The sequence below is a fragment of the Pinus tabuliformis genome, chromosome 5_1 (assembly GCF_031772625.1).
Source record: "Pinus tabuliformis cultivar Carrire ecotype Pingquan chromosome 5_1, CPIR1, whole genome shotgun sequence".
Lineage (NCBI taxonomy): Eukaryota > Viridiplantae > Streptophyta > Pinopsida > Pinales > Pinaceae > Pinus > Pinus tabuliformis.
The window spans coordinates 402,107,388-402,251,566 of NC_142305.1; the positions used below are offsets into that span (position 1 = coordinate 402,107,388).

At 36.7% G+C, this 144,179-nt stretch overlaps 2 protein-coding genes and 1 long non-coding RNA gene across 4 annotated transcripts; all 3 read right to left on the reverse strand.

Moving 5' to 3' along the window:
• Positions 1 to 1,927: 1,927 nt before the first annotated feature.
• Positions 1,928 to 36,355, reverse strand: LOC149165167 (uncharacterized). Of its 2 annotated transcripts, XM_089431087.1 has the most exons (8): positions 35,689 to 36,355; positions 35,340 to 35,411; positions 18,987 to 19,172; positions 18,066 to 18,748; positions 17,717 to 17,816; positions 3,135 to 3,734; positions 2,777 to 2,842; positions 1,928 to 2,648 (listed from the first exon to the last, which is right to left on the reverse strand). In XM_089431087.1, the coding sequence occupies exons 1-4, from the start codon at positions 35,696 to 35,698 to the stop codon at positions 18,723 to 18,725; spliced, it is 294 nt and encodes a 97-aa protein (XP_089287213.1). In that variant the 5' UTR covers positions 35,699 to 36,355; the 3' UTR covers positions 1,928 to 2,648; positions 2,777 to 2,842; positions 3,135 to 3,734; positions 17,717 to 17,816; positions 18,066 to 18,722. The 2 variants fall into 2 exon arrangements, with proteins under 2 accessions (XP_089287213.1, XP_089287211.1); XM_089431085.1 differs by lacking the exons at positions 18,987 to 19,172; positions 35,340 to 35,411; positions 35,689 to 36,355 and having other exon boundaries at positions 17,717 to 17,788; positions 18,066 to 18,712.
• Positions 36,356 to 40,836: 4,481 nt separating this feature from the next.
• On the reverse strand, positions 40,837 to 64,553 carry LOC149165168 (uncharacterized). Its single transcript, XR_016260312.1, has 3 exons — positions 64,417 to 64,553; positions 64,063 to 64,152; positions 40,837 to 41,029 (listed from the first exon to the last, which is right to left on the reverse strand). It is a non-coding gene; the product is annotated as an uncharacterized LOC149165168 (long non-coding RNA).
• Positions 64,554 to 125,558: 61,005 nt separating this feature from the next.
• On the reverse strand, positions 125,559 to 126,604 carry LOC149165169 (uncharacterized). The gene is made up of 2 exons (XM_089431088.1): positions 126,425 to 126,604; positions 125,559 to 126,281 (listed from the first exon to the last, which is right to left on the reverse strand). The coding sequence occupies exons 1-2, from the start codon at positions 126,452 to 126,454 to the stop codon at positions 125,685 to 125,687; spliced, it is 627 nt and encodes a 208-aa protein (XP_089287214.1). The 5' UTR covers positions 126,455 to 126,604; the 3' UTR covers positions 125,559 to 125,684.
• Between the last annotated feature and the right edge of the window lie 17,575 nt (positions 126,605 to 144,179).

Below are 144,179 nucleotides of genomic sequence, written 5' to 3' on the forward strand. Positions count from 1 at the left end.
AAAGAAAGGTCACACCTAAATTAGGAATTTAGATTAAAATTAACCAAGATAATTGCATTTAAACTTAGTTTAAGTGCATTTCATGCTAACACATTTTACTATTTTATTTGCAAATTATTCATGTACTTGTTATTGATGAAAATGTTTTGAATTGATTATAGTATTTAGGCAAGTATAATCTTGTTCATATTTGCAAGTAAAGTTTTAACTTGTTTCCTTTGTAAGTCATTATATATTGCTTCCTTACATGCTTTGGATTTATGAATGATTATACATTTTGAAAGCATTTCTTGAAAGTAGATTTTATATCTTGCATGTGATATCATATCTTGCTAACATCTTTAGTTTGATTAACAGGGTTACTTGTGTTTCAATTTGAAACACTACATTTTTCTTGAGCAAGTATTATTTCTTTTTAAGCAATATTGAAGGCATTGGTTTTATGTATGCTAATTTTTGGTTCATGTGTTGATGGTTATATATTTCATTTCATATTTCTCATTATATTTTCTCATAATCTCAAGTAATCCAAATTTGACATCTCCTAGAAACTTCACATACCCCCTTTTAACTTAGTTTTCTATATAGGGACCACCCCTCCTATCTTACCTAGGAGAGAGATTAAACACACCGAGAGTTGGGAAAAGGTGACAACCCCATCTCTTAAATTTGCCACCAACCACACTTTGTGGGGTTAAGGGTTTTTCTCACTAACTTAGGTGTGTGTGACAAGCGATAACACTGCTCACTATAGATCATTATTGTTTACTGTTGTCACTGCTACAATCTAATAGCAACTCTCATGTTGCAACTGAAAACATTCTCAACACTCTCATTATTCAAACATCATTGTCAAAGAGACACTGTCATAAGAAACTGTCAAGTCACAACATCACTGTCAAGTCACAACTCACATTAAGGTCACTACAACTGTCATATCAAGGGCTACTGCTCCAGGGTTACATATACCACTGACATACGACCATATCATTGTCAAGTTGTCATATATGTTCAATAACATTGTCATAGAGATACTGTCAAATGTAGACTACTATCACATCTCAAGAGCATGGAAATCATTATCACCTATTAATAGTACCATCAAGAAGGTCACTATCACATAATAATGGCACTGTCTAGAATGTCATATTGTAACGCATTCCTGTCACTGTATATCAAATGTACTGTCATATAGTTTCTTTCCACAAATCTATATCATTGTCGTATAATTCCACCACATCGACCTTGAAACTTCTACAGATGAAGATGTATGCAATTCTTTTAATGTCGAACTTCCATGAACTCTAACCTTTACCCAGATTTCTGAGGATGCCTTGAATTTTTTGCTACCAACAGTATGCTTGATGTCTCTAACTCTATACTAGTTGTTGTTGTGAAATACTCAGACAAATGAAATAAAAGATCTCATAAGAACCCAAGAGATGTAATGGCAATGATTCTCTATATTCCCTGATCCTTGCATAGTCTTCAATTTGCCAGCAACCAAACTACACTAAACTCAATAAGCAACCTGTTCTGCTTGATATAATATTGTGTCCTACTTTCCAATCCTTAGTGATAGCAATTCCATGCTCAATATAGTCAACTGCACATTCTACATGAATTCACTCCTAAGATTGGCACATCGTGCATCAATTCACTCTCATTCACACAAGAATTCATCATTGCAAATCATAAACAATACCAACTCAATAACTACAAGCATTCACAAATGTGTCCATATTATCATAACAAATCTCTGAACCGAAACTTTGTCTAATTCTAACAGCCGACAACCATCCTAGCATCAAACTTGTAAATTACATGAGTTCAGGACAGATACACAAACTTGTCACATAAAAACTCTTGGTTGCAACAGATGAGATAGTGCAAAATTATGGATTAAACAACTCACAAATGTGGTGATACATGGATGTATGTGAGTACACTTCAATAATGGCTATAGGTGTCCATAAATAGATTACAGAATTTGGTCAAGTTGCTTCAGAGTAGACTTCCCCTAGCTGGGTAAAAAACTTTCAACATCGAGTCAATATTTCAAGCCAAAAAAAATACCTTGCACACAACTTAGTGTTCACTTCAGATTGGTGAATCGTAGATCAAAAATTTCTTTACAGTCAAGATCAAAAGGTATGTGAATTCCATAGTAAATCCACTAAAGATGCAGAAGTTTGCCTCAAAACCCCAGGGACGCATCAAACAACAACTTTAGAAATATCCAAAATAACTTAGACCTTTGTTGGTTCAAGCCCTCGATAATGCCGAGTTTTTGCCATGGAGAATGCTTAAGCAAGTTTCTTAGTGATTGTAGAGTCTAGTCTATTGTAGATCCAAGCTCCAAAACGAGCTCAGGTAAGTTGATTGCCTCAGGGCCTTGGTTTTTTTCACTTTATGATAGGGCCGAATACTAACACAAAGTTGTGGAATGTGAGCAATAGGTGTGAGCCACAAAGTTAAACAATCAACCTTTAAGTACAGAGCTTGATGCCCTAGCTGTGAGCCTTCTGCGTGCAAGAGGAATAAAACGAATTCCAAACCAAATCAAAACAAAGTCCAGAACCCATGTCACTCGTCAAGGCCGCATGAGAATTTTTTAGTTGCTTCAGAAATGGACTGCAAAAAAGTTCCTGAAAAGTAATTTACTATGTCTGGTTAGCAAATCAACATACAAATAAACATTAAAACATGAATTTTAATAACTGACGTGAAAAAATTTAATGATTTATGTACAGTGAGATGGGATGGGTAAGATTACTCAAGAGGTTCGAGTTGGTGATTGCCTTGAGCAGCCAATGACCCACGTCAATAATTCCAAAGCAACCTGCAATTGAAATAAGTTCGGCGTCTTATATATAATAGAACACTTGCATATAAACCAATCACAATTACTTCATCACCATTCAAACGCATAATCAAACTCGGGTAAACAGAAAATCTTCGAATGCATTTATTCTTTTCCATATCTACGATCCAAAAACAATGTAATTAATGAAACAAATTAAGAATGGGAATTCAAATCACGACTTCTTTGTGCAGATGAAAAGAAAACGAAATCATGAAGCATGACACATTTGTGCATATATTATGGGTTGGTCTACTTGCGTTGCCATTACCTGGTGGCATAAGTTGGCGATGTTGGGTTTGTTGTTGTTCATGGTTTTGTTGTTGCCGGTGTTGATTTTATTGTCGCTGTTGTGACCGATGATGGGATTGGCTTACCTGGTGGCATACGTTGCCGATGTTCACGGTGTTGATTTTGTCGTCGTTGTTGTTGCTGATGATGGTATTGTCTTGATCCGGGTGTTGGGGCCGATGAAGCGAAAGAAGGAAATTCATGACGTTTTTGTGCAGATGAAAAGAAAGCGAAATCATAAACCACGACATATTTCAAGTACTTCACTAACCGTGATTCAATAACAATGTAATTAATGAAGCGAAAGAAGGAAAATCATGACGTCTTTGTGCAGATGAAAGGAAAGCGAAATCATAAACCACGACATATTTGTGCATATGCTGCACTGAAGAAAATTGGTTACTGGCGTTACCTTGTGGATATATGTTCACGGTGTTGCTGTTGCTGATCATTTTGTTGCCGCTGTTGTCGCCGACGATGGGATTGCCATCGATCCTGGTGTTGCGGCCGATGACGTTCTTGTGGCCGCAGTTGTACCTATCGTCGACCATCTTGTTATTGAGCCCTGATAGTGGAAAATCTGAAAAACATAAGGACAAAAACATTATTAATATAATAAACATTATAAATATTTAACGAGAAACCTTTATTTAACATCATTAATTCAACAAATTAATGAATTATTTATTGAAACTTTTATCCTTAAATATTATAATATTTAAAATATTATAACATCTTAATTATCACACCAAATAATGCTTAAATAAATAACATCCAGGAAAAAGTTTACATTCAAATCATTTTATTTATCAAAACTACATTCAAATAATTTTAATTTATACAAGCTTCCATTTCCCTTCAAAAAAAAAAATTAAAACAATTAATTAATTAATTAAGTAAAATAAATTTATTTATGAGCAATAGCAAATTTGTCGGCTCCATTCATTATCTTCCCTACTCTGTCCTCCATGTATTGGTCCATTATTCATTGACTTTTTCACACATCTAATGCTGATGATGAACCACAGAGTAAAATCATGAATGTGATGACTCCGGAAAATAACACTATACAAAATAAAGAGTTATTGATTCAAACCCTAATCACTAAAAATGCAATGGCTCAACCTCCTAGAGGAGGTTCGCCTCCTTCCCCTTCTCCTCCATCGAACATCACTAGTTTCAATGCTCTTAATCCTACTCAAAACAAAACCTTGAAACCCTCATAGTCTAAGTTTCTAGAATTCTTGGAGGAGATCCCTAAAGTTGCAGTTCATGCCCTGTAATCCTGAACCATGGCCCTTTGGCTTGCAAATTGCAGCCTCGTAGGATAATTTAGAAGGATATGGCTTTCCCCTTACACACTAGCCATATGGGTGAACAAGAACTGTAAATCACTAATAAAAGGTAGAACCTCTCTTTCTTTTTGTGGCAAAGGTTTTTTTTTATCTTTCTCTTTGAAGAGAAAGAGGACAGGGCCCTAATATTTAGAAGCAACCCTTATTTCATGGGAGCACAAGAACTATATCTAAACAAATGGAACCCATACTTCAACCCAAAAAATGGCATCCCCTCAACTATCCTAGTTTGGGTTAAGCTACCTCACCTCCCCTTGAACTACTATAATGAAGATACCCTCAAAAATATCAAAAAAAAATTGGGGAAATATATTGATAAAGTTGAGCCTAAAGAAGGAATGTTTTCTTATGCTGAAATATGTGTTGAAGTATAACTAGAAAAAGGGTTACCAAAGGCCATCCAGCTCTCTTTAGACAATTGGAGTTTTATTCAACAAGTATACTATGATCAAAACCCATTCAAGTACAAATATTTCCATGTATACGGTCATTTCGCAAGGAATTACCCAAAAGCAACCATAGAAGAGAAGTTGGAGAACAAAGGCAACAACCAAAAAGGAGACAAGAAAGACAAGACCCCCAAAAACCTATCTGTTATGAAACCAGCTCAAGAAAAGATAGAAAAGATAGATCAATGCCTTAGAATTCAACCTCTTCAAGGGGACAACCTCCTTTACATTACATAAATGAACAATTCTTGGATGATACAAATGAAAAAACCTCCTTTCTATATATAGGAGTCTAAAGAGTTACAATATAATCCAGCCGACCTAAGAATAATAATATAAAGCCACAAAAATAACAATAGAGGGATTCTATGGGCACATTAATAACAATATGGGGGCAATGGGGGCACAACAATATAAATAAGGGGTATAACTACAATAGTAATGGGGTAATATAGAAAAGATAGATCAACGCCTTAGAATTCAACCTCTTCGAGGGGGCAACCTCCTCTACATTACATAAATGAACAATTATTGGATGATACAAATGAAAAGACCTCCTTTCTATATATAGGAGTCTAAGGGGTCATAACATAATCAGAGCCGACATAATAATAATAATGTAAGGGCACAATAATAATAATAATGGGCTTCTATGGGGCACAATAGTAACCATATGGGCATTACATGGGTACATCATTATAATAGGTGGGTAATACTAATAACAAGAAGGGGTTACACTAGTAGTATAGGGGCCTAACATGCCCTCTCCTTCAAAAAGCGTTGTCCTCAACGCTTGAGTAGTTCTTGATGCTTCTGTATAAAATTCTTGTCCTCCCATGTGGAATATTCAGCGGGTAAGTTCTTCCACTTGATGAGATACTCTGAAATTGATCGATTTAGTAGCTGTCGGGTTCTTGTTTCTGTGACTTCTCCTGGTTCCAATATGAACTTTCTTTCCTCTTCAATTTCTGGCAATATTGTTTGAATTGGGATCTTTTGCAACTTTTGAATAAGTGGCCATACTTCTTCGTCCTTCTTCCATTCATCCCTTGCTTCATTTATCCAATCTGGTTGGATAATATAAATAGCACCAAACAATGCTTCCACATCCTCATCCTTGAAGAGTCTTACCATTCAGTAAGGTCGCCATTTTTTAAGTGCATGTAGTATTGCCAACATTTCCTTCTCATAAATAGCTTGCTTGAGATGTAGCAGTAAAAATACCCAATCGCCTACATCAAAACATTTTTCACTACGATGTTGATCTACCTTTTGTTTCGTTTGATTTTGCACCAAAGTGGCGTTATCCCTTAAAAGTTGGAGAACTTGTTGTTGATGCTCGATGTGATCCTTCACTGCTTGAACCTTTTTCTTCTTGATATGTCCTTCTATCTCTAGAGTTTGAGGAGTGGTAATTTCTTCCAATCCTTTACAAGATATGGTCGGATTCATTTCTTGATGCTCGATGTGATCTTTTACTTCTTGAACATTTTTCTTCTTTATATGTCCTTCTATCTTGATAGTTTGAGGAGTGGTAATTTCGAATAGTGAATTACAAGATATGGTTGGATTCATTTCTTCTTTCTCGATGTGATCTTTCACTTCTTGCACCTTTTTCTTCTTGATATGTCCTTCTATCTTAAGAGTTTGAGGAGTGGTAATTCTTGCCAATGCTTTACAAGATATGGTCTGATTCATTTCTTCTTTCTCTGGGGTGGGGTCCTAGCGTATATCTTCTTCTTTTGTTGTTTCTTGATCCTTTTCTTCCTCCTCTTCATATTCTATGTAAAATAATCTCTTCTCAGCACACTTATGACCGTTAGTGCATTTGCTATCACAATTGTAACAAAGCCCTTTTTCTCTTTTTTCTTCCAATTGTTGTGGTGTAACCTTTGTAGGTTGTGGAAGGCTAGGAGAAACAACACTTCCATCTTTATAGTTGTGAGGAGTACACTTCCTGGTTTCCATAATTTTGCTTTCCACTATGTTACAAAGCCCTTTTACTCTTTCCAAATGTTGTGGTGTTGCTCTAAAGAAGGTGTTGCTCTTTGTATCCTCATAATGTGCTATCATTTCCTCCGTGAAAATTGACCACGTAACAAGTTTATGAGAACAAAGCCCTTTGTACCATAAAAATTGATCTGGTTCTAAATATGAAGATGCAATACATACCTCTTGTAACAGTTGTACACCATGTAGATCAAAATATTGCTCCATCTGAAGTATCCAATTTACCGGATCCTTGCCATCAAACTTCCTCATCTTGTTTTTTCTTGATTTTAGGAGCTCGACCTTGAAACGACTGTAGCTCTATACTTTCGGATATTTAACTTCTAAAATTGTTACCTGTAGTAGCCCTCTGTGTCCTCTTTCCAATGCCACCAGTCTGATCCAAATTGGATTCTTGAAGAAAGAGTTATGCACAATCTCCCAAGATGACCTGATTATAGACTAGTTCAGTAGAGCGAACTTGTACGACGTGCCACGAATCACTGTTTTATCCTTTGTATCTAAAAAATGCATACAAGAAACTACAGTCCGTCCTCTTTCTGCACCTTCTTACGAAATTTCAATCTGATCCCCAGAGAGAAAGTTATGACGATTTTCCCCAGGTCACCTGTTTTGAATGTAATTCAGGAGTCTGTAAAAAGACCAACTTCCTCAGATTATATCTCTGCAAATATCGCGCAAAAAGCTCTGAAATTCGGACCCAAACTTTAGCGCAATTTCTTCTCAAATGGGTTTTTTTTGCGACTTCTGAAACGTCACAGAAAACGTGTTATAGCGAAAATGCCACGATGACCTGTTTGGAGCAGCGAAACCCTAGAATCCAAAGCTCTGATACCAAATGTTATGAAACCAGCTCAAGAAAAGATAGAAAAGATAGATCAACGCCTTAGAATTCAGCCTCTTCGATGGGGCAACCTCCTTTACATTACATAAATGAAAAATTCTTGGATGATACAAATGAAAAGACCTCCTTTCTATATATAGGAGTCTAAGGGGTCATAACATAATCAGAGCCGACATAACAATAATAATGTAAGGGCACAATAATAATAATAATAATAATTGGCTTCTATGGGGCACAATAGTAACCATATGGGCACTACATGGGTACATCAATATAATAAGTGGGTAATACTACTAACAATAAGGGGTTACACTAGAAGTATAGGGGCCTAACACTGTCCCAATCCAATCCCTATGCATCTAAGACCCATCTTCTTCCGAACAACAACAAAACAGAAACATCTCCCTCAAAATCCCTAAACCCCCTTGTTTTCCTCACCTTAACTACTATGAAATCTTGTCCAAATAAGACTTTCCAAAAAATAATGAAAGTAGGGTAAATGATGGAGAGAAGGAAGGGAAATGCCCCCCTTGGAAGGTCCCCTTTCCCAATCAATGGAGACACTACTTTTTCATTCCTAAGAAGCTAGACCATCTATCTCTAGAATCTTTGGAACACCAAGTTCTAACATAGGTCTAGTTCTCCCTGACATTGAGTTGATAAAAGGACATTCAAAGGATGAGATAGTAAAAGATTTGGTAGTGAACAAAGTCACAAAGAAGGCAAGGAGAAAAACAAAGAGAGACGAGAAGAATAAATAAAATAAAGACAAGAGCATGGGCACAAAACACACCATAGAAGGTTGTTATAATAGAAACACTAGAAGCTCCAAAATCCAGGACGGTTTAGTTCATCCACCTGAAGGAGCTCCAAAAAACAACTAATAATGATGAATATCATCTCCTAGAACTACAATGATATGGGGAGTGAATAAAATGGGAATTTAGTTAAAATTATAACCAAAATAAAGACCCTACGAATCATTGTGCTCCAAGAGACCAAATTGGCGGAAAATTCCATCCTCCCCAAAAGAAAAATAATTTGGAAAAGAGGTGAAGTAAGAGAAATTGATTCAAGCGGGGCGTTTAGAGGTATATGCACATTGTGGTCTTCGTCCCACTTCCAACTTCTCTGGGAGTTCTCCTCTAGTCATTGGATAGATGTAAATCTTCTACATAACTCCTTATGTCAGTCTTATAATTTATCAATGTGTACATGCCCAATGTATATCATGATAAGATGGAATGTTGGTCCTCTTTATTAAATTTAAAATATATAGTCTAGGAGACCAATTGTATCATTTTTGGAGACTTTAATCCTACTTTCTACACATGAGGGAAGAAAGGTGGCTCGTTGGTAAGAGACCCTTTTAGAGAAAAATTGAAAGACCTTTCCTCCTCACTAGATTTTGTTGATCTAAAACCAATGAGAGAAAAATACACTTGATGCAACAAGAGTGGGCCTAGGAATATAATGCCCATACATGACATATTTCTTATCCATGGTTACCTTTTAGATCAAAATTCCACTCAATTATTTTAAATTCTAGCCTAGCTAGGATTAGAGAATTTCCCAATTTCTCTCCCATTCCTTCCCCCACAGAATTATGGATCACTCCCCTTTCATTGCAATCCAATCTATAGAAATTTCTACAAACCTCGCTCTGATACCATGTAGAAAATCTGATGGTAGGTTAACCCGATAATGCAATATAAATCAAAGCATAATACTATAACCTACTTCTACTATCAATTTGTGGAAGCTTAAAGATCGAGCTGAACAATATAACCAGAAGAAGAAGAATCAATGGCACAACACACATGAAATTACTTTTGGGGAAAGCCTCGGCTAAAAACCCCACACTATTGTATTATCATACATGGTGGAAATACATAGGAATTATACAAAGCCTTAGCTCTCATAGCTAGTCAGCTCTCAGTACAATCCTGTGGTGATTCCTATCCCTCGAATCACTGTAATCACACTTGTTATAGACAAACAGAAAGAAAATTAGGAACACCCGCCACAGTTATCTACTTCGTTTTCAAACCTTTGAATAAAATTTTTCACTTTTGTCAATAAAAACATAAACCCCTAAATCCAAACCCTTGTACGTCAATATCTCAAATAAATGTAAGGCAATTGTAGCCAAATTGGATGCATCATTACTAACAGGTGTCCTTAACACGCGTGTCTGCTCTTTCCGACTACACTAAGGTTTCAAGTATATACATAATTTCTATATACCAAAGGTTGCATCTATCTTTTCACTAGTGTAACATAAGACAAATACAAACCCAACTAACTTGTGAATTCTCTAAAGTTGCACACTTCAACTACGAATTAGCTATTGCCCACCTCTTCAAGAGCCTCCACATTCTCTCCAATGATATTTTATACATTGCAGAAGCTACAAATATATATAGAATTTCCCAACGCTTAAAAATCCATAACCACATATGAATTTGTCTAAAAAATAACCAAAACACTCCCACCAAAGGAAAAAAAAAATTGGCGCCGAAAACCAGTTTCCTGGACGGTTCAAAACATCTAGATTTCGTGGAGAGTTCATCATAGTAAGAATAGTCAGTTTTCATGGAAAGTGGGTTCATAGCTAGATGTCACTGAGTAAGAATGGCCAGTTTTCGTGGAAACGAGGTTCGTAGTCAAGTTTTCACGGGGGTTTCATAGGTAGGTGTCAAAGACATACACTTCATAGCTAGCCAATTGGTTTCCCATTTTCATTGAAGCTGGAACCTAAGATTATTGATAGAGAACACATAAAATGGGATTACCTTTTCGAAAATATTAGATTATTCATAGCAGGCATGACAGTCACCTAATAACATTGATTAAAATAAAAAAACAATTAAACAATTAAATTGATAAAAAAATAAAAATAAAAACAAGTACACAATTAAGTTATGAACATTTATATATGTGTGTGTGTGTGTGTGTGTGTGTGTGTGTTAGAAATATAAATATGTTAGGTTTATCTATTTATATTTTAATCATATATTTGAATAAATTCAAACTTTTAACATGAAGTAAGGTTATGATTATTTATTTACTAAATGTAAATATGAAGATTTAACTCTAGATTTAAAGGACCTCACTTGAAGCAATGATGTTTAAAAATTAAATTTTATCGCCAAATAAATATAAATATCAATATTTAACTATCTAAAAATTACCTTTATTAAAATTATAATCAAGGCATTGGTGCAAACACAAAATTAAGATTTACCCAAATATATATAAATGTCAATATTTGATTTGACTATACATGCAAACCATTGGTGCAAACAATAAATTCAATATTAAAACAATTAATTTCCTATGGATAACTCCATCCCTGGTCTCTTAATTTTAGCACTGCAACTTGATTCAGAGAAGAGGGTCTCTGAATTCATCCGCAATGTTAAAATTTAGAGACAATTAAGGGGTCTTCAGAATTTTAATGCCGTAGATGGATTCAGAGGCCCCTATGCCTCTAAATTTTAACATTGTAGATGGATTTAGAGATCCCTCTAAAGAGGTCTATGAATCCACCTGCATTGTTTAAATTTAGTAAAATGTGACACTTCAGTATCAAAATTGCAATTTTCCATTTCCAATGTGACACAATTAAAAATTACTACAATAAATGACTAATTCATATATTTTGTCAAATATAATCTAGTCATATATTTTAGTCTTGGACTAAATTAGTCATTTAAGTTAGTCACTTTTAGTTGGCTCATTTATTATCTACTCATATATTTTATCCCTAGACTAAATTAGTCATTTAAGTTAGTCGTTTTTATGTGGATCACTTAAAATTGCTTAAATTTAGTAGTAAGTCACTTGAAATCATTGTGATGACTAACTTTTTTAGTCACCTAGTCACTAATTTCATCATTTTCTACTAGTGGGTATTGTATGACACCATCGATTATCACAACCTTTGAATTTGAGGGTGAATAATCTAGCCATTAAATATTTGGAACATATTCTGTGAGAAAGACAAAGACAGACAACTTGAAATAGATGCTCATGAAAATTTGATTCACCCTCACCATCAAACTTAAATTCGGACAAGTTATGAATAACTTATGCATGGATGGTACAATTAATATATTAAGAGAAAACATCCCAAGATTATGATTTGGGGAAGATCCATTTTAAATAATAGATTCAACCCAGACTCAACGAGAAGAACGTATCATTTGGCCCTCCTCCTAGCACAATTTTGTTGACAGTGTTGGAAATTCATCAACCAAGGGGATCTCACCGATATGAAGTCCCAATTACACCTCACAACATTTGGTGTAGGATTCCCATCCCGTATAAAGGCATGATTTACAAATCCGCAAATATCCACCTTGGCTCTAGTTGTTACCACAAGAGAGTGATGCAATGTTTTTTTCAAAAAACAAGGGAGGCGTGCCTGGTGAGTGTGTAGTTGCAGCTTTTTCAAGGTTATTCTACTGCAAATCGGGATAAAGGTGGGCCTCTAAGTGAGAGGTAATAGTACCACCTAGGAAGAGACACACATGAGTGAGAAAGCTTCGTCTAACATCGAGCGGAATAGTCCACAACGAACATGATGGTTGTTACAACCAACATCAAGGAAATATATGTCTAGTATCCCGCAGAATAGTCAACAAGGATGGGACAGCAATAACAGCCATTACGACAGATTCTCAATAAGATAAGTACTAAAATAATAGAATTAGTTCAGCTATCTTAGTACAAGTGAAAGAAAACATGAAGTGCAAACATCCATAAAATAATATTGCGAATATTCATAGTCCATGCATGAAGAACGTGCTGGCCTTAAAAGGCTTATGTTATTAAGCAAAAGTTCCAAGAGACATGTTTACAATGTACATCACTAGCCCCAATAGTGGGACATTAGAGCCATTCTTTGCTCCTCAAAGAACTAGTTGATCTCTGTAATTCCTCGCTGGAGAAGCCAAGGTGAAAAGTCATTTTCTCATACAATGAGGTGGTATATATAACCAAGGGGTGATACTTCTCCTTTGTGAATCTTTGACAACCCTTATGACTCTTCAACTTCCTGTGAATTTTCAACTTACATGACTCTCCATATTGATGTGTCTCCTTTAGACTTCCACTTTACAATAATTTTGAATACAATATACATGATCCACAAGAGTCATGTGCCATATGACCGCTCACGACATGACATGACATGAAATTACTAACATGTATTGCTTGATGATGTGATGATGTGGAAATGTCAAGTCGTTGTTGCTGCTTAGTGTTGTATTTCTCCTTGGATATATGTCTTCTCTTCTCCTCCACGTGGCTTGGTGATGTGGAGTCTTCAATGATCTCAAGTCTTGGATGGTAGTCGCAAACATGTGTCCCTTTGCTTCATCTTGATATATTCACTTGTGCGTCCAGTTACAAGAGAGTCTTTAGGCATGCTTCCCTCCTTCTTCTCCTTCTTCATCATTTCACCATGACTCGATAGTGTACATGTTCCTGCAATTCACTTGTGACGGGACAACATCAATCTGAAAATGCCCAGTCTAATATGATGCATTATTATCCATGAAATGGGCGCGAGACAAGTCATGGGCTCAGAGAGAGGCCCAGTGTCTGTGCATTGTGCAGTTGCAGTAGACAGCGGAAGAGCTTGATCACTGAGACTGTGTAGTGGGCAGCTCAAGCTTGACTTAGGATCTTTTTCTGCATAGTCCCCACTAAGGAAACAAATTGCGCAGTGCCCAGTGAGGTACATAATTGTGTGAATCAATTAGGCACTGGTTGTTGCAGGATGAGGCCTTGGCAGGACAACCTGCATAGTTTTAGGGGACAAGGGAGACTGGGCAGCGAAGAGGCTTGATGGCTAGAACTGCATAGTTTTTGGAGGCAATGAGCTCTGGTTGAGGGAAGGACACTGGAAGAAACATATGCACAATTTTAGGGGCCACAGGAGGCAAGGCTCTCTGCGCATTGCACAGTTCTAGCACGCAAGGGAAAATCTTAAGGAATATGTTTTTGCTTTGTCCCTCTTGTGGTCACGTTCCATCGCCTTTATGATATACTTGGCAGTAATTCTCGTTGTGTATGACATAAGACTTTGTTCTTTCTTTCACCAAAGCGCATATCGTTTCCCTTTAATTTGAATGTCCATTAAGCATGCCTAGTCCATTTTAAATGTTGTAGGCGTTGATTTTGCATGATTCATGAGGTTCGTGTGAAACAAATTAAACATCCCTCACCCCTTCATCTAAGTGATGTCACATCAGGGCATAAATTTAACATAAGCATTGCCTCGTTTGATATGTGTCCAAGCCACCTTCCCTTGATCTCCTGAAAAGAAGATGAAACAAAACCCATTAGTTTACCGAAATGATATACTCACGTATATATTTTGTATGAAAATAGTTCACTAAAGGAACATGAATCACAGACGCTTCAAATCAAGGTGTTGCAAATTGCATGGGTTGAGAAAATCATGCTTCAATCCGAGGATCGGTTTCAAATTTAGGCATTTCCGAGAGGCACTAATTCTAAGAGACTTCAATATTATGTGTTGCCTATGGTGGTGATGTACTTATAGAGTAAATGTCTCGAAGTACTTGTTAACATGCATCCTGGGTCTGCAATCACATGAGCCTAGTGCTAGAAGGATGCAAGGGAAAGTTATGCCTCTCCCAAACCCTAATTCCCATGTTGGGGTGGGGAACTAGTCGCGAACCCTAGGGGAACATGACATACAATGATTCTTACCATAATGCCAAGCGGTTTTGATGAGAATGCAACTCTAGAGTAGATGAATTTGGTTAAATCATGAAGGGAAACATTCTTGTGCCAATTTAGGGTTTCTCCCCAAACCCTAGTATGGCCAACATAATGAAATCCAGATTGGATTCTTGTCCACCCTTACACGGTGCTGTCATTGATTGAAAGGCATAGGAATAATCTCTGAAGTCGTGGGCAAGACATCACCCTTCCAAAACCCTAGTGAAATGGAAGGGTCGATGCGCGAGATGGGGCATGACAAAAAAATGCAATATACATTGCACGATTACACAAGTGACTGCATTGATAGGGTCTGTTAAGAACAAGCTAGGGGGGATTATCCCATGAAAAACCGGAGTGTCCCTTAATGGCTTGAGGCGAGTAGAGGGGGACCCAAAATTTTAGATATGCCCAAAATTTGGGTATTGTTGTAGCGGCTACAACTCGGGCTCAACCAATATTTTACAAATTTTCCAGCAACACAACCCTAGTTGATTCCCTGAAGTCCTAATAAATAGAAACCACCTTCTACTAACTTCTTGAAGTTAAACTTTGATAGAGCATTTAGGGGTAATCTTGGCCTTGTGAGTTTTGGAGGGGTATTTAGATATTATCATGGATAAATTACTCACATTTAGATGGGAATTATAGGAAATGAAACTAATAATGTGGCAAAACTCTCATTCTTGGAGCAAGCCCTAATAATATCCAAGCATCTTTATTATAAAAAAATAATAGCATAAGGGTATTATAAAACTATTGTCCTAATGATAAAGAAACTACAAAATGGATCCAACCCCTCAAGTTCTCTAATAGATGGAAAACTAATGGTAGGCTTAACAAGAATCAAAGTCTTGAAAGTAATGGTATCCCTTGTACTATCACATATAAGAAGAACTGGAAATAAGTTGGCAAATAAAATAGTTAACAAAGGTGTACAATACAAAGTAGATATGTCGGAAAAAGATTATCCATCCTCTTCTTGATGCGCTAAGAACCTTGTGCGAAGAAATTGTAGAAATGGACAAAGCTCCCCAAGGTGGATGCACATCTGGTGAGGTGAGCTCCTTGCATTGAGATTGTGAACATATATTTAATATGGGTGGCAGGCTTCCTATCAAATGTGCTCTGGATGGCCTAGCATAAAAATATGCTTGCATGGTAATTTGGTTAGTTTGTGGGAGGGCATTGTGATGATATCCTTCATTGCGTGGGAATCTAGTGAAGGGAAATTTGTTTTCAATTCTAAACGCAAGAGCACTAGAGTATTAGTTAGGGTGATTAACAGGAATGAAATAATGTATCATAACATAGGATGGAGTAAAGGAAATAGAGGAGGGAGTGTTGAAGCTCTCAATATAATTTATTGTGTTCCTTGCCACTATTTCTCATGGGAAGTCCTAGCCTTTTATAGTCCTATTTTCAAAGATTATAGGTTTGGAAAGAAGGAAATTCAAAATCAATCTTATAATAGAATTGTCCTTGCATGCAAGATTGATGATAATGTACAATTAGAAAATACTTAGTACAAGGTGCACTACCTCTAGTTTGTTGCAAAATTAGCTAAGGTTTCTCAGGTTTGCCGCAATTGTAATTTATGTTCTGCACAACCATTTAGTTGTAGACATTTTTCTATCAACATTCTGCGGGAGTTATGGGTTAATTATCTTTGGGATATTTATCCCCTCTCTGGAACTCCTAATTCGAGGAGGCGTGTTTTTTATGAATTAATTTGAGCTTTTTCAACCTCCATTTCACCTCCTACCTCTAATGTTTCTATTTCTTGGGAGTGCCCTGCTCATTGTTAAGTCGGTTTATCCTTCTCTAACATCCTAGTGACCGTCGTTCCCCTTATAGGAGTTTCTACTATCTCTCTTTTGCCTCTCCTCCCTATCTAAACTCTGTATTTGATTTCTCCTTTCCTCGCTTGGACCTTAAACTCAAATCATCCCCTCCCTGGTGCCCTCTAGTCATGGCAAGGGGTTATCTCTCCTGCGCTCACCATGGAGGTAGAAGAGCACAACCCGACCCTTCCCTTGCCGCTAATCTTGCTTCCCCCTCTTATCCAAACCCAAGCCCAATCAATAGCTCAACTGTTATGACCCAATATAGAGAAATAATCCTTGAAGTACTTGCAAGAGTAATCTTTGATGGGGAAGAACAAGTCTAAGAAGCCAGAATTTGTATTCCGGATAGGAAAGTGGATTTTGCAACCAGTGAATGGATACTTTACATGGATAACTCTATCAAAGCATGTACCTCCTCTTACAAGCAAACCATTAATCTTTACTAGCATACTAAAACACTCATGGGAAGAGTTCTTACTCGCAGAACATACTCTCACCAGAGAATGACCATCTACATAGAAAAACATTCTGAGCATGCTCTGATTTTTCATTACAAATAATGAATGGTTGAAGTACACAATATGTAAAATTAATACAATAACTAAAAGTATAAAATATAAAAAATATCATAATTGTAGTAATACAAAATTGTTAACCTTAATTTTTAAGCACATTAATAAGTAGTTTTATAAAATTATGTTTTGTTAACTATAAAATTACATACAGGTCAAATAAAATAATGTTTTTTTCTTAACAAACTAAAGGTTAATTTAAATAATAAAATTGTGAACAATATGTTTTTCTTCACTGTTGGTTGAATGGTGGGTTCAATACAGGTAGACTAAGTTGGATTATATTTGTCAATCTCATCTGTGACCTTTTGAGGATAAAAAATATAACAATTTTTTACACTCAAATATATCTATCTAGATTGTAACAAGGCTTTCATAAACCAATTCAACATGAGAATTATTATATTTATTTGTTATATAACTAAATATTTATTTTAATTTCCTGGATTGCAATAAATTATTAAAAACACAAATCTTTATTTCTCAAATGCTTGTGCACTTCAAATTTCAAAAAAAAAAAAATCCCTAATGTAATTTAGGGTGTCACTAGCAAATCAAAATACAAATAAACATTAAAACATAAATTTTATTAACTGATGTGAAAAGTAATTTACTATGTCTGGTTAGCAAATCAACATACAAATAAACATTAAAACATGAATTTTAATAACTGACGTGAAAAAAATTAATGATTTATGTACAGTGAGATGGGATGGGTAACATTACTCAAGAGGTTCGAGTTGGTGATTGCCTTGAGCAGCCAATGACCCACGTCAACGTCAATAATTCCAAAGCAACCTGCAATTGAAATAAGTTAATAGAACACCTGCATATAAACCAATCACAATTACTTCATCACCATTCACACGCATAATCAAACTCGGGTAAACAGAAAATCTTCGAATGCACTTATTCTTTTCCATATCTACGATCCAAAAACAATGTAATTAATGAAACAAATTAAGAATGGGAATTCAAATCATGACTTCTTTGTGCAGATGAAAAGAAAACGAAATCATGAAGCATGACATATTTGTGCATATATTATGGGTTGGTCTACTTGCGTTGCCATTACCTGGTGGCATAAGTTGGCGATGTTGGGTTTGTTGTTGTTCATGGTTTTGTTGTTGCCGGTGTTGATTTTATTGTCGCTGTTGTGGCCGATGATGGGATTGGCTTACCTGGTGGCATACGCTGCCGATGTTCACGGTGTTGATTTTGTTGTCGTTGTTGTTGCTGATGATGGTATTGTCTTTATCCGGGTGTTGGGGCCGATGACGTTTTTTCACCTGTCGTCGACCATCTACTTGATCACCAATATGGCTACGAAACAGTGGATCAAGTGCTTCAGCATGGCTACGAAACAGTGGCTCATCAAGTACTTCGCAATTCGGCTCAAGGACTTCACCATGGCTACGAAACCTTGGATCAAGTATTCACCATGTCTACGAAACAGTGGCTCAAGTACTTCGCAATTCGGCTCAAGGACTTCACCATGGCTATGAAACAGTGGATCAAGTGCTTCACCATGGCTACGAGACAGTGGCTCATCAAGTACTTCGCAATTCGGCTCAAGGACTTCACCATGGCTACGAAACATTGGATCAAGTACTTACCATGTCTACGAAACAGTGGCTCAAGTACTTCGCAATTCGGCTCAAGGACTTCACCATGGCTACGAAACATTGGATCAAGTACTTCACCATGGCTACGAAACAGTGGATCAAGTACTTCACCGTGGCTCAAGTACTTCACTAACTGTGATTCAATGAAAGAAGGAAAATCATGACGTTTTTGTGCAGATGAAAAGAAAGCGAAATCATAAACCACGACATATTTCAAGTACTTCACTAACCGTGATTCAATAACAGTGTAATTAATGAAGCGAAAGAAGGAAAATCATGACGTCTTTGTGCAGATGAAAAGAAAGCGAAATCATAAACCACGACATATTTGTGCATATGCTGCACTGAAGAAAATTGGTTACTGGCGTTACCTTGTGGATATGATGTGCCATTGATATTTATGTTCACGGTGTTGCTGTTGATGATCGTTTTGTTGCCGCTGTTGTCGCCGACGATGGGACTGCCATCGATCCTGGTGTTGCGGCCGATGACGTTCTTGTAGCCGCAGTTGTACCTATCGTCGACCATCTTGTTATTGAGCCCTGATAGTGGAAAATCTGAAAAACATAATGCCAAATACATTATTAATATGATAAACATTATAAATATTTAACCAGAAACCTTTATTTAACATAATTAATTCAACAAATTAATGAATTAATTATTGAAACTTTTATCCTTCAACATTATAATATTTGAAATATTATAACATTTTAATTATCACACCAAATAATGTTTAAATAAATAACATTCAGAAAAAAGTTTACATTTAAATCATTTTATTTATCAAAACTACATTCAAATAATTTTAATTTATACAAGCTTCTGTTTCCCTTCAAAAACAAAAATTAATTAAGTAAAATAAATTTATTTCTGAGCAATAGCAAATTTGCCGGCTCCATTCATTATCTTCCCTACTCTATCCTCCATGTATTGGTCCATTATTCATTGACTTTTTCACACATCTAATGTTGATGATGAACCACAGAGTAAAATCATGAATGCGATGACTTCGGAAAATAACACTATACAAAATAAAGAGTTATTGATTCAAACCCTAATCACTAAAAATGCAATGGCTCAACCTCCTAGAGGAGGCTTGCCTCCTTCCCCTTCTCCTCCATCGAACATCACCACTTTCAATGCTCTTAATCCTACTCAAAACAAAACCTTGAAACCCTCAAAGTCTATGTTTCTAGAATTCTTGGAGGAGATCCCTAAAGTTGCAGTTCATGCCCTGTAATCCTGAACCATGGCCCTTTGGCTTGCAAATTGCAGCCTCGTAGGATAATTTAGAAGGATATGGCTTTCCCCTTACACACTAGCCATATGGGTGAACAAGAACTGTAAATCACTAATAAAAGGTAGAACCTCTCTTTCTTTTTCTGGCAAAGGTTTTTTTTTATCTTTCTCTTTGAAGAGAAAGAGGACAGCGCCCTAATATTTAGAAGCAACCCTTATTTCATGGGAGCACAAGAACTATATCTAAACAAATGGAACCCATACTTCAACCCAAAAAATGGCATCCCCTCAAATATCCTAGTTTGGGTTAAGCTACCTCACCTCCCCTTGAACTACTATAATGAAGATACCCTCAAAAATATCAAAAAAAAATTGGGGAAATATATTGATAAAGTTGAGCCTAAAGAAGGAATGTTTTCTTATGCTGAAATATGTGTTGAAGTATAACTAGAAAAAGGGTTACCAAAGGCCATCCAGCTCTCTTTAGACAATTGGAGTTTTATTCAACAAGTATACTATGATCAAAACCCATTCAAGTACAAATATTGCCATGTATATGGTCATTTCGCAAGGAATTACCCAAAAGCAACCAGAGAAGAGAAGTTGGAGAACAAAGGCAACAACCAAAAAGGAGACAAGAAAGACAAGACCCCCAAAAAACTGTCCCAATCCAATCCCTGTGCATCTAAGACCCATCCTCTTCCGAACAACAACAAAACATAAACATCTCCCTCAAAAGCCCTAAACCCCCTTGTTTTCCTCACCTTAACTACTATGAAATCTTGTCCAAATAAGACTTTCCAAAAAATAATGAAAGTAGGGTAAATGATGGAGAGAAGGAAGGGACATGCCCCCCTTGGAAGGTCCCCTTTCCCAATCGATGGAGACACTACTTTTTCATTCCTAAGAAGCTAGACCATTTATCTCTAGAATCTTTGGAACACCAAGTTCTAACATAGGTCTAGTTCTCCCTGACATTGAGTTGATAAAAGGACATTCAAAGGATGAGATAGTAAAAGATTTGGTAGTGAACAAAGTCGCAAAGAAGGCAAGGAGAAAAACAAAGAGAGACGAGAAGAATAAATAAAATAAAGACAAGAGCATGGACACAAAACACACCATAGAAGGTTGTTATAATAGAAGCACTAGAAGCTCCAAAATCTAGGACAGTTTAGTTCATCCACCTGAAGGAGCTCCAAAAAACAACTAATAATGATGAATATCATCTCCTAGAACTACAATGATATGGGGAGTGAATAAAATCGGAATTTAGTTAAAATTATAACCAAAATAAAGACCCTACGAATCATTGTGCTCCAAGAGACCAAATTGGCGGAAAATGCCATCCTCCCCAAAAGCAAAATAATTTGGAAAAGAGGTGAAGTAAGAGAAATTGATTCAAGCGGGGCGTTTAGAGGTATATGCACATTGTGGTCTTCGTCCCACTTCTAACTTCTCTGGGAGTTCTCCTCTAGTCATTGGATAGATGTAAATCTTCTACACAACTCCTTATGTGAGTCTTATAATTTATCAATGTGTACATGCCCAATGTATATCATGATAAGATGGAATGTTGGTCCTCTTTATTAAATTTAAAATATATAGTCTAGGAGACCAATTGTATCATTTTTGGAGACTTTAATCCTACTTTCTACACATGAGGGAAGAAAGGTGGCTCGTTGGTAAGAGACCCTTTTAGAGAAAAATTGAAAGACCTTTTCTCCTCACTAGATTTTGTTGATCTAAAACCAATGAGAGAAAAATACACTTGACCCAACAAAAGGAGTGGGACTAGGATTATAATGCCCATACATGACATATTTCTTATCCATGGTTACCTTTTAGATCAAAATTCCACTCAATTATTTTAAATTCTAGCCTAGCTAGGATTAGAGAATTTCCCAATTTCTCTCCCATTCCTTCCCCCACAGAATTATGGATCGCTCCCCTTTCATTGCAATCCAATCTATAGAAATTTCTACAAACCTCGCTCTGATACCATGTAGAAAATCTGATGGTAGGTTAACCCGATAATGCAATATAAATCAAAGCAGAATACTATAACCTACTTCTACTATCAATTTGTGGAAGCTTAAAGATCGAGCTGAACAATATAACCAGAAGAAGAAGAATCAATGGCACAACACACATGAAATTACTTTTGGGGAAAGCCTCGGCTAAAAACCCCACACTATTGTATTATCATACATGGTGGAAATACATAGGAATTATACAAAGCCTTAGCTCTCATAGCTAGTCAGCTCTCAGTACAATCCTCTGGTGATTCCTATCCCTCGAATCACTGTAATCACACTTGTTATAGACAAACAGAAAGAAAATTAGGAACACCCGCCACGGTTCTCTGCTTCGTTTTCAAACCTTTGAATAAAATTTTTCACTTTTGTCAATAAAAACATAAACCCCTAAATCCAAACCCTTGTACGTCAATATCTCAAATAAATGTAAGGCAATTGTAGCCAAATTGGATGCATCATTACTAACAGGTGTCCTTAACACGCGCGTCTGCTCTTTCCGGCTACACTAAGGTTTCAAGTATATACATAATTTCTATATACCAAAGGTTGCATCTATCTTTTCACTAGTGTAACATAAGACAAATACAAACCCAACTAACTTGTGAATTCTCTAAAGTTGCACACTTCAACTACGAATTAGCTATTGCCCGCCTATTCAAGAGCCTCCAAGTTATCTCCAATGATATTTTATACATTGCAGAAGCTACAAATATATATAGAATTTCCCAACGCTTAAAAATCCATAACCACATATGAATTTGTCTAAAAAGTAACCAAAGCACTCCCACCAAAGGAAAAAAAATTGGCACCAAAAACCAGTTTCCTGGACGGTTCAAAACATCTAGATTTTGTGGAGAGTTCATCATAGTAAGAATAGTCAGTTTTCGTGGAAACTGGTTCATAGCTAGTGGTCACTGAGTAAGAATGGCCAGTTTTCGTGGAAACGAGGTTCATAGTCAAGTTTTCACGGGGGTTTCATAGGTAGGTGTCAAAGACATAAACTTCATAGCTAGCCAATTGGTTTCCCATTTTCATTGAAGCTGGAACCTAAGATTATTGATAGAGAACACATAAAATGGGATTAGGTTTTCGAAAATATTAGATTATTCATAGCAGGCATGACAGTCACCTAATAACATTGATTAAAATAAAAAAACAATTAAACAATTAAATTGATAAAAAATAAAAATAAAAACAAGTACACAATTAAGTTATGAACATTTATATATCTGTGTGTGTGTGTGTGTTAGAAATATAAATATGTTAGGTTTATCTATTTATATTTTAATCATATATTTGAATAAATTCAAACTTTTAACATGAAGTAAGGTTATGATTATTTATTTACTAAATGTAAATATGAAGATTTAACTCTAGATTTAAAGGACCTCACTTGAAGCAATGATGTTTAAAAATTAAATTTTATCACCAAATAAATATAAATATCAATATTTAACTATCTAAAAATTACCTTTACTAAAATTATAATCAAGGCATTGGTGCAAACACAAAATTAAGATTTACCCAAATATATATAAATGTCAATATTTGATTTGACTATACATGCAAACCATTGGTGAAAACAATAGATTCAATATTAAAACAATTAATTTCCTATGGATAACTCCATCCCTAGTCTCTTAATTTTAGCACTGCAACTTGATTCAGAGAAGAGGGTCTCTGAATTCATCCGCAATGTTAAAATTTAGAGACAATTAAGGGGTCTTCAGAATTTTAATGTCGTAGATGGATTCAGAGGCCCCTATGCCTATAAATTTTAACATTGTAGATGGATTTAGAGATCCCTCTGAGGAGATCTCTCAATCCACCTGCATTGTTTAAATTTAGTAAAATGTGACACTTCAGTATCAAAATTGCAATTTTCCATTTCCAATGTGACACAATTAAAAATTACTACAATAAATGACTAATTCATATATTTTGTCAAATATAATCTAATCATATATTTTAGTCTTGGACTAAATTAGTCATTTAAGTTAGTCACTTTTAGTTGGGTCATTTATTATCTACTCATATATTTTATCCCTAGACTAAATTAGTCATTTAAGTTAGTCGTTTTTAGTTGGATCACTTAAAATTGCTTAAATTTAGTAGTAAGTCACTTGAAATCATTGTGGTGACTAACTTTTATAGTCACCTAGTCACTAATTTCATCATTTTCTACTAGTGGGTATTGTATGACACCATCGATTATCACGACCTTTGAATGTGAGGGTGAATAATCTAGCCATGAAATATTTGGAACATATTCTGTGAGAAAGACAAAGACGGACAACTTGAAATAGATGCTCATGAAAATTTGATTCTCCCTCACCATCAAACTTAAATTCGGACAAGTTATGAATAACTTATGCATGGATGGTACAATTAATATATTAAGAAAAAACATCCCAAGATTATGATTTGGGGAAGATCCATTTTAAATAATAGATTCAACCCAGACTCAACGAGAAGAATGTATCATTTGCCCTCCTCCTAGCACAATTTTGTTGACAGTGTTGGAAATTCATCAACCAAGGGGATCTCCCCGATATGAAGTCCCAATTACACCTCACAACATTTGGTGTAGGATTCCCATCCCGTATAAAGGCCTGATTTACGAATCCGCAAATATCTACCTTGGCTCTAATTGTTACCACAAGAGAGTGATGCAATGTTTTTTTCAAAAAACAAGGGAGGCGTGCCTGGTGAGTGTAGTTGCAACTTTTTCAAGGTTCTTCTACTGCAAATCGGGATAAAGGTGGGCCTCTAAGTGAGAGGTAATAGTACCACCTAGGAAGAGACACACATGAGCGAGAAAGCTTTGTCTAACATCGAGCGGAATAGTCCACAACGGACATGATGGTCGTTACAACCAACATCAAGGAAATATATGTCTAGTATCCCGCAGAATAGTCCATAAGGATGGGACAACAATAACAGCCATTACGACACATTCTCAATAAGATAAGTACTAAAATAATAGAACTAGTTCAGCTATCTTAGTACAAGTGAAAGAAAACATGAAGTACAAACATCCATAAAATAATATTGCAAACATTCATAGTCCATGCATGAAGAACGTGATGGCCTTAAAAGGCTTATGTTATTAAGCAAAAGTTCCAAGACACATGTTTACAATGTACATCACTAGCCTGAATAGTGGGACATTAGAGCCATTCTTTGCTCCTCAAAGAACTAGTTGATCTCTCTAATTCCTCGCTGGAGAAGCCAAGGTGAAAAGTCATTTTATCATACAATGAGGTGGTATATATAACCAAGGGGTGATACTTCTCCTTTGTGAATCTTTGACAACCCTTATGACTCTTCAACTTCCTGTGAATTTTCAACTTACATGACTCTCCATATTCATGTGTCTCCTTTAGACTTCCACTTTACAATAATTTTGAATACAATATACATGGTCCACAAGAGTCATCTGCCATATGACCGCTCACGACATGACATGACATGAAACTATTGACATGTATTGCTTGATGATGTGATGATGTGGAAATGTCAAGTCATTGTTGCTGCTTAGTGTTGTATTTCTCCTTGGATATATGTCTTCTCTTCTCCTCCACGTGGCTTGGTGATGTGGAGTCTTCAATGATCTTAAGTCTTGGATGGTAGTCGCAAACATGTGTCCCTTTGCTTCATCTTGATATATTCACTTGTGCGTCCAGTTACAAGAGAGTCTTTAGGCATGCTTCCTTCCTTCTTCTCCTTCTTCATCATTTCACCATGACTCGATAGTGTACATGTTCATGCAATTCACTTGTGACGGGACAACATCAATCTGAAAATGCCCAATCTAATATGATGCATTATTATCCATGAAATGAGCGCGAGACAAGTCATGGGCTCAGAGAGAGGCCCAGTGGCTGTGAATTGTGCAGTTGCAGTAGACAGCGGAAGAGCTTGATCACTGAGACTGTGTAGTGGGTAGCTCAAGCTTGACTTAGGATCTTTTTTTGCACAGTCCCCAGTAAGGAAACAAATTGCGCAGTGCCCAGTGAGGTACATAATTGTGTGAATCAATTAGGCACTGGTTGTTGCAGGATGAGGCCTTGGGAGGACAACCTGCATAGTTTTAGGGGACAAGGGAGATTGGGCAGCGAAGAGGCTTGATGGCTAGAACTGCATAGTTTTTGGAGGCAATGAGCTCTAGCTGAGGGAAGGACACTGGAAGAAACATATGCACAATTTTAGGGGCCACAGGAGGCAAGGCTCTCTGCGCATTGCACAGTTCTAGCACGCAAGGGAAAATCTTGAGGAATATGTTTTTGCTTTGTCCCTCTTGTGGTCACGTTCCATCGCCTTTATGATATACTTGGCAGTAATTCTCGTTGTGTATGACATAAGACTTTCTTCTTTCTTTCACCAAAGCGCATATCGTTTCCCTTTAATTTGAATGTCCATTAAGCATGCCTAGTCCATTTTAAATGTTGTACGCGTTGATTTTGCATGATTCATGAGGTTCGTGTGAAACAAATTAAACATCCTTCACCCCTTCATCTATGTGATGTCACATCAGGGCATAAATTTAACATAAGCATTGCCTCGTTTGATATGTGTCCAAGCCACCTTCCCTTGATCTCCTGAAAAGAAGATGAAACAAAACCCATTAGTTTACCGAAATGATATACTCACGTATATATTTTGTATGAAAATAGTTCACTAAAGGAACATGAATCACAGACGCTTCAAATCAAGGTGTTGCAAATTGCATGGGTTGAGAAAATCATGCTTCAATCCGAGGATCGGTTTCAAATTTAGGCATTTCCGAGAGGCACTAATTCTAAGAGACTTCAATATTATGTGTTGCCTATGGTGGTGATGTACTTATAGAGTAAATGTCTCGAAGTACTTGTTAACATGCATCCTGGGTCTGCAATCACATGAGCCTAGTGCTAGAAGGATGCAAGGGAAAGTTATGCCTCTCCCAAACCCTAATTCCCATGTTGGGGTGGGGAACTAGTCGCGAACCCTAGGGGAACATGACATACAATGATTCTTACCATAATGCCAAGCGGTTTTGATGAGAATGCAACTCTAGAGTAGATGAATTTGGTTAAATCATGAAGGGAAACATTCTTGTGCCAATTTAGGGTTTCTCCCCAAACCCTAGTATGGCCAACATAATGAAATCCAGATTGGATTCTTGTCCACCCTTACACGGTGCTGTCATTGATTGAAAGGCATAGGGATAATCTCTGAAGTCGTGGGCAAGACATCACCCTTCCAAAACCCTAGTGAAATGGAAGGGTCGATGCGCGAGTTGGGGCATGACAAAAAAATGCAATATACATTGCACGATTACACAAGTGACTGCATTGACAGGGTATGATAAGAACAAGCCAGGGGGGATTATCCCATGAAAAACCGGAGTGTCCCTTAATGGCTTGAGGTGAGTAGAGGGGGACCCAAAATTTTAGATATGCCCAAAATTTGGGTATTGTTGTAGCGGCTACAACTCGGGCTCAACCAATATTTTACAAATTTTCCAGCAACACAACCCTAGTTGATTCCCTGAAGTCCTAATAAATAGAAACCACCTTCTACTAACTTCTTGAAGTTAAACTTTGATAGAGCATTTAGGGGTAATCTTGGCCTTGTGAGTTTTGGAGGGGTATTTAGATATTATCATGGATAAATTACTCACATTTAGATGGGAATTATAGGAAATGAAACTAATAATGTGGCTAAACTCTCATTCTTGGAGCAAGCCCTAATAATATCCAAGCATCTTTATTATAAAAAAATAACAGCATAAGGGTATTATAAAACTATTGTCCTAATGATAAAGAAACTACAAAATGGATCCAACCCCTCAAGTTCTCTAATAGATGGAAAACTAATGGTAGGCTTAACAAGAATCAAAGTCTTGAAAGTAATGGTATCCCTTGTACTATCACATATAAGAAGAACTGGAAATAATTGTTGGAAATAATACTGAGAGGGGGGGTGAATCAGTATTATCAGATCAGTAAAAACTTTCCAAAAACATATACGCTACTTCAATTAAGTGAACCCGCGTGTACACGCTACTGTGTCTAATGAGACTCGCGTATATCTAGAGATCTTATAATTCAGATAGATTAATCTTCAGTAAATGCATCAGAACATTATTAAGCATATTAACAGTAAACAGGTGCAGAATAACAGAACATAACATCACACAAGAGCCACACACATGAACACCATGATATAAGGTGGAAACCCAATGTGGGTGAAAACCACCTGCTGCAATTCGTCTCTTTCTTCTTTAATAAGAAACTTCTTTTACAATGTACTGGTGCAGTCCTTTACCAGTACGCAGGCTACAACCTACAGAGGGCTACAACCCTCTCTCTCGTTTTCCAACTACTTCTGGAAGGGAGCTACAACCCCCTCAGCTCTTGTACTAGCCGATCCATTTACTAGTACGTAGGTGCTGACCCTACAACCTTCTTTCCTTCAGGGACCACGTTTCATCAATTTTCAGACTGGATCCAAGAGTACAAAACAAACATTACTGCAATACAATCATCAACTTATACTTGCATCATAATTCATTAAATAACCCAATACTGAATCACTGAAACCCTGTCATCAAGATCACAGAACCCAAACCAGAGCCCAGAACTCTGCAACAACCACCAGAATCAGCAGCAACCTGAAATATCAAATCTTATTATGCATACGCTACTTCACTGTACCAAAACCGCGTGTATACGCGCTTTCACCAAAGGCAACCTGCGTGCAGATCTAGAAATAATTACTTATGCCTTCGCTGTCAGATCTGACCCTTGCCAAGCGTCCCGAACAGATAAACAGCAATACTAGATCTTCTCACTTCATCAGACACACAATGCTTGCTACCACTTGCCTAATGATCTTCTCCTTATATAGCCTTAGGTACTTCACAATACCACGGTCCAAAACCATAGTAACACAATACCATCAACCTCAAAACGAGGGATCGACACGCCCATCGAGACACCATGGTCCGAAACCATAGGCACAACTTCCAAGGACTAACCGCCACGGACCAAAGGTACTTTTCCACATACACGCTCTTTTACTGAAGCCAACCTGCGTGTACACGCGACTTGATATATAGAGAACCTGCGTATACGCGACTTGGTATATAGTGAACTTGCTTGTATACACGACTTGGGCTTAACGAACCTGCGTGTATGAACTTTCTTGGCATGCTGTATTAAGATCTGTCCTATGATTAAGTTGCCATCACCTGTACCAACCTCTGAGCACCTGTACCGACCTCTGAGTGAGTTGCCATCAAGGACAACACTTGAATCATAATGCCAACAATCTCCCCCTTTGGACTTGATGGCAACCACCACACCAAGTCACTCTCCCCCTTTGACATCAAGGGCAAAGGGCGGACCAAGATATTTTCTTCTTTGGTATACCTTCTGTTGTCCATACTGCTGTCCATACTCTCCCTGAGTACATGCTGAAGTTTCTGATTTGGCTCCCCCTTTGTTTATGCCAAAGTGTACCAATCTATCCACGCTCCCCCTGAGCAGATGTAGGTTCTAAGACCAGCCATTCAGATCTGTACCATAAGCATCAGCCTGCAATACTATTCCATTGATCAAACAACAAGATGTATCATTTAGTTTCATCAGCCACTTCTAACCATAATGCCAACAATGAATTATTTGAAGTATATGCTCCCCCTGAGTGTGAGCCAACCATGACTGAACCATTTCCTGAGTCTGTTCTGCTCCCCCTGAGCCTGAGCCAACCATGACTGAACCTGGGTTTGTTCTGCTGCCCTTCCTTCATATATGCGATTTTGCAGCATGTAACTCGCGTATATACGTGACCTGTCTTCATTATATCAGCGTATGCAGGATGGAATACTGAATTTCATCACTTTCAGATTCCCCTGTGTCTGTTATGTCAGCTGTCTGAATTATGCCACACCTTTCTGTCTCTGTCTTCTTTAGTTCCTGGAACTGTGATGATGTATGGTCCTCTTGTTTTGAATTTTGAAATCTGCTCCTGCATTCCCTTGCTTTATGCCCATAGTTGTTGCATGTATAACACCTTACATTTTTCATGTTCCTTCTATCACAATCAATTGCTTTGTGTCCATATGCATTGCAGGCAAAGCAATATCCTCTGAAATACCTGGGATGTGATGATCTTTCTTGAACCATTCTACTTCTACATCTGGCTGCAACATGTCCAAGATTATGACATACATAACATTCAACATTATTCAGTGGAGAAAATAATCGTCTATCACGTCCATAGTTAGGAGTAAAGGATCTTCCTTGAGGAATTTCTTTCCTTGGTTGTTCCTTGTTGAGCATTTGAGATTTCTCATTAGAGTTTCTTGCCTCACCTTGTGAACTAGATTCACCTTCAACATATTCATGAAAACCAAGACCAGTCTTGATAGTAGGAGACCTTTGACTACTAAGAATATCATCCAAGACTTTAGAGCTATCTTGAAATCGTAACAGCTTATCCTTTTCTTCTATTTTACCTTTCAAGATATTTACCTCAACTTGATGTTGTTCTTCCTTTTTCAGATATTGATTCCTTAGGTCTTCTTCAGCTTTTCTTCCTTCTTCCACTTGTCGCTTTAGTTTGATCACTTCATGTTCTTGATCTTCAAGAGCTTCTTTGATCTGTTCTCTTGATTTTTTAAGATCTTCTTTTAGAGAGAGGATCTTTGATTCAAGCCTTTGAATAGTTATGCTCTGATCCTTTACTACATCCTGCAATTTCTCCCTTACCCTGGTTACTGTCTCCAATTGTTCATTTAATTTGGTAACTTCTTCAGTTTCTGCATTCTTCTTTTCATGTGCCATGAGACTTTTAATATCTTTGCTATTATTGGATGAAGCATTCTTCTTTTCATATGCCATGAGACTTCTAATATCTTCACTATCATTGAATGGACTTGTAATATGGGTATAATAGCTTCTACCATCTTCTTCAGATATCTTTCCTTTGTTATGAGGGCATCTAGCAGCATAGTGACCAACTCTACCACATAGAAAACATTTGAAAGGTAGCTTACCTTTGAACCGTCCAGTTCCCCGTTCAAGATTCTTGACAAAATTTACCTCATCTTCTTCCTCTGACACTTCGAATGCGGCTTCTGGTGGTACTTCTTGTCGCATTTCAAAAGCAGTTAAGATCCCGTGAAGCTGTGACATGGTGATTTTCTGCACATTCTCCTTTTCTTCTATGGCAGATACTTTAGAATCAAATTTAGCAGACAGAGATCTCAAAACCTTTTCAACTAAGACAACTTCCTCAAATTCTTCACCCAGATCCCTCATACAATTCACAATCTCATCCATACGCAAGAAATAATTAGCTATGCTTTCATTACTATGCATCTTAAGTGTTTCATACTGGATTCTGAGAGTTTGAAGCTTTGCTCTTTTTACCTGATCATCTCCTTCATAGCTTGTCACGATTTTGTCCCATATTTCCTTAGCTGATTTGAAATGCATGATCTTCATAAATTCTGATTGTGTCAAACTACTCAATAGGACAGTAACAGCTTTGGCATTGAGCTCATATTGCTTTTTCTCTGCTGGATCTGTAGGGGTTGCTGATGGGAATTTGTATCCTCCTTCTACGATTCCCCAAATTTCTGCTCCAAGTGATTGTAGATATGCAGTGGTTCTTATCTTCCAGTGAGTAAAATTGTTCCCGTCAAAGACTGGTGGCCTGATGTGTGCCTCTCTTTCTGGATTAGCCATTCTGATGGATCTTTTCCTTCAAGCGATCAAGCTTCCTCTGAAGGACCTGCTCCGATACCAATTGTTGGAAATAATACTGAGAGGGGGGGTGAATCAGTATTATCAGATCAGTAAAAACTTTCCAAAAACATATACGCTACTTCAATTAAGTGAACCCGCGTGTACACGCTACTGTGTCTAATGAGACTCGCGTATATCTAGAGATCTTATAATTCAGATAGCTTAATCTTCAGTAAATGCATCAGAACATTATTAAGCATATTAACAGTAAACAGGTGCAGAATAACAGAATAGAACATCACACAAGAGCCACACACATGAACACCATGATATAAGGTGGAAACCCAATGTGGGTGAAAACCACCTGCTGCAATTCGTCTCTTTCTTCTTTAATAAGAAACTTCTTTTACAATGTACTGGTGCAGTCCTTTACCAGTACGCAGGCTACAACCTGCAGAGGGCTACAACCCTCTCTCTCGTTTTCCAACTACTTCTGGAAGGGAGCTACAACCCCCTCAGCTCTTGTACTAGCCGATCCATTTACTAGTACGTAGGTGCTGACCCTACAACCTTCTTTCCTTCAGGGACCACGTTTCATCAATTTTTAGACTGGATCCAAGAGTACAAAACAAACATTACTGCAATACAATCATCAACTTATACTTGCATCATAATTCATTAAACAACCCAATACTGAATCACTGAAACCCTGTCATCAAGATCACAGAACCCAAACCAGAGCCCAGAACTCTGCAACAACCACCAGAATCAGTAGCAACCTGAAATATCAAATCTTATTATGCATACGCTACTTCACTGTACCAAAACCGCGTGTATACGCGCTTTCACCAAAGGCAACCCGCGTGCAGATCTAGAAATAATTACTTATGCCTTCGCTGTCAGATCCGACCCTTGCCAAGCGTCCCGAACAGATAAACAGCAATACCAGATCTTCTCACTTCATCAGACACACAATGCTTGCTACCACTTGCCTAATGATCTTCTCCTTATATAGCCTTAGGTACTTCACAATACCACGGTCCAAAACCATAGTAACACAATACCATCAACCTCAAAACGAGGGATCGACACACCCGTCGAGACACCATGGTCCGAAACCATAGGCACAACTTCCAAGGACTAACCGCCACGGACCAAAGGTACTTTTCCACATACACGCTCTTTTACTGAAGCCAACCTGCGTGTACACGCGACTTGATATATAGAGAACCTGCGTATACGCGACTTGGTATATAGTGAACTTGCTTGTATACGCGACTTGGGCTTAACGAACCTGCGTGTATGAACTTTCTTGGCATGTTGTACTAAGATCTGTCCTCTGATTAAGTTGCCATCACCTGTACCAACCTCTGAGCACCTGTACCAATCTCTGAGCACCTGTACCAACCTCTGAGTGAGTTGCCATCAAGGACAACACTTGAATCATAATGCCAACAATAAGTTGGCAAATAAAATAGTTAACAAAGGTGTACAATACAAAGTAGATATGTCGGAAAAAGATTATCCATCCTCTTCTTGATGCGCTAAGAACCTTGTGCGAAGAAATTGTAGAAATGGACAAAGCTCCCCAAGGTGGATGCACATCTGGTGAGGTGAGCTCCTTGCATTGAGATTGTGAACATATATTTAATATGGGTGGCAAGCTTCCTATCAAATGTGCTCTGGATGGCCTAGCATAAAAATATGCTTGCATGGTAATTTGGTTAGTTTGTGGGAGGGCATTGTGATGATATCCTTCATTGCGTGGGAATCTAGTGAAGGGAAATTTGTTTTCAATTCTAAACGCAAGAGCACTAGAGTATTAGTTAGGGTGATTAACAGGAATGAAATAATGTATCATAACATAGGATGGAGTAATGGAAATAGAGGAGGGAGTGTTGAAGCTCTCAATATAATTTATTGTGTTCCTTGCCACTATTTCTCATGGGAAGTCCTAGCCTTTTATAGTCTTATTTTCAAAGATTATAGGTTTGGAAAGAAGGAAATTCAAAATCAATCTTATAATAGAATTGTCCTTGCATGCAAGATTGATGATAATGTACAATTAGAAAATACTTAGTACAGGGTGCACTACCTCTAGTTTGTTGCAAAATTAGCTAAGGTTTCTCAGGTTTGCCGCAATTGTAATTTATGTTCTGCACAACCATTTAGTTGTAGACATTTTTCTATCAACATTCTGCGGGAGTTATGGGTTAATTATCTTTGGGATATTTATCCCCTCTCTGGAACTCCTAATTCGAGGAGGCATGTTTTTTATGAATTAATTTGAGCTTTTTCAACCTCCATTTCACCTCCTACCTCTAATGTTTCTATTTCTTGGGAGTGCCCTGCTCATTGTTAAGTCGGTTTATCCTTCTCTAACATCCTAGTGACCGTCGTTCCCCTTATAGGAGTTTCTACTATCTCTCTTTTGCCTCTCCTCCCTATCTAAACTCTGTATTTGATTTCTCCTTTCCTCGCTTGGACCTTAAACTCAAATCATCCCCTCCCTGGTGCCCTCTAGTCATGGCAAGGGGTTATCTCTCCTGCGCTCACCATGGAGGTAGAAGAGCACAACCCGACCCTTCCCTTGCCGCTAATCTTGCTTCCCCCTCTTATCCAAACCCAAGCCCAATCAATAGCTCAACTGTTATGACCCAATATAGAGAAATAATCCTTGAAGTACTTGCAAGAGTAATCTTTGATGGGGAAGAACAAGTCTAAGAAGCCAGAATTTGTATTCCGGATAGGAAAGTGGATTTTGCAACCAGTGAATGGATACTTTACATGGATAACTCTATCAAAGCATGTACCTCCTCTTACAAGCAAACCATTAATCTTTACTAGCATACTAAAACACTCATGGGAAGAGTTCTTACTCGCAGAACATACTCTCACCAGAGAATTACCATCTACATAGAAAAACATTCTGAGCATGCTCTGATTTTTCATTACAAATAATGAATGGTTGAAGTACACAATATGTAAAATTAATACAATAACTAAAAGTATAAAATATAAAAAATATCATAATTGTAGTAATACAAAATTGTTAACCTTAATTTTTAAGCACATTAATAAGTAGTTTTATAAAATTATGTTTTGTTAACTATAAAATTACATACAAGTCAAATAAAATAATGTTTTTTTCTTAACAAACTAAAGGTTAATTTAAATAATAAAATTGTGAACAATATGTTTTTCTTCACTGTTGGTTGAATGGTGGGTTCAATACAGGTAGACTAAGTTGGATTATATTTGTCAATCTCATGTGTGACCTTTTGAGGATAAAAAATATAACAATTTTTTACACTCAAATATATCTATCTAGATTGTAACAAGGTTTTCATAAACCAATTCAACATGAGAATTATTATATTTATTTGTTTATTTTTTATATAACTAAATATTTATTTTAATTTCCTGGATTGCAATAAATTATTAAAAACACAAATCTTTATTTCTCAAATGCTTGTGCACTTCAAATTTCAAAAAAAAAAAATCCCTAATGTAATTTAGGGTGTCACTAGCAAATCAAAATACAAATAAACATTAAAACATAAATTTTATTAACTGATGTGAAAAGTAATTTACTATGTCTGGTTAGCAAATCAACATACAAATAAACATTAAAACATGAATTTTAATAACTGACGTGAAAAAAATTAATGATTTATGTACAGTGAGATGGGATGGGTAACATTACTCAAGAGGTTCGAGTTGGTGATTGCCTTGAGCAGCCAATGACCCACGTCAACGTCAATAATTCCAAAGCAACCTGCAATTGAAATAAGTTAATAGAACACCTGCATATAAACCAATCACAATTACTTCATCACCATTCACACGCATAATCAAACTCGGGTAAACAGAAAATCTTCGAATGCACTTATTCTTTTCCATATCTACGATCCAAAAACAATGTAATTAATGAAACAAATTAAGAATGGGAATTCAAATCATGACTTCTTTGTGCAGATGAAAAGAAAACGAAATCATGAAGCATGACATATTTGTGCATATATTATGGGTTGGTCTACTTGCGTTGCCATTACCTGGTGGCATAAGTTGGCGATGTTGGGTTTGTTGTTGTTCATGGTTTTGTTGTTGCCGGTGTTGATTTTATTGTCGCTGTTGTGGCCGATGATGGGATTGGCTTACCTGGTGGCATACGCTGCCGATGTTCACGGTGTTGATTTTGTTGTCGTTGTTGTTGCTGATGATGGTATTGTCTTTATCCGGGTGTTGGGGCCGATAACGTTTTTTCACCTGTCGTCGACCATCTACTTGATCACCAATATGGCTACGAAACAGTGGATCAAGTGCTTCAGCATGGCTACGAAACAGTGGCTCATCAAGTACTTCGCAATTCGGCTCAAGGACTTCACCATGGCTACGAAACCTTGGATCAAGTATTCACCATGTCTACGAAACAGTGGCTCAAGTACTTCGCAATTCGGCTCAAGGACTTCACCATGGCTATGAAACAGTGGATCAAGTGCTTCACCATGGCTACGAGACAGTGGCTCATCAAGTACTTCGCAATTCGGCTCAAGGACTTCACCATGGCTACGAAACATTGGATCAAGTACTTACCATGTCTACGAAACAGTGGCTCAAGTACTTCGCAATTCGGCTCAAGGACTTCACCATGGCTACGAAACATTGGATCAAGTACTTCACCATGGCTACGAAACAGTGGATCAAGTACTTCACCGTGGCTCAAGTACTTCACTAACTGTGATTCAATGAAAGAAGGAAAATCATGACGTTTTTGTGCAGATGAAAAGAAAGCGAAATCATAAACCACGACATATTTCAAGTACTTCACTAACCGTGATTCAATAACAGTGTAATTAATGAAGCGAAAGAAGGAAAATCATGACGTCTTTGTGCAGATGAAAAGAAAGCGAAATCATAAACCACGACATATTTGTGCATATGCTGCACTGAAGAAAATTGGTTACTGGCGTTACCTTGTGGATATGATGTGCCATTGATATTTATGTTCACGGTGTTGCTGTTGATGATCGTTTTGTTGCCGCTGTTGTCGCCGACGATGGGACAGCCATCGATCCTGGTGTTGCGGCCGATGACGTTCTTGTAGCCGCAGTTGTACCTATCGTCGACCATCTTGTTATTGAGCCCTGATAGTGGAAAATCTGAAAAACATAATGCCAAATACATTATTAATATGATAAACATTATAAATATTTAACCAGAAACCTTTATTTAACATAATTAATTCAACTAAACCTTTATTTAACATAATTAATTCAACAAATTAATGAATTAATTATTGAAACTTTTATCCTTCAACATTATAATATTTGAAATATTATAACATTTTAATTATCACACCAAATAATGTTTTAATGAATTAATTATTGAAACTTTTATCCTTCAACATTATAATATTTGAAATATTATAACATTTTAATTATCACACCAAATAATGTTTAAATAAATAACATTCAGAAAAAAGTTTACATTTAAATCATTTTATTTATCAAAACTACATTCAAATAATTTTAATTTATACAAGCTTCTGTTTCCCTTCAAAAACAAAAATTAATTAATTAATTAAGTAAAATAAATTTATTTCTGAGCAATAGCAAATTTGCCGGCTCCATTCATTATCTTCCCTACTCTATCCTCCATGTATTGGTCCATTATTCATTGACTTTTTCACACATCTAATGTTGATGATGAACCACAGAGTAAAATGATGAATGCGATGACTTCGGAAAATAACACTATACAAAATAAAGAGTTATTGATTCAAACCCTAATCACTAAAAATGCAATGGCTCAACCTCCTAGAGGAGGCTTGCCTCCTTCCCCTTCTCCTCCATCGAACATCACCACTTTCAATGCTCTTAATCCTACTCAAAACAAAACCTTGAAACCCTCAAAGTCTATGTTTCTAGAATTCTTGGAGGAGATCCCTAAAGTTGCAGTTCATGCCCTGTAATCCTGAACCATGGCCCTTTGGCTTGCAAATTGCAGCCTCGTAGGATAATTTAGAAGGATATGGCTTTCCCCTTACACACTAGCCATATGGGTGAACAAGAACTGTAAATCACTAATAAAAGCTAGAACCTCTCTTTCTTTTTGTGGCAAAGGTTTTTTTTTATCTTTCTCTTTGAAGAGAAAGAGGACAGGGCCCTAATATTTAGAAGCAACCCTTATTTCATGGGAACACAAGAACTATATCTAAACAAATGGAACCCATAGTTCAACCCAAAAAATGGCATCCCCTCAACTATCCTAGTTTGGGTTAAGCTACCTCACCTCCCCTTGAACTACTATAATGAAGATACCCTCAAAAATATCAAAAAAAAATTGGGGAAATATATTGATAAAGTTGAGCCTAAAGAAGGAATGTTTTCTTATGCTGAAATATGTGTTGAAGTATAACTAGAAAAAGGGTTACCAAAGGCCATCCAGCTCTCTTAGACAATTGGAGTTTTATTCAACAAGTATACTATGATCAAAACCCATTCAAGTACAAATATTGCCATGTATATGGTCATTTCGCAAGGAATTACCCAAAAGCAACCATAGAAGAGAAGTTGGAGAACAAAGGTAACAACCAAAAAGGAGACAAGAAAGACAAGACCCCCAAAAAACTGTCCCAATCCAATCCCTGTGCATCTAAGACCCATCCTCTTCCGAACAACAACAAAACAGAAACATCTCCCTCAAAAGCCCTAAACCCCTTGTTTTCCTCACCTTAACTACTATGAAATCTTGTCCAAATAAGACTTTCCAAAAATTAATGAAAGTAGGGTAAATGATGGAGAGAAGGAAGGGAAATGCCCCCCTTGGAAGGTCCCCTTTCCCAATCAATGGAGACACTACCTTTTCATTCCTAAGAAGCTAGACCATCTATCTCTAGAATCTTTGGAACACCAAGTTCTAACATAGGTCTAGTTCTCCCTGAGATTGAGTTGATAAAAGGACATTCAAAGGATGAGATAGTAAAAGATTTGGTAGTGAACAAAGTCGCAAAGAAGGCAAGGAGAAAAACAAAGAGGGACGAGAAGAATAAATAAAATAAAGACAAGAGCATGGGCACAAAACACACCATAGAAGGTTGTTATAATAGAAACACTAGAAGCTCCAAAATCCAGGACGGTTTAGTTCATCCTCCCGAAGGAGCTCCAAAAAGCAACTAATAATAATGAATATCATCTCCTAAAACTACAATGATATGGGGAGTGAATAAAATGGGAATTTAGTTAAAATTATAACCAAAATAAAAACCCTACGAATCATTGTGCTCCAAGAGACCAAATTGGCGGAAAATGCCATCGTCCCCAAAAGCAAAATAATTTGGAAAAGAGGTGAAGTAAGAGAAATTGATTCAAGCGGGGCGTTTAGAGGTATATGCACATTGTGGTCTTCGTCCCACTTCCAACTTCTCTGGGAGTTCTCCTCTAGTCATTGGATAGATGTAAATCTTCTACACAACTCCTTATGTGAGTCTTATAATTTATCAATGTGTACATGCCCAATGTATATCATGATAAGATGGAATGTTGGTCCTCTTTATTAAATTTAAAATATATAGTCTAGGAGACCAATTGTATCATTTTTGGAGACTTTAATCCTACTTTCTACACATGAGGGAAGAAAGGTGGCTCGTTGGTAAGAGACCCTTTTAGAGAAAAATTGAAAGACCTTTCCTCCTCACTAGATTTTGTTGATCTAAAACCAATGAGAGAAAAATACACTCATCCAACAAAAGGAGTGGGCCTAGGAATATAATGCCCATACATGACATATTTCTTATCCATGGTTACCTTTTAGATCAAAATTCCACTCAATTATTTTAAATTCTAGCCTAGCTAGGATTAGAGAATTTCCCAATTTCTCTTCCATTCCTTCCCCCACAAAATTATGGTCTACTTGCGTTGCCATTACCTGGTGGCATAAGTTGCCGATGTTGGGTTTGTTGGTGTTCATGGTTTTGTTGTCGCCGGTGTTGATTTTATTGTCGCTGTTGTGGCCGATGATGGGATTGGCTTACCTGGTGGCATACGTTGCCGATGTTCACGGTGTTGATTTTGTTGTCGTTGTTGTTGCTGATGATGGTATTGTCTTGATCCGGGTGTTGGGGCCGATGACGTTTTTTCACCTGTCGTCGACCATGTACTTGATCACCAATATGGCTACGACCATGGCTACGAAACAGTGGCTCATCAACTACTTCGCAATTCGGCTCAAGAACTTCACCATGGCTACGAAACATTGGATCAAGTACTTCACCATGTCTACGAAACAGTGGCTCAAGTACTTCGCAATTCGGCTCAAGGACTTCACCATGGCTACAAAACATTGGATCAAGTACTTCACCGTGGCTACGAAACAGCGGCTCAAGTACTTCACTAACTGTGATTCGATAACAATGTAATTAATGAAGCGAAGAAAGGAAAATCATGACGTCTTTGTGCAGATGAAAAGAAAGCGAAATCATAAACCACGACATATTTCAAGTACTTCACTAACCGTGATTCAATAACAATGTAATTAATGAAGCGAAAGAAGGAAAATCATGACGTCTTTATGCAGATGAAAAGAAAGCGAAATCATAAACCACGACATATTTGTGCATATGCTACAGTGAAGAAAATTGGTTACTGGCGTTACCTTGTGGCATGATGTGCCGATTTTGACATTGATATTTATGTTCACGGTGTTGCTGTCGCTGATTATTTTGTTGCCGCTGTTGTCGCCGACGATGCGTTCTTGTCACCGCAGTTGTACCTATCGTCGACCATCGGCGCTAAGGTTCCGCTATGCTAGTTGGAAATTGCTAATGAACTGGATGGTGCTCTTTGTTTCACTAGATTTGTTGTTTTTTTTGAGAATTTTTTTTTGAGCTTTTTCGAATGGGTTTGTGTGGTTTAATTTTAGTAAAAGTAGGAATTTATTAAAATTACAAGATTGATGGGTAGTCTATGCATAATCTGTGGTTTAATTTTAGTAAAAGTAGGAATTTATTAAAATTACAAGATTGATGGGTAATCTATGCATAATCTAGCGGAGAGATTCTTAATGTTGTGTAGAGACCAGTAATTGATATAGTATTGGTCCCACCAAACCACCATAAATTGAGACTTTTGAAACCAGTGTTTAAACAAAAACAAATAACATTAACTATAAATAACTATTAATTTATGTCCAAAATTTCTCCATATATTGACTGGGCCCATAACTGTCCATAAATAGTATCTTACTACTTAAGAGTGCAAACCATATTGACCCAACTAGAAAACAGCTAAAACCATAAAGGCTTCCAAAATGGTCTATTCCAGAAGTCCAAAGTAGCAGTCACTTCAACTCCCACTCATTAGAACTGAAGCTTTGTATCCCAATAAATATCCCTACCTGCACATAATAAAAGGGAATGTATGTCAGCCATCACTGTTGTGTTGTTCAACAACTAAACACCCTATGTTCAATAAATGATACCCAACCCAATAACATTTAAACCCACTTTGTTCAATAAATGACACCCAGACCCAATAACTGCAATAAATGACACCCAACTCACTCTATTTCTCATTAAAACAGATCAAAGCACATGGATCAACAAATAACCAATTCCCAACCATTAGATCACGTCAAATTAAATCCAGACCACACATTCAAAATGAAGCCATTTCAATCCATGTGCATCCATGTCCACCAATTAAATTCAAGCGCCAAAAACTATAAAAGAAGTCCACCCACTGTTGAAGTTGCATCTTATGCTTTCAAACTATTCAGCAAACTTGAAGACAACATCACAAACAGTTGCCAATATATCCAAGTTAGTTATATCAATTACAACTCATTATTCTTACAGTTTTGTTTTCATTGTTTTCATTTATCAAATTTCTTACATGATCTGTCTGGCCATAACTGCGAAATGGATAGCTAGATGGTTTCACAAACAACCACTGAAACTCATTCTTCTTACAGTTATGTTTTCATTGTTTTCATTTATTAGAGTTCTTACATGATCTGTCTGGCCATAACTGCTAAAAGGATAGTTGGATGGTTTCACAAACAACCATTGAATAAAAAGTAGGTTCTAAATACAGATATTTAGAAAAGTTAAAACCATTCCTTAAAATAAAATAAAATGAATGCCTTCAACATACTTAATTTTTTTAGTTCAATTTTCTAAAACTTTTTATGACTGATAAGTCCATTCCAAGGCTGATCACAGCTGCAAGTTGTTCCCAACATAGAATTTATGCCCAACCTTACTGTGATTATGACATGCATAGCACTCTTCTGGAGCATATGACCATATTTTGTTTGAGTTTCCAAACTAATTAATATGCCTGGAATGGTGGTCATGGACTGCAATGGAGAAGTTGCAGTACTTAGACATTTTTGGCAATGCCAAATAGCAAAAAAATGGAAAATGATATTTGAAACAAAATATATGTGCACATTTCACTTGCTTATGCCTTAGCTAGTTCCTATCCTTACATTAACGAAGCAGTCATGGAAATGCATCCTTATAAGCCCAACTTGCTATAAGGGAATTCCAAGCAAAAGCCTTGGAAACTAATTGTTGAATAATGCCTTCAACTGCACTGCAACTTCTATCACAGAAACCTACTTGAAGCCCATTAGCAGATATCCATATAAAAGTTGCTAAACTGATGAACAGGCAGGCAATTGAGAGACTACGAAGTAATTTGCAATGAGAGACTGCGAAGTAATGTAATTTGATTTCCTGTAACATATATGTTAATAATTTCCTGTAATAAAGAAGAAATATTTTTGCCTTGTATGAAAGCATAATTTACAAATATTCTAATGTCTAAATGCATGCAATAATTTTACAGGTTGTTGCATCTATGGCAAAAGGAAGTTATACTGCTCGTACAAGGAGAAGTGGCAGGAGAGTGACAAGGGGTGCGCAGCTGCGATGCACATCGTCTGATGAGGACAGGACAGCTGATGTCAATGCCAACAACGCACCAGGGAACATTGTTGAGGATGACCATGTGACAGCAGCTGATGTTAACACACCATCATCCACATAACCACCATCAACAACAGTCCAAGGAGCAAGCTCAACTAAAAAGATCATTGCTATAAGAGGATGGACAAAAGAACAAATGTTAGTTGCAATTGATGACACAAAGTTTAATGGATACTCAATTCGGGCATCTGCAAAAAAACATGGTATTCCTCCCTCATCAATAGATTATTGGATAAATGGACTAACTCATACAAAACGTAGAGGGCCTCTTTCAGTTATGACTGAGGAGGAGGAGGCCGAGGTGGTTGAGTGGTGTAAAGAGATGGCACAATTGGGACATGGGCTAGAGTTGATACAACTCAAATCAACAGTTGCTCAAATCTGTCAAGGGAGGCCAAACCCATTCAAAGATGGGTTTCCTGGTAAATCATGGTGGTTTGGGTTTAAAAAAAGGCATCCAAAACTTGTATTGCGTACTGCTGAGGGCCTTGATAGAGACAGAGCATTAAATTTGCACCCTGTAGTTGTGCAAAAGTTCTATGACACACTTTCTAGTGCTTACGATAACCATTCTTATGGAGCAGACCATATATGGAACTGTTATGAAACAGGTTTACAGGTAGGGAGGAATTGTGGCATGCGGGTAATTGCCAAGAGAGGGAGCCGAAATGTGACAAAAATTTTGCCTAAGAGCAGGGAGTGGATAACTATTTTATGTTGTGTCAATGCAACTGGTACTTCAATCCCAGAATTTTATCTATTCAAAGGTAAAAATCAATTGAAAAACTATATACAGAACTATGAACCAGGTGCATGCATGGCTGCACATCCTCATGCATGGATGACTAAATAACTGTTTCTAAGTTGGCTTTTTCACTTTGCTGCATCGGTACCAGGTGGCGTCTTGCCTAATAATAGACACCTATTGATATTAGATGGCCATGGGAGCCACATGGCTGTACAAACAATTGAGGAAGCAAACAATTTAGGCATCGACCTGTTGACATTGCCCGCTCATACCACTCACAGACTGCAACCCCTTGATGTTAGTGCGTTTGGGCCTTTCAAGAACTATTTCATGCCGGAGCGCGCTGCATGGATGGCAAAGAATCCAGGGGTTGAGGTGAAAAGGTTCGAGTTAGCAGAGCTTGCGAGTAAAGCTTTTAAAATGGATTTGACACCATCAAATATCAAGGTTGGCTTTAGGAGGACAGGAATCTGGCCACTGAACTATGATGCTCTTATGCATGATACTGGTTGTAGCCAAGCGTTTCATGTGGATGGTCAGGAAGAAGGGAATGCCCAAACAGGTGTTGAAGTGCAAGAAGTAGATGACCAAGATGATGTTGTTGCAGCTGGTAATATGGTTTCCCTATCTCAAGGACACTTATATGCTGAAGATGATGAAACTGTATGTGAAACACAATATAACCATGAACAAATTCGCAGTAACATGGAGATCGTTCCACCAACTCAAGAACATGAAATTCTTGTCGCTGATATTGTTAATGACATTGTTGAACATGTAGTTGACAATGACCAATTGACATTGCCAAGCCAAGTAACCCCACCTTCATGGCTAGCAGAAGCAATGATCAATATGAATGCACATAGTGTCTCAACAACCAATGAAAAAAGCATGAACATGCCCTCACAACCAGCATAATTGAACAATGAAATTGTTCATTTTTTTGTGGACAATAGATCAATGGAAGAAGATGAAGGACATAATGAGGCATCAAATGAAGATAATGATATAGTTCAATTAGTTCCAACAGATACTGAAAGAGAATTACCAAGCAATGACATGCAGGTGGGAGGGGTGGAGAAGACAGTTGGATGGTTCCTAAAGCTACCAGTAGAGAGAGTATCAATGAAAAAAAAGCAAGGTGCACAGGGTACTCTTCGTCTGGGCCGAAGCTCACAGTTACTCACCTTAGAGGACTATATAAACTTGTTAGTTGAGTCTGAACAAAAGAAATTTGAAATGCACGAATTAAAACAGAAAAAGAAGGATCTAGTTAAGAAGAAGAAGGCAGCAAGGATTGTTGCAGCGCAACATCGAGCAGATGAAAGGATTGAAAGAGATAAAGCAAGGCAAGTTAAGGACCAACAAAAGCAAATGGCAAGACAGGAAAAGGAAAAACGAAAGGCACAACAAATGCTTGAAAAGGAACAAGGGATGATCAACGATACAAGAATAGCTGATGAAACCAGGATTATTTCAAACTCATTGGACTCCATTTCAGATAATACACCATTATTCCAAAATCTCATAAACATTCAAGTGCCTCACTATCTAACTGAGGGTTTACCCACTTGCCTTGTTCCTACCAGCGTTGGTGTCAATTCTCTGTATGCTCATTACACACCTCCACTTAATGCAGGGGTCAGTAGTGCAAATGTGAGGTATGGGTACTCAGTACCTCCATGGTTGGAAGCTGCAAATTGGAATCAATCATATGGCAGCAATCAACCATTTCCTAATCAACCCTTGACTGGTAGGCCAACCTACCTAGCTCAAGAAGGTAACTCGGGGAGTTTTGGCACTCAAGATTCTCAGGGCCATAAAGAATAGGGGTGTCATATGTTTTTGGTTCTAACCACATTATGATGTGGATTTTGGATGGATTGTATCTTTTTCTTGTCACAGAAACATTTTGGCTTACAACCTAGGTTTTTTTATTTCATAATGTGTGCGACATTATAGTCAAAATCCATTTTAGAAGGAACATCTATAGTCTATTAAATGAATCAGTCATGAGAACTGAGGTATATCTTATATACATTGTATAAAACAACTTTTCAATTTGACTAGCCTTTGTGACCAGTGCTCTTTTTATTAGCAAATCTATCTCTAATCTTATGTGTGTGACATAAATCAGTTTATTGTAGTTTATATAATACAGAAAATATGAAAGCTTGAATGAAAATTATACATGTACATCAATGTAAATCCAAGATTCCAAACCATTAGAGATAGTTTCTCAAGTTGAACTCTTTGCTTAACTGAATTTATATCCCAAGATGGACTCCTTAACTCATGTTGACCTAGACTAAAATATTCTCTGATGGTTTTATGTAAGAACATTCTGTAGTCATCTCTCTGGTTGATGTTCACAATGTTCTAAAACGTGGCTATAGTTGTCCATAGCTTTCAAGTCTATTCCATAGAATCCATGTATGCTAAGCTCTGACACCAAATACTTGGAAGATATGTCAAATATATTCACAGCCAATATTAATAATGCAAGTTGGTTGTTCCATCAGCAAAGATAGAGTATTTTGGCCTTATAGAAACATTACGAATAACATGTAGCTCAATAGACAATTGAATCAAAACAACATCGTAAGATAATCAGTGGCTGGGTCATCAAGCTCTATCCAAAATTCCAAGTCTGGATAGGATATCTAGTCAGCTCATAGAAAAAGGATGAATTGGAGAAGAAACTTACTGAAATATAATTCAAATCAACAACCAGTTTTAAGAAATTGGCGAGGTTTCGAGGAAAAGCCAGGACCATTATCTGGTAGCTCAACCCAACAGAAGTAAATATCCTTCAGGAAGCTATTAACCAAAGGAAAGTTCTTCATATGCCAAAGCTTGAATAAACTATGTTGGATTGGCAAAGACAAATGCTCTTTCTTGGTTAAGTACTGTTACATCCAAGAATTGCTCAGGGGCTACCAGCGAAGAAAAAGATTCTGTCTAGACCAGATTTTGGAAAAAGGGGATTTGATCAGAGATATCACATTTATTGGATTAGGCTGAGACTTTAAAAGGACAAAGTGATTTCCCAAGAAGATGGACAGGTTAAGGAGCCACAGGGAAAACATCTATTGGAGCTATGCAATCAAGGATAGCTGACAGGTCCCTAGGAGAACAATGGAAACCTCCTTGGAAGAAATATACAGCCTGAATTTTGATGCAGCTGCAAAAGGAAATCTAGAAAAGGTTGCGATTGAAGAGGTATAAGAGACAATAATGTACAATGGGTGTAAGGAAAAAATAGTAAGGAGGGAATCCATCTTATCAATTGGATAGCACTATCTATCCCCAAACACCTTGGAGGATGGGGATTTAAAAACCTATCATGGTCTGCAAAATCTTTATCTCTAAAAAACATGTGGAGAGCCCTGTTTGGTGGGGGTCTATGGAGCCAAATTATAAAAGGAAAGTATTTAAATCACAAGTCTATAGGGGACTAGATCAAGGGATATGTAAAAAATCTGGTCAAAGGAGGCTCCATTGTCTGGAAAGATCTCACTACATCTTTTCCCATTCTCTTTAACTAGGTCGCTTAGAAAGTTGGGGATGACAAACAAAGAGTCCTGGGTAAGGACCCTTTCATTGGAGAAGGTCACGCCTACAAGTTTTCTCTAGAATTAATTAACTATGTTAATCCCAAAGGAATTGTCCATTTACATAATATCAAAACAAGTGACTCCTCTTTGTTCTCCGGAAACTACTAGTTAACCTCATTAGAGTTGGGAATGGAAGGAATCCCAACGGAGGAATGGAAGAATTTTATATTAGAGATAAACCTAAATGGAATTAGAGTAAACAATTCTAAGGACCATCTGATTTGGAGCTGGGATACATCCTTTGGGGAGGTAAAAGCCCGATTGACATATGAAGCAATTCTATATTCACAGGTGGAGCCAAATCACAGATGGTGGAACTATTGTATTTGGAAATGGCCCATCCTAGCCAAATTAAAATGCTTCACCTAGCTAGCCCTACACCATAATATATTAACCTAGGAGAATCTACAAAAAAGAGATTTTGTAGGTCCTAATAGTTGTACCTTGTGTAGATAACAACAAGAAACAGTGGATCATAGATTTACACAAGGTTATGCTGCACAAGGAATCTGGACCACACTTTTACAGGATTTGGGCATTCACACAATTCAAAGATGGGATTCTTTTGAGGAATCTCTTATTTTCTAAAACAAGCACTATAAAAGACACATTAACCATCACTCTGAAAGACATTAAAAGTGAACACCATTGCTACACATTTATCCATAAGTCAACCATTATTCATGATGCCCTGAAAATTGAATAATCACTAAAAATTGAACACCATTGCTACACATGTATCCATAAAGCAACCATTCTTCATGATCCCCTTCAACCTGATGTACAACCTAAAACAATCACCATGAAAGACTCCAAAAATTGAACACCATACCTACACATTTATCCATAAATCAACCATTGTTCATGTACTTCTTCAACCTAACCTACAACCTAAAAAACATTACCATGAAAGACACTAAAAATTGAACCACCATAGCTACACATTTATCCATAAATCAACCATTCATCATGATCCTTGTAACCTAAAAGCAGTCGCCATGAAAGACATTAAAAAGTTGTTGCACATTTATCCATAAATCAACCATTCTTCATGAACTTCTTCAACTTGACCTACAGCCTAAAAACAATTAGCATAAATGACTAAAAATTGAACATCATTGTTGCACATTTATTCACAAATTAGCCATTCTCCATGATCTTCTTCAGACTGACCTACAACCTAAAAACAATCACCATGAAAGACACCAATGTTGGGCATTTATGTATAAATCAACCATTCTTCATGATCCTATTTAAACTGGCCTAAAACCTTAGATTATTAACTGCAATAAAGCATTTTCATAAAAATAATAAATTAGAGGCATGCAAGAAACCAAAACTCTGCATTTATCCACGAACCAACAGTTTTTCGTTATCCCCTAAAAAGTTATATGCAACCCTTATAAGATTTTAAGGCTGTAGGAAATACAATCGTCCATTATCCCAAACCGTTACAAAATTGTTGTAGGAAATACAGTCATCCATAATCCCAAGCAGTTACAACTCATTTTATTTCCCTCATCTCATCGCCATTCTTTATGCTCTCCCTTAGCCATGTGAGCTGCTTCTCTGCACCAAAAGGATAAATTCCAGCTCTACACTACAAAGATTCAGCAAAACCCACATTGCAGAGACTTTTTCTTGCTATAACTCTAAGGATTTCAGATGTAAAGAGATATAAAAGATAACAAGTTTGATTTAAAGATACAATAAAAGAAAACAAATTGGATATACACTAATTTCAACACCTGCAAAGAATAGCAGGCTATTATGAATGGGTTTGTGGCTTTGGCTGTAGGACTTTGAGCCTGCTGAGGCCATTGAAATAAGATTTTTCCTTGGATGCAAGGCTAGTTAGCCCATCAAGTTGCATTGGTATGTAGGCCTCTTCTTCTGCTTTTCTGTTTTGAATGGACATGGGGGTTGAATGGGAAGCAACATGCAGTTGTAATGAATGCACAGAGAGCTTGTGACAGGCAGCATGGTGGAGGGCTTGAGAGTAATGTTAGTAAGATAGTTTAGTTGAAGGTACAGGACTTGAATATCCGTCGAGACAAGCCTGTTGGTGAATTCTTCAGGAACTGCCCCTGTAAAAAGGTTATCGTTGAGGTACAGACTCTGGACGTAGGCCAGCATTGGGGAGACCTGGCCTGTGAGAAGATTATAGTTGAGGTCCACCGTTGGGATATTGACTTGAACTTGGGGTACAATGGGTCCAGAAAAAGAGTTTCTCTGCATTTGAAGAGACATGAGAGGGAAAGTGAACAAGATGGAAGGGTCACAAAGACAATCACCCAACAATGAAAAAAGCAGTTTCATCTTCCATTTTTTTCCAAGTCAAAGACAAACGCTGAAGCATAACAAAATCACAGATTTTAGTTTTTACCCTCTTCTTATTAATCTTTTTCAAATTCCTTTCTGATGTAATATTCACTATTAACTAAATTTGATTTTACAACAAATGTATTTTACATTTTACAGTGACAAGTTTAAGAGGGTTTCGAGGGTTTGTTTGGGGTCATGGTTGCGATGTTCCATTTTCCCTTTGTCTTTTTACTCGGGGCCGGTTGTTGGGCGAAGCTCTCCGCCGAAGAAACTCGATGTTCCAAGTGAAACCTAATGACTAAGCCATTTTGGAGGATGATTCAAGAAAAATACTTGACTATGGAGCATAATTTTAGAGCTATGTACACAGACAATGCTCTAATATCAATTCTTCTTTCTAAGGCTCTTCACCCTAGAGGCTTTTGTTTATAGAATTTGACAATAAAAGAACAAAACTTGTTTGCAGAAAATGCCTTATGGGTCAGTGGCAATGACAAAACAACAAGATTTTTGGATAATCAGTGGCGATGGATTAGGGTTTGCTGGTTCAAATCCCTGGAAGCTCAATAAGCATGATAACAATGAATAAGCATGATAACAGCGAAAATTTCACAAATACCAGCATGAAAAGCCACAAACAACATCAAAATATCCACAAAAAAGGGATGAAAGATTCCTGTAACCCTAAACCCTCAAAACCTGCCATATAAAGTTTACAAAAATTCCAAATAGGGTTGTTTGTGTTGAAAAACACAGAGAAATTGTTGGTAGGATTAAAATCCTACCGGATAAAGGCCATGGATGGTCGCCGACCTTCTCTAGAGCTCGCCACACCTTCGCCAGACCTTCTCCACACCTGCAACGAGAAGAAATAAGCCATTAGACAACAGAAAAAAACCAAAAAAGACAGCACAGAACAACAAAACCTGTAATTACCTCTTAAAAAAAACCTTCGACCTTGAACTCGGTAAAACTGCAACCGGCTCCTCCCCAAACAACAAAAACTGCCAATAAGACCACCACCAAAAAAACCCTAAACAACCGGCGGTCCAGAACGACTAACAAATCCAGTTGGAAAACCACAAGAAAGCCAGAAACCCTGTTCCAACCATAAACCCTAAACCTCGAACAATGATGGACATCAGCACCTGCATACCAGACGAAGCACCCAGGTTTTGGGGTCGTCCTGGGCGATCTTCGGCGGAGGGCTTCGCCCAACAACCGGCCCCGAGCAGAAAGACAAAGGGAAAATGGAACATTGCACCAATGACCCCAAACAAACCCTGGAAACGGCGCTGAAAGGATAGTTAAGTACACGACACGATGCCCAACACGTGGACCTCCACGGCGGATAGGTGTCGTACGGTCTTCATGAGGGTTCATGTGGCGGTAGGCGACGTGGCGGGGAGGGTGCACAGGTAATGGAGTCCCTCCCCTAAGTGTTTTGAGATTTTTCAAGATACTGAATTCATAATAATAAAAAAACCAATTTAAATAACACAAATCAAAATTTCACTTCAAATTTCCAACAATAAAAACTCCAAAAAAATTACACTAAAAATAACTCTTCCCTAATTCCTTGTGAACCTTCTCTAAATCCTTCAAAGCCAACTATACTCCCACTTTTTCAAAAACAAAACAAAACCGCGAGTTCAACTCACTCAGATAAATCGCATCACGTGGACATTGATAAGTTATTTTGCATCAATGCATAACGTGGACATAGGTCAAATTTTGAATTTTTCAGTGCATGTAAGGACCATTTGATGTGTCATTAGCATCTTCAACTTTTACGAGGTGTTAGTTAAAATGCTTCATTTCAAACCACTAATTTGAAGGCAATCACTAAGTTAAATTTTATTAATCTAATAATAATAAGCTTGCTTCATTAAACGTAATTTTCCTGCATTTAATTTTAAAAACTTTTATAACTAATTAATTTAATTTAACATATTAATAATAATATATAGAAGCCTTCATAGTTCTAATTTATTAAATTCTTATAATATCTAATATACAAAAACTATATTCAATATATAAAATAAATATTGAGTATAATTATTAATTAGTTGATGGGTGCAAGCTAGGCTTGAAAGTTTATATTCGCCTCACTAGTACTTATTTCAGATTCTAGTTCTCCTCATTTAAGAACATATATTTTGGTTGTTGTTTATTTTTACTTTCTCCAATGTGTATTTGCATAAATGTCAACCATTTGTATATATGTACCTTGCATGTTGAAGCCAACCCCTCATTGTTCTCCTTTCATCCTTTCACTAAGATGGCTAGTTGAGAGTTTAATTGAACAACATTTGGCCCATCACCTTGTTTCATATTCCTTAGCAACTCCCCACCTTGTGACCATGTGTGGTTTTGTTACTCTAGAGTTTAGGATTATCCCCTTCTTTCAAGGGCATTGTTGGGTATCCTCCCTCTACAACCCCTTTCAACTCTAACTCTTGTGTTGTTGAGGACATTTCTAAAACCTTGAGTTCAACACATTGAGGATGGGGCCTATGTTTCATGGGTATTGTTTTCACTTCATTGTGAGTGCGTTCATGTCTAACAAGGATTGTGGTATTATTTTTTCCATGAACATTGTTTTCTCTTCTTTGTTATTGATTTCAGCTCTAGGTTTAGTCTCAACGGGAACAACCTTTATCCTTGTTTGGCTTATGGGTTTGCAAACGATTATTGAGGTATTTCACAGGAATTTTTTTCCCTTTACCATGATTGTGTTTGGATCCACTAAGTGTTGTCGTGTTATTTAATTATTCCCTTCTCTATAGCTAGGTTTGGCTTTGGATTTAGTCCCATCCGCCTTGTCTACAACCTAATAAACTTATCTATCAATGACCAAGTTCAACTCTAGCCCTATTGGAAACCTCATCCCTCTATGATTGACTTCAGCTCTAGTCTTGTCAAAAACATTAGCTTTGATACCATCTTGTGTTGGATTGGTAAGTTTTCTTACCATTTATAAATTCATAATATTTTTTTGTTCTAGAGATTTAGAATAATTCTTTTTTTATTCTAGAGATATATTTGGATGCCAATGTTAAGTTGTTACGATATTGTTATAATTTGTTTTTTTATATAATGCATGTACCGATGTTGTAGCTAGATATACGTTGAATCTCTTCTTTTTCAGTCTTAGCATTATATAGGAGCCCACATTATATGTGACATTATATCACACTTGTTAGCCATGTTTCGAGAAAGTACATTTCAATTGACAAAAAACCACTACAAAGTCAAGTTTACTCCTAATATAAGCTTTAATATGTTGCATAGGCCTTGCTTGAAAGCCTTACACTACTACATATTCTATTTGTGCAATGGAATCTACCACACCAATGAGAAGCTAACTTTTAGTGAGCCTCATCAACACATGTACCATAAAAATCAATCCTTGCACAACATGTTGAGGCAAACAGGGGCCTACAACCCTATTAAAGATCATAAGAGTTTCAAGAGAGTTCTTTATCCTCTTTCCTACATAAACAAGGATGAGTATGCTAAAAAATGAAAACAAATAAGCTTAGAGGAAGTCTAATTTCTGAAGCAATATTCTTTGAGACTAAACCTTCCAATGCCAAATACATAATTGCATGATCTAGAAAGTATTTTGACTACATATAACCTACAGAAAATGGCCATAAAACAACACACTTTGTGACACATCTGATTAACCAAGGGAGATGAAATAAAAATCCTAAAGGGGGGTCTCTTTCACTACTGCACAAGTTGAAAAATTCAAACCTTGGGAGCATGGGGACTTGAGTTGTTGAGTTAACTGATGGTGAAAGGGACTAAGGTACTAACTAACCACCTTGAACCTGGAGAGAGCCTGTTGTTATTGGATGAAAATATTTATGAGAATTACTACCTAGGTCACCAATGAGTTCATTCTCACATGGACTGTTGAATTGAGCCATACAATTCTTCCATTACATCTAATTGTTAGTTTTCCTACTTCCTCAAACCGAGAAGGCATGAAAGGCCATGACAAGGGAAAGCTCCAATGCCACTAGGGAGAGATCAAGGAAAAGTAGAAGTTGTGGGACTAGATACTAATAATCTCCTTGGAAATCCATAAGGATACACACTTGATGGTCCTCTATCATTATGATGAAACCCATCATCAATACTCTACACAAATTATAATTCCATAATAAAATGGCTCTATATTGTTCTAGTTGAAGGGGTGCTAGTCCAAATATAGAACTTATTGCAGCCATCAAGGTTGGACCTTCAACTTTTGTCTCCACAATTGCATATTCAACAATTGAGAAAGTCACCTGTCATATTGTTAAATGTCCACTTGTCATTTTGATTGCTTATAGGATGGGTTGCAAGAAGTTCTATGTGTGGATTAAGAAATACCCCTTGAGGGGATGCAGTTGCAACATTTGCATAGTGTTTAGCTATGAAATTAAGCTTGCGGGGAACATGAAATAAGGTCAACCATATGATAAAACAAAGACCCCTTCGACCCTTGTAGAATATGGAGCGCAACTTTGGGTTTTGAGGGAAAGATTCCAACTGCATGTGATGGATAATGTTTAGAAGAGAGGTTAGATTAATTCATTGGAGTGGAGTTTATGATTCCACGAGGATATTAGAAGCTAATCCCAAACTCCATGAAAAAGTACAATTGATTGTTCCTCGTGGGAAACCCTCATTCCACCTCCCCCCAACCCACCATCACCATTCCTGTCACCCCAAGGAATCCATAAATTATCGATGTTATAGCTTTTATGATTTTTGTTTATAATAGGAATCCATGACTCCAAATTTTGAAAACTCCAAATTTTGAATGCATGGATGCTTTACCTCAAGAACGGATGAGTGACTTAAATCTCACTAGTAACGTTCCTTAATAACAAGGGGTATCAATATTAGTTAAAACAAACAAAACAATACTTAATCTTGTCCGTGAAAATAAGGATAACTATATATCATGTATAATCTCCATGTTTAAAAATAAATTAATGAAAATATATCTCAGGTATAACCCCACATTTAAAATAATATAATATTCATTTCCTATTGAGTAAAATTTCAGAACTTCCTGAACTAAGTAAAATTTCAAAACTATTCCAGAAACATTATTCATCAATATAGAAACATTATTCATCAATATATTTTTCTTCTGAAGTTTTGATATTATCTTAATAATTTTGATATCATCCTAAGCAAAAATTAGGCAATTACTTAAAAAAATATTTGATCATTTTTATTATAGTAATTTATTTCACCTTTAAAATAAAGAAATTTATGAAATAAGATTAAAGGGAAGGAAAAGAAAATCAAAATAAACAATATGAAATACATTTGGTTTTATTGGATAATAATATAATTTTGGTTATTTGTTTAAAAATAAAATAAATATAACTGATGTTATAAAAACTGTTGTAATTATTTCACATAATATTATAATATAAATTAGTTTTAAGGTTAGTTTAATTGGTTGAGTTTTTGTAGTTAAAGTATCTTGTTAATGGGAGGTCATAGGGTCAATTCTCCTCAACGCTCTTGGGGTTAGGCTCTACTAATGACCGACAGGAAGTGATCCCTTCGGGTGGATCTGCTAAAATAGTTTTGGTGGACGTAGTAGCCATCAGTCTTCGATGTTCGTGAACCATACACAAAAAAATATATTATAATATAAATTAATTAATTAATTTATGTTATAAATAAAATATAAAAAATACACCATTAGAAACATTGGAAATGCCTAGAGCAAGTATATCAATCATATTGAACCATAATATGGGATGTTTCCCTATGCTCATATCTATGTTGAGGTGGATCTAAAGGAAGGCCTCCTAGAAGCCTTTTAGCTCTCACTAGATAACCGGTCCTTTATCTAGTCAATAGATCATGATCAAAATCCATTTAAATGCAAAGTTTGCCATGAATATGGCCACTTTACCAAGAACCACCCTAAAGATGAAATGGGACACAGGAAAACAAATATTGGGGAGTAATGGCAGCAACCAAAATGGAAAAGAACCCCTAGAAAATAAGACGCCCCTCCTAAAACCCCCATCTCTTAACAGAACACCCAAAGGCCCCTCCCATCCAGTGCGACACTAGTGAATATTTTAATTCTACTAGTAAAGGAAGTGAGAAGGATTCTTCATACAATAGGTACAAGATTCTTGTGAATTTTGAGAATGTGGAGTTCCCCCCAATCTCTTTTGAATGCATTGGTGAAGGGGATAGATCAATGGGAATACCCTCAGAGGAAGATGTCCCAAACCATTCTCATGGTCAAGAAAGACTTAAATATAGAAGAAGAATAAGTCAATCACTCTCCCTCCAATGCCAAAAATTCCTCATGTCATCCTTTCTCTTGTTTAGCTTTGGCTGATAAGATATCAGAGGGTGAGATGGAGAAGGACACTAAAACTAGTAGAATAGTTAGAAAATTCAATAGAAAGCATAATTGAGACAAATGTGAAGAGCCAAATGAAAAGGATAAGGAATGTGGGACCCAACCCAACATAGAAGGCATGTTAAAACATGGACCAAAGAATCAAAGTGGTTCAACTCCTCCTCTAGGAAGAGCCCCTGAATCGTCATGTAAGTAATGAAATTCATCTCTTTGAATTGTGGGGGTGTAGGAAGTGAAGGGGAAAATATTAGTAGTTTGAGATTTAATCAAGGAATAAAATCCCTAGATCATTCTACTCTAAGGGACAAAATTGGGGGAACAAGTATTCCTTCAAAAAAGTTCCACTACATGTCAGGGTTGTGGTGCAATTATAGGTAGTTCTAAGGGAGCTTTTAAGGGTTTATGCACTCTTTGGTCCTCTTCTATTTTCATTTTGATTTAGGTATAGAGTTCTCTCCATAGGCTTTCTCTTGGCATCATTCATGTCCCCTCTTATAAGATATGTAAAGTCATTAATGTTTTTATGCTAATTTCACATCAAGAAAAGATATTTCATTGGAACTATCTTTGTAACCGTAAGGAATCAAAGTTTGGCCTTAATAGTATTTTTGGTGGGGATTTCTACAATACCTAATATTCTTGGGAGAAAAAAGGGGAATGCTCTATTCGAGAACCATTTTGGGAGTGAATGGAAGACTTTCTCTTATTTCCTGATTTAGTTGACATTAATCGGGTTAATGTAAAACATACTTGGACCAATCATAGGTTGGGACCAGGGAAAAAGAAAGCTCGTTTGGTTCATTTTTTTGTGTGAAACAACTTCTTAGAAAAAGGATTATCCTTATCCTCTCATATATTAACATTAAGTGGTTCAAATTATATACTAATAGTTTTGTTTCTTCATTCTCCATAGGATTACATTCCTCTTCCTTTTAGCAACCCATAGTGGACTCAAGTCCTAGAGTTTTCTGACATTGTATCCCTTGCTTGGTGTCATTTGGTTGAGGGTTCCCTATTGAATTATGTAGCTTGGGAGGTACTCCACAAGCCTAGGAGTTAGGTTTGTGAGGATTTTGGTCACAAAAGGGTTTGTGGGCAAAGAACCCAAGTAGAGGGATTTTAGACCCAAGATGGCATTTAAAATCTAAAAATAAATTAAAAAGAAAATTGTTATTTCCTAAGATCTAAGTGGTAAAAATCCCTAACATCTAGATGGTTCCTAAGAGGCCTAATGAATAGTTATTTAAAGAGGCTTAAGGGAAGGCTAGAGAAGCAAGTGAGAAGGAGCTCATTTAATTGTGAGTCCAGGAGAGATGTAGTCCGAAAGGTGGGTGAACTTGAAGGCTAAATACAAATGCAAGAGATGTCAAAGTCATCCATCCAAGAGAAACATATCCAACAGAAGAGGCCACAACCCTGAGTAGCCAAAGAAAAGGGTGGAAAGTGATGAGTTTTCCCTAGATCTAGTTTGGTTCTCTAGGAGCAGTTGTTGGTCGAGTCATTAAGTGATATTTTGGGCATGTGTAGAAGTTTCCTCCGTGGTTTTATCGTAGGAAATATTTGATCTCAAGATGAGGACTGACACCTTTTTTAGCAACATGTTGGAGTGTCGCTTGCCCAGGATGCTACAGGAAGGAGGGGCCACATAGATTTGTGGATCAATGCTGTCAAAAGGAGGGTCTAATGCAAGGTTTGGAGGTTTAGTTATATGCCAAGTTATGGCACTTCTGTAGTAGTGATAAAATCCCTAAAAGGGAAGGTTGTAACCTCAAGAATAAATTCCTATATTAGGTGTTGCAAGGAGATGGATGGGTATGTCTCTAAAAGTATTTAGGACAATAGAAATTATACCCTAGTTGAGGGTTTATTTAAGAAAAAGTTATATACCTAGTTTTAATCCTAAGTAGTTAGATTTTGTGCATAGGTATGATGGATCAGAACCTAAGGATAACTATCTTAGAATGTAGGGTCACATTCCTCTAGAATTGTGTATATGGATCAGAGTAAGACAACCCACAGACATGATGGACATAAGTGCAAATAGGATAGACATGTTGGGATTGATTTGTAGAGAAGAATATTTTTCTTATTATGATGAGAAGGGAAACCTAAACACAATTAGGGTGTTTATTGCTAGTGATTGTTCAATAGTTCCCTAATTTATGTGCAGAAGGAGACAAATAGCGGGCATGTTAGAAAATGTAAAGTGTTAGCTATTATATCTTATTTTTTTTAACCTTGATACTTGCTTGTGAATTTTAATTATCTTCTTTATGTTCTTTAGTTAAATATTTTCATCAAATAATATCAAGAAACAACAATAACAAAACAGGACAAAGATATAGGCTCTTAGCTAGGGAAAAACCCCTCCAAGGGGAAAACCCAGAAACTCTTATCTTCTTAGAATATACTTCAAATGAGATACAAAGACCCAATCCCTAGACCAATTCCTTCTCCTAGTACTAAGTCAACCCTTCCTCAAGTTCTTCTTGATTCTGCAACAATGAGCTTCGATACTGCAACTTTGACCTTCCATCTCCAATACTGCTACTCAACCTGTTGTTAGAAATTGTAGCAAGAAAGACTAAATTTGACTTGTTCCTTAGTAAAATTTAGTAATTGGATTTTCCACATCATCAATATACTTGGATTGCAATTAACTTGTGTGACATAGCTTTATCTACTAGTTTACTCAGTAAATTCGAGTTATATGCTAGAATTAGAGTTGTTCCTGTAGTGATTGCTAAAATTTAGCAATCTAGTTAAGTTATTTTTAGTTTGACTTAATTAACTGAGCTCAATTACCTATTTGAGTTAGTTGAAGGTTAGTTGAGTAGTAGAAATGTTGTTAACTTAGAGATCTCTTAGTTAAACTAGCCAATCAGCTGAAAATATCCCAGACATGCATGGAATTCAAATATCCTAGTTGGAGTGGAGGAAAAGAAACATTATAATTATCAATTGTATAGTAGTTGAGTGTATAGGCTTGACAGTTAATCGGGTGAATCATTACTTAGGGATTTAGCAAGAAAATAGGATAAAATTCCTATCTTTTAGGAGCTAATTTCCTCTAGGATTGTGCAAGGAAATAAGAGCTAGCTGGAACCTTGAATTGGATAAATGTGTAGAAAATTTTTACAAATCTAGCTTTGATGCCATGTAGAAAATCTTGTAGATTCACAAGCTCATGCAATTTACTAAAGCACATGACAAGAATCTACTTCTACTTTCAACCAGCGAAAGCCAACAGATCGATGAAAACAATAATTGACAAGATGAATATAATCAAGAACACATAACACAATAAATATATGTGGAAAGCCACAAATAAAAACCCCACTATCTGTATTTCATATATCATAAATCCAAGATGATAATACAATGCTTGTTCTCACGAGAACAATCCTAACACTCAGTATAATCAATCCTCAGCTCACAAGCAGGCTCTTGGCCAACACTTAGTCAATTCTGTAGCTTTCCAAACCCTTATTTCCTTGCACAATTCCTATGGCTGATTAGCCCATCTTAAAGGGAAACCAGTGCATCAAAAAAATGCACAATCCCTTGAAGGTTCAGTTCCTGATTTCATGCACCATTTGTACAACTTAGAAAATTATATAATTGATAGTACATTGTCTCTGCACTCTAGTCTCAACCGGGTCTTTCTCAGAATCGACATGCATGAGTTTCTGATGAGGGAATCTTCAGTTAACTGGAGTAGCACTAGTGAATGCATTAGTGCACCAACTGAATTTTAACTCTCTATTAGTTCCACAAACAATTAGAACTAATTTAATTGACCATAACTCAGCAAACTAAGTTATCTAATTACAACTCATAAATAAACTCATCTTGGACCCCTAAAACTTAGGGAGAACATATACATGACTTCCAAAAGACTTCCAACTCGAAATTCCTAAGTTAAGTAAATAAACTAAACTTAGTTAACTATTACAAGTTGCTATGAGAAAAGAATTACAATTTTAATTCACAATCTAATTCAAGGATAAATTAAATTGGAATTTATGGATTCTATTTTTAACATTTCTTGTTGCTATTTTCAACACTCCCTCTTAACAAGAAAGAAATTCAACTTGATCCTGATTCTGAACCTTTCGAATGTTCTACAAAACTTCTCTCTATTGTTGTTGCTACAACAACTCCAGAAACATAAAAAACATCCAACCTGAATCAGTATGATGCATCTATCATCACAGTGTCTAACTGTTATTGCCTCTATCCACTGAAAACTCTGCATTTCTTCACTGTTTTGAATCCTTCTTTGCACTCTTTAGTATCTGACTTCTCTAGCCTTTGTCACTCTAATATTTCACTACATCAATTGCCACTGGTTCATCCCACTATTATGGCTTTGGGCTCCTGTAGCAAGGTATGATCCATGAGATAAAACCTCTCAATGGACCCTGCCCAATTTTAACCCTCTTGGGAATACCAATTCACATCACCCCGCCTCACACCTGGAGGTATGATTGCATGTGATCCCTCTTCCCACTTAGCTCAAACTTTCCCCCTACTGCAGGTCTCTGCATGAGTGGATTCCTCCACTCAGTCTCCTCTCAGCTTCTCCAATTGTGGTTGCTCCACAATTGTCTGAGACTGCTTGAGTGGATCTCTCCACTCAGTCTCCTCTCATCTTCTCTAATTGTGGCTACTCCACAATTTCCTAAAGTTGCTTCTAATGCTTTTTCTGGGGCTACATGATGAGAGGTATTTTACTCTCTCTCTCTCAACCACCAAGTCTCTAACCTTTGAATTGATCTTCAAGGCTTTGCATCAATCATGTACCTCAAGTTCATACAGGTTCTTGGCTAACACACTAATCTGTTTCATTTGTCCCGCGTCACGAAATTTTCTGGAAAAAAACTGATTTTAAATCAACGAAATCTCCCTCATTTGAACTCCAATTTGGCCGATTTGTTTTTTGAATTTAGGTATTTTTTCACAAGGAATACAGATATGTTATTTGTTTCTGAAAATTTTGCACAAATTTTTTCAGATCTGCTCTGCAAACTCACAGCCTAAAAAACAAATCCATCTTTGGTACCATGTAGAAAATTTCTACAAATCTAGCTCCGATACCATGTAAAAAATTTCTACAAATCTAGCTTTGATACCATGTAGAAAATCCTGTAGATTCACAAGCTTGTGCAATTTACTAAAGCACGAGACAAGAATCTACTTCTACTTTCAACCATTGGAAGGCAATATATCGATGAAAACAATAATCGAAAAGAGGAAGATAATCAAGAACAGATAACACAATAAATATCGGAGGAAAGCCACAGCTCAAAACCCCACTATATATATTGCATATATCAAAATTCCCACATGACAATACAATGCGTTTTCTCACAAGAACAATCCCAGCACTCAGTATAATCAATCCTCAACTCACAAGCAAGCTCTTGGCCAATACTTAGCCAATCTTACAGCTCTCCAAGATCCCATTTCCTTGCACAATTCCTATGGCTGATTAACTCATCTTAAAGGGAAACTAGTGCATCCAAAATTGCACAATCCCTTCAAGGTTCAATTCCTGATGAGAGGTAATTTACTCTCTCTCTCTCAACCACCAAGTCTCTAACCTTTGAATTTCTCTTCAAGGCTTTGCATCAATCATGTACCTCAAGTTCATACAGGTTCTTGGCTAACACACTAATCTGTTTCATTTGTCCCGCCGTCACGAAATTTTCTGGAAAAAAACTTATTTTAAATCAACGAAATCTCCCTCATTTGAACTCCGATTTGGCCGATTTGTTTTTTGAATTTAGGTATTTTTTCACAAGGAATACAGATATGTTATTTGTTTCTTAAAATTTTGCACAAAATTTTTCAGATCTGCTCTGCAAACTCACAGCCTAAAAAACAAATCCATCTTTGGTACCATGTAGAAAATTTCTACAAATCTAGCTCCGATACCATGTAAAAAATTTCTACAAATCTAGCTTTGATACCATGTAGAAAATCCTGTAGCTTGTGCAATTTACTAAAGCACGAGACAAGAATCTACTTCTACTTTCAACCATTGGAAGGCAATAGATCGATGAAAACAATAATCGAAAAGAGGAAGATAATCAAGAACAGATAACACAATAAATATCGGAGGAAAGCCACAGCTCAAAACCCCACTATATATATTGCATATATCAAAATTCCCACATGACAATACAATGAGTTTTCTCACAAGAACAATCCCAGCACTCAGTATAATCAATCCTCAACTCACAAGCAAGCTCTTGGCCAATACTTAGCCAATTCTGCAGCTCTCCAAGACCCCATTTCCTTGCACAATTCCTATGGTTGATTAACTCATCTTAAAGCGAAACTATTGCATCCAAAACTGCACAATCCCTTCAAGGTTCAATTCCTGATTGCATGCACCATCTGTACAACTCAGAAAATTATACAACTGATAGTACATTATCCCTGCACTCTAGTCTCAATTGAGTCTTTCTCAGAATCAACATGCATGAGTTTCTGATGAGGGAATCTTCAGTTAGCTGGAGTAGCACTTGTGAACGCATTAGTGCACCAACTGATTGTTAACTCTCTATTAGTTCCACAAACAGTTAGAAATAATTTAACTGACCATAACTCAATAAACTAAGTTATCTAATTACAACTCATAAATAAACTCATCTTGGAGCCCTAAAACTTAGGGAGAACATATACATGACTTCCAAAAGACTTCCAACTTGGAATTCCTAAGTTAATTAAGTCAACTAAACTTAGCTAACTATTACAAGTTGGTATGAGAAAAGAATTACAATTTTAATTCACAATTTAATTCAACGACAAATTAAATTGGAATTTCTGGATTCTATTTTTAAACATTTCTTGTTGTTATTTTCAACAAAATGTTGGCCAGAGCAGGACAGTCAACATGACAACAAGTTTACAATGTAGGTTGTACTTTAGTATTGAAGAAAGACATTGTAATAATTTCTCATTCTCATGAACATTATCCATCAATAACCAAATTAAGCTCTAGCACTGTTGGAAACCTTATCCCTTTATGACTGACTTCAACTCTAGTCTTGACAAAAACCTTAGCTTTGATACATATTAGGCTTGCTGCTTAAGTTTTCTTACCATTTTTAAATTTATAATATTATTTTACTAGAAATTTAGAATAGTTCTCTCTTTTTTTTTTAAGAGAGAAATTTAGATGTAAATGTTAAGTTGTTATGATATTGTTAGAATTTATTTGTTATATAATGCATGTACCGATATGGTAGCTAAACATATGTTGAATCTCTTCTTTGTCAGTCTTAACATTATATAAGAACACACCCACATCTAAACATATGTTGAATCTCTTCTTTGTCAGTCTTAACATAATATAAGAACACACCCACATCATATGTGACATTATATCACACTTGTTTCACCATTTTTCGGCTGTAGGAACCAACCCTGTGTTTCGTCTCGTTCAGTGTGGAGTGGGTAGTAACCATTGTTCCGTATGTACAACGGGGTTGATATCCAAGCTGGGAGTCAAGAAAAGATGGACGGAGTTGTCAGGAAGTACATTTCAATTCACAACAAACCACTACAAAGTCGGGTTTACACCTAATATAAGCTTTTAATATGTTGCATATTGTATTTGTGAAATGGAATCTACCATACCAATGGCAATGGCAAGTTAAATTTTAGTGAGCATAATCAACAACTGTACCATATAAATCAATTTGTGCGCAAAAAGTTGAGGCGAAGGGGTCTATAACCTATAACCCTATTAAGGATCTTAAAAGTTTTGAAGGAATTTTTATGGAGTTGTTTTAAGTGTGATTTTTTGGTGTTAGAATCTGGTTGCAAAATTTGAGGTGAAACTTTGATTTGTGTTATTTAAAGTGGTTTTTTAACTGTATATATAAATTCGACACCCTAAAAACCCCTAAAACATTTTAATTGTGCAGAATTTACTCAATTTTTTTTTTTAATAGAAGCAATGTTAACCCAATCTCTCTCATTATCATTATCTAAACTGAACTGAGATAATTAAAACATGTTCGATATTTTTCTGGACTATAACATCTCATTTTTTACCTTTTACACAAAGAATACCAGAAGAAATATCCACTAAATAAATGAGATAAGTTAGCATATTCACTCAAATGAAAAGATGACTATTAATGTGGATAAGATCCAGCAAAGAGATATGCTCTTTTAACAAGATTTCATACAAAACACATACATAACAACGAGAAGTGGAAGGCTACCCAAAACACATCCAACCTTATTTTAAAAATTTACACTAACCATCATGAAAAGCTAGCCAGGGCCATCAAAAAGTAAGATGCACACGGTTTTGATACTTACAGGAGTTAATGTGGAAAAACACCCAATCACCAGTAATATTGTTACCGCAATAGAAACACGGTATCTGGAAAATGGCACCCGTTTCAGGATCTGTCAAAAAATTTAATATAAACGATGTCAAATAAGTGATATTTATCTCATAATTGTTATGTCTGTGGATTTTTTTTCCTGTATACTCAAAAAGGAGAAATTTGGAATCCATTTTAGTATCCATATGGGTAGAGAACAGCCACACGTCATCAATACTGGAAACACACCAACCCTATTAATATACCCAAATAGGCAACAACAACACGCCATCCAAAAACACTATCCCGATAAAAACCCTAACATATAAAAACAGTTATGATATACCTCTCTAGATTTGAACAGGCCACACAGGTTAGCAAGGTGAAAGGAGCCCAGTCTTATGGCAGCCACAAGATTCGATTCTTGGAAGAAGTAATACCCGTTATCAAAATCGAGAGACCAGGAAGAAGTAATTTACCATACCAGTTGCGCAAACAATCTCTGTCGTTGCTCTATATTAGCACGTAGATGGTAGGTAACTGAAAATATTTTATTCATCCATTGAAATGTTTGGCATATTTTAGGTTTAGGTTTGGAAAATACTCCGCGTTCTCAACACGCTACCATTGCGCGTAAATGGTAGTCAACTGAAAATATTTTATTCAGTCGTTGCGCGTAGATGGTAGTCAACTGAAAATATTTTATTCAACCATTGAAATGTTTGGCATATTTTAGGTTTAGGTTTGGAAAATACTCCATGCGTTCTCAACACGCTACCATTGCGCGTAAATGGTAGTCAACTGAAAATATTTTATTCAGCCGTTGCGCGTAGATGGTAGTCAACTGAAAATATTTTATTCAGCCGTTGCCCGTAAATGGTAGGTAAATGAAAATATTTTATTCAGCCATTGAAATGTTTGGCATATTTTAGGTTTGGAAAATACTCCATGCGTTCTGAACACGCTATCTCCATGTATAATATTTTGTTTTCAGTTACTTGAAAACAAATCACGATTTACGCGCAATGGTTGAATAAAATATTTTGTTGGAGGTACTACACACTTACATGTGGACACTTAGTTAGAGCATGGGACTACATGCAAGATTTTTTCTGCATGATTTACTTCCTGATTTGCTCATTTTTTTAACTCCGCAAATGGCTAGTTCTCCTGCATGATTTACTCCCTGATTTGCTCATTCCGTAACTCTGCAACTAGTTAGTTCTTCTACATGACTTACTCCCTGATTTGCTCCTCCTTTCACTCCGCAACTGGCTATTTCTCTCCAGAACTTATTGTAGGGGTTGAGTCATCTCATTTATCACCACTATGGTGCATTACCTTGGGATCTTCACCCAGTAATACTATATCATGAGCATTGTAACCTATTTTCTAATAAATCATTCTTTTGTTCTTTCGATTTTGTTATAGTGTTTTTGCTTTGCAAAGCTGTGTGTTCAACCTTTACTAGCTAGATTCATCTGTGCAGGTTTTCTAACACATTTACATGGTATCAGAGCCCACAGGTTGCTAGATAAAAGGTGCACCAGTACTTTATTTTGCAGATATTACAGCTTGAAGATCGAAGATCGACAGAAAAATGGAGTTTCCCAAAGCATCGATCCTAACACCATACAACTATCATGAATGGAAGGAACAAATGGCTCGATACCTTCGTCAAAAAGAGTTGTACAGGATTACCATGGTTGCAGAAGTTTGCTAAAAAACCCAATGCTTGCTTGCATTAATCAAATGAATAGAGATGTATTACAATTGCTTTGCACAACTGATCTCACCCTGCAAGCGCACAATTTATTTCATTCTTCATTGAAGCCATCTACCCAGACTAGGTCACATTTTGCCTCATCTTGAGCTCATACTTCCTTGTGTTGTTCCTTGAGGAATTAAGCCCCATTATTTAGGAAATTCCTCTAATTAAATTGTGCAATTCCTTAGGCTGATAATTTCACTACATGCAACACCTGTACACTCAAGACTAGTCTACTACTGATGTTACATTGCCTTGGAATCTCCACCTCAACTAGGTAACTCGAATTCTATGGATGCACTAGATATTTTGGGATGATTGATCAGTGACTAGATGATCATTAAGTTTGACTAAAGTCCCACTGCTTAACTTTACCCTCCACTAGTTCGTCCAACAGTTGGAACTAGTTTAACTGGAAATGAGATAAATGGCCTTGATTGCTACAAATTAGCAATCACACATGCAAAATTGAACTCTAACTCCTCCAACTCGAATTTACTGAGTAAACTGGGTGACATAAGCCATGTCACACAAGTTAACATCGTTCAATTTGTTTGTTGATGTGGAAATTCAAATTTTATCAATTTGATCAAGGAAAAATCAAATTGAGAATTTCTTGTTGCAATTTTCAACACCTAATTGTTATAGTACATTGAAAACAATGTTTGGGGAGGCCAATCTTTAGTGCATAGGTAGTTGAGTAGTACAACTAAGGGCATGATTGAACCAAGCACTACTATTGAACCACACATGCATATCAAACGACTATAACACCTAACACTCCTTTTCCCTCAGAACCAATAACTTTCTCCAGTGAGCTCACCATAGTTGTGATAAAGAGATAAAAGAGGAGCATTATTTTTCTCACATGGCTCCAGAGAAACACCCAAGAGTTACTTCACCAATTAAACTTCTAGAAAACTCAATCATGACTGATGAAGAAATAGAAGACGTGCAACATCAAGTATTCATTTTAGATATTCAAATTAAGAAAATAATTGACACTATGTTAAGAAAGGTTGAATTGTCACAAATACAAGAATCAATTAAATAGGATATGAAAAAAACGAAAACAAAAAAACAAAAAAAAATGGTGGAATGATTGAAACCAAAGATGAATGAAAATAAGGAAATGGAGAAAAAGATGGAAAATTGGAACATAAGATCGTACAAGCCCTCTATGAAAGGCTCCTTAAAATTGATAATGTTTGAAGTGATTCATGAAAATAAAGGTAATATCCATGTTGTTAAAGTTTCTAAAAATAAGCATTTGTCAGAAAGATTTAACTCTAAATAGTGGAGTTACTTATGGATTGTCTCCAAACAGTATGAAATTTCTCGAGGTTGAATTAAATAAGTTTGAAGGAACAAATATCTTTACCTAGGTGAAACAAATAAATAAATATTTTGAATTGCATAATATTATAGATGATAAACAAACGATTCACATAACAACTTTGAATTTTGAAATATAATGCTATCAATGGTCTAAATGGGTAGTTAAAAGAAAGCCTTTTTTTATTCTTATACTTTGGGTTTATTTACAATAGACTTAGAAGCACAATATGGAAAAGTTTGGGAACAAGACTACTTTAGTCAATTGACAAGAATCAAGTACTTAGGTGATATCGAAAATTAAAATTCAAAATTTTGAGTATTGGCCACAAGGATGGATAACATAAGTGATGAACATTTGTTGGAAGCTTACATGGCTGGATTAAAATAAGACATTAAACATGAGCTTTTCCTAGAACATCATGAAAATATTATGGAAGCTATGCAATTGAATAGTCATATTCAAGCCAAGAATAACGCTACAAACAAGTCTATTGGTGGGACCATATGCATGAAGCAAAGATTGTTTGAGATTCATAAGACAACCCTAACTCAACCTACTTGAATATCACAGAAGAAAATAAAGGAAATAAGAGCAAAATGTATAGCCTTTGGTTGTAACAGCAAAGGATCAAAAGAGCATAAATGCCAAGAAACAAAAGTGTTCACCTTGAAAACTAATGATAGAGAGAAAATGGAAACATCTACACAATGAAATGAAAAAGAACTTGTCAACTTAAAAATGCAGACATAGAAGTTGAAATTGTGCACAATATTGTTTTATCCATGTGTGAAATATCTATGCATGCATTGGCAAGTTTGTCATCACCTCAAACCTTGAAGATTGTAGGTTACATTGAGAAGCAAAAGGTCATGGCGCTTATTCACTAAGGAAGTAACTATCACTTCATTGATAAAATATTAGCAAAGTGTCTCAATAGCTTGGTATATCCAAGCTATTAAGTATGGGAAAAATGCCACCACATTAAACTAAGTATGGGAGAATATAATTTGGTAAGCCTAATGTATGCCATTTCCATTGGAGGTGTAGATGTTCTATGGATTCCATGGTTGTGAACATTAGGTAAAATTTCTACAAACTACAATGAATTATTCATGAGATTTGAATTGAGAGGAATTCAATATGAATGGCAAAGAGTTAAAATCCAGACCTTCTCAAGCCATCAACTATCATAAAATAGAAAGGGTAGCAAGGGAGTAGTGGTTAAACTTTATTTTATGAAAGTTAAATGGAATACCAAAGTAGTCTCATCATTCCATACAAATATTTCTTTTTCTTCGAGAGAGATGTGAGTGGGTTTGTAATGTGTGCATAATTTTTAACAAATTTTTAATAATATCTTTCAAGTCCCAAAAATCCCCTAAGACTCTTGATGTTCTTGAGAAAATGTCATTTTGTAATGGATTGGATCTTTTGAGGATCCACTTTAACTCCTACCTTTGAAACGATATGACCTAAATACTCTACTTCTTGTTTCCCACAAGGACATTTGGATATTTTTACATACATTTAATTGTTCTTGAGAATTTGTAGAACTTTATCCACATGGTTAATGTGGTCTTCCTATTATTTTCTATAGATAAGTATATCATCAAAGAAAACCAACACAATTTTTTCAAGATGGGGTCAAAAAAATTTGATCATAAGGCTTTGGAAAGTAGAAGCATTAGTCAACCCTAAAGGCATGACCAAGAACTCACAGTGTCATTTGTGTTCTAGAAGTTATTTTTGGAATGGTTTCTTTTCTTAATTTGATATAGTGGTATCTTTTTTTAAGATTAAGTGCATGTCTTCTATACCAGTATTGGCAATGCCTAAGTTTTATAAAACACTCACAAAAAAACATGATGCATCAGGACAAGAAATTAGAGAAATATTGACACAAAAGGAAGACTATTGGTTTTAGAAAGCAAACAATTCAAGGGAAAAGACTTGGTTGAAATCAACGTGTAGTAGAAATAGAAGCAATTTTACATGCAATAAAAAATGATGACAATGTCTCATTAGGAGAACATTAAAGTCAAGACAAACCATGATATCATAAAGTACTTTTTGGAGAAAATATTGTCATTAGAAGAGTAGAAAAAGCACAAGGGTTTGATTTTGAAATAATCTACAGAAAATGGAAGGACAATGTAGTAGCAAATGTTCTTTATAAAATAATAGAAACCTCAAGTTCATATTCTAATGCACATTCTATCCATAAGTGGCTAGCAAAAGCTCACCATAAATGGAAAACTGACAACAGTTCTAAACAAAAAAACACAATGGATAAAGGGATGAACTATATGGAGCATTGTGAGTGGAGGGGAGATATACTTTAGTATACAAGGGTAGAATGTTTTCATACCCTTAATCATAGTTGAGGCAACAAATATTAAGAGAATTACATGATCCAAGATCCAAGACATGCAGGGTTTCTTAAAACATATCAAAAGATCATTTTTTTTAATGAATAAAGAAAGATATTCAAAAACTTGTAAAAAAAATAAAGGGGAGACAATAAAATATCCAAAGCTACTTTTGCCATTACACATACTTAATCAAAGATGGAAGAGATATCAATAGACTTCATTTCAAGGTTACCAAAATTTAGAGGCAAGGGCGTCATTTTTGTGCTTGTTGATAGACTCACAACATATGCACATTTTTGGAATTCAAAGTACATATATAACAAGCCAAGCAACGAAAGTGTTCATGAAAGAAGTTCATAAACTTCATGGTTTTCTGAAAGTAATAGTAAGTGAAAGAGACCCAAAATTCATTAACTTTTTAAAAGGATTATGAAAAATGAGTGGAATAAAAAAGTTTTATTCACAAACAAAGGGTCAAATAAAAATAGTTAACACATGTTTAGAGAGTTATCTACGATGTTATGATTTAGATAAGAAAACTCAATGGATGAAGTAGTTTCTTTTGGCAGAATGGTCATATAATTCCACCTATCACACATCTACTAAAATGTCCCCATTTGAGGTCATTTATAGATATACATCTCCTAGTATCTCATACTTTTTGCAAGACAAGTCCAAAGTACATGCAATAGAGTTACAAATGAAAAAGACTAGAAACTTTAACAATTCTCATGTAAAACCTTCAAATAGCGGAAAACAAGAAGCAAATCAACATGTAAATGAAGAACAATTTGAGAAAATTGATTGGGTATTTTTGAGACTACAACCTTACAAACAATTTATATTCAAGCAAAAGAAGAAAAAAAACATAGCTACAAAATTTAATGGAAATCTACAAGATTATTCATAGGATTGGACAAGTGGCATATCAGTTAGATTTGTGTTCCCACATTCATAGGATGTATATTGTCTAAAAAAAGGTTTTGAGATAAACTATGCTAGTGCAAACAAAACATCTAAAATTGTATGAAGAATGAAAATTGATCTTAGATTAGAAAAAGTTATAGATCAGCATTCTATATCACTTTAGAATAGAATTGAAAAGCTAAAATCAGTGGAAGAACATGCATTTTGAAAAGGCTAAATGGAAAATGAACGGTTCATGAAGACACAATCTCAATTACAAACTTTAAAGGCAAAACATTTTTAAAAGATGAGGGCTATATTAAAACTCTAATAAAGATTTATTATTACTCTATTTATTATGATTAAGTTGAAGACACAATCTCAATTACAAACTCTAAAGGCAAAACATTTTTAAAAGATGAGGACGGTTAAAACTCTAATAAGCATTTATTATTACTTTATTTATTAGGACTAAATTGACCTACTGATAGGTTACATCATGTGGTGTTGTCTCCTATTCTCCTATTTATAATAAAAGAGATTCATTTCTCCTATTTTCGTATTGCACACTTCAACTACGAATTAGCTATTTCCCGCCTCTTCAAGAGCCTCCAAGTTCTCTCCAATGATATTTTATACATTGCAGAAGCTACAAATATATATAGAATTTCCCAACGCTTAAAAATCCATAACCACATATGAATTTGTCTAAAAAATAACCAAAACACTCCCACCAAAGGAAAAAAAAATTGGCGCGAAAAACCAGTTTCCTGGACGGTTCAAAACATCTAGATTTCGTGGAGAGTTCATCATAGTAAGAATAGTCAATTTTCGTGGAAACTGGGTTCATAGCTAGATGTCACGGAGTAAGAATGGCCAGTTTTCGTGGAAACGAGGTTCATAGTCAAGTTTTCACGGGGGTTTCATAGGTGGGTGTCAAAGACATAAACTTCATAGCTAGCCAATTGGTTTCCCATTTTCATTGAAGCTGGAACCTAAGATTATTGATAGAGAACACATAAAATGGGATTAGGTTTTCGAAAATATTAGATTATTCATAGCAGGCATGACAGTCACCTAATAACATTGATTAAAATAAAAAAACAATTAAACAATTAAATTGATAAAAAATAAAAATAAAAACAAGTACACAATTAAGTTATGAACATTTATATATCTGTGTGTGTGTGTGTGCGTGTTAGAAATATAAATATGTTAGGTTTATCTATTTACATTTTAATCATATATTTGAATAAATTCAAACTTTTAACATGAAGTAAGGTTATGATTATTTATTTACTAAATGTAAATATGAAGATTTAACTCTAGATTTAAAGGACCTCACTTGAAGCAATGAAGTTTAAAAATTAAATTTTATCGCCAAATAAATATAAATATCAATATTTAACTATCTAAAAATTACCTTTACTAAAATTATAATCAAGGCATTGGTGCAAACACAAAATTAAGATTTACCCAAATATATATAAATGTCAATATTTGATTTGACTATACATGCAAACCATTGGTGCCAACAATAGACTCAATATTAAAACAATTAATTTCCTATGGATAACTCCATCCCTAGTCTCTTAATTTTAGCACTGCAACTTGATTCAGAGAAGAGGGTCTCTGAATTCATCCGCAATGTTAAAATTTAGAGACAATTAAAGGGTCTTCAGAATTTTAATGCCGTAGATGGATTCAGAGGCCCCAATGCGTCTAAATTTTAACATTGTAGATGGATTTAGAGATCCCTCTAAGGAGGTCCCTGAATCCACCTGCATTGTTTAAATTTAGTAAAATGTGACACTACAGTATCAAAATTGCAATTTTCCATTTCAAATGTGACACAATTAAAAATTACTACAATAAATGACTAATTCATATATTTTGTCAAATATAATCTAGTCATATATTTTAGTCTTGGACTAAATAAGTCATTTAAGTTAGTCACTTTTAGTTGGGTCATTTATTATCTGCTCATATATTTTACCCCTAGACTAAATTAGTCATTTAAGTTAGTCGTTTTTAGTTGGATCACTTAAAATTGCTTAAATTTAGTAGTAAGTCACTTGAAATCATTGTGGTGACTAACGTTTTTAGTCACCTAGTCACTAATTTCATCATTTTCTACTAGTGGGTATTGTATGACACCATCGATTATCACGACCTTTGAATGTGAGGGTGAATAATCTAGCCATGAAATATTTGGAACATATTCTGTGAGAAAGACAAAGACGAACAACTTGAAATAGATGCTCATGAAAATTTGATTCACCCTCACCATCAAACTTAAACTCGGACAAGTTATGAATAACTTATGCATGGATGGTACAATTAATATATTAAGAAAAAACATCCCAAGATTATGATTTGGGGAAGATCCATTTTAAATAATAGATTCAACCCAGACTCAATGAGAAGAACGTATCATTTGGCCCTCCTCCTAGCACAGTTTTGTTGACAGTGTTGGAAATTCATCAACCAAGGGGATCTCCCCGATATGAAGTCCCAATTACACCTCAGAACATTTGGTGTAGGATTCCCATCCCGTATAAAGGCCTGATTTACAAATCCGCAAATATCTACCTTGGCTCTAGTTGTTACCACAAGAGAGTGATGCAATGTTTTTTTCAAAACACAAGGGACGCGTGCCTGGTGACTGTGTAGTTGCAACTTTTTCAAGGTTCTTCTACTGCAAATCGGGATAAAGGTGGGGCTCTAAGTGAGAGGTAATAGTACCACCTAGGAAGAGACACACATGAGCGAAAAAGCTTTGTCTAACATCGAGCGGAATAGTCCACAACGGACATGATGGTTGTTACAACCAACATCAAGGAAATATATGTCTAGTATTCCGCAGAATAGTCCACAAGGATGGGACAACAATAACAGCCATTACGACACATTCTCAATAAGACAAGTACTAAAATAATAGAACTAGCTCAGCTATCTTAGTACAAGTGAAAGAAAACATGAAGTACAAACATCCATAAAATAATATTACAAACATTCATAGTCCATGCATGAAGAACGTGCTGGCCTTAAAAGGCTTATGTTATTAAGCAAAAGTTCCAAGACACATGTTTACAATGTACATCACTAGCCCCAATAGTGGGACATTAGAGCCATTCTTTGCTCCTCAAAGAACTAGTTGATCTCTCTAATTCCTCGCTGGAGAAGCCAAGGTGAAAAGTCATTTTCTCATACAATGAGGTGGTATATATAACCAAGGGGTGATACTTCTTCTTTGTGAATCTTTGACAACCCTTATGACTCTTCAACTTCCTGTGAATTTTCAACTTACATGACTCTCCATATTCATGTGTCTCCTTTAGACTTCCACTTTACAATAATTTTGAATACAATATACATGGTCCACAAGAGTCATGTGCCATATGACCGCTCACGACATGACATGACATGAAACTACTGACATGTATTGCTTGATGATGTGATGATGTGGCAATGTCAAGTGATTGTTGCTGCTTAGGGTTGTATTTCTTCTTGGATATGTCTTCTCTTCTCCTCCACGTGGCTTGGTGATGTGGAGTCTTCAATGATCTCAAGTCTTGGATGGTAGTCGCAAACATGTGTCCCTTTGCTTCATCTTGATATATTCACTTGTGCGTCCACTTACAAGAGAGTCTTTAGACATGCTTCCCTCCTTCTTCTCCTTCTTCATCATTTCACCATGACTTGATAATGTACATGTTCCTGCAATTCACTTGCGATGGGACAACATCAATCTGAAAATGCTCAGTCTAATATGATGCATTATTATCCATGAAATGAGCCCGAGACAAGTCATGGGCTCAGAGAGAGGCCTAGTGGCTGTGCATTGTGCAGTTCCAGCAGATAGTGGAAGAGCTTGATCACTGAGACTGTGTAGTGGGGAGCTCAAGCTTGACTTAGGATCTTTTTCTGCACAGTCCCCACTAAGGAAACAAATTGCGCAGTGCCCACTGAGGTACATAATTGTGTGAATCAATTAGGCACTGGTTGTTGCAGGATGAGGCCTTGGGAGGACAACCTGCATAGTTTTAGGAGGCAAGGGAGACTGGGCAGCAAAGAGGCTTGATGGCTAGAACTGCATAGTTTTTGGAGGCAATGAGCTCTGGCTGAGGGAAGGACACTGGAAGAAACATATGCACAATTTTAGGGGCCACAGGAGGCAAGGCTCTCTGCGCATTGCACAGTTCTAGCACGCAAGGGAAAATCTTGAGGAATATGTTTTTGCTTTGTCCCTCTTGTGGTCATGTTCCATCCCCTTTATGATATACTTGGTAGTAATTCTTGTTGCGTATGACATAAGACTTTCTTCTTTCTTTCACCAAAGCGCATATCGTTTCCCTTTAATTTGAATGTCCATTAAGCATGCCTAGTCCATTTTAAATGGTGTATGCGTTGATTTTGCATGATTCATGAGGTTCGTGTGAAACAAATCAAACATCCCTCATCCCTTCATCTAAGTGATGTCACATCAGGGCATAAATTTAACATAAGCATTGCCTCGTTTGATATGTGTCCAAGCTAGCTTCCCTTGATCTTCTGAAAAGAAGATGAAACAAAACCCATTAGTTTACCGAAATGATATACTCACGTATATATTTTGCATGAAAATAATTCACTAAAGGAACATGAATCACAGACGCTTCAAATCAAGGTGTTGCAAATTGCATGGGTTGAGAAAATCATGCTTCAATCCGAGGATCAGTTTCAAATTTAGGCATTTCCGAGAGGCACTAATTCTAAGAGACTTCAATATTATGTGTTGCCTACGGTGGTGATGTACTTATAGAGTAAATGTCTCGAAGTACTTGTTAACATGCATCCTGGGTCTGCAATCACATGAGCCTAGTGCTAGAAGGATGCAAGGGAAAGTTATGCCTCTCCCAAACCCTAATTCCCATGTTGGGGTGGGGAACTAGTCACGAACCCTAGGGGAACATGACATACAATGATTCTTACCATAATGCCAAGCGGTTTTGATGAGAATGCAACTCTAGAGTAGATGAATTTGGTTAAATCATGAAGGGAAACATTCTTGTGCCAATTTAGGGTTTCTCCCCAAACCCTAGTATGGCCAACATAATGAAATCCAGATTGGAGTCTTGTCCACCCTTACACGGTGTTGTCATTGATTGAAAGGCATAGGGATAATCTCTGAAGTCGTGGGCAAGACATCACCCTTCCAAAACCCTAGTGAAATGGAAGGGTCGATGCGCGAGATGGGGCATGATAAAAAAACGCAATATACATTGCACAATTACACAAGTGACTGCATTGGCAGGGTCTGATAAGAACAAGCCAGTTATCCCATGAAAAACAGGAGTGTCCCTTAATGGCTTGAGGCGAGTAGAGGGGGACCCGAAATTTTAGATATGCCCAAAATTTTGGGTATTGTTGTAGCGGCTACAACTGGGGCTCAACCAATATTTTACAAATTTTCCAGCAACACAACCCTAGTTGATTCCCTGAAGTCCTAATAAATAGAAACCACCTTCTACTAACTTCTTGAAGTTAAACTTTGATAGAGCATTTAGGGGTAATCTTGGCCTTGTGAGTTTTGGAGGGGTATTTAGATATTATCATGGATAAATTACTCACATTTAGATGGGAATTATAGGAAATGAAACTAATAATGTGGCAAAACTCTCATTCTTGGAGCAAGCCCTAATAATATCCAAGCATCTTTATTATAAAAAAATAACAGCATAAGGGTATCATAAAACTATTGTCCTAATGATAAAGAAACTACAAAATGGATCCAACCCCCCAAGTTCTCTAATAGATGGAGACTAATGGTAGGCTTAACAAGAATCAAAGTCTTAAAGGTAATAGTATCCCTTGTACTATCACATATACGAAGAACAGGAAATAAGTTGGCAAATAAAATAGCTAACAAAGGTCTACAATACAAGTAGATATGTTGGAAAAAAATTATCCATCCTCTTCTTGATGCGCTAAGAACCTTGTGCGAAGAAATTGTAGAAATGGACAAAGCTCCCCAAGGTGGATGCACATCTGGTGAGGTGCGCTCCTTGCATTGAGATTGTGAACATATATTTAATATGGGTGGCAGGCTTCCTATCAAATTTGCTCTGGATGGCCTAGCATAAAAATATGCTTGCATGGTAATTTGGTTAGTTTGTGGGAGGGCATTGTGATGATATCCTTCATTGCGTGGGAATCTAGTGAAGGGAAATTTGTTTTCAATTCTAAACGCAAGAGCACTAGAGTATTAGTTAGGGTGATTAACAGGAATGAAATAATGTATCATAACATAGGATGGAGTAATGGAAATAGAGGAGGGAGTGTTGAAGCTCTCAATATAATTTATTGTGTTCCTTGCCACTATTTCTCATGGGAAGTCCTAGCCTTTTATAGTCCTATTTTCAAAGATTATAGGTTTGGAAAGAAGGAAATTCAAAATCAATCTTATAATAGAATTGTCCTTGCATGCAAGATTGATGATAATTTACAATTGGAAAATACTTAGTACAGGGTGCACTACCTCTAGTTTGTTGCAAAATTAGCTAAGGTTTCTCAGGTTTGCTGCAATTGTAATTTATGTTCTGCACAACCATTTAGTTGTAGACATTTTTCTATCAACATTCTGCGAGAGTTATGGGTTAATTATCTTTGGGATATTTATCCCCTCTCTGGAACTCCTAATTCGAGGAGGCGTGTTTTTTATGAATTAATTTGAGCTTTTTCAACCTCCATTTCACCTCCTACCTCTAATGTTTCTATTTCTTGGGAGTGCCCTGCTCATTGTTAAGTCGGTTTATCCTTCTCTAACATCCTAGTCACCGTCGTTCCCCTTATAGGAGTTTCTACTATCTCTCTTTTGCCTCTCCTCCCTATCTAAACTCTGTACTTGATTTCTCCTTTCCTCGCTTGGACCTTAAACTCAAATCATCTCCTCCCTGGTGCCCTCTAGTCATGACAAGGGGTTATCTCTCCTCCGCTCACCATGGAGGTAGAAGAGCACAACCCGACCCTTCCCTTGCCGCTAACCTTGCTTCCCCCTCTTATCCAAACCCAAGCCCAATCAATAGCTCAACTGTTATGACCCAATATAGAGAAATTATCCTTGAAGTACTTGCAAGAGTAATCTTTGATGTGGAAGAACAAGTCTAAGAAGCCAGAATTTGTATTCCGGATAGGAAAGTGGATTTTGCAACCAGTGAATGGATACTTTACATGGATAACTCTATCAAAACATGTACCTCCTCTTACAAGCAAACCATTAATCTTTACTAGCATACTAAAACACTCATGGGAAGAGTTCTTACTCGCAGAACATACTCTCACCAGAAAATGACCATCTACATAGAAAAACATTCTGAGCATGCTCTGATTTTTCATTACAATTAATGAATGGTTGAAGTACACAATATGTAAAATTAATACAATAACTAAAAGTATAAAATATAAAAAATATCATAGTTGTAGTAATACAAAATTGTTAACCTTAATTTTTAAGCACATTAATAAGTAGTTTTATAAAATTATGTTTTGTTAACTATAAAATTACATACAAGTCAAATAATATAATGTTTTTTTCTTAACAAACTAAAGGTTAATTTAAATAATAAAATTGTGAACAATATGTTTTTCTTCACTGTTGGTTGAATGGTGGGTTCAATACAGGTAGAGTAAGTTGGATTATATTTGTCAATGTCATCTGTGACCTTTTGAGGATAAAAGATGTAACAATTTTATACACTCAAATATATCTATCTAGATTGTAACAAGGTTTTCATAAACCAATTCAACATGAGAATTATTATATTTATTTGTTTATTTTTATATAACTAGATATCATAATAATTTTTTAAATATATCTATCTAGATTGTAACAAGGTTTTCATAAACCAATTCAACATGAGAATTATTATATTTATTTGTTTATTTTTATATAACTAGATATCATAATAATTTTTTATTTTAATTTCCTGGATTGCAATAAATTATTAAAAACACAAATCTTTATTTCTCAAATGCTTGTGCACTTCAAATTTCGAAAAACAAAAAAAAATCCCTAATGTAATTTACGGTGTCTGATTAGCAAATCAAAATACAAATAAACATTAAAACATAAATTTTATTAACTGATGTGAAAAGTAATTTACTATGTCTGGTTAGCAAATCAACATACAAATAAACGGTGTCTGATTAGCAAATCAAAATACAAATAAACATTAAAACATAAATTTTATTAACTGATGTGAAAAGTAATTTACTATGTCTGGTTAGCAAATCAACATACAAATAAACATTAAAACATGAATTTTAATAACTGACGTGAAAAAATTTAATGATTTATGTACAGTGAGATGGGATGGGTAAGATTACTCAAGAGGTTCGAGTTGGTGATTGCCTTGAGCAGCCAATGACCCACGTCAATAATTCCAAAGCAACCTGCAATTGAAATAAGTTCGGCGTCTTATATATAATAGAACACTTGCATATAAACCAATCACAATTACTTCATCACCATTCAAACGCATAATCAAACTCGGGTAAACAGAAAATCTTCGAATGCATTTATTCTTTTCCATATCTACGATCCAAAAACAATGTAATTAATGAAACAAATTAAGAATGGGAATTCAAATCACGACTTCTTTGTGCAGATGAAAAGAAAACGAAATCATGAAGCATGACATATTTGTGCATATATTATGGGTTGGTCTACTTGCGTTGCCATTACCTGGTGGCATAAGTTGCCGATGTTGAGTTTGTTGTTGTTCATGGTTTTGTTGTTGCCGGTGTTGATTTTATTGTCGCTGTTGTGGCCGATGATGGGATTGGCTTACCTGGTGGCAACGATGGGATTGGCTTACCTGGTGGCATACGTTGCCGATGTTCACGGTGTTGATTTTGTTGTCGTTGTTGTTGCTGATGATGGTATTGTCTTGATCCGGGTGTTGGGGCCGATGACGTTTTTTCACCTGTTGTCGACAATCTACTTGATCACCAATATGGCTACGAAACAGTGGATCAAGTGCTTCAGCATGGCTACGAAACAGTGGCTCATCAAGTACTTCGCAATTCGGCTCAAGGACTTCACCATGGCTACGAAACCTTGGATCAAGTACTTCACCATGTCTACGAAACAGTGGCTCAAGTACTTCGCAATTCGGCTCAAGGACTTCACCATGGCTATGAAACAGTGGATCAAGTGCTTCACCATGGCTACGAGACAGTGGCTCATCAGGTACTTCGCAATTCGGCTCAAGGACTTCACCATGGCTACGAAACATTGGATCAAGTACTTACCATGTCTACGAAACAGTGGCTCAAGTACTTCGCAATTCGGCTCAAGGACTTCACCATGGCTACGAAACAGTGGATCAAGTACTTCACCGTGGCTCAATTACTTCACTAACTGTGATTCAATAACAATCTAATTAATGAAGCGAAAGAAGGAAAATCATGACGTTTTTGTGCAGATGAAAAGAAAGCGAAATCATAAAGTACTTCACTAACCGTGATTCAATAACAATGTAATTAATGAAGCGAAAGAAGGAAAATTATGACGTCTTTGTGCAGATGAAAAGAAAGCGAAATCATAAACCACGACATATTTGTGCATATGCTGCACTGAAGAAAATTGGTTACTGGCGTTACCTTGTGGATATGATGTGCCGATTTTGCCATTGATATTTATGTTCACGGTGTTGCTGTTGATGATCATTTTGTTGCCGCTGTTGTCGCCGACGATGGGACTGCCATCGATCCTGGTGTTGCGGCCGATGACGTTCTTGTCGCCGCAGTTGTACCTATCGTCGACCATCTTGTTATTGAGCCCTGATAGTGGAAAATCTGAAAAACATAAGGCCAAAAACATTATTAATATGATAAACATTATAAATATTTAACCAGAAACCTTTATTTAACATAATTAATTCAACAAATTAATGAATTAATTATTGAAACTTTTATCCTTAAACATTATAATATTTGAAATATTATAACATTTTAATTATCACACCAAATAATGTTTAAATAAATAACATCCAGAAAAAAATTTACATTTAAATCATTTTATTGATCAAAACTACATTCAAATAATTTTAATTTATACAAGCTTCCGTTTCCCTTCAAAAAAAAATTAAAAGAATTAATTAAGTAAAATAAATTTATTTCTGAGCAATAGCAAATTTGCCGGCTCCATTCATTATCTTCCCTACTGTATCCTCCATGTATTGGTCTATTATTCATTGACTTTTTCACACATCTATTGCTGTTGATGAACCACAGAATAAAATCATGAATGCGATGACTTCAGAAAATAACACTATACAAAATAAAGAGTTATTGATTCAAAACCTAATCACTAAAAATGCAATGGCTTCCTTCCCCTTCTCCTCCATCGAACATCACTACTTTCAATGCTCTTAATCCTACTCAAAACAAAACCTTGAAACCCTCAAAGTCTATGTTTCTAGAATTCTTGGAGGAGATCCCTAAAGTTGCAGTTCATGCCCTGTAATCCTGAACCATGGCCCTTTGGCTTGCAAATTGCAGCCTCGTAGGATAATTTAGAAGGATATGGCTTTCCCCTTACACACTAGCCATATGGGTGAACAAGAACTGTAAATCACTAATAAAAGCTAGAACCTCTCTTTCTTTTTGTGGCAAAGGTTTTTTTTTATCTTTCTCTTTGAAGAGAAAGAGGACAGGGCCTAATATTTAGAAGCAACCCTTATTTCATGGGAGCACAAGAACTATATCTAAAGAAATGGAACCCATACTACAAAACATTGGATCAAGTACTTCACCGTGGCTACGAAACAGTGGCTCAAGTACTTCACTAACTGTGATTCGATAACAATGTAATTAATGAAGCGAAGAAAGGAAAATCATGACGTCTTTGTGCAGATGAAAAGAAAGCGAAATCATAAACCACGACATATTTCAAGTACTTCACTAACCGTGATTCAATAACAATGTACTTAATGAAGCGAAAGAAGGAAAATCATGACGTCTTTGTGCAGATGTAAAGAAAGCGAAATTGGTTACTGGCGTTATCTTGTGGCATGATGAAGAAAATTGGTTACTGGCGTTACCTTGTGGCATGATGTGCCGATTTTGACATTGATATTTATGTTCACGGTGTTGCTGTCGCTGATTATTTTGTTGCCGCTGTTGTCGCCGACGATGGGACTGCCGTCGATCTTGGTGTTGCGGCCGATGACGTTCTTGTCACCGCAGTTGTACCTATCGTCGACCATCTTGTTATTGGCGCTAAGGTTCCGCTATGCTAGTTGGAAATTGATGGTGCTCTTTGTTTCACTAAATTTGTTGTTTTTAGTGAGATTTTTTTTCATTTTTTTTTTTTTTTTTTTTTTTTTTTTTTGAGCTTTTTCGAATAGGTTTGTGTGGTTTAATTTTAGTAAAAGTAGGAATTTATTAGAATTACAAGATTGATGTGTAATCTATGCATAATCTGTGGTTTAATTTTAGTAAAAGTAGGAATTTATTAAAATTACAAGATTGATGGGTAATCTATGCATAATCTAGCGGAGAGATTCTTAATGTTGTGGAGAGATTCTTAATGTTGTGTAGGGACCAGTAATTGATATAGTACTGGTCCCACCAAACCACCATAAATTGAGACTTTTGAAACCAGTGTTTAAACAAAAATAAATAACATTAACTATAAATAACTATTAATTTATGTCCAAAATTTCCCCATACATTGACTGGGCCCACAACTATCCATAAATAGTATCTTACTACTTAAGACTGCAAACCATATTGACCCAACTAGAAAACAGCTAAAACCATAAAGGCTTCCAAAATGGTCTATTCCAGAAGTCCAAAGTAGCAGTCACTTCAACTCCCACTCATTAGAACTGAAGCTTTGTATCCCAATAAATATACCTACCTGCACATAATAAAAGGGAATGTATGTCAGCCATAACTGTTGTGTTGTTCAACAACTAAACACCCTATGTTCAATAAATAATACCCAACCCAATAACATTTAAACCCACTTTGTTCAATAAATGACACCCAGACCCAATAACTGCAATAAATGACACCTAACTCACTATATTTCTCATTAAAACAGATCAAAGCACATGGATCAACAAATAACCAATTCCCAACCATTAGATCACATCAAATTAAATCCAGACCACACATTCAAAATGAAGCCATTTCAATCCATGTGCATCCATGTCCACCAATTAAATTCAAGCGCCAAAAACTATAAAAGAAGTCCACCCACTGTTGAAGTTGCATCTTATGCTTTCAAACTATTCAGAAAACTTGAAGACAACATCACAAAATAGTTGCCAATATATCCAAGTTAGTTATATCAATTACAACTCATTCTTCTTACAGTTTTGTTTTCATTGTTTTCATTTATCAAATTTCTTACATGATCTGTCTGGCCATAACTGCGAAATGGATAGCTGGATGTTTTCACAAACAGCCACTGAAACTCATTCTTCTTACAGTTATGTTTTCATTGTTTTCATTTATCAGAGTTCTTACATGATCTGTCTGGCCATAACTGCTAAAAGGATAGTTGGATGGTTTCACAAACAGCCATTGAATAAAAAGTAGGTTCTAAATACAGATATTTAGAAAAGTTAAAACCATTCCTTAAAATAAAATAAAAAATGAATGCCTTCAACATACTTAATTTTTTTAGTTCAATTTTCTAAAACTTTTTATGACTGATAAGTCCATTCCAAGGCTGATCACAGCTGCAAGTTGTTCCCAACATAGAATTTATGCCCAACCTTATTGTGATTATGACATGCATAGCACTATTCTGGAGCATATGACCATATTTTGTTTCAGTTTCCAAACTAATTAATATGCCTGGAATGGTGGCCATGGACTGCAATGGAGAAGTTGCAGTACTTAGACATTTTTGGCAATGCCAAATAGCAAAAAAATGGAATATGATATTTGAAACAAAATATATGTGCACATTTCACTTGCTTATGCCTTAGCTAGTTCCTATCCTTACATTAACGAAGCAGTCATGGAAATGCATCCTTATAAGCCCAACTTGCTATAAGGGAATTCTGAGCAAAAGCCTTGGAAACTAATTGTTGAATAATGCCTTCAACTGCACTGCAACTTCTATCGCAGAAACCTACTTGAAGCCCATTAGCAGATATCCATAAAAGTTGCTAAATTGATGAACAGGCAGGGAATTGAGAGACTACGAAGTAATTTTCAATGAGAGACTGCGGAGTAATGTAATTCGATTTCCTGTAACATACATGTTAATAATTTCCTCTAATAAAGCAGAAATATTTTTGCCTTGTATGAAAGCATAATTTACAAATATTCTAATGTCTAAATGCATGCAATAATTTTACAGGTTGTTGCATCGATGGCAAAAGGAAGTTATACTGCTCGTACAAGGAGAAGTGGCAGGAGAGTGACAAGGGGTGCGCAGCTGCGATGCACATCGTCTGATGAGGACAGGACAGCTGATGTCAATGCCAACAACGCACCAGGGAACATTGTTGAGGATGACCATGTGACAGCAGCTGATGTTAACACACCATCATCCACATAACCACCATCAACAACAGTCCAAGGAGCAAGCTCAACTAAAAAGATCAGTGCTACAAGAGGATGGACAAAAGAACAAATGTTAGTTTCAATTGATGACACAGAGTTTAATGGATACTCAATTCGGGCATCTACAAAAAAACATGGTATTCCTCCCTCATCAATACATTATTGGATAAATGGACTAACTCATACAAAACGTAGAGGGCCTCTTTCAGTTATGACTGAGGAGGAGGAGGCCGAGGTGGTTGAGTGGTGTAAAGAGATGGCCCAATTGGGACATGGGCTAGAGTTGATACAACTCAAATCAACAGTTGCTCAAATCTGTCAAGGGAGGCCAAACCCATTCAAAGATGGGTTTCCTGGTAAATCATGGTGGTTTGGGTTTAAAAAAAGGCATCCAAAACTTGTATTGTGTACTACTGAGGGCCTTGATAGAGACAGAGCATTAAATTTGCGCCCTGTAGTTGTGCAAAAGTTCTATGACACACTTTCTAGTGCTTACGAAAACCATTCTTATGGAGCAGACCATATATGGAACTGTGATGAAACAGGTTTACAGGTAGGGAGGAATTGTGGCATGCGGGTAATTGCCAAGAGAGGGAGCTGAAATGTGCCAAAATTTTTGCCTAAGAGCAGGGAGTGGATAACTATTTTATGTTGTGTCAATGCAATTGGTACTTCAATCCCAGAATTTTATCTATTCAAAGGTAAAAATCAACTGAAAAACTATATACAGAACTGTGAAACAGGTGCATGCATGGCTGCACATCCCCATGCATGGATGACTAAATAACTGTTTCTAAGTTGGCTTTTTCACTTTGCTGCATCGGTACCGGGTGGCGTCTTGCCTAATAACAGACACCTATTGATATTAGATGGCCATGGGAGCCACATGGCTATACAAACAATTGAGGAAGCAAACAATTTAGGCATCGACCTGTTGACATTGCCCGCTCATACCACTCACAGACTGCAACCCCTTGATGTTAGTGTGTTTGGCCTTTTCAAGAACTATTTCATGTCGGAGCGCACTGCATGGATGGCAAAGAATCTAGGGGTTGAGGTGAAAAGGTTTGAGTTAGCAGAGCTTGCGAGTAAAGCTTTTAAAAGGGCTTTGACACCATCAAATATCAAGGCTGGCTTTAGGAGGACAGGAATCTGGCCACTGAACTATGATGCTCTTATGCATGATACTGGTTGTAGCCAAGCGTTTCATGTGGATGGTCAGGAAGAAGGGAATGCCCAAACAGGTGTTGAAGTGTAAGAAGTAGATGAACAAGATGATGTTGTTGCAGCTGGTAATATGATTTCCCTATCTCAAGGACACTTATATGCTGAAGATGATGAAACTGTATGTGAAACACAATATAACCATGAACAAATTCGCAGTAACATGGATATCGTTCCACCAACTCAAGAACATGAAATTCTTGTCGCTGATATTGTTAATGACATTGTTGAACATGTAGTTGACAATGACCAATTGACATTGCCAAGCCAAGTAACCCCACCTTCATGGCTAGCAGAAGCAATGATCAATATGAATGCACATAGTGTCTCAGCAACCAATGAAGAAAGCATGAACATGCCCTCACAACCATCATAATTGAACAATGAAATTATTCATTTTTTTGTGGACAATAGATTAATGGAAGAAGATGAAGGACATAATGAGGCATCAAATGAAGATAATGATATAGTTCAATCAGTTCCAACAGATACTGAAAGGGAAGTACCAAGCAATGACATGCAGGTGGGAGGGGTGGAGAAGACACTTGGATGGTTCCTAAAGCTACCAGTAGAGAGAGTATCAATGAAAAAAAAGAAAGGTGCACCGGGTACTCTTCGTCTGGGCCGAAGCTCATAGTTACTCACCTTAGAGGACTATATAAACTTGTTAGTTGAGTCTGAAAAAAAAGAAATTTGAAATGCAAGAATTAAAACAAAAAAAGAAGGATCTAGTCAAGGAGAAGAAGGCAGCAAGGATTGTTGCAGCACAACATCGAGTAGATGAAAGGATTGAAAGAGATAAAGCAAGGCAAGTTAAGGACCAACAAAAGCAAATGGCGAGACAGGAAAAGGAAAAACGAAAGGCACAACAAATGCTTGAAAAGGAACAAGGGATGATCAACGATACAAGAATAGCTGATGAAACCAGGATTATTTCAAACTCATTGGACTCCATTTCAGATAATACACCATTATTCCAAGATCTCATAAACATTCAAGTGCCTCACTATCAAACTCAGGGTTTACCCACTTGCCTTGTTCCTACCAGCGTTGGTGTCAATTCTCTGTATGCTCATTACACACCTCCACTTAATGCAGGGGTCAGTAGTGCAAATGTGAGGTATGGGTACTCAGTACCTCCATGGTTGGAAGCTGCAAATTGGAATCAATCATATGGCAGCGATCAACCATTTCCTAATCAACCCTTGACTGGTAGGCCAACCTACCTATCTCAAGAAGGTAACTCGGGGAGTTTTGGCACTCAAGATTCTCAGGGCCATAAAGAATAGGGGTGTCATATGTTTTTGGTTCTAACCACATTATGATGTGGATTTTGGATGGATTGTATCTTTTTCTTGTCACAGAAACATTTTGGCTTACAACCTAGGTTGTTTTATTTCATAATGTGTGCGACATTATAGCCAAAATCCATTTTAGAAGGAATATCTATAGTCTATTAAATGAATCAGTCATGAGAACTGAGGTATATCTTATATACATTGTATAAAACAACTTTTCAATTTGACTGGCCTTTATGACCAGTGCTCTTTTTATTAGCAAATCTATATCTAATCTTATGTCTGTGACTTAAATCAGTTTATTGTAGTTTATATAATACAGAAAATATGAAAGTTTGAATGAAAATTATACATGTACATCAATGTAAATCCAAGATTCCAAACCATTAGAGATAGTTGCTCAAGTTGAACTCTTTGCTTAACTGAATTTATATCCCAAGATGGACTCCTTAACTCATGTTGACCTAGACTAAAATATTCTCTGATGGTTTTATGTAAGAACATTCTGTAGTCATCTCTCTGGTTGATGTTCACAGTGTTCTAAAACGTGGCTATAGTTGTCCATAGCTTTCAAGTCTATTCCATAGAATCCATGTATGCTAAGCTCTGACACCAAATACTTGGAAGATATGTCAAATATATTCACAACCAATATTAATAATGCAAGTTGGTTGTTCCATCAGCAAAGATAGAGTATTTTGGCCTTATAGAAACATTAGGAATAACATGTAGCTCAATAGACAATTGAATCAAAACAACACTGTAAGATAATCAGTGGCTGGGTCATCAGGCTCTATCCAAAATTCCAAGTCTGGATAGGATATCTAGTCAGCTCATAGAAAAAGGATGAATTGGAGAAGAAACTTACTGAAATATAATTCAAATCAACAACCAGTTTTAAGAAATTGGTGAGGTTTCGAGGAAAAGCCAAGACCATTATCTGGTAACTCAACCCAACAGAAGTAAATATCCTTCAGGAAGCTATTAACCAAAGGAAAGTTCTTCATATGCCAAAGCTTGAATAAACTATGTTGGATTGACAAAGACAAATGCTCTTTCTTGGTTAAGTATTGTTACATCCAAGCATTGCTCAGGGGCTACCAGCGAAGAAAAAGATTCTGTCTAGACCAGATTTTGGAAAAAGGGGATTTGATCAGAGATAGCACATTTATTGGATTAGGCTGAGACTTTAAAAGGACAAAGTGATTTCCCAAGAAGATGGACAGGTTAAGGAGCCACAGGGAAAACATCTATTGGAGCTATGCAATCAAGGATAGCTGACAGGTCCCTAGGAGAATAATGGAAACCTCCTTGGAAGAAATATACAGCCTGAACATTGATGCAGCTGCAAAAGGAAATCTAGAAAAGGTTGCCATTGAAGGGGTATAAGAGACAGTAATGTACAACGGGTGTAAGGAAAAAATAGTAAGGAGGGAATCCATCTTATCAATTGGCTAGCACTATCTATCCCCAAACACCTTGGAGGATGGGGATTTAAAAAACTCTCATGGTCTGCAAAATCTTTATCTCTAAAAAACATGTGGAGAGCCCTGTTCGATGGGGGTCTATGGAGTCAAATTATAAAAGGAAAGTATTTAAATCACAAGTCTATAGTGGACTAGATCAAGGGATATGTAAAAAATCTGGTCAAAGGAGGTTCCATTGTCTGGAAAGATCTCACTACATCTTTTCCCATTCTCTTTAACTAGCTCGCTTAGAAAGTTGGGGATGACAAACAAAGAGTCCTGGGTAAGGACCCTTTCATTGGAGAAGGTCACGCCTACAAGTTTTCTCTAGAATTAATTAACTATGTTAATCCCAAAGGAATTGTCCATTTACATAATATCAAAACAAGTGGCTCCTCTTTGTTCTCCGGAAACTACTAGCTAACCTCATTAGAGTTGGGAATGGAAGGAATCCCAGCGGAGGAATGGAAGAATTTTATATTAGAGATAAACCTAAATGGAATTAGAGTAAACAATTCTAAGGACCATCTGATTTGGAGCTGGGATACATCCTTTGGGGAGGTAAAATCCCGATTGACATATGAAGCAATTCTATATTCACAGGTGGAGCCAAATCACAGATGGTGGAACTATTGTATTTGGAAATGGCCCATCCTAGCCAAATTAAAATGCTTCACCTAGCTAGCCCTACACAATAATATATTAACCTAGGAGAATCTACAAAAAAGAGATTTTGTAGGTCCTAATAGTTGTAACTTGTGTAGATAACAACAAGAAACAGTGGATCATAGATTTACACAATGTTATGCTGCACAAGGAATCTGGACCACACTTTTACAGGATTTGGGCATTCACACAATTCAAAGATGGGATTCTTTTGAGGAATGTCTTATTTTCTAAAACAAGCACTATAAAAGATGCATTATCCATCACTCTGAAAGACATTAAAAGTGAACACCATTGCTACACATTTATCCATAAGTCAACCATTATTCATGATGCCTTGAAAATTGAACAATCACTAAAAATTGAACACCATTGCTACACATGTATCCATAAAGCAACCATTCTTCATGATCCCCTTCAACCTGATGTACAACCTAAAACAATCACCATGAAAGACTCCAAAAATTGAACACCATACCTACACATTTATCCATAAATCAACCATTTTTCATGAACTTCTTCAACCTAACCTACAACCTAAAAAACATTACCATGAAAGACACTAAAAATTGAACCACCATAGCTACACATTTATCCATAAATCAACCGTTCATCATGATCCTTGTAACCTAAAAACAGTCGCCATGAAAGACACTAAAACGTTGTTGCACATTTATCCATAAATCAACCATTCTTCATGAACTTCTTCAACTTGACCTCCAGCCTGAAAACAATTAGCATAAATGACTAAAAATTAGACATCATTGCTGCACATTTATTCACAAATCAGCCATTCTCCATGATCTTCTTCAGACTGACCTACAACCTAAAAACAATCACCATGAAAGACACCAATGCTGGGCATTTATGTATAAATCAACCATTATTCATGATCCTATTTAAACTGCCCTAAAACCTTAGATTATTAACTGCAATAAAGCATTTTCATAAAAACAATAAATTAGAGGCATGCAAGAAACCAAAACTCTACATTTATCCACAAACCAGCAGTTTTTCGTTATCCCCTAAAAAGTTATATGCAACCCTTATAAGATTTTAAGGCTGTAGGAAATACAATCGTCCATTATCCCAAACCATTACAAAATTGTTGTAGGAAATAAAGTCATCCATAATCCTGAGCAGTTACAGCTCATGTTATTTACCTCGTCTCATCGCCATTCTTTATGCTCTCCCTTAGCCATGTGAGTTGCTTCTCTGCACCAAAAGGATAAATTCCAGCTCTACACTACAAAGATTTAGCAAAACCCACATTGCAGAGACTTGTTCTTGCTATAACTCTAAGGATTTCAGATGTAAAGAGATATAAAAGATAACAAGTTTGATTTAAATATATAATAAAAGAAAACAAATTGGATATACACTAATTTCAACACCTGCAAAGAATAGCAGGCTATTATGAATGGGTTTGTGGCTTTGCCTGTAGGACTTTGAGCCTGCTGAGGCCATTGAAATAAGATTTTTCCTTGGATGCAAGGCTAGTTAGCCCATCAAGTTGCATTGGTATGTAGGCCTCTTCTTCTGCTTTTCTGTTTTGAATGGACATGAGGGTTGAATGGGAAGCAACATGCAGTTGTAATGAATGCACAGAGAGCTTGTGACAGGAAACATGGTGGAGGGCTTGAGAGTAATGTTAGTAAGATAGTTTAGTTGAAGGTACAGGACTTGAATATCCGCCGAGACAAGCCTGTTGGTGAATTCTTCAGGAACTGCCTCTGTAAAAAGGTTATCGTTGAGGTACATACTCTGGACGTAGGCCAGCTTTGGGGAGACCTGGCCTGTGAGAAGATTATAGCTGAGGTCCACCGTTGGGATATTGACTTGAACTTGGGGTACAATGGGTCCAGAAAAAGCGTTTCTCTACATTTGAAGAGACATGAGAGGGAAAGTGAACAAGATGGAAGGGTCACAAAGACAATCACCCAACAATGTAAAAAAGCAGTTTCATCTTCCATTTTTTCCAAGTCAAAGACAAACGCTGAAGCATAACAAAATCACAGATTTTAGTTTTTACCCTCTGCTTATTCATCTTTTTCAAATTCCTTTCTGATGTAATATTCACTATTAACTATATTTGATTTTACAACAAATGTATTTTACATTTTACAGTGACAAGTTTAAGAGGGTTTTGAGGGTTTGTTTGGGGTCATTGTTGCGATGTTCCATTTTCCCTTTGTCTTTTTACTCGGGGCCGGTTGTTGGGCAAAGCTCTCCGCCGAAGAAACTCGATGTTCCAAGTGAAACCTAATGACTAAGCCATTTTGGAGGATGATTCAAGAAAAATACTTGACTATGGAGCATAATTTTAGAGCTATGTACACAGACAATGCTCTAATATCAATTCTTCTTTCTAAGGCTCTTCACCCTAGAGGCTTTTGTTTATGGAATTTGACAATAAAAGAACAAAACTTGTTTGCAGAAAATGCCTTCTGGGTCAGTGGCAATGACAAAACAACAAGATTTTTGGATAATCAGTGGCGATGGATTAGGGTTTGCTGGTTCAAATCCCTGGAAGCTCAATAAGCACGATAACAATGAATAAGCATGATAACAGCGAAAATTTCACAAATACCAGCATGAAAAGCCACAAACAACATCAAAATATCCACAAAAAAAGGATGAAAGATCCCTGTAACCCTAAACCCTCAAAACCTACCATAGAAAGTTTACAAAAATTCCAAATAGGGTTGTTTGTGTTGAAAAACACAGAGAAATTGCTGGTAGGATTAAAATCCTACCGGATAGAGGCCATGGATGGTCGCCGACCTTCTCTGGAGCTCGCCACACCTTCGCCAGACCTTCTCCACACCTGCAACGAGAAGAAATAAGCCATTAGACAACAGAAAAAAACCAAAAAAGACAACACAGAATAGCAAAACCTGTAATTACCTCTTAAAAAAAACCTTTGACCTTGAACTCGGTAAAACTGTAACCGGCTCCTCCCCAAACAACAAAAACTGCGAATAAGACCACCACCAAAAAAACCCTAAATAACCGGCGGTCCAGAACGACTAACAAATCCAGGCGGAAAACCACAAGAAAGCCAGAAACCCTGTTCCAACCATAAACCCTAAACCTCAAACAATGGCGAACATCAGCACCTGCATACCAGACGAAGCGCCCAAGTTTTGGTGCCATCCTGGGCCATCTTCAGCGGAGGGCTTCGCCCAACAACCGACCCCGAGTAGAAAGACAAAGGGAAAATGGAACATCGCATCAATGACCCCAAAAAAACCCTGGAAACGGCGCGGAAAGGATAGTTAAGTACATGACATGATGCTCAACACGTGGACCTCCACGGCGGGCAGGTGTCGTACGGTCTTCATGAGGGTTCATGTGGCGGCAGGCGACGTGGCGGGGAGGGTGCACAGGTAATGGCGTCCCTCCCCTAAGTGTTTTGAGATTTTTCAAGATACTGAATTCATAATAATAAAAAAACCAATTTAAATAACACAAATCAAAATTTCACTTCAAATTTCCAACAATAAAAACTCCAAAAATATTACACTAAAAATAACTCTTCCCTAATTCCTTGTGAACCTTCTCTAAATCCTTCAAAGCCAACTAGACTCCCACTTTTGCAAAAACAAAACAAAACCGCGAGTTCAACTCACTCAGCTAAATCGCATCACGTGGACATTGATAAGTTATTGTGCATCAATGCATAACGTGGACATAGGTCAAATTTTGAATTTTTCAGTGCATGTGAGGACCATTTGATGTGTCATTAGCGTCTTCAACTTTTACGAGGTGTTAGTTAAAATGCTTCATTTCAAACCACTAATTTGAAGGAAATCACTAAGTTAAATTTTATTAATCTAATAATAATAAGCTTGCTTCATTAAATGTAATTTTCCTGTATTTAATTTAACATATTAATAATAATATATAGAAACCTTCATAGTTCTAATTTATTAAATTCTTATAATATCTAATATACAAAAACTATATTCAATATATAAAATAAATATTGAGTATAATTATTAATTAGTTGATGGGTGCAAGCTAGGCTTGAAAGTTTATATTCGCCTCACTAGTGCTTATTTCGGATTCTAGTTCTCCTCATTTAAGAACATATATTTTGGTTGTTGTTTATTTTTACTTTCTCCAATGTGTATTTGCATAAATGTCAACCATTTGTATCTATGTACCTTGCATGTTGAAGCCATCCCCTCATTGTTCTCCTTTCATCCTTTCACTAAGATGGCTAGTCGAGAGTTTAATTGAACAACATTTGGCCCATCACCTTGTTTCATATTCCTTAGCAACTCCCTACCTTGTGACCATGTGTGGTTTTGTTGCTCTAGAGTTTAGGATTATCCCCTTGTTTCAAGGGCATTATTGGGTATCCTCCCTCTACAACCCCTTTGAACCCTAACTCTTGTGTTGTTGAGGACATTTCTAAAACCTTGAGTTCAACACATTGAGGATGGGACCTATGTTTCATGGGTATTGTTTTCACTTCATTGTGAGTGCGTTCATCTCTAACAAGGATTGTGGTATTATTTTTTCCATGAACATTGTTTTCTCTTCTTTGTTATTGATTTTAGCTCTAGGTTTAGTCTCAACGGGAACAACCTTTATCCTTGTTTGGCTTATGGGTTTGCAAACGATTATTGAGGTATTTCACAGGATTTTTTTTCCCTTTACCATGATTGTGTTTGGATCCACTAAGTGTTGTTGTGTTATTTCATTATTCCCTTCTCTATGGCTAGGTTTGGCTTTGGATTTAGTCCCATCCGCCTTGTCTACAAACTAATAAACTTATCTATCAATGACCAAGTTCAACTCTAGCCCTATTGGAAACCTCATCCCTCTATGATTGACTTCAGCTCTAGTCTTGTCAAAAACATTAGCTTTGATACCATCTTGTGTTGGCTTGGTAAGTTTTCTTACCATTTATAAATTCATAATATTTTTTTGTTCTAGAGATTTAGAATAATTATTTTTTTTATTCTAGAGATATATTTGGATGCCAATGTTAAGTTGTTACGATATTGTTATAATTTGTTTTTTTATATAATGCATGTACCGATGTTGTAGCTAGATATATGTTGAATCTCTTCTTTTTCAGTCTTAGCATTATATAGGAGCCCACATTATATGTGACATTATATCACACTTGTTAGCCATGTTTCGAGAAAGTACATTTCAATTGACAAAAAACCACTACAAAGTCAAGTTTACTCCCAATATAAGCTTTAATATGTTGCATATGCCTTGCTTGAAAGCCTTACACTACTACATATTCTATTTGTGCAATGGAATCTACCACACCAATGAGAAGCTAACTTTTAGTGAGCCTCATCAACACATGTACCATAAAAATCAATCCTTGCACAACATGTTGAGGCAAACAGGGGTCTACAACACTATTAAAGATCATAAGAGTTTCAAGAGAGTTCTTTATCCTATTTCCTACATAAATAAGGATGAGTATGCCAAAAAATGAAAACAAATAAGCTTAGAGGAAGTCTAATTTCTGAAGCAACATTCTTTGAGACTAAACCTTCCAATGCCAAATACATAATTGCATGATCTAGAAAGTATTTTGACTACATATAACCTACATAAAATGGCCATAAAACAACACACTTTATGACACATGTGATTAACCAAGGGAGATGAAATAAAAATCCTAAAGGGGGGTCTCTTTCACTATTGCACAAGTTGACAAATTCAGACCTTGGGAGCATGGGGACTTGAGTTGTTGAGTTAACTGATGGTGAAGGGGACTAAGGTACTAACTAACCACCTTGAACCTGGAGAGAGCCTGTTGTTATTGGATGAAAATATTTATGAGAATTACTACCTAGGTCATCAATGAGTTCATTCTCACGTGGACTGTTGAATTGAGCCATACAATTCTTCCATTACATCTAATTGTTAGTTTTCCTACTTCCTCAAACCCAGAAGGCATGAAAGGCCATGATAAGGGAAAGCTCCAATGCAACTAGGGAGAGATCAAGGAAAAGTAGAAGTTGTGGGACTAGATACTAATAATCTCCTTGGAAATCCATAAGGATACACACTTGATGGTCCTCTATCATTATGATGAAACCCATCATCAATACTCTACACAAATTATAATTCCATAATAAAATGGCTCTATATTGTTCTAGTTGAAGGGGTGCTAGTCCAAATATAGAACTTATTGCAGCCATCAAGGTTGGACCTTCAACTTTTGTCTCCACAATTGCATATTCAACAATTGAGAAAGTCACCTGTCATATTGTTAAATGTCCACTTATCATTTTGATTGCTTATAGGATGGGTTGCAAGAAGTTCTATGTGTGGATTAAGAAATACCCCTTGGGGGGATGCAGTTGCAACATTTGCATAGTGTTTAGCTATGAAATTAAGCTTGCGGGGAACATGAAATAAGGTCAACAACATGATAAAACAAAGACCCCTTCGACCCTTGTAGAATATGGAGCGCAACTTTGGGTTTTGAGGGAAAGATTCCAACTGCATATGATGGATAATGTTTAGAAAAGAGGTTAGATTAATTCATTGGAGTGGAGTTTATGATTCCACGAGGATATTAGAAGCTAATCCCAAACTCCATGAAAAAGTACAACTGATTTTTCCTCGTGGGAAACCCTCATTCCACCTCCCCCCAACCCACCATCACCATTCCTGTCACCCCAAGGAATCCATAAATTATCGATGTTATAGCTTTTATGATTTTTGTTTATAATAGGAATCCATGACAATGGACAATATCTAGTAATGATTTAGATAAGATGAATAGATAATGAGGATAAATTTAAGATTACATTTAAAGTTCATATCTATTTTTTTCTATTTTTAATATGATGTTGTTCTAATTCTATTCTAATGCTCTCTATTATCATGTTTGATAAAAAATAGTGTATTTATTTAGAATGATGTATCCTTTTTGGCCTTAAAAAAAGATGTGTGTTTTACCTTAGACTTATTCATATTAGACTTCACAAACTTATTCGTATTGGACTTCACTGAAACTTTCATCTTAGAATGTGATTCTTAAAAAAAAAATCAAAATAATGTTGATATAAAAAGGGAAATTAATGATATACATTAGTAAACATTTTATAATACAAAATTTGACATAAGAGAAAAAAATTATGGCCATCCTTAATACAAAGGATACAATGGCATCCTTATCTTATTGCGAAGCATTTTTAAATCAAAACAAACCATCAAAACTTAAAATAATTTTTAAAACATATTTATCTTCCATAAAAAAAATTATAATGATTAATACCTTGTTACAAAAATATGAGAGAAAAATCCCTATTTACCTTCTCCTTAGCAATATCGCATTACATTACCAAATTTTGTGTGCAATATCGCATTACATTGAAAATTTGGTTATAAATAAATCACTAATATCAATGTATTCCAATTCCAAGTAAATAAGCATCAAAGTATCTTCCTCGATCGTATTTAACTTGCCACTTGAAAAAGTCAACAAAAATAATAAGTTAAATATAATCACCCTGTTAAAGCATTTTCTTGAAAACCTCTACCGCTGACCTATTTTGAAAACTCCAAATTTTGAATGCATGCATGCTTTACCTCAAGAACGGATGAGTGACTTAAATCTCAAGAACGGATGAGTGACTTAAATCTCACTAGTAACGTTCCTTAATAATAAGGGGTATCAATATTAGTTAAAACAAACAAAACAATACTTAATCTTGTCCGTGAAAATAAGGATACCTATATATCATTTATAATCTCCATGTTTAAAAATAAAGTAATGAAAATATATCTCAGGTATAACCCCACATTTAAAATAATATAATATTCATTTCCTATTGAGTAAAATTTCAGAACTCCCTGAACTAAGTAAAATTTCAAAACTATTCCAGAAACATTATTCATCAATATATTTTTCTTCTGAAGTTTTGATATTATCTTAATAATTTTGATATCATCCTAAACAAAAATTAGGTAATTACTTCAAAAAAATATTGGATCATTTTTATTATAGTAAATTTTTTCACCTTTAAAATAAAGAAATTTATGAAAGAAGATTAAAAAGAAAGAAAAGAAAATTAAACTTTGAGGTGAAACTTTGATTTGTGTTATTTAAAGTGGTTTTTTAACTGTATATATAAATTTGACACCCTAAAAACCCCTAAAACATTTTAATTGTGCAGAATATACTCAATTTTTTTTAATAGAAACAATGTTAACCCAATCTCTCTCATTATTATTATCTAAACTGAGATAATTAAAACATGTTCGATATTTTCCTGGACTGTAACATCTCATTTTTTACCTTTTACACAAAGAATACCAAAGAATACCAGAGGAAATATCCACTAAATAAATCAAATAAGTTAGCATATTCAATCAAATGAAAAGAGTACTATTAATGTGGATAAGATCCAGCAAAGAGATATGCTCTTTTAACAAGATTTCATACCAAACACAAACATAACAACGAGAAGTGGAAGGCTACCCAAAACACATCCAACCTTATTTTAAAAATTTACACTAACCATCATGAAAAGCTAGCCAGGGCCGTCAAAAAGCAAGATGCACACGGTTTTGATACTTACAGGAGTTAATGTGGAAAAACACCCAATCACCAGTAATATTGTTACCCAATAGAAAGTTGAAACACGGTATCTGGAAAATGGCACCCGTTTCAGGATCTGTCAAAAAATTTAATATAAACGATGTCAAATAAGCGATATTTATCTCATAATTGTTATGTCTGTGGACTTTTTTTCCTGTATATTCAAAAAGGAGAAATTTGGAATCCATTTTAGTATCCATATGGGTAGAGAACAGCCACACGTCATCAATACTGGAAACACACCAACCCTATTAATATACCCAAATAGGCAACAACAACACGCCATCCAAAAACACTATCCCGATAAAAACCCTAACATATAAAAACAGTTATGATATACCTCTCTAGACCACACAGGTTAGCAAGGTGAAAGGAGCCCAGTCTTATGGGAGCCACAGGATTCGATTCTTGGAAGAAGTAATACCCGTTATCAAAATCGAGAGACCAGGAAGAAGTAATTTACCATACCGGTTGCACAAACAATCTCTGTCGCTGCTCTGCTTTAGCACGTAAATGGTAGGTAACTGAAAATATTTTATTCAGCCATTGAAATGTTTGGCATATTTTAGGTTTAGGTTTGGAAAATACTCCGCGTTCTCAACACGCTACCATTGCGCGTAAATGGTAGTCAACTGAAAATATTTTATTCAGCCGTTGCGCGTAGATGGTAGTCAACTGAAAATATTTTATTCAGCCATTGAAATGTTTGGCATATTTTAGGTTTAGGTTTGGAAAATACTCCATGCGTTCTCAACACGCTACCATTGCGCGTAAATGGTAGTCAACTGAAAATATTTTATTCAGCCGTTGCGCGTAGATGGTAGTCAACTGGAAATATTTTATTCAGCCGTTGCCCGTAAATGGTAGGTAAATGAAAATATTTTATTCAGCCATTGAAATGTTTGGCATATTTTAGGTTTGGAAAATACTCCATGCGTTCTGAACAGGCTATCTCCATGTATAATATTTTGTTTTCAGTTACTTGAAAACAAATCACGATTTACGCGCAATGGCTGAATAAAATATTTTGTTGGAGGTACTACACACTTACATGCGGACACTTAGTTAGAGCATGGGACTACATGCAAGATTCTTTCTGCATAATTTATTTCCTGATTTGCTCATTTTTTTAACTCAGCAAATGGCTAGTTCTTTTGCATGATTTACTCGCTGATTTGCTCATTCTGTAACTCCGCAACTAGTTAGTTCTTTTGCATGACTTACTCCGTGATTTGCTCCTCCTTTCACTCCGCAACTAGCTATTTCTCTCCGGAACTTATTGTAGGGGTTGAGTCATCTCATTGATCACCACTATGGTGTATTACCTTGGGATCTTCACCCAGTAATACTATATCATGAGCATTGTAACCTATTTTCTAATAAATCATTCTTTTGTTCTTTCGATTTTGTTATAGTGTTTTTGCTTTGCAAAGCTGTGTGTTCAACCTTTACTAGCTAGATTCATCTGTGCATGTTTTCTAACACATTTACATGGTATCAGAGCCCACAGGTTGCTAGATAAAAGGTGCACCAGTACTTTATTTTGCAGGTATTACAGCTTGAAGATCGAAGATCGACAGAAAAATGGAGTTTCCCAAAGCATCGATCCTAACACCATACAACTATCATGAATGGAAGGAACAAATGGCTCGATACCTTCGTCAAAAAGAGTTGTACAGGATTACCATGGTTGCAGAAGTTTGCTAAAAAACCTAATGCTTGCTTGCATTAATCAAATGAATAGAGATGTATTACAATTGCTTTGCACAACTGATCTCACCCTGCAAGCACACAATTTATTTCATTCTTCATTGAAGCCATCTACTGAGACTAGGTCACATTTTGCCTTGTCTTGAGCTCATACTTCCTTGTGTTGTTCCTTGAGGAATTAAGCCCCATTATTTAGGAAATTCCTCTAATTAAATTGTGCAATTCCTTAGGCTGATAATTTCACTACATGCAACACTTGTACACTGAAGACTAGTCTACTACTGATGTTACATTGCCTTGGAATCTCCACCTCAACTAGGTAACTCGAATTCTCTGGATGCAATAGATATTTTGGGATGATTGATCAGTGACTAGATGATCATTAAGTTTGACTGAAGTCCCACTGCTTAACTTTACCCTCCACTAGTTCGTCCAACAGTTGGAACTAGTTTAACTGGAAATGAGATAAATGGCCTTGATTGCTACAAATTAGCAATCACACATGAAAAATTGAACTCTAACTCCTCCAACTCGAATTTACTGAGTAAACTGGGTGACATAAGCCATGTCACATAAGTTAACATCATTCAAGTTGTTTGTTGATGTGGAAATTCAAATTTTATCAATTTGATCAAGGAAAAATCAAATTGAGAATTTCTTGTTGCAATTTTCAACACCTAATTGTTATAGTACAGTGAAAACAATGTTTGGGGAGGCCTATCTTTAGTGCGTAGGTAGTTGAGTAGTACAACTAAGGGCATGATTGAACCAAGCACTACTATTGAACCACACATGCATATCAAAAGACTATAACACCTAACACTCATTTTCCCTCAGAACCAATAACTTTCTCCAGTGAGCTCACCATAGTTGTGATAAAGAGATAAAAGAGGAGCATTATTTTTCTCACATGGCTCCAGAGAAACACCCAAGAGTTACTTCACCAATTAAACTTCTAGAAAACTCAATCATGATTGATGAAGAAATAGAAGACGTGCAACATCAAGTATTCATTTTAGATATTCAAATTAAGAAAATAATTGACACTATGTTAAGAAAGGTTGAATTGTCACAAATACAAGAATCAATTAAATAGGATATGAAAAAAGCGAAAACAAAAAAAACAAAAAAAAATGGTGGAATGATTGAAACCAAAGATGGATGAAAATAAGGAAATGGAGAAAAAGATGGAAAATTGGAACATAAGATCGTACAAGCCCTCTATGAAAGGCTCCCTAAAATTGATTATGTTTGAAGTGATTCATGAAAATAAAGGTAATATCCATGTTGTTAAAGTTTCTAAAAATAAGCATTTGTCAGAAAGATTTAACTCTAAATAGTGGAGTTACTTATGGGTTGTCTCCAAACAGTATGAAATTTCTAGGGTTGAATTAAAGAAGTTTGAAGGAACAAATATCTTTACCTAGGTGAAACAAATAAATAAATATTTTGAATTGCATAATATTATAGATGATAAACAAATGATTCACATAACAACTTTGAATTTTGAAATATAATGCTATCAATGGTCTAAATGGATAGTTAAAAGAAAGCCTTTTTTTTTATTCTTATACTTTGGGTTTATTTACAATAGACTTAGAAGCACAATATGGAAAAGTTTGGGAACAAGACTACTTTAGTCAATTGACAAGAATCAAGTACTTAGGTGATATCGAAAATTAAAATTCAAAATTTTGAGTATTGGCCACAAGGATGGATAACATAAGTGATGAACATTTGTTGGAAGCTTACATGGCTGGATTAAAATAAGACATTAAACATGAGCTTTTCCTAGAACATCATGAAAATATTATGGAAGCTATGCAATTGAATAGTCATATTCAAGACAAGAATAACGCTACAAACAAGTCTATTGGTGGGACCATATGCATGAAGCAAAGATTGTTTGAGATTCATAAGACAAACCTAACTCAACCTACTTGAATATCACAGAAGAAAATAAAGGAAATAAGAGCAAAATGTATAGCCTTTGGTTGTAACAGCAAAGGATCAAAAGAGCATAAATGCCAAGAAACAAAAGTGTTCACCTTGAAAACTAATGATAGAGAGAAAATGGAAACATCTACACAATGAAATGAAAAAGAACTTGTCAACTTAAAAATGCAGACATAGAAGTTGAAATTGTGCACAATATTGTTTTATCCATGTGTGAAATATCTATGCATGCATTAGCAAGTTTGTCATCACCTCAAACCTTGAAGATTGTAGGTTAAATTGAGAAGCAAAAGGTCATGGCGCTTATTCACTAAGGAAGTAACTATCACTTCATTGATAAAATATTAGCAAAGTGTCTCAATAGCTTGGTATATCCAAGCTATTAAGTATGGGATAAATGCCACCACATTAAACTAAGTATGGGAGAATATAATTTGGTAAGCCTAATGTATGCCATTTCCATTGGAGGTGTAGATGTTCTATGGATTCCATGGTTGTGAACATTAGGTAAAATTTCTACAAACTACAATGAATTATTCATGAGATTTGAATTGAGAGGGATTCAATATGAATGGCAAAGAGTTAAAATCTAGACCTTCTCAAGCCATCAACTATCATAAAATAGAAAGGGTAGCAAGGGAGTTGTGGTTAAACTTTATTTTATGAAAGTTAAATGGAATGCCAAAGTAGTCTCATCATTCCATACAAATATTTTTTTTTCTTTGAGAGAGATGTGAGTGGGTTTGTAATGTGTGCATAATTTTTAACATATTTTTAATAATATCTTTCAAGTCCCAAAAATCCCCTAAGACTCTTGATGTTCTTGAGAAAATGTCATTTTGTAATGGATTGGATCTTTTGAGGATCCACTTTAACTCCTACCTTTGAAACGATATGACCTAAATACTCTACTTCTTGTTTCCCACAAGGACATTTGGATATTTTTACATACATTTAATTGTTCTTGAGAATTTTTATAACTTTATCCACATGGTTAATGTGGTCTTCCTATTATTTTCTATAGATAAGTATATCATCAAAGAAAACCAACACAATTTTTTCAAGATGGGGTCAAAAAAATTTGATCATAAGGCTTTGAAAAGTAGAAGCATTAGTCAACCCTAAAGGCATGACCAAGAACTCACAGTATCATTTGTGTTCTAGAAGTTATTTTTGGAATGGTTTCTTTTCTTAATTTGATATAGTGGTATCTTTTTTTAAGATCAAGTGCATGTCTTCTATACCAGTATTGGCAATGCCTAAGTTTTATAAAACACTCACAAAAAAACATGATGCATCAAATTAGAGAAATATTGACACAAAAGGAAGACTATTGGTTTTAGAAAGCAAACAATTCAAGGGAAAAGACTTGCTGAAATCAACGTGTAGTAGAAATAGAAGCAATTTTACATGCAATAAAAAATGATGACAATGTCTCATTAGGAGAACATTAAACTCAAGACAAACCATGATATCCTAAAGTACTTTTTGGAGCAAATATTGTCATTAGAAGAGTAGCAAAAGCACAAGGGTTTGATTTTGAAATAATCTACAAAAAATGGAACGACAATGTAGTAGCAAATGTTCTTTATAAAATAAAAGAAACCTCAAGTTCATATTCTAATACACATTCTATCCATAAGTGGCTAGCAAAAGCTCACCATAAATGGAAAACTGACAGCAATTCTAAACAAAAAAACACAATGGATAAAGGGATGAACTATATGGAGCATTGTGAGTGGAGGGGAGATATAATTTAGTATACAAGGGTAGAATGTTTTCATACCCTTAATCATAGTTGAGGCAACAAATATTAAGAGAATTACATGATCCAAGATCCAAGACATGCAGGGTTTCCTAAAACATATCAAAAGATCAATTTTTTTAATGAATAAAGAAAGATATTCAAAAACTTGTAAAAAAAATAAAGGGGAGACAATAAAATATCCAAAGCTACTTTTGCCATTACACATACTTAATCAAAGATGGAAGAGATATCAATAGACTTCATTTCAAGGTTACCAAAATTTAGAGGCAAGGGCGTCATTTTTGTGCTTGTTGATAGACTCACAACATATGCACATTTTTGGAATTCAAAGTACATATATAACAAGCCAAGCAACGAAAGTGTTCATGAAAGAAGTTCATAAACTTCATGGTTTTCTGAAAGTAATAGTAAGTGAAAGAGACCCAAAATTCATTAGCTTTTTAAAAGGATTATGAAAAATGAGTGGAATAACACTAGATATGAGTTCAAAATTTTATTCACAAACAAAGGGTCAAATAAAAATAGTTAACACATGTTTAGAGAGTTATCTACGATGTTATGATTTAGATAAGAAAACTCAATGGATGAAGTAGTTGCTTTTGGCAAAATGGTCATATAATTCCACCTATCACACATCTACTAAAATGTCCCCATTTGAGGTCATTTATAGATATACATCTCCTAGTATCTCATACTTTTTGCAAGACAAGTCCAAAGTACATGCAATAGAGTTACAAATGGAAAAGACTAGAAACTTTACCAATTCTCAAGTAAAACCTTCAAATAGCGCAAAACAAGAAGCAAATCAACATGTAAATGAAGAACAATTTGAGAAAATTGATTGGGTATTTTTGAGACTACAACCTTACAAACAATTTATATTCAAGCAAAAGAAGAAAAAAAACATAGCTACAAAATTTAATGGAAATCTACAAGATTATTCATAGGATTGGACAAGTGGCATATCAGTTAGATTTGTGTTCCCACATTCATAGGATGTATATTGTCTAAAAAAAGGTTTTGAGATAAACTATGCTAGTGCAAACAAAACTTCTAAAATTGTATGAAGAATGCAAATTGATCTTAGATTAGAAAAGTTATAGATCAGCATTCTATATCACTTTAGAATAGAATTGAAAAGCTAAAATCAGTGGAAGAACATGCATTTTGAAAAGGCTAAATGGAAAATGAACGGTTCATGAAGACACAATCTCAATTACAAACTTTAAAGGCAAAACATTTTTAAAAGATGAGGGCTATATTAAAACTCTAATAAAGATTTATTATTACTCTATTTATTATGATTAAGTTGAAGACACATTCTCAATTACAAACTCTAAAGGAAAAACATTTTTAAAAGATGAGGACAGTTAAAACTCTAATAAGCATTTATTATTACTTTATTTATTAGGACTAAATTGACCTACTGATAGGTTACATCATGTGGTGTTGTCTCCTATTCTCCTATTTATAATAAAAGAGATTCATTTCTCCTATTTTCGTATTGCACACTTCAACTACGAATTAGCTATTGCCGGCCTCTTCAAGAGCCTCCAAGTTCTCTCCAATGATATTTTATACATTGCAGAAGCTACAAATATATATAGAATTTCCCAACGCTTAAAAATCCATAACCACATATGAATTTGTCTAAAAAATAACCAAAACACTCCCACCAAAGGAAAAAAAAAATTGGCACCAAAAACCAGTTTCCTGGACGGTTCAAAACATCTAGATTTCGTGGAGAGTTCATCATAGTAAGAATAGTCAGTTTTCGTGGAAACTGGGTTCATAGCTAGATGTCACGGAGTAAGAATGGCCAGTTTTCATGGAAACGAGGTTCATAGTCAAGTTTTCACGAGGGTTTCATAGGTAGGTGTCAAAGACATAAACTTCATAGCTAGCCAATTGGTTTCCCATTTTCATTGAAGCTGGAATCTAAGATTATTGATAGAGAACACATAAAATGGGATTAGGTTTTTGAAAATATTAGATTATTCATAGCAGGCATGACAGTCACCTAATAACATTGATTAAAATAAAAAAACAATTAAACAATTAAATTGATCAAAAATAAAAATAAAAACAAGTACACAATTAAGTTATGAACATTTATATCTGTGTGTGTGTGGGTGTTAGAAATATAAATATGTTAGGTTTATCTATTTATATTTTAATCATATATTTGAATAAATTCAAACTTTTAACATGAAGTAAGGTTATGATTATTTATTTACTAAATGTAAATATGAAGATTTAACTCTATATTTAAAGGACCTCACTTGAAGCAATGAAGTTTAAAAATTAAATTTTATCGCCAAATAAATATAAATATCAATATTTAACTATCTAAAAATTACCTTTGATAAAATTATAATCAAGGCATTGGTGCAAACACAAAATTAAGATTTACCCAAATATATATAAATGTCAATATTTGATTTGACTATACATGCAAACCATTGGTGCAAACAATAGACTCAATATTAAAACAATTAATTTCCTATGGATAACTCCATCCCTAGTCTCTTAATTTTAGCACTGCAACTTGATTCAGAGAATAGGGTCTCTGAATTCATCCGCAATGTTAAAATTTAGAGACAATTAAAGGGTCTTCAGAATTTTAATGCCGTAGATGGATTCAGAGGCCCCTATGCCTCTAAATTTTAACATTGTAGATGGATTTAGAGATCCCTCTGAGGAGGTCCCTGAATCCACCTGCATTGTTTAAATTTAGTAAAATGTGACACTACAGTATCAAAATTGCAATTTTCCATTTCCAATGTGACACAATTAAAAATTACTACAATAAATGACTAATTCATATATTTTGTCAAATATAATCTAGTCATATATTTTCGTCTTGGACTAAATTAGTCATTTAAGTTAGTCACTTTTAGTTGGGTCATTTATTATCTACTCATATATTTTATCCCTAGACTAAATTAGTCATTTAAGTTAGTCGTTTTTAGTTGGATCACTTAAAATTGCTTAAATTTAGTAGTAAGTCACTTGAAATCATTGTGGTGACTAACTTTTTTAGTCACCTAGTCACTAATTTCGTCATTTTCTACTAGTGGGTATTATATGACACCATCGATTATCACGACCTTTGAATGTGAGGGTGAATAATCTAGCCATGAAATATTTGGAACATATTATGTGAGAAAGACAAAGACGGACAACTTGAAATAGATGCTCATGAAGATTGATGATAAGAAGAAAAAAAACATAGCTACAAAATTTAATGGAAATCTACAAGATTATTCATAGGATTGGACAAGTGGCATATCAGTTAGATTTGTGTTCCCACATTCATAGGATGTATATTGTCTAAAAAAAGGTTTTGAGATAAACTATGCTAGTGCAAACAAAACTTCTAAAATTGTATGAAGAATGAAAATTGATCTTAGATTAGAAAAAGTTATAGATCAGCATTCTATATCACTTTAGAATAGAATTGAAAAGCTAAAATCAGTGGAAGAACATGCATTTTGAAAAGGCTAAATGGAAAATGAACGGTTCATGAAGACACAATCTCAATTACAAACTTTAAAGGCAAAACATTTTTAAAAGATGAGGGCTATATTAAAACTCTAATAAAGATTTATTATTACTCTATTTATTATGATTAAGTTGAAGACACAATCTCAATTACAAACTCTAAAGGCAAAACATTTTTAAAAGATGAGGACGGTTAAAACTCTGATAAGCATTTATTATTACTTTATTAGGACTAAATTGACCTACTGATAGGTTACATCATGTGGTGTTGTCTCCTATTCTCCTATTTATAATAAAAGAGATTCATTTCTCCTATTTTCGTATTGCACACTTCAACTACGAATTAGCTATTACCCGCCTCTTCAAGAGCCTCCAAGTTCTCTCCAATGATATTTTATACATTGCAGAAGCTACAAATATATATAGAATTTCCCAACGCTTAAAAATCCATAACCACATATGAATTTGTCTAAAAAATAACCAAAACACTCCCACCAAAGGAAAAAAAAATTGGCGCCAAAAACCAGTTTCCTGGACGGTTCAAAACATCTAGATTTCGTGGAGAGTTCATCATAGTAAGAATAGTCAGTTTTCGTGGAAACTGGGTTCATAGCTAGATGTCACAGAGTAAGAACGGCCAGTTTTCGTGGAAATGAGGTTCATAGTCAAGTTTTCACGGGGTTTTCATAGGTAGGTGTCAAAGACATAAACTTCATAGCTAGCCAATTGGTTTCCCATTTTCATTGAAGCTGGAACCTAAGATTATTGATAGAGAACACATAAAATGGGATTAGGTTTTCGAAAATATTAGATTATTCATAGCAGGCATGACAGTCACCTAATAACATTGATTAAAATAAAAAAACAATTAAACAATTAAATTGAAAAAAATAAAAATAAAAACAAGTACACAATTAAGTTATGAACATTTATATATCTATGTGTGTGTGTGTGTGTGTGTTAGAAATATAAATATGTTAGGTTTATCTATTTATATTTTAATCACATATTTGAATAAATTCAAACTTTTAACATGAAGTAAGGTTATGATTATTTATTTACTAAATGTAAATATGAAGATTTAACTCTAGATTTAAAGGACCTCACTTGAAGCAATGAAGTTTAAAAATTAAGTTTTATCGCCAAATAAATATTAATATCAATATTTAACTATCTAAAAATTACCTTTACTAAAATTATAATCAAGGCATTGGTGCAAACACAAAATTAAGATTTACCCAAATATATATAAATGTCAATATTTGATTTGACTATACATGCAAACCATTGTTGCAAACAATAGACTCAATATTAAAACAATTAATTTCCTATGGATAACTCCATCCCTAGTCTCTTAATTTTAGCACTGCAACTTGATTCAGAGAAGAGGGTTTCTGAATTCATCCGCAATGTTAAAATTTAGAGACAATTAAAGGGTCTTCAGAATTTTAATGCCGTAGATGGATTCAGAGGCCCCTATGCCTCTAAATTTTAACATTGTAGATGGATTTAGAGATCCCTTTGAGGAGGTCCCTGAATCCACCTGCATTGTTTAAATTTAGTAAAATGTGACACTACAGTATCAAAATTGCAATTTTCCATTTCCAATGTGACACAATTAAAAATTACTACAATAAATGACTAATTCATATATTTTGTCAAATATAATCTAGTCATATATTTTAGTCTTGGACTAAATTAGTCATTTAAGTTAGTCACTTTTAGTTGGGTCATTTATTATCTACTCATATATTTTATCCCTAGACTAAATTAGTCATTTAAGTTAGTCGTTTTTAGTTGGATCACTTAAAATTGCTTAAATTTAGTAGTAAGTCACCTAGTCACTAATTTCATCATTTTCTACTAGTGGGTATTGTATGACACCATCGATTATCACGACCTTTGAATGTGAGGGTGAATAATCTAGCCATGAAATATTTGGAACATATTTTGTGAGAAAGACAAAGACGGACAACTTGAAATAGATACAATTCATAGAATTGTGCTTGCATGCAAGATTGATGATAATTTACAATTGGAAAATACTTAGTACAGGGTGCACTACCTCTAGTTTGTTGCAAAATTAGCTAAGGTTTCTCAGGTTTGCTGCAATTATAATTTATGTTCTGCACAACCATTTAGTTGTAGACACTTTTCTATCAACATTCTACGGGAGTTATGGGTTAATTATCTTTGGGATATTTATCCCCTCTCTGGAACTCCTAATTCAAGGAGGCGTGTTTTTTATGAATTAATTTGAGCTTTTTCAACCTCCATTTCACCTCCTACCTCTAATGTTTCTATTTCTTGGGAGTGCCCTGCTCATTGTTAAGTCGGTTTATCCTTCTCTAACATCCTAGTCACCGTCGTTCCCCTTATAGGAGTTTCTACTATCTCTCTTTTACCTCTCCTCCCTATCTAAACTCTGTATTTGATTTCTCCTTTCCTCGCTTGGACCTTAAACTCAAATCATCCTCTCCCTGGTGCCCTCTAGTCATGGCAAGGGGTTATCTCTCCTCCGCTCACCATGGAGGTAGAAGAGCACAACCCGACCCTTCCCTTGCCACTAATCTTGCTTCCCCCTCTTATCCAAACCCAAGCCCAATCAATAGCTCAACTGTTATGACCCAATATAGAGAAATTATCCTTGAAGTACTTGCAAGAGTAATATTTGATGTGGAAGAACAAGTCTAAGAAGCCAGAATTTGTATTCCGGATAGGAAAGTGGATTTTGCAACCAGTGAATGGATACTTTACATGGATAACTCTATCAAAGCATGTACCTCCTCTTACAAGCAAACCATTAATCTTTACTAGCATACTAAAACACTCATGGGAAGAGCTCTTACTCGCAGAACATACTCTCACCAGAAAATGACCATCTACGTAGAAAAACATTCTGAGCATGGCCTGATTTTTCATTACAATTAATGAATGGTTGAAGTACACAATATGTAAAATTAATACAATAACTAAAAGTATAAAATATAAAAAATATCACAATTGTAGTAATACAAAATTGTTAACCTTAATTTTTAAGCACATTAATAAGTAGTTTTATAAAATTATGTTTTGTTAACTATAAAATTACATACAAGTCAAATAATATAATGTTTTTTTCTTAACAAACTAAAGGTTAATTTAAATAATAAAATTGTGAACAATATCTTTTTCTTCACTATTGGTTGAATGGTGGGTTCAATACAGGTAGAGTAAGTTGGATTATATTTGTCAATCTCATCTGTGACCTTTTGAGGATAAAAAATATAACAATTTTTTACACTCAAATATATCTATCTAGATTGTAACAAGGTTTTCATAAACCAATTCAACATGTGAATTATTATATTTATTTGTTTATTTTTATATAACTAGATATCATAATAATTTTTTATTTTAATTTCCTAGATTGCAATAAATTATTAAAAACACAAATCTTTATTTCTCAAATGCTTGTGCACTTCAAATTTCAAAAAAAAAAAAAAAATCCCTAATGTAATTTACGGTGTCTGATTAGCAAATCAAAATACAAATAAACATTAAAACATAAATTTTAATAACTGATGTGAAAAGTAATTTACTATGTCTGGTTAGCAAATCAACGTACAAATAAACATTAAAACATGAATTTTAATAACTGACATGAAAAAATTTAATGATTTATGTACAGTGAGATGGGATGGGTAAGATTACTCAAGAGGTTCGAGTTGGTGATTGCCTTGAGCAGCCAATGACCCACGTCAATAATTCCAAAGCAACCTGCAATTGAAATAAGTTCGGCGTCTTATATATAATAGAACACTTGCATATAAACCAATCACAATTACTTCATCACCATTCAAACGCATAATCAAACTCGGGTAAACAGAAAATCTTCGAATGCATTTATTATTTTCCATATCTACGATCCAAAAACAATGTAATTAATGAAACAAATTAAGAATGGGAATTCAAATCATGACTTCTTTGTGCAGATGAAAAGAAAACAAAGTCATGAAGCATGACATATTTGTGCAGATGAAAAGAAAACGAAATCATGAAGCATGACATATATCATGATAAGATGGAACATTGTTCCTCTTTATTAAATTTAAAATATATAGTCTCGGAGACCAATTGTATCATTTTTGGAGACTTTAATCCTACTTTCTACACATGAAGGAAGAAAGGTGGCTCGTTGGTAAGAGACCCTTTTAGAGAAAAATTGAAAGACCTTTCCTCCTCACTAGATTTTGTTGATCTAAAACCAATGAGAGAAAAATACACTTGATCCAACAAAAGGAGTGGGCCTAGGAATATAATGCCCATACATGACATATTTCTTATCCATGGTTACCTTTTAGATCAAAATTCCACTCAATTATTTTAAATTCTAGCCTAGCTAGGATTAGAGAATTTCCCAATTTCTCTCCCATTCCTTCCCCCATAGAATTATGGATCGCTCCCCTTTCATTGCAATCCCATCTATAGAAATTTCAGAAAACCTCGCTCTGATACCATGTAGAAAATCTGTAAAGTTTTGTAGATGTTCTATGCTAAGAGCAATTTCACTTTTCTCACAGCAATCATACAAGTAGATAAGCAAAATGCAGATAGAACATATAAGCAGATCTTACAGAAGACAAATCAGAAACAAGAAAAATGTATGTGTTTGTTTCAGCGGTCAACAGGATGCTTCAACCAGCAAAGTCTCCTTTGGTCAGCCAGCCCAGCATGTGTCACAACAACCCTCCAACCAGTAGATGAGTCAACCCAAGTCAGTTCTACAAAAGTCAACGCTGTCCTGAAAAGTCAACGCAGGGGCAGCAAGCTAAAAGTCAACGCAACAGCAAAACGGTCAACCCTTTGACCTCGATTTTTGTGCCAGGTAGTATGGCCTTCAAAAATCGAACCTCCCACAAGTTTTCAGCTTGTTTGGACCAAGCGTTGACCAAAGTCAACGCTGGTCAAACTTCTGCGAAACCCTAGCAGCAGAAACCCTAGCAGCAGAAAAAATCCTCTTCGTCCTTCCCACGTGTGGCTGAAATTCGTCCTCCAGGTAGCTCGTACTTTTTAGGATGAGAGAGGAAGATGTGAGTTGTGTTGTGATCAAATTCTCTCCAACTTTTCCTGTATATATATATCCATCAATGAGGGTGTGTGACACATCTGTTGGGCATGTGAGCCTACATTACAAAACTGGCTGACCTTTGCACATATAATTTATTAAGAATAATAAATTCAAAATATAAGTTCTGCTCATCGGATTAAGACTATTTTTATATGGATTTTACACCTCTCAGAAAGAGGAATGAAACAAAAATATTAGCCTCTTAATCTGAGCATCAGAACATGGAGTTTGGACCTAGTTGTCCAAATTTAACACTCCCTCTCAACTAGGGAGAACTCCATCTATTAGTGCAATTAACATCCTGAGTCATCCCGCCGAAACTTGCTTTGCTGGCTTCTTTATTTCAGAACAGAAGTGGGTCAGTCACAAAGACATCATTCCCCGACTGACATAATCAGTCCAGAGGTCCCAGACCTCACAAATCTTGATCCCAGATCAAGTGGTTGGACCATGCCATCCTAGATAGAGAGTACGGCAATCTCTGATGCGTCCATCAGTCTTTGCTAATAGTCTCTAGCTTTTCCACACCTCATTGGCCAAATGAGAGGTACTTCCCATGAGCCCTGAACTCAATGGGTAGGATGCATACGGGGCACAGATGAAATGAGTGGCGAACCAGCTCAATAATCACAAGGGTGGGGCAGAAGCATTATGAGTGCTTATAGCTCCGAGAAGCTATCCCCAAAGCCCCCCAGAGCTCCCAGAGCTCATCGTCCAACAGGACCCACATCATAGGGTCTTTCCACGACACCAAGACTCTCACGGAAGGTTAGGAACTTGACCTTCCCCAGGGGCTTAGTGAGAATATCCGTGACCTGCTCATCAGTTCCTATATGATCGAGCCTTACGGCGCCTCGCTGTACCATATCCCGGATAAAGTGGTACCTGATATCAATATGCTTGGATCGGTCGTGGACCACAGGATTCTCAGTCATACGAATCCCACTCTGATTATCACAGAGTATTACAGTGGTATCTAGCACATGTTGGAACAGCTCACTAAAGAGCTTCCTCAACCAAACTGCTTCACAACAGGCCATACTAGCAGCAATGTATTCGGCCTCTGCGGTGCTCAAAGCCACCGACTTCTGCTTCCTGCTCATCCATGAGATCAAAGCAGAACCAAGATTGAAACAGCATCCAGATGTGCTCTTACGATCCACCACACTGCCAGCCCAATCGGCATCAGTATATCCCCGGAGTATCACACTCCCGACAGTGTATCTCAGCCCATGGTTTATCGTGCCCCGAAGATATCTCAAAAGATTCTTGGCACCAACCCAGTGAAAATGATGAGGCTCAACCATCTGTTGACTCAAATTATTCACTGCAAAACATATGTCCGGACGGGTGTTCACTAAGAACATCAAAGCTCCTATGAGTTGACGATACTCAGTAGGATTGGCCAAGATAGGCCCTGCAGCGCTGCCACTCAACTTCTTAAAGTTGAGTTCCATTGGTGTCGACACGGACTTACAGTCCACCATCCCAAATCTTTCCAGAAGCTTCACAATATACTTTCCTTGAGAAAGGAAAATCTCTCCAGGTCTCTGCCAGACCTCCAGGCCTAGGAAATAGTGCATCAGTCCTAGGTCTTTCATCTCGAACTCAGCAACAAGCTCCCTCTTACATTGATGAATGAGAGGGTCATCACCTGTCAGGAAGAGGTCGTCCACATACATCACTAGAATGAGAGGCTTTCCTTCCTCAACCTTAAAGTAAAGGTTAGGATCAGCATTGCTTCGAGTGAAGCCCAGCTTCATCAAGTAACTATTCATCCTCTCATACCAAGCTCTGGGTGCTTGCTTTAACCCATAGAGGGCTTTCTTCAACCTGCAGACATAAGTGTCTCGATCTTGAACTTCAAATCCCAGAGGTTGTTCTACATACACCTCTTCCTTTATTGCACCATGCAGAAAAGCAGTCTTGACATCCATCTGATGAAGACTCCATCCTTGCGTAGCAGCAAGGGCTATGATGGATCGGATGGTGGTATATCGAGCCACAGGTGCAAATATATTGTCATAGTCAATTCCTTCCTTTTGAGAGAAGCCACGGGCAACAAATCTTGCCTTAAACTTTTCAGCACTCCCATCAGATCCATGTTTAATCTTGTAGAGCCATTTAGCGGTGACAACAGATTTGTCCTTCGGTCTCGGGACCACATCCCAGACATCATTCTTCATAATAGCCTCATATTCTTCATGCATAGCATCCTTCCAGACTTGATGCTTGATGGCTTCTTCAAAAGATCCAGGTTCAGATTGTATAATAGTACTCATGGCAGCTAGATACCCTTGGTATCTACACGGCTTCTTGCTTTCTCGGAATGTTCCCCTTGGGGCAGCATGACCCTCAGCATCTTCGAGGGTGTCCCTGAGCCATGATGGCCTCTTTCCTAGAGAAGGGGAAGGATCAATAGGGTCCATTGGCTCTTCAACATCAGGCATAGTCTCATCCTGGGGTTCTTCCATATTTCCAGGTCTTTCTTCATGGTTTTCTTCAGATCTAGGAAGATCTACTACTTTCTTCAGGGAAGCATCTTCGTCAAAAGTGACATCATGGCTTATCTCTACTTCCCTTTGACCAGGTACATAGACTCTATATGCCTTAGAAGTCTCACTGTAGCCCACAAACATTCCTTTCTTCCCAGTAGCATCCAGCTTACTTCTCTTTTCTTTCGGCACATGAAAATAGACAGGACATCCAAAAATTCTAAAATGTGAGACATCAGGTTTCTTACCAGAGAAAACCTCTTCGGGAGTTTTGGAGTCCAAAGCGGAATGAGGGCATCGGTTTTGAATGTACACAGCAGTATTTGCAGCTTCTCCCCACAGAAACTTTGGAAGACCCTGGTCACATAGCATGGCACGGGCAGCTTCCACAATAGTCCTATTCTTGCGTTCAGCAACACCATTCTGCTCAGGAGTATATGCAGTGGTAGTCTCCCTCTTAATGCCAGCTTCTCTGCAAAAGTCTTTGAACTCATTTGACTCATATTCAGTGCCATTGTCAGTCCTCAAAATCTTGATCTTCTTTCCGGTCATATTTTCCACCAAGGCTTTGAAGGTACGGAACCACATGAAAGCCTCATCCTTCTTCTTCAAGAAGTATATCCAGGTTTTGCGAGAGAAGTCATCAGTAAATGTCATATAGTAAGAACATCCCCCCAGGGATGTTACAGGCAACATACCGGAAAGATCAGAATGGACCAGTTGCAATATCTCAGATGTCTTTGTGACACTTGAGGGGAAAGGTCCCCTTGTATGTTTTCCTTCAGCACAGCCCTTACATACACCTTTATGATTATTTCCAAAATCAGGCATCCCTGTCACCACCTTCCTTGCTTCGGGAAGAGCCTTGTAATGAAGGTGTCCAAATCTTCAGTGCCATAGTTCGGTTTGACGGATAGTATCACAAGTCATAGCTCCCAACGGACTCCCTCCAACCTGGTAGAGTGTACCAACTCTAAAACCAATTGAGATAGCTTCCTTGAAGCTCTTCTTCCACATGAGTACCTTTCCATCAGAGAAAGTTACATTGAATCCTTTGTCTTCCATGGCAGATACAGACACAAGGTTCTTCTTCAATTTGGGTACATAGAGTACATCTTGTAGATGGAGGACTTGTCCTTGAGACAAGTGGAGGGTCACAGTCCCGGTCCCTTTCACAGGATAAGTGGCATTATCCCCAAGGGTAATTTCTAGATTAGTATCCCTTTCAACCATGTCAGAAAGTGCTTCCTTGAATCCGGTGATGTGTCTTGAGGCACCACTATCGATTAGCCAGACATCCATAGTGTCGGGCGGAGATGCAGCTGAGAGAGCAGATATTAGAATATACTCATTTCTTTTATCAACAACATTAGACTCCTCATACCTGGTATTTCTGGTCCTTTTAGAAGGTGGATGGTTTCCTTCAAAGTGAGCCTTCCTCTTTCCTTTGGATTTGTCATTTCTTTGATTCCCATTCCTTCGGTTGTTGTTGTTGTCGTCACTATCGGGAGAATTCTTCTGGAAGGGGCATTCTCTAGCATAGTGTCCAGTCCTATGGCAGGTGAAACATTTACCCTTCTTCTTTTGAGTCTTAGTCCTTCCTTTGTCCTTGGAACCACCAGAGTTCTTCTTTCAGGAATGAGCAACATAGGCAGCATTTCTTTCATTATCAAATTCCTTCATCCTTGTTTCTTCTTGCATACATCTAGACAGAAGCTCATCAAAGTTAGGGATGGTATTATTGTTGAGAATGGTAGTTGTGAATACTTGCCATTCATATGGAAGTCCTCCAAGTGCGGTGAGAACCATCTCACGATCAGCTATTGTCTCCCCAATAGCTAGCAGATTGTTCCTGGTTTCGGTCAACTTCATAAAGAAAGTTTGAATAGACTCGTCTCGGCCCTTCTTCATATCCTTCAACTTGTTCTTGAGGAATAGCACTTGGTTCACATTGTTTACTCGGAACATAAGTATCAGTTTGTCATACATCTCCTTGGATGTGCCTAGTTCAGATATGTAGGCAACCAGACTCTTATTTATGGATTCCCTGATCAACAGTTTTGCTCTGATTTCTCCCTTCTTATACTTGTGTTTAACAGCAGCAGAGGCATTTGATGGAGGTTCTTGAATCTTCCCTGTCACATGATCTAGGAGATCATGATCTTCTAATTTGAGATCTAATAACATCTTCCAGGCATGGAAGTCATCACTTCCAGTCAGCTTGTCATTCTCCCTGAATTCAAGCTTAGAGGAATCCATTTCCTTCGATGATGATTGCTATAGATAGAGTTTGTCTTCACCTCAACTCTGATACCATGTAAAGTTTTGTAGATGTTCTATGCTAAGAGAAATTTCACTTTTCTCATAGCAATCATACAAGTAGATAAGCAAAATGCAGATAGAACATATAAGCAGATCTTACAGAAGACAAATCAGAAACAAGAAAAATGTATGTGTTTGTTTCGGCGGTCAACAGGATGCTTCAACCAGCAAAGTCTCCTTTGGTCAGCCAGCCCAGCATGTGTCACAACAACCCTCCAACCAGTAGATGAGTCAACCCAAGTCAGTTCTACAAAAGTCAACGCTGTCCTGAAAAGTCAACGCAGGGGCAGCAAGCTAAAAGTCAACGCAGCAGCAAAACGGTCAACCCTTTGACCTCGATTTTTGTGCCAGGTAGTATGGCCTTCAAAACTCGAACCTCCCACAAGTTTTCAGCTTGTTTGGACCAAGCGTTGACCAAAGTCAACGCTGGTCAAACTTCTGCGAAACCCTAGCAGCAGAAACCCTAGCAGCAGAAAAAATCCTCTTCGTCCTTCCCACGTGTGGCTGAAATTCGTCCTCCAGGTAGCTCGTACTTTTTAGGATGAGAGAGGAAGATGTGAGTTGTGTTGTGATCAAATTCTCTCCAACTTTTCCTGTATATATATATCCATCAATGAGGGTGTGTGACACATCTGTTGGGCATGTGAGCCTACATTACAAAACTGGCTGACCTTTGCACATATAATTTATTAAGAATAATAAATTCAAAATATAAGTTCTGCTCATCGGATTAAGACTATTTTTATATGGATTTTACACCTCTCAGAAAGAGGAATGAAACAAAAATATTAGCCTCTTAATCTGAGCATCAGAACATGGAGTTTGGACCTAGTTGTCCAAATTTAACAAAATTTGATGGTAGGTTAACCCGATAATGCAATATAAATCAAAGCAAAATACTATAACCTACTTCTACTATCAATTTGTGGAAGCTTAAAGATCGAGCTGAACAATATAACCAGAAGAAGAACAATCAATGGCACAATACACATGAAATTACTTTTGGGGAAAGCCTCGGCTAAAAACCCCACACTATTGTATTATCATACATGGTGGGAATACATAGGAATTATACAAAGCCTTAGCTCTCACAGCTAGTCAGCTCTCAGCACAATCCTGTGGTGATTCCTATCCCTCGAATCACTGTAATCACACTTGTTATAGACAAACAGAAATAAAATTAGGAACACCCGCCACAGTTCTCTACTTGGTTTTCAAACCTTTAAATAAAATTTTTCAATTTTGTCACTAAAAACATAAACCCCTAAATCCAAACCCTTGTACGTCAATATCTCAAATAAATGTAAGGCAATTGTAGCCAAATTGGATGCATCATTATTAACAGGTGTCCTTAACACACGTGTCTTCTCTTTTTGGCTACACTAAGGTTTCAGGTATATACGTAATTTCTATATACCAAAGGTTGCATCTATCTTTTCACTAGTGTAACATAAGACAAATACAAACCCAACTAACTTGTGAATTCTCTAAAGTTGCACACTTCAACTACGAATTAGCTATTGCCCGCCTCTTCAAGAGCCTCCAAGTTCTCTCCAATGATATTTTATACATTGCAGAAGCTAGAAATATATATAGAATTTCCCAACGCTTAAAAATCCATAACCACATATGAATTTGTCTAAAAAATAACCAAAACACTCCCACCAAAGCAAAAAAAAATTGGCGCCAAAAACCAATTTCCTGGACGGTTCAAAACATCTAGATTTTGTGGAGAGTTCATCATAGTAAGAATAGTCAGTTTTCGTGGAAACTGGGTTCATAGCTAAATGTCACGGAGTAAGAATGGCCAGTTTTCTTGGAAACGAGGTTCATAGTCAAGTTTTCACGGGGGTTTCATAGGTAGGTGTCAAAGACATAAACTTCATAGCTAGCCAATTGGTTTCCCATTTTCATTGAAGGTGGAACCTAAGATTATTGATAGAGAACACATAAAATGGGATTATGTTTTCGAAAATATTAGATTATTCATAGCAGGCATGACAGTCACCTAATAACTTTGATTAAAATAAAAAAACAATTAAACAATTAAATTGATAAAAAATAAAAATAAAAACAAGTACACAATTAAGTTATGAACATTTATATATCTATGTGTGTGTGTGTGTGTGTGTGTGTGTTAGAAATATAAATATGTTAGGTTTATCTATTTATATTTTAATCATATATTTGAATAAATTCAAACTTTTAACATGAAGTAAGGTTATGATTATTTATTTACTAAATGTAAATATGAAGATTTAACTCTAAAACCAAATTAAATTTTATCGCCAAAAAATTAAATTTTATCGCCAAATAAATATAAATATCAATATTTAACTATCTAAAAATTACCTTTACTAAAATTATAATCAAGGCATTGGTGCAAACACAAAATTAAGATTTACCCAAATATATATAAATGTCAATATTTGATTTGACTATACATGCAAACCATTGGTGCAAACAATAGATTCAATATTAAAACAATTAATTTGCTATGGATAACTCCATCCCTAGTCTCTTAATTTTAGCACTGCAACTTGATTCAGAGAAGAGGGTCTCTGAATTCATCCGCAATGTTAAAATTTAGAGACAATTAAAGGGTCTTCAGAATTTTAATGCCGTAGATGGATTCAGAGGCCCCTATGCCTCTAAATTTTAACATTGTAGATGGATTTAGAGATCCCTCTGAGGAGGTCTCTGAATCCACCTGCATTGTTTAAATTTAGTAAAATGTGACACTTCAGTATCAAAATTGCAATTTTCCATTTCCAATGTGACACAATTAGAAATTACTACAATAAATGACTAATTCATATATTTTGTCAAATATAATCTAGTCATATATTTTAGTCTTGGACTAAATTAGTCATTTAAGTTAGTCACTTTTAGTTGGGTCATTTATTATCTACTCATATATTTTATCCTTAGACTAAATTAGTCATTTAAGTTAGTCATTTTTAGTTGGATCAGTTAAAATTGCTTAAATTTAGTAGTAAGTCACTTGAAATCATTGTGGTGACTAACTTTTTTAGTCACCTAGTCACTAATTTCATCATTTTCTACTAGTGGGTATTGTATGACACCATCGATTATCACGAACATTGAATGTGAGGGTGAATAGTCTAGCCATGAAATATTTGGAACATATTCTGTGAGAAAGACAAAGACGGACAACTTGAAATAGATGCTCATGAAAATTTGATTCACTCTCACCATCAAACTTAAATTCGGACAAGTTATGATTAACTTCTGCATGGATGGTACAATTAATATATTAAGAAAAAACATCCCAAGATTATGATTTGGGGAAGATCAATTTTAAATAATAGATTCAACCCAGGCTCAACGAGAAGAACGTATCATTTGTCCCTCCTCCTAGCACAATTTTGTTGACAGTGTTGGAAATTCATCAACCAAGGGGATCTCCCCGATATGAAGTCCCAATTACACCTCACAACATTTGGTGTAGGATTCCCATCCGGTATAAAGGCCTGATTTACAAATCCTCAAATATCTACCTTGGCTCTAGTTGTTACCACAAGAGAGTGATGCAATGTTTTTTTCAAAAAACAAGGGAGGTATGCCTGGTGAGTATGTAGTTGCAACTTTTTCAAGGTTCTTCTACTGCAAATCGGGATAAATGTGGGCCTCTAAGTGAGAGGTAATAGTACCACCTAGGAAGAGACACACATGAGCGAGAAAGCTTTGTCTAACATCGAGCGGAATAGTCCACAACGGACATGATGGTCGTTACAACCAACATCAAGGAAATATATGTCTAGTATCCCGCAGAATAGTCCACAAGGATGGGACAACAATAACAGCCATTACGACACATTCTCAATAAGATAAGTACTAAAATAATAGAACTAGTTCAGCTATCTTAGTACAAGTGAAAGAAAACATGAAGTACAAACATCCATAAAATAATATTGCAAACATTCATAGTCCATGCATGAAGAACGTGTTGGCCTTAAAAGGCTTATGTTATTAAGCAAAAGTTCCAAGACACATGTTTACAATGTACATCACTAGCCCCAATAGTGGGACATTAGAGCCATTCTTTTCTCCTCAAAGAACTAGTTGATCTCTCTAATTCCTCGCTGGAGAAGCCAAGGTGAAAAGTCATTTTCTCATACAATGAGGTGGTATATATAACCAAGGGGTGATACTTCTCCTTTGTGAATCTTTGACAACCCTTATGACTCTTCAACTTCCTGTGAATTTTCAACTTACCTAATTCTCCATATTCATGTGTCTCCTTTAGACTTCCACTTTACAATAATTTTGAATACAATATACATGGTCCACAAGAGTCATGTGCCATATGACCGCTCACGACATGACATGACATTAAACTACTAACATGTATTGCTTGATGATGTGATGATGTGGCAATGTCAAGTCATTGTTGCTGCTTAGTGTTGTATTTCTTCTTGGATATGTCTTCTCTTCTCCTCCACGTGGCTTGGTGATGTGGAGTCTTCAATGATCTCAAGTCTTGGATGGTAGTCGCAAACATGTGTCCCTTTGCTTCATCTTGATATATTCACTTGTGCGTCCACTTACAAGAGAGTCTTTAGGCATGCTTCCCTCCTTCTTCTCCTTCTTCATCATTTCACCATGACTTGATAGTGTACATGTTCCTGCAATTCACTTGCGACGGGACAACATCAATCTGAAAAATGCCTAGTCTAATATGATGCATTATTATCCATGAAATGAGCCCGAGACAAGTCATGGGCTCAGAGAGAGGCCCAGTGGCTGTGCATTGTGCAGTTCGAGCAGACAGCGGAAGAGCTTGATCACTGAGACTCTGTAGTGGGCAGCTCAAGCTTGACTTAGGATCTTTTTCTGCACAGTCCCCACTAAGGAAACAAATTGCGCAGTGCCCACTGAGGTACATAATTGTGTGAATCATTTAGGCACTGGTTGTTGCAGGATGCGGCCTTGGGAGGACAACCTGCATAGTTTTAGGAGGCAAGGGAGACTGGGCATCGAAGAGGCTTGATGGCTAGAACTGCATAGTTTTTGAAGGCAATGAGCTCTGGCTGAGGGAAGGACACTGGAAGAAACATATGCACAATTTTAGGGGCCATAGGAGGCAAGGCTCTCTGTGCATTGCACAGTTCTAGCACGCAAGGGAAAATCTTGAGGAATATGTTTTTGCTTTGTCCCTCTTGTGGTCACGTTCCATCCCCTTTATGATATACTTGGTAGTAATTCTAGTTGTGTATGACATAAGATTTCTTCTTTCTTTCACCAAAGCGCATATTGTTTCCCTTTAATTTGAATGTCCATTAAGCATGCCTAGTCGATTTTAAATGGTGTACGCGTTGATTTTGCATGATTCATGAGGTTCGTGTGAAACAAATCAAACATCCCTCACCCCTTCATCTAAGTGATGTCACATCAGGGCATAAATTTAACATAATCATTGCATCGTTTGATATGTGTCCAAGCCACCTTCCCTTGATCTCCTGAAAAGAAGATGAAACAAAACCCATTAGTTTACCGAAATGATATACTCACGTATATATTTTGTATGAAAATAATTCACTAAAGGAACATGAATCACAGATGCTTCAAATCAAGGTGTTGCAAATTGCATGGGTTGAGAAAATCGTGCTTCAATCCGAGGATCAGTTTCAAATTTAGGCATTTCCGAGAGGCATTAATTCTAAGAGACTTCAATATTATGTGTTGCCTATGGTGGTGATGTACTTATAGAGTAAATGTCTCGAAGTACTTGTTAACATGCATCCTGGGTCTGCATCACATGAGCCTAGTGCTAGAAGGATGCAAGGGAAAGTTATGCCTCTCCCAAACCCTAATTCACATGTTGGGGTGGGGAACTAGTCACGAACCCTAGGGGAACATGACATACAATGATTCTTACCATAGCGCCAAGCGGTTTTGATGAGAATACAACTCTAGAGTAGATGAATTTGGTTAAATCATGAAGGGAAACATTCTTGTGCCAATTTAGGGTTTCTCCCCAAACCCTAGTATGGCCAACATAATGAAATCCAGATTGGAGTCTTGTCCACCCTTACACCGTGTTGTCATTGATTGAAAGGCATAGGGATAATCTTTGAAGTCGTGGGCAAGACATCACCCTTCCAAAACCCTAGTGAAATGGAAAGGTCGATGCGCGAGATGGGGCATGATAAAAAAATGCAATATACATTGCACGATTACACAAGTGACTGCATTTGCAAGGTCTGATAAGAACAAACCATGGGCGATTATCCCATGAAAAACCGGAGTGTCCCTTAATGGCTTGAGGCGAGTAGAGGGGGACCCGAAATTTTAGATATGCCCAAAATTTTGGGTATTGTTGTAGTGGCTACAACTGGGGCTCAACCAATATTTTACAAATTTTCCAGCAACACAACCCTAGTTCATTCCCTGAAGTCCTAATAAATAGAAACCACCTTCTACTAACTTCTTGAAGTTAAACTTTGATAGAACATTTAGGGGTAATCATGGCCTTGTGAGTTTTGGAGGGGTATTTAGATATTATCATGGATAAATTACTCACATTTAGATGGGAATTATAGGAAATGAAACTAATAATGTGGCAAAACTCTCATCCTTGGAGAAAGGCCTAATAATATCCAAGCATCTTAATTATAAAAAAATAACAGCATAAGGGTATTATAAAACTATTGTCCTAATGATAAAGAAACTACAAAATGGATCTAGCCCCCCAAGTTCTCTAATAGATGGAGACTAATGGTAGGCTTAACAAGAATCAAAGTCTTAAAGGTAATAGTATCCCTTGTACTATCACATATACGAAGAACAGGAAATAAGTTGGCAAATAAACTAGCTAACAAAGGTCTACAATACAAGTAGATATGTTGGAAAAAAAATCTCCATCCTCTTCTTGATGTGCTAAGAACCATGTGCAAAGAAATTGTAGAAATGGACAAAGCTCCCCAGGGTGGGTGCACATCTGGTGAGGCGACCTCCTTGCATTGAGATGAAAACCATCTATTTAATATGGGTGGTAGGCTTCCCATCAAATGTGATATGGATGGCTTAGCATAAAAATATGCTTGTTTGGTATTTTGTTTAGTTTGTGGGAGGGCGTTGTGATGATAGCCTTCATTGCGTGGGAGTCTAGTGAAGGGAAATTTGTTTTGAATTCTAAATGCAAGAGCACTCGAGTATTAATTATGGTGATTAACAAGAAGGAAATAACATATCATAACACAGGATGGAGTAATGGAAATTGAGGAGGGAGGGTTGAAGCTCTCAGTATAGTTTATTGAGTTCCATGCCACTATTTCTCATGGGCACTCCTAGCCTTTTATAGTCCTACTATTGTCAAATATTATAGGTTTGGAAAAGAGGAAATTAAAAGTCAATCCTATAATAGAATTGTCCTTGCATGCAAGATTGATGATAATTTACAATTGGAAAATACTTAGTACAGGGTGCACTAACTCTAGTTTGTTGCAAAATTAGCTAAGGTTTCTCAGGTTTGCTGCAATTGTAATTTATGTTCTGCACAACCATTTAGTTGTAGACATTTTTCTATCAACATTTTGCGGGACTTATGGGTTAATTATCTTTGGGATATTTATCCCCTCTCTGGAACTCCTAATTCGAGGAGGCGTGTTTTTTATGAATTAATTTGAGCTTTTTCAACCTCCATTTCACCTCTTACCTCTAATGTTTCTATTTCTTGGTAGTGCCCTGCTCATTGTTAAGTCGGTTTATCCTTCTCTAACATCCTAGTCACCGTCGTTCCCCTGATAGGAATTTCTACTATCTCTCTTTTACCTCTCCTCCCTATATAAACTCTATATTTGATTTCTCCTTTCCTCGCTTGGACCTTAAACTCAAATCATTCCCTCCCTGGTACCCTCTAGTCATGGCAAGGGGTTATCTCTCCTCCGCTCACCATGGAGGTAGAAGAGCACAACCCGACCCTTCCCTTGCTGCTAATCTTGCTTCCCCCTCTTATCCAAACCCAAGCCCAATCAATAGCTCAATTGTTATGACCCAATATAGAGAAATTATCCTCGAAGTACTTGCAAGAGTAATCTTTGATGTGGAAGAACAAGTCTAAGAAGCCAGAATTTGTATTCCGGATAGGAAAGTGGATTTTGCAACCAGTGAATGGATACTTTACATGGATAACTCTATCAAAGCATGTACCTCCTCTTACAAGCAAACCATTAATCTTTACTAGCATACTAAAACACTCATGGGAAGAGTTCTTACTCGCAGAACATACTCTCACCAGAAAATGACCATCTACATAGAAAAACATTCTGAGCATGCTCTGATTTTTCATTACAATTAATGAATGGTTGAGGTACACAATATGAAAAATTAATACAATAAATATAAAATATAAAAAATATCATAATTGTAGTAATACAAAATTGTTAACCTTAATTTTTAAGCACATTAATAAGTAGTTTTATAAAATTATGTTTGGTTAACTATAAAATTACATACAAGTCAAATAATATAATGTTTTTTTCTTAACAAACTAAAGGTTAATTTAAATAATAAAATTGTGAACAATATGTTTTTCTTCACTGTTGGTTGAATGGTGGGTTCAATACAGGTAGAGTAAGTTGGATTATATTTGTCAATCTCATCTGTGACCTTTTGAGGATAAAAGATATAACAATTTTTTACACTCAAATATATCTATCTAGATTGTAACAAGGTTTTCATAAACCAATTCAACATGAGAATTATTATATTTATTTGTTTATTTTTATATAACTAGATATCATAATAATTTTTTATTTTAATTTCCTAGATTGCAATAAATTACTAAAAACACCAATCTTTATTTCTCAAATGCTTGTGCACTTCAAATTTCAAAAAAAAAAATCCCTAATGTAATTTACGGTGTCTGATTAGCAAATCAAAATAGAAATAAACATTAAAACATAAATTTTAATAACTGATGTGAAAAGTAATTTACTGTCTGGTTAGCAAATCAACATACAAATAAACATTAAAACATGAATTTTAATAACTGACGTGAAAAAATTTAATGATTTATGTACAGTGAGATGGGATGGGTAAGATTACTCAAGAGGTTCGAGTTGGTGATTGCCTTGAGCAGCCAATGACCCACGTCAATAATTCCAAAGCAACCTGCAATTGAAATAAGTTAATAGAACACCTGCATATAAACCAATCACAATTACTTCATCACCATTCAAACGCATAATCAAACTCGGGTAAACAGAAAATCTTCGAATGCATTTATTCTTTTCCATATCTACGATCCAAAAACAATGTAGTTAATGAAACAAATTAAGAATGGGAATTCAAATCATGACTTCTTTGTGCAGATGAAAAGAAAACGAAATCATGAAGCATGACATATTTGTGCATATATTATGGGTTGGTCTACTTGCGTTGCCATTACCTGGTGGCATAAGTTGCCGATGTTGGGTTTGTTGTTGTGCCATTACCTGGTGGCATAAGTTGCTGATGTTGGGTTTGTTGTTGTGCCATTACCTGGTGGCATAAGTTGCCGATGTTGGGTTTGTTGTTGTTCAAGGTTTTGTGGTTGCCGGTGTTGATTTTATTGTCGCTGTTGTGGCCGACGATGGGATTGTCAGCGATCTTGGTCTACTGACGTTGCTTACCTGGTGGCATACGTTGCCGATGTTCACGGTGTTGATTTTGTTGTCGTTGTTGTTGCCGATGATGGTATTGTCTTGATCTGTGTGTTGGGGCCGATGACGTTTTTTCACCTGTCGTCGACCATGTACTTGATCACCAATATGGCTACGACCATGGCTACGAAACAGTGGATCAAGTGCTTCACCATGGCTACGAAACAGTGGCTCATCAAGTACTTCGCAATTCGGCTCAAGGACTTCACCATGGCTACGAAACATTGGATCAAGTACTTCACCATGTCTACGAAACAGTGGCTCAAGTACTTCGCAATTCGGCTCAAGGACTTCACCATGGCTATGAAACAGTGGATCAAGTGCTTCACCATGGCTACGAGACAGTGGCTCATCAAGTACTTCGCAATTCGGCTCAAGGACTTCACCATGGCTACGAGACATTGGATCAAGTACTTCACCATGGCTACGAAACAGTGGATCAAGTACATCACCGTGGCTCAAGTACTTCACTAGCTGTGATTCAATAACAATGTAATTAATGAAGCGAAAGAAGGAAAATCATGACGTCTTTGTGCAGATGAAAAGAAAGCGAAATCATAAACCACGACATATTTGTGCATATGCTTGCACTGAAGAAAATTGGTTACTGGCGTTACCTTGTGGATATGATGCGCCGATTTTTCCATTGATATTTATGTTCACGGTGTTGCTGTTGCTGATCATTTTGTTGTCGCCGACGATGGGACTGCGATCGATCTTGGTGTTGCGGCCGATGAGGTTCTTGTCCCCGCAGTTGTACCTATCGTCGACCATCTTGTTATTGAGCCCTGATAGTGGGAAATCTGAAAAACTTAAGGCCAAAAACATTATTAATATAATAAACATTATAAATACACCAAATAATGTTTAAATAAATAACATCCAAAAAAAGTTTACATTTAAATCAAGCTTTCGTTTCCCAAAAAAAATAATAATAATAATAATAATTAATTAAGTAAAATAAATTTATTTCCGAGCAATAGCAAATTATAATAATAATAATAATTAATTAAGTAAAATAAATTTATTTCCGAGCAATAGCAAATTTCTTGCCTCCATTCATTATCTTCCCTACTCTATCCTCCATGTATTGGTCCATTATTCATTGACTTTTTCACACATCTAATGCCGATGACATGAATGTGATGACTTCGGAAAATAACACTATACAAAATAAAGAGTTATTGATTGAAACCCTAATCTCACTAAAAATGCAATGTCTCAACCTCCTATAGGAGGCTTGCCCATTTTGTCTCAACCTCCTAGAGTTATTGATTGAAACCCTAATCTCACTAAAAATGGAACTGTGTACTGCCACTCTATGCCGAACTGAAGGCAAAGGTTCCGAAATGTTGTGTTAACATATTCCCCCCCATTGTCTGTACGGAGGGCTTTGATCTTTCTCTCTGACTATGTCTCAACTAGTGCTTTGAAATCTTCAAAGTGCACAAAAACTTTAGATTTGGCCCTGAGAATATACACCCAAGTATACCATGAGAAATCATCAATAAATGTAAGCACATACCTTGCTTTGTTGATGCAAGGATGAGGAAAAGGCCCCATGAGATCACTATGGATCAGATCTAGAGGAGAGGATGCTCTGTGAGTTTTGCCGATGTCAAACTTTTCTCTGGGATGTTTGCCAAGGACACACCCTTCACAAACTCCTTTGGAGAAACTGATATTTGGCAAGCCTTCCACCATCTCATTCTTGCTTAGCTGCTGCATATCCCTGTAATTTAAGTGACCAAACCTCTCGTGCCAAAGCCTACTACTATCATCAGCATGTGTAAGCAATAAGGAGGATTCAGATTCAATAAGTTCAGAAAATGTATACAGTCTGGGTCCATTGTTTACCTCACCAGTTGCAATTTTGTCGCTGCTATGTAGATCATATATGTTCATTGTATCTGAAGTGAATTCCACTCTTTTTCCGGTGCCGAAATGAGTGATCTGATAAATTGAAAGCAGGTTTACCGAAAGTTTTGGAACATGAAGCACGTCTTCAAAGCTTCCGTGTCAAAGTTCCACTCTACCTTCTCCAGTGACCTCAATAGGTGAGTCATCTCCGATGAGGATGGGAGGTCTTTTGCATGCATTCAAAGAGGAATAGACTTCCTTTGCAGCAGCCATATGATGTGATGCACCAGAATCTATAATCCATGCATCAGGAGAAGAATTAATTGCAACTAAAGCATGAAAATTGTTACCTTTCCCATGTGGCGAATCCTCAGTTTTCTTCTTGGCGCCCTGAGGGATGTGGTCCCCAAGGTTGTGCTTTTGAAGGATTTCTGCCATTTGGTCAATTTGTTTCTTCATGCAAGAGGATTCTGGATGGAATCCTCTTTGACAGTAGGTGCATCTGTTTCCTTTCTTCCCTTTCTCATTTCTTAAGCTGGAGGAGTCATTGAAGGGCTTGGTGTACCCTTCTTTCTTTGGATGGGAATGCACTTTTCCCTTGTTTTTTTGCTGCTGATTTTTCTGATTTGAATCAGATCTATGATTTTTATTATGGCTTCCATCATGCACAGCAAATGCATGCGCTTTTGGAGGTTTGATTTTCCCCATGCCAATGAGTTTATCTTGCTCAAAAATAAGGGACTCCATAAATTCTTTGAGAGAAGGCATAGCGTAGGATTTACCTGTTGCGAGCCTTACTGAATGAAATGTAGACACAAAGACGGAGTATTCCGGTCCGAGCTTTGACATAATAGAGAGAACTTGGCGACTCTCCTCCTTGGATTTGTCAATTCCACAACCCTTGAGTTGCAGCAATAGATCATTATATTTGGTGAAGAAGTCTTGAATTATGTCATAGTTCCGTGGATCCAATGACAGCAGCTCCACTTCGAGCAGATGTCCTTTCATCTCATCCTGTTTCCCGTATGTTGTGGGGAAAAATGCCTATGCAGGACGATCCTATCCACCTAAGGTGTGACAGTGCCTTAGCAACAAACAGATATAGCTATTCTGGTTTCTTCCTTTATGAAATGTGAAAGAGGGGAGATCGATAGACTTACCGTTGTCTTCCGTTTGTCCCTCGATCTAGATCCTCTTCTCTTTGGGTGTTCACAGCTACTTGCCTCCTCGCTTGCTCAAGAGAACAGCTACTTGATTCCCACGAGATCACAAGAGAACAGCTACCTGTGACAAGAGAACAACTACTTGCGACAAGAGAAGAACACAACACAAAGGCAAATATTCATATTCATAAATGATTCAGGATTAGAAGTAAATCAAATACACTAATGCAATCATACAAATACACTAGTACATAGGAGAAAACCAAGATAGCTTTATTGATTGATAACAGGGTTCAGGAAGAGATACAACCCAGAGGGCTCCAATCCAGCATCTCCTTCCCAGCAGAATGGAATTCCTTCTTCAGCTCCCTTCAAAGCATTAAGCACCCAATGTTTCCAGTCTCAAACCAACAGCAATTCTTTGCAATACCAAAATTCCATCCCCCTAGATCTCATGGAGGAGAGATCTATATATAGTTATTTTGGAGAGAGGATGAGTCAGCTTGAGATCTGACTAGTGTCCTCTCCCTCTCTCAGTTCTTGAGTCCACTTGGAGGTTCTTGCTTCCACTTGGAGATTTGGAACCTCTTACTCATCACCAGTCGAATTCCCAGAGGCAAGTGTCATTTTGGAAGCTTCCTGAGCATTGACACATTGAGGAATGAGCCTGCCACTTGTCCAAACTCGCTCAGCGCAGGTAGCTAGTGTTGGAGTTGACATTCAACGCAGGTAGCCAGTGTAGCAGTTGACATTCAGCGCAGATGCTCAGTGGAGCAGTTGACATGATCCTGAATTGACTTGTTTTCGAGTGGTTTCAGGTGGAGAACTTCTGTGAATTGTTGTGGTTAGTTGGCCTTGTTCCTCTAGGGGTAGGAACAACATGTTTAGGGACTTTAGATCCCTTAGATTATGGACATTTCATGCTCAATGTTGTAAGGCACAAAAATGTCTATAACAGTTGCCCCCTAAAGTATGAGGCCGTTTATCGGGTGAAATGCTTTATCCAGGAGGGTCTGAAGTTCATCCATTTGCTGGGAGGAGACCTGTAATAAGATACAATACAATACATTATGATTCATACTGCTTTCATGATCTAGCTGAGGCGGGCATTCCCATGCTCAGCTTTATAAATTCATTTTTGTACATAGAACAGACGATCGTCTCATGGTAGACTGATAATTTTGGCGAAATTATCATCCTTTGAGTAGGATGATCATCTGCTGCAATGATGTACATGTAAAATGTCTTTATCTTTCCTGAATATATATCGCAGCCCGGATGGATGAAACTAGATCCGGGGTCTTCAAACTCGTTCGATCTTCACTCTAAGTACAAGTCGATCCATGTTAGAATTGCGCTGAAGTCGAACATGGAAAGACATCGCTTGATTACCGGTCAATGATGTAAACCGTTAACAAGCGCGAGAGGAATCACCAATAATGATAATGACCCTCAAGGTACTGCAGTACAATTCACGTGGTGTGAATAAAGGACTTGGCGTCGAACACCACGCAAAATCTTCTGGTCGAAGTTCATTGATGTATACCTGTCGCCGGAAGTGAGAACTTGCCATTGAGGCATGCAAGCTTCAAAGTACTGAAGGGGTTGTTCCTAGATCAACTTCCTGGATAATGAGCTGACGTCGACTAGAAGCGATCCGTCAAAGGAGGGCCTTGATGAATCCCACATCAGTGACACAGAACGGAGCTAATGATTTTAATGGAGGTGAAAATGATCTGTGACATATGATTCAGGGTGGCGGTCATGAATGGATGAAGGATAATGTATGGCAGTGGATGGGACCCGGTTGACTCTTTCTGAACGACTTCTCTTGAACATATGGTGACACTGATGCGATGGATCGGTAGCATTACCCCAAATATGGATGGTATGGCGAGACCATGGTGATGTGACCGGTGAATGAGACAACCCAACCCGATTGTGGTACGGAGGAAAAGTGTCATGTTCAAGAGCGACCTGCTACCATCAAAGTTTTCTTGATTTTCTCCCAATTTTTCCCCAGTCATTGCTGACCAGTACCTCTTTATTTTTGTCAAGCTTGAGGAGGATAACATATGCTTGTTCTATAACCTGCCCTTCGGGCAAGCCCATCGCTATGTTTTAACGAGCTTAGCGATAGTGAAACTCGTTCTCGTCTAAAGACAAGTTTGTCGCTATTTAATAATTTTAACGAGTCTAACGACAAGGATGACTCGGTCCTTTTCATTTTTAGAGAGTCTGAAAATGTACATAAAGTTAACTCCAAAATTCCTTTTTCGTCATCTAATCCCTTAAGTCCGAAAAAGTATAAAACAATACAGAAGGGATGAGTTTTCGATAGCTTTAACGAGCCGAACAAAACAAGTGCTCGATCTTTTTGTGCAATAATCCCTCAGGTCCAAAAAGATTAAAATCTAGAGGAGGGATAGCTCTTCCTGTCCTTTAACGAGCTGGAAGGCCAAAACTCTGCAATCTTTTCACATTTTACGAGTCAATTGAAAAGAGCTTAAAGAAGACTCGTCTTCTGAGGAACGAGTGATGAACAGGGTTAGCAGCTGATTCCAGGTACAGGTTGGAATTTTCCAATCACGGCAGTGTCACAAGGATGGCTAGGTGAGATCATTCTTCGCAGCTGTTCCTCAAAATGGGTAAACAATCATATGGAGGTGAACGGTCGGCGAAATGAAAGGTGGAGGTGGCAGGTGCAAACACGACCAAGGCTTTAATGGCTGATGATATTACATTCACAGTGGTTATTTACCGGGTAGGTTCATTTTTTAGTTAAAAATGAGCTTAAACACTGGAGGAAACATTTGCTCACTGCTTATATTTATTTTTTAACGAGCATAAAGACCGCGTTAAAACTGCTCGGATCTTGCGTTTATTTTTTAACGAGCATGAACTTTATGCTAAAACTGCTCGAATTACCCAGTCATAAGATAAGAGTGTCTCATCAAGATTCTATTTTTTATGGAGCTTCATCTCACTAAGCTTTGCTCCCCATCCTCTCTTTATGCAAGTTAGGAAACGGCTAACCTAAAAAACAGGTAAATAACCGCTCTTTGCTTGCACTCCAAAAGGTTTGCATGCCCCCAGGTATAAAGTATGATTTCAAAGTTACCTCTACTTCAATTCCATCGAAACTTTCGTTTCACCGGGAGAGGCCTACCTCTTTCAGGTTACCCAAAGATTGTCTCGTTAATCTTTCAAACAAAACACTTCCTTGGCAATGTCTACCGAAATAAACAAAGGTGAGTGACGACCCCCGCCCTCTCACATAACTTTGACAAGAGAATCTTATTCCAGAACAACCTCTCTTCCAACCACGGACGGGGTACGGACTAGTCATATTCTCCCGCGGAAACCTACCCTATACCCAAAGTTTTCCTGCCGAAGCAGGCCAGGACGCATGCACCCTGGGTTCCAGTCATATCCTCCCGAATTACTCGTGCTCATCAGGAGGACGGACCGTGGGTTGAGACACTTCTTGAATGTATAGACCATTTAGGGATGGTACATGACTATTTGCGATGTGTGATCCGGGAAATGAAAGTTGGTCCACGAGCTTGACCACTCTTCCTTCATGCGGAAAACACATTACTCTAAAGAGTGAGGAGACAATAGCTCCCATGCAATATATATAGTCTCGTCCAAGGAGTAGGTTATAATCCAAGGGTCCTTGAACGACCATCACGTTCATTTGAACGGTCTTCCCTTTCAATGTTATGGGCACATTGGGGAGGATCCCTAAAGGTCGACTGGTTCCTTTATCAAAACCTGATAGATTTCTCATCTCAGGTAAAAGCGCTGGCGAACCAAGCGCTTTCCAAGCAATAGAGGAAAGGATACTCACAGATGCCCCCTCATCAATGATAGTGCCAGCCATTACCATTCTGTATATTTGACAAATAATTCTGAATGGTATACTGGCTGGCAACCGGGGTCTGCCTAGTTGGTTCCAATCAAAGGACACAACCAGGTTGCTTGGTGGTGGGACCGAATATATGGCCGGATATCGCTCTGTCGAACTTCCTTCCTGCGATAAAGGAATGGTGGCATTGCCCCCTTGTTCATCAGAGTCAGTGCTGATGAAGATAATCTGGACGGTGTCGTCTTTATTCTCCTCTGTGATGGTGTCATTCGAAGATGGAGCCTCTGAAGGCAAAACCGGGTCAACTGCCGTATCAACCTTTTGACTTTCGTCAGGCATGGATCCAGACGGTTCATCTTCAATGACAGGTGCTTCGGCTGACCACCTGGGTGGGTCAGCCGGGTTCTCAACTAGTGAGGGACTTGGCAGGAGTCTTTGATATCCAGGAGGAAGTTGCGCTCGTAAAATCGGGCGATCTTCCAGAACTCTTTTTGCCTCGTCTAAGAAGGGACAACGGTGGATGGCGTGATCGCCTTCACACAGTCTGCAGGGAAATTTAGCTTTCTCGTTCTGTCCTAGGGCTTCACTCCCACTAATTGATCGTAAGCAGTCGACATGGCTGTCAGAGGTCGATGCTACCGAATTGTGCAAACGGGGGGACCAGTCCTTTAGTATCCGGGGGATACAGGGACAATCTCTATGGAAGTGGTCTCCCTTGCATATGACGCATGGCGATTTAGGCCTTACGAGTGCTGTGTGTGGATTTTTGTTAGATGATACTTGTTTGCCCCCAGTCGCCTTAGGCTCCTTCTTCTTCTTTTCTTTCTTCTTCTTCTCCTTCTTCTCCTTAGGAACCCGGTTTTTTGTTCGACCAGTTCCGTCCAGCGAAGAGGAAGGAGGGGAGGAAGATGAAGTGGAAGGCTAGGAGGCAACTCTTGTCTGATCTAACTGTTGACTCGACTGTTCAGGAATGGTGGTATTCTGAACGACATTGGTTGAAAAGAGCCAGACTGGTAGGCCAATTGTCAGTCCTGGAAGCGACAATGTGGCCATGTGGGGCGCACCAACATCTCCCCAAGAGGAGAAGGGACTAGGATTTCCATCAAGAGGAATTCCTTGGTTGGTGTGCTCCATCTTTTCAACCTAAATATCAACGCAGGATTAAAGGGTGATTGTTCCGTTTAAAATAAATTGTTAACGACGCTTTAGACACAACTTGCTTTTTCACTTTTAAAGAGTCGAGAAAAAGCTAAAGATGACTCTAGTCTCCTTCGATGTTTTAACGAGCCCGAAGTGACAAATGCTCAGATGGACTTTTTCTGTTATAGAGTCTGAAAAAGGCCAAAAGAAACTGCTCTGGAGTTCTAGGCAGAGGGTGTGCCAAACTTTTCGCAAAACCGCAGAATACTTTTTAGGGTACGGGCGGTCGATCTTCGTGAATGCTGTGTTCACTGCATTGCGATCAGTAGGGCGGCCGACACGGCTTCCTAAGGATAAAAGATATATGCCTATAGGGGTCTCCTAATACATACGCGACGGTACGTGGGAGCACAATCGGTACTAGCGCTATCGTCCCTCAGGAGGAATCACCCACCTTCCACGAGATCGACAGTCACTAGGCTTAACAACGTCGAAACACGTCTCTAGCCTAAACCTCTATGTTGTGTGTTATGTTACAAAGCGTTGTTAGGTTCATTCAGTTTATTTTAGGTTGATCTTTTTAAAGTTTGCCTTTCAAGGTTCACCACGAGATGTATGATACAAATTCCTAAATGCAGTCTAAAGATGATAAGCAAGCTTTATTATCTTTTCAACTTTGAAAATCCTAGCTACTAAGGGAAAAGAAAGACACTATCTTTTCTCAAAGAGCAATCAGCACACTCTAATGCACTTTTCCTAAATCCAACATGCAAACTATCAAATGCAAAATGCACAATACAGGTGTTTGTTTTCCACTTTCTTAGTATTAATGCCTACAAAGAAAGCTTTTTGCACAACTTTGAATTTGCTTTTAAAATGATCAATACAAACAAGTTCACTTTTTCGAAATCAGAGAAGATAGAAGAGATTACACTACTTAACGATTTTCGAAATAAAGACTTGTTTTGACACTTCAAAAGAGACAAATTCAAACCAATAAGCAAAAGTAAACCTATAATCAATCTGCAAACAGCCAATGAACTCTCTTCTAAGATCACAATCAATCAGATCTGAATCAAAGGCTACAGGATGACTACTTTACTCATGCAAAGGAAAACTGTAAATGACGCCACAAACACATAAAAACATTCACAGTCTTTTTGTACAAAAGGAGGCGGAATCTAAGCAAAGAAAAGGAGTTATCTGACTGGTACCTATGCTGGTTAAAGGCTGCAAAAAACAGAGATCAAAACAGGGCAACAGACAGTAGAGAACCCCAGCTGCACAAGGCTAAACTGGTTCAGCGCAACCTCAACACTGAGGATTTGACATTCAGCGCAGGTAGCCCTCACGGGACCTGCTTTGAAATGCAGACTGCCTTCACAGCAGTTGCACTGAAGGAGAAACTCTCGTTTCCCCTGGGTTCTGGATCACAAAATGCTCAAAAATCAACTGTTTCAGGCCAAATCAGAAACACAAGCAAGGTATAAACAGAGGGATGCTTTGAGAGGGTACTAAAGACTATCACAAAGGATCATCAAGTCATTTGTGAGTTCATTGTTCAGATCATAGACAAGTCTAGCAACTGGATCAAAGCAGCAACTTTCTACTTTGCATCCGGGAAAGATGCAGTTCGATAGTTGCTGTCAAGTCTATGAAGTAAACAAATGACAGAAACACAAATGAAATGAATAAACAAATTCTCCCCAGTGGAGTCGCCAATTTTTTGGCGACTCCACTGGGGAAAAATGCCTATGCAGTACGATCCTATCCACCTAAGGTGTGACAGTGCCTTAGCAACAAACAGATACAGCTATTCTGGTTTCTTCCTTTAGGAAATGTGAAAGAGGGGAGATCGATAGACTTACCGTTGTCTTCCGTTTGTCCCTCGATCTAGATCCTTTTCTCTTTGGGTGTTCACAGCTACTTGCCTCCTCGCTTGCTCAAGAGAACAGCTACTTGATTCCCACGAGATCACAAGAGAACAGCTACCTGTGACAAGAGAACAGCTACTTGCGACAAGAGAAGAACACAACACAAAGGCAAATATTCATATTCATAAATGATTCAGGATTAGAAGTAAATCAAATACACTAATGTAATCATACAAATACACCAGTACATAGGAGAAAACCAAGATAGCTTTATTGATTGATAACAGGGTTCAGGAAGAGATACAACCCAAAGGGCTCCAATCCAGCATCTCCTTCCCAGCAGAATGGAATTCCTTCTTCAGCTCCCTTCAAAGCATTAAGCACCCAATGTTTCCAGTCTCAAACCAACAACAATTCTTTGCAATACCAAAATTCCAGCCCCCTAGATCTCATGGAGGAGAGATCTATATATAGTTGTTTTGGAGAGAGGATGAGTCAGCTTGAGATCTGACTAGTGTCCTCTCCCTCTCTCAGTTCTTGAGTCCACTTGGAGGTTTTTGCTTCCACTTGGAGATTTGGAACCTCTTACTCATCACCAGTCGAATTCCCAGAGGCAAGTGTCATTTTGGAAGCTTCCTGAGCATTGACACATTGAGGAATGAGCCTGCCACTTGTCCAAACTCGCTCAGCGCAGGTAGCTAGTGTTGGAGTTGACATTCAACGCAGGCAGCCAGTGTAGCAGTTGACATTCAGCGCAGATGCTCAGTGGAGCAGTTGACATGATCCTGAATTGACTTGTTTTCGAGTGGTTTCAGGTGGAGAACTTCTGTGAATTGCTGTGGTTAGTTGGCCTTGTTCCTCTAGGGGTAGGAACAACATGTTTAGGGACTTTGGATCCCTTAGATTATGGAAATTTCATGCTCAATGCTGTAAGGCACAAAAATGTCTATAACACCATAGAGATCTTCAACCTTTTTCCAAATCTCATTGGGAGTATTGCAGGCAGATAGATGAAACTGCAACTTTGGAGAGATGCACATGCATATGGATCCGTGGGCCTCATCCATACGGTTGAGGTACTTGGATTTCTCTATGGCTGAAGTGGGTTCCACTTCTGTAGCCATGGTAATCCTGTACAACCCTTTATGACGAAGGTATCGAGCCATTTGATCCTTCCATTCGTGATAGTTGTACGGTGTTAGGATCGATGCTTTGAGAAACTCCATTTTTTTGTCGATTTTCGATCTCCAAGCTGTAATACCTGCAAAATAAAGTACTAGTGCGCCTTTTATCTAGCAACCTATGGGCTCTGATACCATGTAGATGTGTTAGAAAACCTACAAAGATGAATCTAGCTAGTAAAGGTTGAACACACAGCTTTGGAGAGCAAAAACACTAAAAGAAAATCGAAAGAACAAAAGAATGATTTATAGAAAATAGATTACAATGCTAATGATATAGCATTACTGGGTGAAGATCCCAAGATAATGCACCATAGTGGTGATCAATGAGAAGACTCTACACCTACAACAAATTCTAGAGATAACTAGCCAGTTGCGGAGTGAAAGAATGAACAAATCGAGGAGTAAATCATGCAAAAGGAATCTTGCATGTAGTCCCATGCTCTAACTAAGAGTCTGCATGTAGGTGTGTAGTAGTTCCAATAGTTATTAGCGCTAAGTTTCCGCTATGCTAGTTGGAAATTGCTAATGTACTGGATGGTGCTCTTTGTTTCACTAACTTTGTTGTTTTTAGTGAGAATTTTTTTTGGGGAGCTTTTTATAATAGGTTTGTGTGGTTTAATTTTAGTAGAAGTAGGAATTTATTAAAATTACAAGATTGATAGGTAATTTATGCATAATCTAGGGGAGAGATTCTTAATGTTGTGCAGGGACCAATAATTGATGTAGAACTGGTCCCACCAAACCACCATAAATTGAGACTTTTGAAACCAATATTTAAACAAAAATAAATAACATTAAGTATAAATAAGTATTAATTTATGTCCAAAATTTCCCCATACATTGACTGGGCCCACAACTGTCCATAAATAGTATCTTACTACTTAAGACTGCAAACCATATTGACCCAACTAGAAAATAGCTAAAACCATAAAGGCTTCCAAAATGGTCTATTCCAGAAGTCCCAAGTAGCAGTCACTTCAACCCCCACTCATTAGAACTGAAGCTTTGTATCCCAAATAAATATACCTACCTGCACATAATAAAAGGGAATGTATGTCAGCCATAGCTGTTGTGTTGTTCAACAACTAAACACCCTATGTTCAATAAATGACACCCAACCCAATAACATTTAAACCCACTTTGTTCAATAAATGACACCCAAACCCAATAACTGCAATAAATGACACCCAACTCACTCTATTTCTCATTAAAACAGATCAAATCACATGGATCAACAAATAACCAATTCCCAACCACTAGATCACATCAAATTAAATCCAGACCACACATTCAAAATGAAGCTATTTCAATCCATGTGCATCCATGCCCACCAATTAAATTCAAGTGCCAAAAACTATAAAAGAAGTCCACCCACAGTTGAAGTTGCATCTTATGCTTTCAAACTATTCAGCAAACTTGAAGACAACATCACAAAACAGTTGCCAATATATCTAAGTTAGTTATATCAATTACAACTCATTTTTCTTACAGTTTTGTTTTCATTGTTTTCATTTATCAGATTTCTTACATGATCTGTCTAGCCATAACTGCTAAAAGGATAGCTGGATGGTTTCACAAACAACCATTGAAACTCATTCTTCTTACAGTTCTATTTTCATTGTTTTCATTTATCAAAGTTCTTACATGATCTGTCTGGCCATAACTGCTAAAAGGATAGTTGGATGGTTTCACAAATAGCCATTGAATAAAAAGTAGGTTCTAAATACAGCTATTTAGAAAAGTTAAAACCATTCCTTAAAATAAAATAAAATGAATGCCTTCCACATACTTAATTTTTTCAATTCAATTTTCTAAAACTTTTTATGACTAATAAGTCCATTCCAAGGCTGATCACAGCTGCAAGTTGTTCCCAACATAGAATTTATGCCCAGCCTTACTGTGATTATGACAAGCATAGCACTCTTTTGGAGCATATGACCATATTTTGTTTGAGTTTCCAAACTAATTACTATGCCTGGAATGGTGGCCATGGACTGCAATGGAGAAGTTGCAGTACTGAGACATTTTTGGCAATGCCAAATAGCAAAAAAATGGAAAATGATATTTGAAACAAAATATATGTGCACATTTCACTTGCTTATGCCTTAGCTAGTTCCTATCCTTACATTAACGAAGCAGTCATGGAAATGCATCCTTATAAGCCAAACTTGCTATAAGGGAATTTTGAGCAAAAACCTTGGAAACTGATTGTTGAATAATGCCTTCAACTGCACTGCAACTTCTATCATAAAATCCTACTTGAAGCCCATTAACAGATATCCATATAAAAGTTGCTAAACTGATGAACGATCAGGAAATTAAGAGACTACGAAGTAATTTGCAATGAGAGACTACGAAGTAATGCAATTCGATTTCCTGTAACATACATGTTGATAATTTCCTGTAATAAAGCAGAAGTGTTTTTGCCTTGTATGAAAGCATAATTTACAAATATTCTAATGTCTAAATGCATGCAATAATTTTACAGGTTATTGCATCTATGGCAAAAGGAAATTATACTACTCGTACAAGGAGAAGTGGCAGGAGAGTGACACGGGGTGCACAGCTGCAATGCACATCGTCTGATGAGGATAGGACAGTTGATGTCAATGCCAACAATGCACCAGGGAACATTGTTGAGGATGACCATGTGACAGCAACTGATGTTAACACACCATCAACCACAGAACCACCATCAACAACAGTCCAAGGAGCAAGCTCAACTAAAAAGATCAGTGCAATAAGAGGATGGCCAAAAGAACAAATGTTAGTTGCAATGGATGACATAGAGTTTAATGGATACTCAGTTCGGGCATCTGCAAAAAAACATGGTATTCCTCCCTCATCAATACATTATTGGATAAATGGACTGACTCATACAAAACGTAGAGGGCCTCTTACAGTTATGACTGAGGAGGAGGAGGCCGAGGTGGTTGAGTGGTGTAAAGAGATGGCCCAATTGAGACATGGGCTAGAGTTGATACAACTCAAATCAACAGTTGCTCAAATCTGTCAAGGGAGGCCAAACCCATTCAAAGATGGGTTTCCTGGTAAATCATGGTGGTTTGGGTTTAAAAAAAAGGCATCCAAAACTTGTATTGCGTACTGCTGAGGGTCTTGACAGAGACAGAGCATTACATTTGTGCCCTGCAGTTGTGCAAAAGTTCTATGACACACTTTCTAGTGCTTACGATAACCATTCTTATGGAGCAGACCATATATGGAACTGTGATGAAACAAGTTTATAGGTAGGGAGGAATTGTGGCATGTGGGTAATTGCCAAGAGAGGGAGCCGAAATGTGCCAAAGGTTTTGCCTAAGAGGGAGCCGAAATGTGCCAAAGGTTTTGCCGAGAGGGAGCCGAACTGTTTCTAAGTTGGCCTTTTCACTTTGCTGCATCGGTACCAGGTGGCGTCTTGCCTAATAATAGACACCTATTGATATTAGATGGCCATGGGAGCCACATGGTTGTACAAACAATTGAGGAAGCAAACAATTTAGGCATCGACCTATTGACATTTCCCGCACATACCACTCATAGACTGCAACCCTTTGATGTTAGTGTGTTTGGCCCTTTCAAAAGCTATTTCAGGTCGGAGCACGTTGCATGGATGGCAAAGAATCCAGGGGTTGAGGTGAAAAGGTTCGAGCTAGCAGAGCTTGCAAGTAAAGCTTTTAAAAGGGCTTTGACACCATCAAATATCAAGGTTGGCTTTAGGAGGACAGGAATCTGGACACTGAACTATGATGCTCTTATGCATGACACTGGTTGTAGCCAACCGTTTCATGTGGATGGTCAAGAAGAAGGGAATGCACAAACAGGTTTTGAAGCGCAAGAAGTAGATGACCAAGATGATGTTGTTGCAGCTGGTAATATGATTTCCCTATCTCAAGGACACTTATATGCTGAAGATGATGAAACTGTATGTGAAACACAATATAACCATGAACAAATTCGCAGTAACATGGAGATCATTCCACCAACTCAAGAACATGAAATTCCTGTCGCTGATATTGTTAATGACATTGTTGAACATGCAGTTGACAATGACCAATTGACATTGCCAAGCCAAGTAACCCCACCTTCATGGCTAGCAGAAGCAATGATCAATATGAATGCACATAGTGTCTCAGCAACCAATGAAGAAAGCATGAACATGCCCTCACAACCAGCATAATTGAACAGTGAAATTGTTCATTTTTTTGTGGACAATAGATCAATCAAAGAAAATGAAGGACATAATGAGGCATCAAATGAAGATAATGATATAGTTCAATCAGTTCCAACAGACACTGAAAGGGAAGTACCAAGCAATGACATGTAGGTGGGAGGGGTGGAGAAGACACTTGGACGGTTCCTAAAAGCTACCAGTAGAGAGAGTATCAATGAAAAAAAACAAGGTGCACCAGGTACTCTTCGTCTGGCCGAAGCTCACAGTTACTCACCTCAGAGGACTATATAAACCTGTTAGTTGAGTCTGAAAAAAAGAAATTTGAAATGCAAGAATTAAAACAGAAAAAGAAGGATCTAGTAAAGGAGAAGAAGGCAGCAAGGATTGTTGCAGCGCAACATCGAGCAGATGAAAGGATTGAAAGAGATAAAGCAAGGCAAGTTAAGGACCAACAAAAGCAAATGTCAAGACAGGAAAAGGAAAAACGAAAGGCACAACAAATGCCTGAAAAGGAACAAGGGATGATCAATGATACAAGAATAGCTGATGAAACCAGGATTATTTCAAACTCATTGGACTCCATTGTAGACAATACACCATTATTCCAAGATCTCATAAACATTCAAGTGCCTCACTATGAAACTGGGAGCTTACCCACTTGCCTTGTTCCTACCAGAGTTGGTGTCAATTCTCTGTATGCTCATTACACACCTCCACTTAATGCAGGGGTCAGTAGTGCAAATGTGAGGTATGGGTACTCAGTACCTCCATGGTTGGAAGTTGCAAATTGGAATCAATCATATGGCAGCAATCAACCATTTCCTAATCAACCCTTGACTGGTAGGCCAACCTACCTAGCTCAAGAAGGTAACTCGGGGAGTTTTGGCACTCAAGATTCTCAGGGACATAAAGAATAGGGGTGTCATATGTTTTTGGTTCTAACCACATTATGATGTGGATTTTGGATGGATTATATCTTTTTCTTGTCACAGAAACATTTTGGCTTACAACCTAGGTTGTTTTATTTCATAATGTGTGCGACATTGTAGCCAAAATCCATTTTAGAAGGAACATCTATAGTTTATTAAATGAATCAGTCATGAGAACTGAGGTATATCTTATATACATTGTATAAAACAACTTTTCAATTTGACTAGCCTTTGTGACCAGTGCTCTTTTTATTAGCAAATGTATCTCTAATCTTATGTCTGCGACTTAAATCAGTTTATTGTAGTTTATATAATAAAGAAAAATACAGAAAATATGAAAGTTTGAATGAAAATTATACATGTACATCAATGTAAATCCAAGATTCCAAATCATTAGAGATAGTTGCTCAAGTTGAACTCTTTGCTTAACTGATTTTATATCCCAAGATGGACTCCTTAACTCATGTTGACCTAGAGTAAAATATTCTCTGATGGTTTTATGTAAGAACATTCTGTAGTCATCTCTCTGGTTGATGTTCACAATATTCTAAAACGTGGCTATAGTTGTCCATAGCTTTCAAGTCTATTCCATAGAATCCATGTATGCTAAGCTCTGACACCAAATACTTGGAAGATATGTCAAATATATTCACAGCCAATATTAATAATGCAAGTTGGTTGTTCCATCAACAAAGATAGAGTATTTTGGCCTTATAGAAACATTAGGGATAACATGTATCTCAATAGACAATTGAATCAAAACAACACCGTAAGATAATCAGTGGCAGGGTCATCAGGCTCTATCCAAAATTCCAAGTCTGGATAGGATATCTATTCAGCTCAAAGAAAAAGGATGAATTGGAGAAGAAACTTACTGAAATATAATTCAAATCAACAACCAGTTTTAAGAAATTGGTGAGGTTTCGAGGAAAAGCCAGGACCATTATCTGGTAACTCAACCCAACAGAAGTAAAGATCCTTCAGGAAGCTATTAACCAAAGGAAAGTTCTTCATATGCCCAAGCTTGAATAAACTGTGTTGGATTGACAAAGACAAATGCTCTTTCTTGGTTAAGGACTGTTACATCCAAGCATTGCTTAGGGGCTACCAGCAAAGAAAAAGATTCCTTCTGGACCAGATTTTGGAAAAAGGGGATTTGATCAGAGATAACACATTTATTGGATTAGGCTGATTAGGCTGAGACTTTAAGAGGACAAAGTGATTTCCCAAGAAGATGGACAAGTTAAGGAGCCACAGGGAAAACATCTATTGGAGCTATGCAATCAAGGATAGCTGACAGGTCCCCAGGAGAACAATGGAAACCTCCTTGGAAGAAATCTACAGCCTAAACTTTGATGCAGCTACAAAAGGAAATCTAGAAAAGGTTGCCATTGAAGGGGTATAAGAGACAGTAATGTACAATGGGTGTAAGGAAAAAATAGTAACAAGGGAATCCATCTTATCAATTGGCTAGCACTATCTATCCCCAAACACCTTGGAGGATGGGGATTTAAAAACCTTTCATGGTTTGCAAAATCTTTATCTCTAAAAAACATGTGGAGAGCCCTGTTCGATGGGGGTCTATGGATTCAGATTATAAAAGGAAAGTATTTAAATCACAAGTCTATAGTGGACTAGATCAAAGGATTTGTAAAAAATATGGTCAAAGGAGGCTCCATTGTTTGGAAAGATCTCACTACATCTTTTCCCATTCTCTTTAACTAGCTCGCTTGGAAAGTGGGGGATGACAAACAAAGAGTCCTGGGTAAGGACCCTTTCATTGGAGAAGGTCGCACCTACAAGTTTTCTCTAGAATTAATTAACTATGTTAATCCCAAAGGAATTGTCCATTTACATAATATCAAAACAAGTGGCTCCTCTTTGTTCTCTGGAAACTACTAGCTAACCTCATTAGAGTTGGGAATGGAAGGAATCCCAGCAGAGGAATGGAAGAATTTTATATTAGAGATAAACCTAACTGGAATTAGAGTAAACAATTCTAAGGACCATCTGATTTGGAGCTAGGATACATCCTTTGGGGAGGTAAAAACCCGATTGACATATGAAGCAATTCTATATTCAAAGGTGGAGCCAAATCACAGATGGTGGAACTATTGTATTTGGAAATGGCCCATCCTAGCCAATTTAAAATGCTTCACCTAGCTATCCCTACACAATAA

Bases quoted from the DNA above. Each gene is read 5' to 3' on its own strand.
- LOC149165169 (XM_089431088.1), bottom strand. From the start codon at position 126,454: ATGGAAAAATCGGCGCATCATATCCACAAG. The intron at 126,282-126,424 runs GTAACGCCAGTA...ATTGAATCACAG, and splicing joins CGGCGCATCATATCCACAAG to CTAGTGAAGTACTTGAGCCA.
- LOC149165167 (XM_089431085.1), bottom strand. The intron at 3,735-17,716 runs GTAATGTTACCC...TATGTTTTTCAG, and splicing joins CACCAACTCGAACCTCTTGA to ATTTTCCACTATCAGGGCTC.